General features: G+C 42.1%; 1 protein-coding gene across 2 annotated transcripts; it reads right to left on the reverse strand.

The window, feature by feature from the left end:
* Positions 1–27134: 27134 nt before the first annotated feature.
* SNCB (synuclein beta) lies at positions 27135–119269 on the reverse strand. 2 transcript variants are annotated; one of them, XM_075209139.1, is made up of 7 exons: positions 118993–119264; positions 118831–118883; positions 117546–117682; positions 102294–102335; positions 99822–99940; positions 52115–52204; positions 27135–27549 (listed from the first exon to the last, which is right to left on the reverse strand). In XM_075209139.1, exons 3-7 carry the CDS (start codon positions 117664–117666, stop codon positions 27517–27519), a joined length of 405 nt encoding a protein of 134 aa, XP_075065240.1. In that variant the 5' UTR covers positions 117667–117682; positions 118831–118883; positions 118993–119264; the 3' UTR covers positions 27135–27516. The 2 variants fall into 2 exon arrangements, with proteins under 2 accessions (XP_075065240.1, XP_075065241.1); XM_075209140.1 differs by lacking the exon at positions 118831–118883 and having other exon boundaries at positions 118993–119269.
* Between the last annotated feature and the right edge of the window lie 14146 nt (positions 119270–133415).

Here is a 133415-nt window from a genome sequence, read left to right on the forward strand (position 1 = left end):
GAGGAGCGAGGTGATGAGAGCGAGCATGGAGAGAGGAGGGAGGTGATGAGAGCGAGCATGGAGAAAGGAGCGAGGTGATGAGAGCGAGCATGGAGAGAGGAGCGAGGTGATGAGAGCGAGCATGGAGAGAGGAGCGAGGTGATGAGAGCGAGCATGGAGAGAGGAGCGAGGTGATGAGAGCGAGCATGGAGAGAGGAGCGAGGTGATGAGAGCGAGCATGGAGAAAGGAGCGAGGTGATGAGAGCGAGCATGGAGAGAGGAGGGAGGTGATGAGAGCGAGCATGGAGAAAGGAGCGAGGTGATGAGAGCGAGCATGGAGAGAGGAGCGAGGTGATGAGAGCGAGCATGGAGAGAGGAGCGAGGTGATGAGAGCGAGCATGGAGAGAGGAGCGAGGTGATGAGAGCGAGCATGAAGAGAGGAGCGAGGTGATGAGAGCGCGCATGGAGAGAGGAGGGAGGTGATGAGAGCGAGCATGGAGAGAGGAGCGAGGTGATGAGAGCGAGCATGGAGAGAGGAGCGAGGTGATGAGAGCGAGCATGGAGAGAGGAGCGAGGTGATGAGAGCGAGCATGGAGAGAGGAGCGAGGTGATGAGAGCGAGCATGGAGAGAGGAGCGAGGTGATGAGAGCGAGCATGGAGAGAGGAGCGAGGTGATGAGAGCGAGCATGGAGAGAGGAGCGAGGTGATGAGAGCGAGCATGGAGAGAGGAGCGAGGTGATGAGAGCGAGCATGAAGAGAGGAGCGAGGTGATGAGAGCGAGCATGGAGAGAGGAGCGAGGTGATGAGAGCGAGCATGGAGAGAGGAGCGAGGTGATGAGAGCGAGCATGGAGAGAGGAGCGAGGTGATGAGAGCGAGCATGGAGAGAGGAGGGAGGTGATGAGAGCGAGCATGGAGAGAGGAGGGAGGTGATGAGAGCGAGCATGGAGAGAAGAGCGAGGTGATGAGAGCGAGCATGGAGAGAGGAGCGAGGTGATGAGAGCGAGCATGGAGAGAGGAGCGAGGTGATGAGAGCGAGCATGGAGAGAGGAGGGAGGTGATGAGAGCGAGCATGGAGAGAGGAGCGAGGTGATGAGAGCGAGCATGGAGAGAGGAGCGAGGTGATGAGAGCGAGCATGGAGAGAGGAGCGAGGTGATGAGAGCGAGCATGGAGAGAGGAGCGAGGTGATGAGAGCGAGCATGGAGAGAGGAGCGAGGTGATGAGAGCGCGCATGGAGAGAGGAGCGAGGTGATGAGAGCGAGCATGGAGAGAGGAGCGAGGTGATGAGAGCGAGCATGGAGAGAGGAGCGAGGTGATGAGAGCGAGCATGGAGAGAGGAGGGAGGTGATGAGAGCGAGCATGGAGAGAGGAGCGAGGTGATGAGAGCGAGCATGGAGAGAGGAGCGAGGTGATGAGAGCGAGCATGGAGAGAGGAGCGAGGTGATGAGAGCGAGCATGGAGAGAGGAGGGAGGTGATGAGAGCGAGCATGGAGAGAAGAGCGAAGTGATGAAAGCGAGCATGGAGAGAGGAGCGAGGTGATGAGAGCGAGCATGGAGAGAGGAGCGAGGTGATGAGAGCGAGCATGGAGAGAGGAGGGAGGTGATGAGAGCGAGCATGGAGAGAGGAGCGAGGTGATGAGAGCGAGCATGGAGAGAGGAGCTAGGTGATGAGAGCGAGCATGGAGAGAGGAGCGAGGTGATGAGAGCGAGCATGGAGAGAGGAGCGAGGTGATGAGAGCGAGCATGGAGAGAGGAGCGAGGTGATGAGAGCGAGCATGGAGAGAGGGTTAAGTGGAAGGCTGGTAGGCTTTGAGGAATAGGTGAGTTTTGAGTGCCCTTTTAAAGGAGCACAGGTCAACCTGTTCTACTAATTAACAAACATATGAATACATTTATTGTACCTAGTTATGTTTCTATCAAAATTATATGCTTTGTTTTTAGGCTCTGCTAAAAACAAATTAAATATTTTTATGAAAAACTAAACAGTGGACCCCAAAGCTAATTTTTAAATCTTAATATGGATCTTAGTTTATATCTAAAGGACATATTTAGCTAACTATAAACTATAAATATATAAAATATACAAACTACAAATATAATTTTTTTTACATTCAATACACAGGTTTTGATGAATATTAATGCTCAAATGTGAATTTATATGGCTTTAAATGCTAAAGTTTCATCTGTATATGCACTAAAATAAAGAGTGAGTATGAATGCATTTGTTATGAGAGGTTTTCTATAGGCGTTATATAGTGGCAAGGATAACTCTAAGGATTGATTAAATACAATCAGTTCTACAGAATGTTCAAAACATTGTGTGTCACTGTAACCATGGCAACACCAGTGTTATTAGCAGACTCTTACTGTAGAATAATTCAGAGGAAGGAAAAGGGTTTATTGCAGGTGCTACAGGCTGGCTGCTTTAATCAAAAGAACTCTACAGCAATGTTTAAGGTTACTGCTGCACCAAAATTAGTTGGTCCAGTTTGCTACTGAGTCAGCGCATCAAAGACCAATGTCCTTGGTGTTGTGTAGATGGACCTCGATGCACTACAAATACTGTCATGACATGCTTATTGAATTTGGTAATAGTGTAAATTGTTGAATTGTAGATATTCCACATCAACAAGTGTAAGCTTATAAAGTAAAAAGAGTGAGAATAGTTAGGGAGAATTGAATCTGATATGCAGTCTAACTCTACTTCACAGCTGGTCAGTACTGAAACGGGGAGAAACATAATTATGGACAAATCTATAAAATCTGGGACTGCGCTGGATAAGGTGTGTTTAAGTGTCTGACTACATTATTGTATACAGTCTTCATTTCCCACTTGTCCGTGTGTACCCTATTTATATATCGGATCATCAGACTGGTCCCAGCTGCAGATGAGTGTATCCCCAATAGCACAATGTAGTGATGTGAGGCTGATGTCACACCGATGCAGGAAGATTGTGCAGTCAAACAAACCTTTATATGGAACAAAGGTCTTTCTCTGCATGTGATTTCATACCCCCTTTCGTAACATTTTAGCAGGTATAAAACTTCTTTCTGAGCACATACACATTTCCTTCATGTTTTTTGTGGCCAAACATTGTCCTCTATCTCTTTTCTCTTAAAGCACCTCTTTTGTGTGTGATGCATAGATCTCCATGAATTAAATACTCTATTGCCTATCTAAAGGCATAACGGAAATATTCCTGTATTTTTTTCACTTATAAGTTTTTACTAAAGTCTATCTAAAACTAATCTGGACTCCCAAGAGAAAAATTTACTGCCCGCCCAATTCCTAGTGAAGTGGACACAACATGATGATATGTTTTGCTGTGCCTTTGCTCCCACTAAGTGATGGTACAAATAGCAGCACTGCACAGTTGGGGGCAGAAGTGTGATTATGCAAATTGTGTTGCCACATCACTCTGCACTCAACACTTGGACCTTGTCTCTAGGTCCTTGCTTAGGGGAGGTAAAAAAATTGACAAGTATGGCATCTGAAGATGTTTAAGTAAGTGACCAGTGGACATAATTCCAAGAAACAAGAGCAGGACCTACTCAAGTATCCATGTCCTCCAGACCAGGCAACTAAATACAATTAGCTTACTCACAAGGAGCTGATCCAAATATTGCTGCAGTGTGAGGCTGAACTGAGCAAGAAGGAGGACCACCTGCAGGAGTTAGAAAATTACATGAATAAGCTCCTGGTATGTATTATGGAACAGGCACCTGCGCTCCACCAGGCCCCACTGGAGACTTAGCTAGATATATATCGCAGATGGCAAAAAATTATTTTAAATTGTCTTACATTATATCAAAGGATGCTCTATAACTAATGGGTCTATGCATCAACCTTTTTTGACACTTAAAAGATGCTGAAACTACTGTTTCCGCATCTGTTAAGTATGTTTGCAATGCATTAACTGCCTATTGGAGCAGATTTCTGTGAAATCTTCTCCGTTTAGGCAAATACCGTGCAGCATCCCAGTCCCCATAGATTACTATGGGGACTGCGATGCTCTGCATTGCATGAAGCTTTGATAAGCTTTGCATTGCGCAGACAGGTATCGCCATCTCAGCTGCAGCTAAGCTGCTTGTAAATAGGAAAAAAAGATTACAGCATAGGGGTCACTTCGCCAGGGCTCCCAGAGTAGCCCCAGCATAGTGCATCTTAGCGGTGCATAAATATGCATTGCTGCGGTTTGTAGAAATGCATATTTATGAGCACTGCATCTTATTGGTGCCTAGACCCCTAAATAATTTAATGTTTTTATCATTTGATGAGTCATTTGTGATTCACAGAGTTGTTTGGTTGATATGTTTTAATTAAGATGATGATGATATGTGAATTTAAATGGTTCAATGTAAGGATCAAGCCTCCAAGAAAGAATTTACATCAGTCCTCCTTTCTGTTAATGGCAAGGTTAATGCTGGCTTTTTAAAGATTTCAGTATTTCATTACATTGTTGCTGTACTTGTCACAAGACTAACCTTTGTGTTTCTAGTACTTCTCTAAAGTAAGTAACCTGATTTTAGTTGGCTGAGTTTCAGTCCAAGTACTTGAAGATAATCATGCAGGTATTGGTTAATGCTAACACTCCTCACAGTTCAAATACCACATTTGCACTCCCTCAAACCTAGATTCCCTGGGCTGCCGTCACCACTTCGGTAAGAGTCCCAGTATGGCAAGAAGCTTGGCTCCCAACCAGCCATTGAGATGGTGAATGTCCCACCACAATATCTATAGGTCTTCCTCAATAATTAGCACTGAGTGGGCACACTCAGAGAGTTGGTCTATCTCAATGCATTATGGGTAACAAGGACAGCTATGATTTGTTAATATAGCCCAAGGAGGCAGTCTTGGCTCTGGACTTTTTAAGGGAATAAGGCTTTTAAAGTATAATTATGGAGTAAAAAGGGAAGATATAACAAATGGAAAAATGGCATGTATTATGAATAAACATGCTCAGACTTTAATGTATGTTTGATATGTACTCATGAAGCATTTTGCCTAGAATAGGCTGATATGGCCACCTTATAAGCTTATCGTATACTTCTTTCAACTAGCCCACGACAGCAGCCCGAATCCCTGAGTTTAGTTATTTACTACCCTACTAGTTCAAACTAATGCTTCTAAAGTAGATGTAGCCATTTTGTGAATCTTTATTCAGCCAATCAAATCAGTAACTCTTAGAGAATTGATAGGCTACATTCTCTTGAATATTAGTAAATAAATTGCAGAACAGAGCTGGGGAGGGAGCTACCACAACCCTGCCTTTTGTAATCCTTGTCTCTCCAACTCGCTTCTCTGCCTGCCCAAAGATAACTCATTGGGCCTGAATCATTAAGGAGAGTAAAGCATAAAAGAGGAGTAACTCTGTATCTGGGCAAAACCATGTTGCATTGGAGGGGGAGGTAAATGTAAAATGTGGGGACAGATTTATAGTTGGGGTAGGGCATGTCCTAGATCAACTTTAAGTTTCAGTGTACAAATAAAACTATTATGTATTAATGTGCTAGAGGAAAATACAGCCAGTATTTAATTGATGTTAAAAATAATAAACTAATTTGCACCCCTTGCATTGATTAACATGGTTTGTCCCAGAGAACATTAACACCTTGTCACTCACCGGACCGTGAGTGCCTCTTCACTGGTGCGTGGCTCTCCAGTATTCCTGCCAGCACCTATCCTGAACCGTGGCCGCCCGCCATCCTGATGGTCTGCGCATGCGCAGTTCCTAAGAACTCTTCTGACCTTTGCTTTTAGTTAATTGGTTGATCAGGGAACGCTCCCTATTTAAAGCACCTGTGTTCATTACCTCGTTGCCTGATCTTGGAGTCTCATTCCCTGTGAGTCTCTGAAGGTGTTCCTGTGTACTTCTCCGTGTCTTCAGCTTCCTGCTGATTCCTGCTCAACTCATTGCCGGTTTTCAGACCGCTACAAGTCTCCCGTGTTCTACTATGTCTTCAGTTCCCTGCTGATTCCTGCCGGTTTCCAGACCGCTACAAGTCTTCCGTGTTCTACTATGTCTTCAGTTCCCTGCTGATTCCTGCCAGTTTCCAGACCGCTACAAGTCTCCCGTGTTCTACTATGTCTTCAGTTCCCTGCTGATTCCTGCCGGTTTCCAGACCGCTACAAGTCTCCCGTGTTCTACTATGTCTTCAGTTCCCTGCTGATTCCTGCCGGTTTCCAGACCGCTACAAGTCTCCCGTGTTCTACTATGTCTTCAGTTCCCTGCTGATTCCTGCTCTAATCATCTGCGGCTTCCAGTCCGCTATTACCTCCAGTGTTCTACTCATGTTCGCTATCTCCAGTGATTCCTGCATTGCTCATCGTTGTTCTACCCGTGTCAAGTTCTCTGCCTGTGTGCTGACCCGGACCCTGATTACCGCTACCACTCACCTGTGGTTTCTTTACTCGTGCTGGCGTGCAGCCGCTCAGCTGTTCCTGTATCCTCTCGTGGACAGCCTGCTCAACTGAACCGCGGTATGCTTACTTTCTATTGACTGTATTCGTTTACTGCATATCCGCTTGGACTGTTCTCCACTTACCCACGGAATCCTCTATCTCCCTGAGACTGTGTTATTACTCCGCATATCTGCTGGGAAGTTTACCTCTTTGTTCAGTCGTGAGATACATATGCTAATTGACCTTCTGCTATTAGCCTGGATTCCAGGAGTGAATTCGTCTCTGTCAAGCAGCGCCTGTCACACCAACATAGACTTGTGCATATTGTTTGGGATCAAGTTCCTTGTGCTCTCAGTGTCTACATTCTATGTTTCTACTCATCAACACTTGTACACCTTCTCACCTATTAAGCAGTGGTACAACTTGCTATACGCAGACCACTGACTTCCCCGCTACCTACCTGCACCTGGACAAGTCTCTTCACCATAAGCAGTGGTACAACTTGCTGTACGCAGACCACTGACTTCCCCGCTACCTACCTGCACCTGGACAAGTCCTCTCACCATAAGCAGTGGTACAACTTGCTGTACGCAGACCACTGACTTCCCCGCTACCTACCTGCACCTGGACAAGTCCTCTCACCATAAGCAGTGGTACAACTTGCTGTACGCAGACCACTGACTTCCCCGCTACCTACCTGCACCTGGACAAGTCTTCTCACCATAAGCAGTGGTACAACTTGCTATACGCAGACCACTGACTTCCCCGCTACCTACCTACACCTGGACAAGTCCTCTCACCATAAGCAGTGGTACAACTTGCTATACGCAGACCACTGACTTCCCCGCTACCTACCTGCACCTGGACAAGTCTCTTCACCATAAGCAGTGGTACAACTTGCTGTACGCAGACCACTGACTTTCCTGTTACCTTCCTGCACTTCTTCACGTCCATCAAGATCCTCGTGTTCATATCTACCTAATCATTAACCAGATTGCTGCTAGTCATTGACTTTTCTATTTGCATCCTCTCACCATCTGCTGAGTCATATGTTATCCTAGTCATCCTGCTACCAGAGGACCACTGTGTAACCCACACTACTCTGGTAAGATCATCATCTGGTGATATCCTGGGCAAAGACTCCTAGTGCCCGTGACACTCCTTTTTTGCCTTACTTTCCTTATTGACTCAGGCCCATTGTCTTCAGCCTTTAACATGGTAATGAGTCAAGATTAAAACCTTACTACATTTTCTCTTTACTTTGGAGAACAACTATTATCTTATACTTGAAACATAATTTTAGTTTACAGTTCTCCCTGTCAAAATTTTGCCCCCCAAAATTGTTGACCCCCCCCCTCCCTCAAAAGCCTTGCTCTGTAGGCTGCTGCCTAGTCAACCTTTTGGCTAATTAGGCCCTGTCTATAAATTATTCTACTATTCTCCATATTGAAATTAACTATGTGGTATCTGATTATTTCTACAGGGATGCATTGTTAATTGGTCTAATTCTGCTCTTTTCCTTTATACCTCTTGGTGATATTATGTCCTTCCTTCTTGCTGTTAGGTACATTTCCATTATTTGGTTGTAATCAGTTCAAATAATTAAATCTGACTTCATCTATATGAGCAGTTTCAGTTGTTTGCAGACAATTAATCAATTATCAGCATTGACAAGTTTTCAGTAGCTTGTTTTCTATTGGGTGATTTACACAGGCAATTTGTAGTGCGACAATCACCTTAGATGTGCAATGCTGCATTTAAATCTTGTTGCATGAACTTCATGCAAGTAATCGTTTTCATTGGCTTTAGTGAGATGAACGATTAATCGCTCATTTATGCAACTTTTTCTTACATGATTTAGGGCAGGAAATATTACTTTGACCCAGGGGCAGGCTGGGCAGGGGCATCTGCCCCCCAGGTCAGTCCCATAGTGGGCTACCTTGGACTGGGTCACTGGGCCATTTGCATTTTTTTTCCTTTAAAATGTCCCTAATAGGCTGCTGAGTCGAGTCTTGCCCCCCAGGTAAAATTTGCCAACCCTCCCCTGCTTTGACCTATGTCAGATTTCAGAGAGATTAGACTCAGGCGATTGATTGTAATTGATGATTATTTCTAAGCATTTAATCTCATTAAAATTAAATTTAAATAGGATTTAATAACAGACTAAAAATCCACCCTATAGCCCAAATGTAAATGTTGTTTGTGTATTTATTATTGTTGTTATCTAAAAAATGGAAATATCATTTAAGACTTACAAAATGAGGGAAACTATCATTTAATTTAGGAACCAGGAGGAAACTTCGTTACCTCAGACTCAAATGAGAGACAGTTTGGAATTAAAGACAAAGGGCTAAAGAGATGAAGAGGTTCAAAAGAGGGTCTTTCCCTCTAAAATAAAATTATCTTCCTTACCTCTAAAACCACACAAATAATTTTGTAAGAGCCCTCACCCAAACAGCTGACATTAACAACAAATAACAAGCTTATTTTTAGCTGACACAAAGATTCAATTGACTCCGGTGTGAAAAACATACAGTCCCGTCCATTTTAATATACATTGCATAGTCAAATTGCTTTTTTTTTTAAAGTAATCTGGGGTAGTTTGAGGCATAGGAATAAAAAACTGTAACCATTGCGAACTATTGACTGAATTGTTTATCCCGCTTTTGGTCTATTCACAGAATAGTTGGCTTCAAAAACACTTAAAACATGACTCACTATTACTTAGCTCTGTGCTGCAGTAAGACACTTGGGGCACTTGAGTCCTTAAGGAGGGCAAAAAAAAACAAGTAAATTTGATCCTGGAAAAAACCATGTTACAATGCAAGGGGGGCAAATTAGTTTATTATTTTGCACATAAGTTAAATAGTGGCTGTTATTTCATGTAGCACACAAATATTTGATAGCTTTATTTTTACACTGGCATTTAGAATTGATCTAGGACATGCCTTACCCCAATTATAAAGCTGTCCCCACATTTTAAATTTACCTCTCCCTCCAATGCAACATGGTTTTGCCAAGGTGCAAAGTTACTCCTTTTTTTTTTTGCTTTGCTCTCCTTAATGACTCAGACCATTCCAGCTTTAACTAGCATTTCCACCTTTTACCAGAAGAGGGCTCCAAATGAGGATTTAATATGTGTGTATTGATTACTATTAAGTTGTAACAACCTAGCAATATGTAATGGGTTCCCAGAATTTTAAAATGAAAAAAACAGGATATCTATGCGACCTAAAGTTTGCCCTGGCCATAAAATACACCCCGTACCTTTTAGGTCCCAAATAATGTAAAATCTATTCTTGCTTGTCCTGCTTATTTTGTTGCCTCTTTTGTATGAATTTTGGGAATGTAATATTTCCAATTAAAGGTCTTCGGCCCTATTTAGCATTTGATGCATGTTGCATCCAACACTAAATATGCACAAAGCCGCAGTATTTCTGCATCAGGCATTTGTTAGGCGCCTAACATGGCACACAGAGACGGGTTGACAGTGTTAGTAATAAATGTTAAATCACATTATGCTCTTTGTGCAGAATATAATACACAAGAGCGAATGGTGTCTTGACAGTGTTATTAATAAATGTGAAAGTCACATTTTCCATCTAAAATCTAATGGAATACATATATCTCCACATTTGTTATTTAACATTTTGACCATTAAAAGGGAATTTTCTTTCCTGCAAATGGATATGACATATAATGCGAATAGATGGCTGTAACTTGATATAATATAGTTGCAATGCTCATGAATGAAATACAGATAGTTTGTGTCTAGTTTTGCTGGTCGTCATTATCTTGCATATCTTTACATCAGCCCTCCAGTACCCGCAAAAGGTATGCCTCCCAAGATTTATATCTCAGGATGCGTCCATGTCTAATTATCTTGCATCTTCATGGGTCAAACTTATGCTAAACTTATACACACCATCACTGTACTCAACTTAAACTTGCTCACCCTTGTTCTGCCTTATCAGGCTTAAGGGATCAAAAGTCTAAGATACATACCCTTCTATATACGCATGCATATGTGCCCATGCAGATTTGCATCATTCTGCTACTTATGCCAGCTTGTGCCCGGAGAGGCAGGATGGAAGCATTCTAATGTAGGCCGAGTACAGTATGAGAGTGTTTATGCAATTCAGAACAGATGCAGACTAGAAAAAATAAACATATACGTTTCAGAAAACTGTATTATTTGCAGGTAGTGTAAATAGCGGATTATGATGATGATGGACTCCATTATCATCATCCACTGCTTGTGACTGGCTGTGTGTGATTGTACCTCTGGTGCTTATTGGTGCTTCCTTCTTCCATCTTTGTTCCCCAAAAATTATTTTTTGTAACAGTTTCTCCTCACATTTTAAGTTACATTGCTAGTTAACTGACCCTCCTCTTTGGACTTAGATAATGCCATCACCAAAAATAATGGCTACCCTTTCCTGCCCGTTTCTAAGATGGCTCCCAATCCGTTCAGACAGCCATCTTGGTGGGGACGTAATTTAGCCAAGTGCAGCTGCTGCCTCCACAACCAAACACAGCGACAGCAGCTGTGAAACTGCTTTTGCCAGACTGAGTCCCAGCGCAGCTGGGCACCGGAGCGCGGGTGCATCTCTGGAGGAGGGGCACAATGGATACAAATATGTACCCCTCATCCATTGCGCACATGAATGCACACTCTGGAAAGCGTGATAGCACAGTCGGACAGGGAAGAAAGGGTTCACCTTCTCCCCCACAACAGCAGTATGGTGCCGGACACGCAGAGGAGATCCTCACTGAACCGTCAATGAATATGCCAGATCCGTCCCACTCCCCCCCCAGACATAAGGAGCCAGGATGGAGCTCAGCCTGCAATATATATTGACCTCCACCAAACCCCTTTCTTAGGATCAGAGGCTAGTTTATGTGACCCCTCCCCGTTTAATAGCACAGTATTACTGGGTCCTGCAGGCATTACCTTGTGTGGGTAGACAACCTTGTGTGGTTAGGAGGCCTGCACAAACTAATGAAATTACTGAGCATTCACTTTGGAGGTAGCAAGGTAGCTAGCGGATCTACACTGGTGGTGCAGCATCAGGAGACTAGCAGCGACATAGTGCATTGTCATAATACCGAACTGCTTCATGGGATTAGGGCCTGCATCAAGGATAGGATATGCAAGGGCATGTATGTAGACATGTTCGCCATCACCAAAATGGGAAAATGTTAGAACTGTGTAACGCTCCGGTCCCGCAAATAGTACCTGTCCCGTTACCTGCATTCCATTCATCTGGAAACTGCCATGTTCCAGCGTCAGACACTCTTCATTTCATTCATTCAGCTATATTCAGATCTGCGCAGCTGCAAGTCTAATGCACTACCTGGCCTCCTCCCTCTTTCTCATTGGCTAAGCATTTCTGGAGCACTACTTAAACCTTCTGGATTAACCTGTCTGATGCCTGTTCTTCAAGCTCACTTCTTGCAGCCTGTGGTTCTGGTTCCTGTTCTTCTTGTGGTCTGCATGTACTCCAGCTTGCTCTCAGTTCGTGGCCTGTGCTGAACCATCGCTGTTCCAGTACCTCTCTTACCATCTCCAGTGTACTTCATCGTGACAGCTCCGGTTCTCTCATTGCTACCACTCAGAACCGCTACTACACCTGTGACTCATCAGCTGTTATTACGAGTTACCTCCACTATTTCAGTCTGCTCTCAGTCTCTTGCTGTGTTGAACTCTCATTGTTCCAGTACCTCTATTACCATCTCCAGTGTACTTCATCTTGACAGCTCCAGTTCTCTCATCGCTACCACTCAGAGCCGTTACTTCCTCTGTGACTCATCAGCTGTTACTACGAGTTACCTCCGCCACTCCAGTCTGCCTTCAGTCTGTGGCCGTGTCGAACTATTGCTGCTCCAGTACTTCCATTACCATCTCCAGACTACTCCATTGTGACAGTTATACTGTGGAGCACCTAATCTCTTAGTGACTCATTGGCTGCTGACCATCAGCATATATTACTGTTGTTCCTATATCTATACCACTTACCTGTGGGCTCCCTCGTCTCTACCCGCTTCACCTGACTCCTCCACATCGTTCTGCTGTTCACTCACTTACGGGACCGTGACCTGCAGGTTTGGTGCACCATACCTCCTTGCGGGGGTTCCTGGTAAAAACCACCTGCCTGTCAGACTCCGCACCCATGGGTGGGCTTAGCCGTGTCCAGTAAGCCAACCGTGACAAACTGCTAGCATCCAAAGGGGGGTATTCAATTGTTGCTCCGGACTGCAAAAAAAACGAGCGCGTTAAAACTATTATCGTTTATACGGTAAACTTGCGCGTAAAAACCGTTAATACGGTAGTTTACTCGCTGAATTTCATCTCGCAGCTCAGGGAGCTGCGAGATGAAAATCAGCGAGTAATTACCATATAAACGGTAATAGTTTTAACGCGCTCGTTCTTCCGGCGGCCGGAGCAACAATTGAATACCCCTCAAAGAGTGCGGAGGAATAGCAAGGAAAGTTTTAGATCATTCAACAATTGGCTGCAGTGCTTCTGCATGTTTACAGCTTCCTACCTGGAGATGAGGACGTTTGCTCTGGTAGATGTTTGGAGATATCATCATTTAATCCACAGCATGTATCTGACTGATGGGGGTGTCATCTGAAGCACATATGATGAGTGCTTCAGGAGAAAAGTTAGTGGGCAGGACATCATTCCATTTGGATGTAAGGAGGTCTGGATGGACATGGTGTGCCTCATGAGTGGATCGACGTCTGTGAACGCGCCAATCCACCTCCGGTTTCCAGGGTAGGGGAGGCACAGTTCTCTCCTGCCATATAAGAACAGGTGTTTTGCCTTTAATGAATGCAGACGTGCTAGGGGAGCACTGTCGAGGTCCACAGAGGCCCAGGTGCTGCAGGCAGAAGTTGTGAACCACCATAGGTCCTCCTTAAATCTCATTTCCCTATAAAATGTCAAGAGCTAGCCAAATAGCTAAGGCTCTTTCATGATGCAGGACATGCCTCGTTTTTGGAACAAGACTTCTGCGTCGGTTTTAGGCTTCCTATTTGCAGTTCAGTTTTGGCAGGATCACAAAGGAATTTGTGCTCAGCGAGATTTTACTCAGATGTCCTGGCTGAGAAAATCCATAGAAAAATCAAATTAGGGCACATGTCAGGACCTTTTCCCTCACCTCCCATTACTGAGTTAGTCATTTCCACTGTAAGAGTGGTTCCGAAAAAAGCTGCTGTTAAGTTCAGACTTATACAACATCTTTCTCATGCACAAGGCACGTCGGTCAACAACGCTATTTATCCGGAAAACTGCAATTGATTACAGCCTGTGGCGAGGGTGCACAATTGGCAAAGTTGGGCATAGAGTCAAATTTTTGCCTATTACCCATACACCCGAATTCCTTTCAGTATATAGGGTTCCGGCTGCACAATGGTTATTATGTAGACAAATGCCTCCCAATAAGCTGATCGATATTGTCTGATTTCTTCAGGACATTTAGCTCCTTCCTGCACTGCTGTGTGGACAATACTAAAATCGCCCACTACTTGGACGCTTTCCTATTTATAAGCCCCCTTTGACGAATGTGCGGATACGTGTTAGGATCTTACCTGTTCCCCGCTCCGCTGCGCTGTCGGGTCTGGCAGCTTGTCATCTTCAGCGGTGAGCGCTCTCCCTGATGGCGCCGCTGCACTTCCGGATTCTCGCAGCAGTGGTCATGTGACTCTGGGCGGGGAATTCAAAAACTACTTATTCCTGCTCTGACACACTATCTGTGTCAGAGCAATGTGTTTCCTGTTCCTGGCTAACAGTTCCTGTGTTCCTGACTCCTGTGAACCTGCTCCCTGTGGACTCCTTTATTCCTCTTACTCCTGTGTACCAACCTGGCTGTGACCTGACTATTCTTTGGCCTATTCCTGGCACCACGTATTGGACTGTCTTCCCTGTGTACCGACCTGGCTGTGTTATCAACTACTCTCTGGATTTTACCAATGAAGTAGAGAGAAAGAAAGGATGTATATTGGGGCACTCCAATGGGGGGATATTTATAAAATATAACTTTTATTGATGTACAATAAAAATAGGGGTAGAGAGCGATTATCTTCCTGATCGCTCCCCAGTTATCATAGGCAGGGAACTTATCACAAAATCCCGCGATCAGGAGGGGAATTACTGCTGACCTCAATTGTGGTGTTTTCCATAAGATAGTCTCTTATTATTACAACGGAGACACTTTGGTTAAATGCTTATTTTTTTGCATCTAATACAGATGGCACTTTTTGAGGTCTGGCGCGCATATATATGGAATATCAATAGGCAGTACTAACAACAGCTTTTCATCTAGGTTTATTTTGACCATTCTGCCCTATGACTTATTGAAGTCTGTGCACATACAACTGTTGCTTTATATATGACAGTAGGAGCTCTTGCAACTTAGTTTGCATTTTTAAAGTGTATGTATCACTGTTTGTCATATGTTATTTTAAATATTTCGCTCTCTACCCCTATTTTTAATGTACATCAATAAAAGTTATATTTTATAAATATCCCCCCATTGGAGTGCCCCAATATACATCCTTTCTTTCTCTCTACTTCATTGGTACAATTTATATTATGTAGGGTGCACCCCCTGGTTGGTATATCGCTTTATGTACCCCAGGTTTGTTATACAACATTTATATATTTTTGAAGGAGACCAATCTATATTACATGCTATCTGGTGCGGTGGTATACCTCTTTTACTCTCTGGATTTCCCTCTGGCACCGTATACCTGAGATCTCCTGTTTACCGACCCGGCTGTGTTATCAACTACTCTCTGGATTTCCCTCTGGCACCGTATACCTGATATCTCCTGTGTACCGACCCGGCTGTGTTCCTGGACCCATCTCCTGCTACGCACTCATTAACTCCGTGCATCTACCGCTTACTGCTCCAGAACTTCAAACCCTGAATTCACGGTTAGTGCCTGTACTTACATCACTTGTCATATTGCCTGTCTGACTATCCATCACTTAGAACCTTCTCCCTTACGTCAGTAGGCTAACCTGGGGGCCATGACCTGCGGTTCTTCGGCAGCAAAGACCACACTACCTTGCGGTGGTTCTTGGTGAAGACCGGAAGGCCGTTAGACTCCGCGCCCTAGGTAAGCCTGTGCAAATACTGACTAAGGCATTTAAATCGTAACAGTTTGCTCTGACCCAGATAGCTAACTGATGGATGCGTCAGGGAATCCCACCGCTAGGGTATTACTGGATCACCTAGCGGCCCAGGTTGAAGACCAGGGGAAGAATCAAGAGCAATTATTACAGATTCTGCAGACTCTCTCTAACAGGTTGGATACGCTTCAAGCAGCTCAGGTGGCAGCTCCAACTCCTCCGCCTGTTCCGGCTCCACAACCTGCCCCTGCCCAGAGCAGCCCTGCTGTATCTGCTCCAGCACCCTCTCTACTCTGCATACCTAACCCACCTAAGTTCAATGGGGACCCCAAGGAATGCCGAGGGTTCTTGAACCAATGTGCTATTCAATTTGAACTTCAGCCCGGAAACTTTCCTATAGAGAAAACTAAAGTTGCTTATATAATCTCCTTATTGTCTGGTCAAGCGCTTGCCTGGGCTTCTCCCCTTTGGTAACATGATGACCCTAGTCTTCATAATAGTGCCATCTTTTTGGAAACCTTTAGACGCATCTTTGATGAACCTGGACGTGTCTCCAGTGCTGCTTCTGGACTTCTCCGTCTACGTCAAGGTACTCTTACTCTGGGCCAGTACGCTCTCCAATTTCGCACTATGGCGGCTGAGCTACGATGGAACAATGAAGCTTTGGTGGCCACGTTTTGGCAAGGCTTGACAGATCTTATTAAGGATGAGTTAGCAGCCCGGGAGTTACCCACTACTCTGGACGAATTGATTTCCGTCTGTAATCAGATTGATATCCGGTTCCGAGAATGCACTCAAGAGAGAGAAAGTACCCGCCGATCTACATTCCGCTTGGCACCCCGATTTCAAAGTCCAATTTCTCCTGAGGAAGAGCCTATGCAGTTGGGAAGGGCACGTTTATCCCAGGAGGAAAGAGAGAGGCGATTCAAGAACCGTTTGTGCCTTTATTGCGGAGAACCCGGTCATGTTTTAAGCCAGTGTGGAAGGCGTCCGGGAAACGACCGGACCTAACTGATGTTGGAGAGGCTAAGTTAGGTAGGTCTATTCCCTCTCCTGTGGATTCTAGTTTTTCTATTCAATTCCTTCTGCTATATATTGATAAACAACTGTCTTTTCCAGCTCTCATTGACTCCGGAGCAGCGGGGAATTTTCTACGAGCTGACATCGTAGAGAGGTTGTCGTTACCCATGCAACCATTGGATCCACCTGTCGCAATTACAGCTATAGACGGCAGCCGTATTATTGGAGGATCCATTAAGAACAGAACTGTCAACCTTTCTCTACGCATCGGAGCCTTACACACTGAAGAAATCTCCTTTCTAGTCATCCCAAAGGCCATCAACCCTATGATTCTAGGCCTTCCTTGGCTCAGACTTCACTCTCCCACTCTGGATTGGCAGAAGCCTGAGATTCTTGCATGGGGTCCAGGATGTCATTCCAGATGTCTTCCCAGGATTCATAAACCCGCTACGGCCGGTTCTTCCACATCCTCTAGTATACCTCCTCAATATTGTTCATTTTCTGACGTCTTTTGTGAAAAGGAGGCTTCCAAGTTACCCCCACACAGACCTTGGGATTGCGCCATTGATTTGATGCCGGACAAGATACCACCCAGAGGACGGGTATTTCCTTTATCTTTACCCGAATCTGATGCTATGTCCCTATATATCAAAGAGAATTTGAACAGGGGTTTTATCCCGAATTCCTCGTCACCAGCAGGAGCCGGTTTCTTTTTTGTAAAAAAAAAGACGGTGGACTGCGTCCTTGTATAGACTATCGTGGTCTCAACGCCATGACTAAGAAGAACAGGTATCCCTTGCCATTAATCTCTGAACTCTTTGATAGGGTCAAGGGAGCTTCTATATTTTCTAAACTTGACTTGAAAGGGGCTTACAACCTAATCCGTATCAAACAAGGTGATGAATGGAAAACAGCGTTTAATACGCATGATGGGCACTTCGAATACTTAGTCATGCCATTTGGACTTTGCAACGCCCCTGCCGTTTTTCAAAGCTTCATCAATGAGATTTTTCAAGACTTCCTGTATCAATTTGTGGTGATTTATCTGGATGATATCCTGATTTTTTCTCCTGATATGGTTACTCATCGCCATCATGTCTCCTTAGTTCTTCAACGCCTTCGCTCACATCATCTATATTGTAAGTTGGACAAATGTGTCTTTGAAAAAACGTGTCTTCCTTTTCTTGGTCATGTGGTTTCTGGCTCCGGATTACGGATGGACCCCGAGAAGTTAAAAGCAATTTCTGATTGGCCCCAACCAGTAGGTCTCAAAGCCATCCAGCGTTTTGTGGGGTTCTCTAACTACTACCACCACTTTATCAAGGGGTTTTCTTCCGTGATTGCACCTATCACCTCCTTGACCAAGAAGTCCGCCAACGCTAAAACTTGCCCTCAGGAGGCCGTGGAAGCCTTCAAGTACCTTAAAGAAGCTTTCATCTCGGCTCCCATTCTTCAGCAACCAGATCCTTCCTTCCCTTTTTTCCTTGAGGTGGACGCATCCTCTACTGGAGTGGGAGCTATCTTGTCTCAGACAAATTCTACTGGAAAATTTTCTCCCTGTGGTTTCTTTTCTCGCAAATTTTCGCCTACCGAAAAAAACTATGGCATTGGAGATAGAGAGCTTCTCGCTATCAAACTGGCCCTGGAAGCTTGTAAACACCATTTGGAAGGAGCCAGGTTTCCTGTTACTATTTTTACAGATCACAAGAACTTACTGTATTTACAAACTGCATCTTGCCTCAATCCTCGTCAGGCCAGATGGTCCCTGTTTTTCTCCCGCTTCGATATGATCATTACCTTCATACCAGGGTCCAAGAACAAGAAGGCTAACGCTCTCTCTCGTTCCTTTGACTCCATGGATACAGAAGAAGAGGGTTCTAGACCCATCCTAGATCCAGAATGTATTTTGGCTACTACTCCCACTCACTTTATTATTCCTCACGGGAAAACTTTGGTTCCTCCACATCTCCAATCAAAACTCCTTAAATGGGCTCATGCCTCCCGTTTCTCTGGTCATGCCGGTATAAAAAAAACCTTGGAATTTATCTCCCGTGGTTATTGTTGGCCATCTATCCACTCAGACGTTCGACAGTTTGTGAAGGCGTGTTCCACTTGTGCTCAGAACAAAGTCCCTCGTCAAGCTCCATACGGTCTGCTGCAACCTCTACCAATTCCGGATCGACCTTAGAGTCATCTTTTCATGGATTTTATCACAGATTTACCCTCCTCCAGAGGGTTCTCAGTAGTGTGGGTGGTTACTGATCGCCTTTCCCGGGCCGCTCATTTTGTGGCATTAAAAGGTCTCCCTTCTGCTCCTGTTCTGGCTCAACTCTTCATTAAAGAGATTTTCCGCCTACATGGCTGTCCAGATGTTATTGTTTCTGATCGGGGAACTCAGTTCGTGGCAAGATTTTGGAGGGCTTTTTCTCGTCTTTGTGGAATCAAGTTAAATTTCTCTTCTGCATATCATCCTCAAAGTAATGGTCTCACTGAAAGGACGAATCAAGAATTGGAGAAATTCCTCAGATGTTTCATTTTAGCTAAACATGATGATTGGGTCGATTTATTACCTTAAGCAGAATTTGCTCACAATAATAATTCACATGATTCTACCTCCACTTCTCCCTTTTTTCCTCTTCAGGGGTTTCATCCTAAGGTTCCACCCTTCAAAGATTTAACCGCTTCTGGAGTTCCTGCAGTTGATTCCCTTCTATCGAACTTCTCGGCTAGGTGGGATCTTATTAAACGCAAATTGCTTCACACCTCTGCTATCAGTAAAAAAGCATTTGACAAAAGAAGAAGACCATCTCCACTACTTACTCCTGGTGACAAAGTATGGTTGTCTACGAAGAATCTTCGCTTGTTGGTCCCCTCTATGAAAATTCGCTCCCCGATTTATTGGTCCCTTCAAGATCATAGAGGTCATTAATCCGGTGGCCTTTAGATTAAAGTTACCTCCTACCTTGAGGATTCCCAATGTGTTCCACATTTCCCTTCTCAAGCCACTTGTTATTAACAAATTTTTCTCTTTACCAAGACCTCCTGCTGCCATCTCTACGCCAGATCAGGAATTCGAGGTTAAAGAGATTCTAAACTCTTGTATCTCCAGAGGTTCCTTACAGTTCCTGGTTGATGGGAAAGGATACGGCCCGGAGGAACGTTCTTGGATTCCTGCAAGAGATCTTCAAGCTCCAAACTTGTTAAAAAAATTCCATGCCAAGTTCCCTCAAAAGCCTTATAGGTTGTCCGGAGGCCACCCTTGAGGGGAGGGGTACTGTTAGGATCTTACCTGTTCCCCGCTACGCTGCGCTGTCGGGTCTGGCAGCTTGTCATCTTCAGCGGTGAGCGCTCTCCCTGATGGCGCCGCTGCACTTCCGGATTCTCGCAGCAGGGGTTATGTGACTCTGGGCGGGGAATTCAAAAACTACTTATTCCTGCTCTGACACGCTATCTGTGTCAGAGCAATGTGTTTCCTGTTCCTGGCTAACAGTTCCTGTGTTCCTGACTCCAGTGAACCTGCTCCCTGTGTACTCCTTTATTCCTCCTACTCCTGTGTACCAACCTGGCTGTGACCTGACTATTCTTTGGCTTATTCCTGGCACCACGTATTGGACTGTCTTCCCTGTGTACCGACCCGGCTGTGTTATCAACTACTCTCTGGATTTCCCTCTGGCACCGTATACCTGAGATCTCCTGTGTACCGACCTGGCTGTGTTATCAACTACTCTCTGGATTTCCCTCTGGCACCGTATACCTGATATCTCCTGTGTACTAACCCGGCTGTGTTCCTGGACCCATCTCCTGCTACACACTCATTAACTCTGTGCATCTACCGCTTACTGCTCCAGACCTTCAAACCCTGAATTCACGGTTAGTGTCTGTACTTACATCACTTGTCATATTGCCTGTCTGACTATCCATCACTTAGAACCTTCTCCCTTACGTCAGTAGGCTAACCTGGGGGCCGCGACCTGCGGTTCTTCGGCAGCAAAGACCACACTACCTTGCGGTGGTTCTTGGTGAAGACCGGAAGGCCGTTAGACTCCGCGCCCTAGGTAAGCCTATGCAAATACTGACTAAGGCATTTAAATCGTAACAATACGCTTTTTACAGCACAGGCGTTTCTGATGCTCTGCATCCCAGTGGCATGCGATAAAACGGAAGGCCCATGAACATGTCGAGAGCGACAAAATGGCGGGTTTACTGCGCAGGGAAAATAAGCAAGATGGAATCCTTGATTAATCTGATATTGGGCGCGCACAAGTCCAGTCTGCTAGGATCCCTCAATTTTGCCTGTCGGCTTGTATCCATAGGTAAAATATTTTGTGGGAAAGCTGCAGCTGGCCACATCCATGTTCACGAGACCCCACTCTAGGCTGCTGCTATCTGAGGAAGTGAAAGGTGACTTAAAAATATGGCTGTCCTCCTTGAAGAACTTTAATGGAGTATGAATGTGGCCTTCTCTGATACTGTCCAACAGACAATTGGAGCACCATACCGACACTTCAGGGTCCATAGGTTTTTGGTCATTTTTCAGTGGAGTTTGGTGTGCAGCAGAATGGCCAGACACCTGTCGCCGCTTGGATTTGGTTAGCAACCTGATAGTCTAAGAACTTTTTCCTATTGTGGTGGCGGTTGAATCCTGGGCTCTGTGACTACGAGGATGTAATGTGGTGTTTTGGTGTGATAACATGGGCATGGTTCATTAACAACCAAAGTGTTTTGTCCCTTCCAGCGGTTAGTCTCCTGCGTCAGCTGTTTAGAGCAGGACATACCATTTAAGGCGCGACACGTCCCTGGCATAGAAAATCATATAGCAGATACTCTTTCTTGCTTCCTATGGTTGCGTTTTAGAGCCCTGGCTCTACAAGCTCAATTGACGGGAACACCTTCTCCTTCTTCTACCTAGCAGATTGTTGGGACGGAGTAGAAGTACTTGCTATGACCTTCCACCACACGGGCTATGAGGCATGAAGGGATTTTTTTTTCTTGATTTTTCCCAGGGGTCAGGCTTGATTAGTCACTTGCCTCCGGGGATTTCAGGTTTGTTCACCTCCATATGGGTTACCATTAGCTTTTCACTGCCACGGTTAATGCTTGCCGTGGTGTGGTATGCCTGGTTGTGCGGTGCACAGTACCAAGGCTTTGTGTGAGCCTTTGTTTTTTCTTTTTACATTTAGGTTCAGCTGTAAAAGTGATGCAAATATGGTTAATCAGTCACTCCTACCCTTACTGGGCAGCTCACCATAAGCTGGCCCATCGTTGGTCACCCGCCACCCTGGTAATGTGAATGTGAACTGGTTAGGTCGAAGAGGCATGGCTTGGGCAGCCTTGCTGCCTCTTTTTTCAGCTGTAGTAGAGGCGGTAGGTCCCCCCGATGTTTTGGTGGTTCCCCTGGGGTGCATCTTCCTGTGGACGGGAATCGGCTGTTCCTAAAACAGTTGTTTGAGAAGTTGGATAGTGTTGTAAGGTCACTTGTTGGTGGGCTGGATGTCCGTTAAAGTAAAGCTTCTGCGTTCAGAGACTAATACATACGGTGTTATGGCTGATTGGTCGCAGGTCACTGCACCTTCCGAAGCAACCTGGCTTTTGGTCCGTTTGTGTGGGGGACCTGCTTTGTGTGGGTACATTACCGTGACTCCAGAAGAGGAGCAGTCGCTCTGACATCAAATTTAACACCGGCCAAACTGTAAAGGGAGAGCCCTGGTTACAGTGTCATACTGGACAGCTATACACTGATTTTGGTTTGGGTGTTAGTTGGTAGTTGACCTGCAAAGGCTTTCACCATCACCATAAGAGAATTAAGTTCAATAAAACTGTGACAAAGCTTTGTGTCCGTGTTTTTATTTTATTGATAGAATGTGTAGTTATGTAGAATATTTGTGTCATGAAGAGAGGCATCAACAGTATGCTGTTTATGACCAGTAAGGCCATAAGCTGAGCGATGATAAATGCATCTAGTTTGTGGCAAGTCAGGCACTTACCTACTAGGGATTAAGTCCACTGCCTACTCCAGCCAATAAGATCCTGGGGGAGTGGTTTGGATATCCATATATGCTTCCCCCTAAAGGCTGCTTTCCTCTCATTTTCACAAATTCCCTCCCACCCTCCCTTATGTTCATTAAGAATTTTGAGCCTGTTACCTGTTTTAATGTGTTTCTAATTACTTTTTTCCTTTCGCCACCACCATAAGAGAATTAAGTACAATAAAACTGTGACTTTAATGCCAAATCTTTGTGTCCGTGTCTTTATTTTATTGATAGAGTGTGTAGTTAGGTAGAATATCTTAAGGATCTGCCAACCTCATTTGTCCAAGGCATAGATGGCTTCCTAGCAACAAGCGGCCCACCCTCCTGTCACAATATAATATTCCTGCCACTTGCGCCTTATTGCAAATTTAAATACCTTATCAACGATCATGTCATCATTCATAGTGGGGCAGAAGCCAAAAAACAAGGACAACCCTTCACTCTACAATAGAACAGGACACAAATAAGCCCATGCTAAAGTTGGATACATAGGAGACCTCAAGTTGATTTCCCACCAGGATCCTAAAGCTTTACATTATGCAGTTATCACTTATTCAGTTTAGTGTTCTTAAACAGTTCATTTTTGATAAGACATTCTTATACCTGTATTGGTAATTGGTTTTTTTCTTCACTAAACCACTATTACATCTGCTTCTCAAAGTTAGAGGATAAGTTGGTTATTATTGGTAAGCTTCATAGATATCCAAAGTGATTAGACACAAGCTCCTCAGGTGCTCAACCCTGATCACTTAATCATGTCCCCAAGCGGGCAGGAAAAATTCTCTGGGAGGTTTGCAATTCCAACAGCTATTGCTAGGTGGCCATTTTTCCCTTGAACAAATTAGGTATGCAGCTCATAAAGTCCTGCATACCCTGTTTTATTCATACCTATCAGATTTCTAAATAAAAGAACTTAGCAAAATTTGCCATGTTCCTAATCATCGCAGATATCATGCCATTTTGAACATACCTCCATTTATGTAGGCCACATCCCTTTTGCCAGAGGGAATCTGGGTCTGACCTGCAAATGGGTCTTCAAATAAACATGGAGATAGTTTACTGATAGTAACCCTCAAGTGCAATATTTGTTATATAAAAGGTCTAGTAATAACAGTTCCCATACAATGACAAAACTTTGCATTATTTATATTCGCTATGCAACCGAGTGCAAGCTCATGTTATCATCAGTCAGTCATAGACTAAAAGGTGGAGTTCCATTAGTTATACATAATCACAAAATATGACTAAATTGATACAGTTGGGAGGTATTTATTATGTCAGCTGTAATACATCTGAAGCAATTTACGATTGTTTTGTTGCTGAATTTGTCCTTCCACAGCTTCTGTAGCCTGTTTACTCTAGACTGATATTTGAGTCTCTAGGGCTCTCTTAGTTGTGTATAGTTCAATTATAGAACTAATGTGCTTGATTGTACTTGCTTTATTATGGAGGCCTGACAAAGAAGCACTTGTGATGCATATAGTATAAAAGTTGTTCAGTGCAGAGTCAAGATGCAGTTTGTGAGCATTTACAAAACAATACACTTGGCAAGTAATTTTCTTCCCCCATAATCACAATTTTATCTTAAATGTTTTCAGTTCATTTAATCTCCTGCAAATGTATATATTTGTGAATATTGCTCAAACTTGTTTCATATAAGTCAGTGTATTTTAAGTTTAGTGGTATTCTTAAGGAGACCTTTTTTGAATATATTCTTCAGTTGTTCACACTACTGAGCAGAAGGTGAACAAGATTTCTGTAAGCAATTATACCATCAACTGTGAGGAACGATTTGTTTTCCAGTCAGCTCCCACTCAAAAACCGTGTAAGTCTACATTATTATCTCTCCCCCACCTTTACTGCCCCCTCGCTCAGTATGTTCACCCTACTTTTTCCTCCTTCTGTAGCAGTCTTCTTCACAAACAGTTCATGTTCTAAAAAATTGCCTGATAACAAATTTACAGGTCTGTTTGTCACAAGGGGAAGAGCATTAATGTCGGTAAAAACGGTAGTTGTAACTGGTGATCTATCCAACAAACGGGTTATCCCAACAGCATTCAGTGTCACAGGAGAAATGTGGGTTTTGAGATCCATTGTGCACGCCGGCAAGCTGGCCCGTGCATGGGCAGAATGACTGGACCGACTTAGCGGTATGTTCCTGGTAGCACTGTGAGCAAGTATCGCCAGGGAGCTGAGTAACACTCATTTGCCTCAGTGATTATTTTTTTCATAAATGTGCAGCAATAAATGGTGCTAAAATAAAGATAATATATATTTTTGTGATGAGGGAAATATTGATATACAGACCTGTTAGTCCCAAATAAATTATGCATTTACGCGTCACACGGAACCTGTCCATTATCTAAAAGAACATAACTTTCTAAAATTCGGGCCTGATTCATTAAGGATCTTAAATGAAGAGGTATCTTATTTCAGTCTCCTGGACAAAACCATGGTACAATGCAAGGGGTGCAAATTAGTGTTCTGTTTTGCACATAAGTTAAATACTGACTGTTTTTTCATGTAGCACACAAATACTTGATAGCTTATTTGTACACTAAAATTTAAAGTTGATATTTGTGTGCTACATGAAAAAACAGTCAGTATTTTACTTATGTGCAAAACAGAATACTAATTTGGACCCCTTGCATTGTAACATGGTTTTGTCCAGGAGACTGAAATAAGAAGTTTCTTAAGTTAAGATCCTTATTGAATCAGGCCCTTCATGTTTATCTTCGCTCTTGTGTTTAAATAGTCCAACATGCTCTTCACATACATTGTGTTCATCAATGGTCCTCACAGAATTCCCTCAGTAGTCAAAACCTTTCAGCATTAAATCTACAGGTGGTGGACTAAAAAATAGAAACACCAATATTAAGCCACTTAATAGGGCATTGGGCCACCACGTTTTATTTGGTGACCTAATGTTGGTGTATTTACAGCCTGTATGCACCATGGCATTGAGTCTACCAATGTCTGGAATTGTGGAGGACAGATACAGCACCATTCTTTCACCATAGTCACTTCACTGATGCTTGGTTGACGGTGATGAAAAACATTGTCTTGGTTGTCACTCCAGAATAGCCTATAAATGCTCTATTGGGTTCAGATGTGGTGTACGAGAAGACCTGACATATGGACAACATCAGTGTCATTCTCATCAAACCATTGAGTGACCACACAAGCTCTGAGGATGGCACTATCCTGTCATATGCCACCATTTTTGACAGTCAATAAAGTTAAATATAGGGATGAGTAGTTTAGTGCAGGACAGTGGAATAAGCGTCTTAAATATTATACTATGATGTGCAGAAAAATCTTAATTTGGACCTATGTTTTATCTGGGATCTGACATGTTGTACAAGTTATACTAATGTTTATTTAATTATAAGATACAGATTGTTAAAATGTGCTGTAACCCATAATAAAATAAAAATATGTAGTTTATATCGTATATGAGTTTTCTGAGGGTGTGAAATGGTGGGCAAAAGATTTATGATATTATGCCAACTGTTCTAAGATTGGCAAAATTGAAAAGTATGTTATATCCGCACATAGATATGGCATTAGGTGGGTCAGGCTTCTATGTAAACTGCTTGTACCAATTATTTTTACCCCCCCCCCCCCATCTCTCTTTTGAGGGTTTTCTTCGCTAAGGAGAAATACTGATCATCACTGCGGATCTAATTTGTTTATCTTAGTATACACATGCCATGGAATCCAGCACACAATATGCCAGACACTTAATGAGCCTCAATGTTGATCTCAATGTTGATCTTGCCTTGTTCAAACATACAGTTCATTTTTATAAAGATGACAATGTGTAGTCTAAACCACCATCAGAGACCACATCAAGGGCAGGCTGGGCTGAGGGGCAACTGCCCCCAGGGCTAATCCCATAGTGGGCTACCATGGACTGGGTCACTGGGCCAGCTGCATTTTTTCCCTTTAAAATGCTTCTAATAGGCTGCTGAGTCGAGTCTTACCCCATGGCTAAAGTTTGCCAGCCCTCCCCTGGACCACATACAGCGCTGCTCATGTTACATAAACAAAACAATAAGCCACTTTTTATTGATTTGGTTTTTTTTTTATTCCTTTTGCAAAATTATTTGGAACACAAGGACATTGAAAAGATTCTGCATGGATTCTCACAGATTTTTATCTGCTTTACAGAACAGTCACAAATAAGTTAAACCATTTATATATTCGTAATGTGTGTATATATGTATAAAAAACAACAGCAAAATAAATATCACATTAGAACACTGAATAAACTATGTCAAAGGTCAGTCATCCACATCTACATTTTTTTTTTTGTGTTTTTCCCTTAACTCCGTGACTACCAAAGAAGTGCAGAGTTGCAGAAATTGATGGCAGCCACTTAGTTAATTTAAAAAAAAAACATTTGTCGGTGTTTTCCACCATCTCTTTATAAAAAGTTAAAACATGCTTTAGTTATGTAGGTAGACGCAAAAAAATATCAGCTTATTTAGTTGCAGTGGTTGCAGGCCCCTCTGCCACAGAACAAACTTACACACTAGAACAAAATAAAATGAATTATGAGACAAAATTCACTAAAAACCCCCGGAAATTATTTTCTGGGAGGGAAACAGATATAATTTCCCGGGGGCACTAGGACTGCAAAGACAAGTACAATGCTTTCATGGGTTCATACATTACAAAGGGCTTTTTTAAATTTTAAACACCAGTTTTGTTTGGACTATGACTCAACGCTAAGGGGTTACCATACATAAAATCACTTCACATGAGGCTCTCTGAAGGTGGAGAAAAGGAAGAGCTCATTTTTTGGGGGAAGAGAAGGGGTGGATTTCACGCTCCTCTTGGGGAAGGACAGGGCACGGGAAAAGGGGATTTTATTATTATCTTTATTATAGCTATCTTTGTGCTGATGCTGCTGGTGGCTGGGTCCAGAGAGTAGGGATGTTATGCTTCTGGTTCATATTCCTGGTAATCATCCTGTAGAAAAAAGAACAAGCAAGTTAGTGACAACTTAGCAGGTGTAAAATAAGAACTTTGTACATAATGTAGAGCACTGCTTTAGCGCGTCTGTTTTTGAGCAGGGCAGCGCCATATATAATATTTAGTTATTACATACAACACAGCGCTGCTCAGAATCAGAGCCACCTCAATGGTAACTGAAGAGTCTGGTGTGGAGAGGAGAGTGTATCGCACACATCATTTGGTAACGATTAATATTATTACCATGAATGCATGCCCTAGTTCTCTGATTGTTCCATATTTGCCTTGGTACATAGATTCCTTAGGCCAGTGTTTCCCAACTGCAGTCCTCATGGCCCCCCAGCGGTGTGCAGGTTTTTCAGGTCACAAGTGAAATAATTAGTACCACCTGTGGATCTTTCAAAATGTGTCAGTTAGTAATGAATACACCTGTGCTCCAGCAAAGAGATATGGAAAACCTGCACTGTTAGGGGTCCCTTAGTTGGGAAACACTGCCTCAGAGGATAATCCAAGGAAGTTACAGTTTAAAGGAATCTACTCATTGTTTTAAATTCATATCCCTCAATTGATAAGATTAAAAAAAAACATTTACACGTCGGCATCAGGATGAGCCACTGAAACACTAACCACATCTTGCAACAATAGTAGTCATGTCCACCTGCAGAGCCGCCAACAGAAATTCCGGGCCCCAGTATGGCAACTGCCTGGGGACCCTTCTATGGCCCCTGAAAAGGGCATGGCCACAAAAGGTTGGTTGCTCCTCCCACTACACAGGCAGGCCTAGGCCCTGTCAGAGCTCAAACTACTACCTTTTTAAACTTACTTGATATATATGGCTTAAATCTCCAGCACTAGACTTTGCACAAGCCCTAATCAAAATGTAACCATAAAACAGGGTCAAGCTCTAAAACTATCCTGAGTCCTAAAAAATCTCTGATCTTACTCCTCACACAGACTAACTAGTACCAGTGGAAGTGTTTGTGCACTCAATGGGCCTGAGTCATTAAGGAGAGCAAGGCAAAAAAAGGAGTAAATTTGATCCTGGACAAACCATGTTACAATGCAAAGGGTGCAAATTAGTTTTTTAATTTGCATACAAGTTAATACTGGCTGCTTTTTCATGTAACACACAAATACTTAATGGCTTTATTTTTGCACTGAAATTTAAAGTTGATTTGGGACATGCCCTACCCCAACTATAAATTTGTCCCCACATTTTAAATTTATCTCCCCTCCAATGCAACATGGTTTTGCTAAAGGTGCAAAGTTACTTTTTCTTCTTGCTTTGCTCTCCTTAATGACTCAGTCCCAATGTTTCTGCACTGAGACATCTCAGTCATAATGTTGTAATGTAACATTTAATGTTCCCTGTCTGTTGTGATTAATCTAATGCAAGAAGCACTTTGAAAACCAAATCTTTCAACTGTAATGTACCAATGTGTCTGCTGGGTGGATCTGAAATAAGTAATTAGGGATTTGTTGGAGGCCACTAGAGGAATCATAATGATAAATAAAAAAAAGCAATGGCTGCAAATGAGTTTTGCAGTGTGTGAGTTTTCATCACTATCCACCAGAGGGAGAGACAGGTAATGAAATAACACAGCGGGTTCCCCTATTTATAGATGTGTCTTGGCTGAACATGTCTCCTCTGAGTGTTGATGCATTGGGACTCGCTTATTTTCACAGATCACAACTGCTTGAGTGCCTTGTTGCCTGGCACCAGAATCATATGTCATCTTCAGCAGTTACTAACAATATTATAGTAGCTACATAGTGTAGAGGACTAGTGGCAAATGCTCTATATGTCATATCGGTGTAAGCAGGTGAATCATGTTCTCTCACAACCATACTCGGCACAGTATCCAGCACTCCTAGACCTGACTGTGTCCAAGAGACCATATTAAACAAATCACAGCTACAGTTCTATTATAGGATGTGCCCACGTTTAGAGGAGAATAAACATTTACATTTCTTAGACCTTGGACATTTTTCATAAATAAATCCTCTATCATTTTTTTAAGTTTGGTAAAAAGTTGTAGAGTGTGTTCGAATCTAGTATGAGCTGATCCTACCACTTGGCCTGAGGGAGTATCAGGATGGCTGTCTAATTTGGCCATGCACATCTCAGGTTAAATTGGATGAGACATGACTGCTAAACACTCGGGTGGAGTGGCTGGCAACTTGCATTGGAATCTGCCAGGCTGATAGCAGTCATCTTTCAAACGCATTTACTAAAATGCCCAATAACAATCCTATGGATTTTGAAAGGAATATTAACAGGCACTAGGCTTATTCTTAGGACATTCATGCAAATATATTGGACAATCATAAAAACTTGTTTACTCGCGAATTCTTTCCAACTGAAATCCAGCTATTCTGTGTGCTGCGATGCATATAGGATCAATCCTGAATACCACTACATCCCTCTAACCATGTCCGTGTGTTCTGCGTTGGGGGTTAGAAATCCAGTGACATAGGCACAATGATGTAAAGTGACACGGCATGGTACGGACTCCATATGCTCTGCATACAGTCATTGAAATTTAGCTTCTACAGAATTCGAAATCTGAAATCTAAGAAAATATTAAAGCAAAAAGGTACTCCTCAAAACTATGTTAGCTGAACTGTGGTGCTCAGAGCACTCTCTCCCAGATATGACGGAGATGTCCTAAGATACAGAACTTCTGGCAAGTCCGAAGCCTAATTAATGCATTTACCCAAGTACAGCTTCCACTGAACTTCTCCTATTATATGTTCCCTGGACTAGCACCAGATGTCCTAAAGCATACTGTCACTCACCGGACCGTGAGTGCCTCTTCCCGGACATTTAGGAACCGTGGCCGTCCACCATCCTGAGGGTCTGCGCATGCGCAGCCCTTTTCTATACTTCAGTGTATACCCCTTTAACTCAATTGGCAGATCAGGCAACACTCCCTATATTAAGCACCTGTGGTCAACACCACGTTGCCTGATCTTGGAGTCTCATTCCTCATGAGTCTCTGAAGGTGTTCCTGTATTCCTCGTGTATTCAGCGCTGCTGATTCCTGTGGTTTCCAAGCCACTTCTATTCCTGTGGTTTCCAAACCACTTCTACTACTGTGGTTCCCATACCACTCCTACCATCAACTGTATCATCATGACTGTTTGCTGATTCCTATCCGCTGCCTCCGTGCACTACAGTCTTCTATACCACTTCATCGCTATTGTATATCTTTGGGACTGTTGCTGATTCCTATCCGCTGCCTCCGTGCACTACAGTCTTCTAAACCACTTCAACGTTATTTTATATCAATGTGACTGTTTGCTCATTGCTATCCGCTGCCTCCGTGCACTCCAGCTTTTACTTCACTCACCTGCTTCTCATCAAGTCTGTTTGCTGATTCCTATCCGCTGCCTCCGTGCACTACAGTCTCCTGCTTGCAACTCGCCTGTGTTCATCATCGTGACTGCCAGCTGACTACTATCCGCTGCCTCCGTGCACTACAGTCTCCTGCTTGCAACTCGCCTGTGTTCATCATCGTGACTGCCAGCTGACTACTATCCGCTGCCTCCGTGCACTACAGTCTCCTGCTTGCAACTCGCCTGTGTTCATCATCGTGACTGCCAGCTGACTACTATCCGCTGCCTCCGTGCACTACAGTCTCCTGCTTGCAACTCGCCTGTGTTCAACATCGTGACTGCCAGCTGATTACTATCCGCTGCCTCCGTGCACTACAGTCTCATCTCATCTTTGCTGTGGCTTCCTCGAGACTGCCGCTTTCATTACCATCTGCTACACTTCGTGATCAACAGCTCCTGCCCTGCGCTGCACTCCTGTTTCCTATCGCTGTTGGTTCCTGTGGTTGCTACTGGTTACCTCCGTGTGCCGCTGAGTCCTGCTGCTGTGGTCAGCGCTATCGTCCATCTCCTGCTGATCCACTCTCCACGCCTTCACGTGTTCCACTGGTCTCTACCCTCCTGTCAGCATTGGATTTGTATCTCATCTACTACCCTCTGCTGGATCATCTCCATTCTCCTGGGTCCCCTATGAGTCCAGTTCCACGTGTTGCTGACTCCTGTGGATTCGTGTCCCTGTTGGTCTACTCACCTGTGCGCTGCACCTGCTAGACCGCTGCCTCACCTATCCAGGGACTTCCTATCCAGTCGGCCTCTAGCCGCTCAGGTACCGCTGCAATCCCATCTGACTGCTACTGCTGAACCACGGTATGCATACTTCTCATTGACTGTGCTGTGTATTGCATATCTTGCTGGACTGTGTTTGGTTCTCTCTGGAGTCTGCTATCCGCTGAGTCTATTGCCATCATTGACTGTGTTATCATTGTGCTGGACTACTTCAAGAGACTTTCTAGATTGCAGACCTGCTCAGTCATTTATATCTATATATATATCTATATTGTGCATATTACTGTGGATCGTGTATAAGGTGCCTGTGTATATCCTGTGTTGCAGTCTTCCCCTGTGCACCTCCTCACATATATATTCAGTGGTACAACTTGCTGATGTCAGACCACTGATCCCTGTTTCCGGTATCACCTGTTCCATCATCCTCTCACATAGCAGTGGTACAACTTGCTACCGCAGACCACTGACTACCTGGATACCTCCACTTGGATTCCATTCCTTCACTCAGACAGCGGTGCAACTTGCTACCCGCAGACCGCTGACTCTCATCACCTCCTTGTTTCTGTTGGACATTCCTCCTCACTATAGCAGTGGTACAACTTGCTATCGCAGACCACTGACTACCTCCACGTGTCCTTGTCCATACAGTTCCTTGTGTATTATTACCAGTGTTGCTAGTCATAGACTTTCCTGAGCATCTCATCGGCCATCATTTCGTGTTCCGTGATCACCCAGCTACCAGAGTACTCTATTACCATCTACATTGCTCTGGTAAGCCTACCATCTGGTGATCCCTGGGTAAAGACTCCTAGTGCCCGTGACAGTAAGATCAGGCCATGACAGACCCAGATACGGAACCTACAGCCAAAGAGATGCTGCGGCATCTGGTTACTCGTATTGAGCAACAGGAAGTTCGCCAACGGCATTTACTGCGGTGTTACCAGGCCTTAGCCTCCCAAAGACCGTCTGTACAAGATGCCACAACTACTGTTGATGCTCCTGTGCCTTCCTCCGTTTCCCCAGTGCCATCCCAGGTGTTTACAGCTTCCACGCTTCACCTGCCTACTCCGTCAAAATACGATGGAGACCCCAAAACTTGTAGGGGTTTTCTTACTCAATGCTCAGTTCATTTTGAGCTCCAACCTCAAAATTTTTCTACCCATCGTTCCAGAGTGGCCTATCTTATTTCATTGTTTTCTGGACAAGCTCTCGCATGGGCTTCCCCTCTGTGGGAAAGAAACGATCCATTGTTACAGGATAGTGCCGAGTTTATTTCCACGTTCCGAAGTGTATTCGATGAACCAGGTCGTGTCATTTCCGCTGCATCCAGCATTCTCCGTCTTCGCCAAGGATCTCGCACTGTGGCTCAGTACGTCATTCGATTTAGGATCTTAGCCTCTGAACTTCAGTGGAACACTGAAGCACTAGTTGCCGCCTTCTGGCAGGGGCTTTCCGATAAAATTAAAAACGCACTGACTTCACAAGAACTACCCTCCTCTTTAGAAGATTTGATCTCTCTTTGCCATCGGGTAGACCTGAGGTTTCGTGAAAGAGAACCTGAGAAAACAACTTCGGTTAAAACACCTCCTCTCTCAAATCCTCAATTTCACCCAGCTTCATCTCCGGTGATACCCATGGAGATAGGTCGCTCCAAATTAACTTTAGAGGAGAGGGACCGAAGAATAAAGAATAGACTTTGTATCTATTGTGCCGATTCTACGCATATGCTCAATTCTTGTCCCAGGAGATGCCGGGCTCTAACCAATACTGGGGAGATAAGGTTAGGGTTCCTGGAGTCCTCTCCATCTTCCATGAAATCTAAAGTCTGCGCCTTTGACGTTACGATTTCCTGTGCTACCAAAACCTTTGAGTCACAGGCATTGATTGATTCCGGAGCAGCAGGAAATTTTATTTCCAAATCATTAGTAAATCAATGGTCTCTACCAGTGATTACCTTAAAAACACCCATTACTGTGACGGCTATAGATGGATCACGTCTCATCAACGGTCTCATCACCCAGAGTACGTCTCCAGTAACCCTTCAGATTGGTGCCCTGCATCATGAAGAAATATCGTTTTTGATCCTTCCTGTTACGACAAGTCCGATTGTCTTAGGCCTTCCATGGCTTCAGTGTCACTCTCCCCAGATTGACTGGCGCACTCCTCGAGTTACATCTTGGGGAACTGAATGTCATCATCGTTGTCTCTCCCAAGTGGTTTCATTCAAAAGACAGCATTCGTCTATTCCACCAGGTCCTCCTCCACAAGATCCTTCATCTACGGATCTGTGTGATAAAGTTCAGTCTGAACGCCTTCCTCCTCATCGGGCGTTCATGACGTCATCGGACGTTGAAGATGGATCTCAGGAGTCATCTTCAAAAAGTCAAGTGCTGGTGGTTCACGGTCACCATCCGTCTTTTCCGGAATTTCCTGCCCTCCCGCCCACCCAAGTTCCTGCGGTGGAAACTGTTTGTCAGACCTTTAAAAATATCTGGTCTCAGGTCAAAACCTGGTTAAAGAAGACATCTATCAAATATAAATCTTTCGCAGATAGGAAGAGGCGGGCTATTCCACCACTAAAAATTGGAGATCGTGTCTGGTTATCCACTAAAAATATTCGTTTGAAGGTTCCATCCATGAAATTCGCCCCTCGTTTTATTGGTCCATATAGGATCATTCAAGTTATCAATCCAGTATGTGTGAAACTCCTTCTTCCTAAGAGTCTTCGGATTTCTAATGCCTTCCATGTATCTTTGCTCAAACCTCTTATTATCAACCGTTTTTCAACTCCTCCCTCAGCTCCGCAGCCAGTTCAAGTTCATCAGGAGGAGGATTTTGAGATTACCGAGGTACTAGATGCAAAAATTTCGCGAGGAGTCCTCCACTTCCTCGTCCATTGGAAGGGCTTTGGTCCTGAGGAGCGCTCTTGGATCAAAGCTGAAGATCTTTATGCTCCTGCCCTTTTGAAGAAGTTTTACTCCAAAAATCCGGACAAGCCCGGTTCCAGGCGTTCTGTGCCCACCTTTAAAAGGGGGGGTACTGTCACTCACCGGACCGTGAGTGCCTCTTCCCGGACATTTAGGAACCGTGGCCGTCCACCATCCTGAGGGTCTGCGCATGCGCAGCCCTTTTCTATACTTCAGTGTATACCCCTTTAACTCAATTGGCAGATCAGGCAACACTCCCTATATTAAGCACCTGTGGTCAACACCACGTTGCCTGATCTTGGAGTCTCATTCCTCATGAGTCTCTGAAGGTGTTCCTGTATTCCTCGTGTATTCAGCGCTGCTGATTCCTGTGGTTTCCAAGCCACTTCTATTCCTGTGGTTTCCAAACCACTTCTACTACTGTGGTTCCCATACCACTCCTACCATCAACTGTATCATCATGACTGTTTGCTGATTCCTATCCGCTGCCTCCGTGCACTACAGTCTTCTATACCACTTCATCGCTATTGTATATCTTTGGGACTGTTGCTGATTCCTATCCGCTGCCTCCGTGCACTACAGTCTTCTAAACCACTTCAACGTTATTTTATATCAATGTGACTGTTTGCTCATTGCTATCCGCTGCCTCCGTGCACTCCAGCTTTTACTTCACTCACCTGCTTCTCATCAAGTCTGTTTGCTGATTCCTATCCGCTGCCTCCGTGCACTACAGTCTCCTGCTTGCAACTCGCCTGTGTTCATCATCGTGACTGCCAGCTGACTACTATCCGCTGCCTCCGTGCACTACAGTCTCCTGCTTGCAACTCGCCTGTGTTCATCATCGTGACTGCCAGCTGACTACTATCCGCTGCCTCCGTGCACTACAGTCTCCTGCTTGCAACTCGCCTGTGTTCATCATCGTGACTGCCAGCTGACTACTATCCGCTGCCTCCGTGCACTACAGTCTCCTGCTTGCAACTCGCCTGTGTTCAACATCGTGACTGCCAGCTGATTACTATCCGCTGCCTCCGTGCACTACAGTCTCATCTCATCTTTGCTGTGGCTTCCTCGAGACTGCCGCTTTCATTACCATCTGCTACACTTCGTGATCAACAGCTCCTGCCCTGCGCTGCACTCCTGTTTCCTATCGCTGTTGGTTCCTGTGGTTGCTACTGGTTACCTCCGTGTGCCGCTGAGTCCTGCTGCTGTGGTCAGCGCTATCGTCCATCTCCTGCTGATCCACTCTCCACGCCTTCACGTGTTCCACTGGTCTCTACCCTCCTGTCAGCATTGGATTTGTATCTCATCTACTACCCTCTGCTGGATCATCTCCATTCTCCTGGGTCCCCTATGAGTCCAGTTCCACGTGTTGCTGACTCCTGTGGATTCGTGTCCCTGTTGGTCTACTCACCTGTGCGCTGCACCTGCTAGACCGCTGCCTCACCTATCCAGGGACTTCCTATCCAGTCGGCCTCTAGCCGCTCAGGTACCGCTGCAATCCCATCTGACTGCTACTGCTGAACCACGGTATGCATACTTCTCATTGACTGTGCTGTGTATTGCATATCTTGCTGGACTGTGTTTGGTTCTCTCTGGAGTCTGCTATCCGCTGAGTCTATTGCCATCATTGACTGTGTTATCATTGTGCTGGACTACTTCAAGAGACTTTCTAGATTGCAGACCTGCTCAGTCATTTATATCTATATATATATCTATATTGTGCATATTACTGTGGATCGTGTATAAGGTGCCTGTGTATATCCTGTGTTGCAGTCTTCCCCTGTGCACCTCCTCACATATATATTCAGTGGTACAACTTGCTGATGTCAGACCACTGATCCCTGTTTCCGGTATCACCTGTTCCATCATCCTCTCACATAGCAGTGGTACAACTTGCTACCGCAGACCACTGACTACCTGGATACCTCCACTTGGATTCCATTCCTTCACTCAGACAGCGGTGCAACTTGCTACCCGCAGACCGCTGACTTTCATCACCTCCTTGTTTCTGTTGGACATTCCTCCTCACTATAGCAGTGGTACAACTTGCTATCGCAGACCACTGACTACCTCCACGTGTCCTTGTCCATACAGTTCCTTGTGTATTATTACCAGTGTTGCTAGTCATAGACTTTCCTGAGCATCTCATCGGCCATCATTTCGTGTTCCGTGATCACCCAGCTACCAGAGTACTCTATTACCATCTACATTGCTCTGGTAAGCCTACCATCTGGTGATCCCTGGGTAAAGACTCCTAGTGCCCGTGACACATACATTGAAACTCACAGCAGCTAGATGCCTGATAGCATTAAATTGGAAAAAGGCTGATCCCCCAATACCTGCAAATTTATAAACGAACACATTACAAGCATAATGCGTAATCGTACCAGAGCATTTCTCTGGTATCTGAAATAAGCAGACTGGGCACTTTGACCCATAAGGATTTCTCCTTCTCTGATGTTCTAGCATAGACGCACCTACCCTTTTTCATATCACCGCGACCCTTGCTTGTCTACTCATCCCCAGTGGCGCACGCAGGAGGGGGTTTCTGGTTCCCCAGAAACCCCTCCCCTCCGGGAACCAATGGTACTCCACAGCAGCCGCGGCGCTGTCAAAGAAGCGTCCGCGGCAGAGCTGTATTGTAGTATAATACAGCACTGCCGCGGATGCTTCTTGACAGCGCCGCGGCTGCTGTAGAATTCAGACTCGCTGAAATGGAGCTGCTGTGTTCTCTCTCGCTCTATTTTTTTTTTCCCGGGGGGGGCGGAAACCCCCCCCTTCTAAATCCTGTGTTCGCCTCTGATCTCTGTACTAAAACCCCATGTTTCCCTATCCCCCTCCCCTCAAACGCATTATCCTGATGTCCAAACCACCGACTGTAAATCTACCCCCCCAGGATCGATTTGCTCAACTTGAGACATGAATTGTTGTAACTGATGGTTTTTTGTATGGCCTGTGAATATGTTCAAGAAATGTACTTTTTCATAAAAATACAGATTTGTGATAATCATAAAGCTAGTGTGAGAATGCTTTATCTAGACAGCATGCATGTATCACAAACACATCTAGCTCCTGAATTTACAGGTACTGCCTTCATAAGAAGTACATTATTTTACTACAGTCTTCATAAAACTATGCATACATGCATCCATCAGCGGTGAAAGGGTTATTTCCAGGACTACAGCCATTAGAGTACATTATACTTGCAAATTGTATTGAAGTTGTATTAATAATTTCAGCTTTTCTATGGGGTTTATTGGCAGACATAAGTTTCTGCACCTGGAAGTGATTAATTATTGAACTCATTTAATCATACTTAAACAATCGCCACAGCTCGGGTGAAATGTTCCACTTATAATTAAATTACTCTAGCCTTCCTAATGCTACGTAAAACAATTTTGCCTTAAAGGAACAATTACAAGTAATTCAAATCTGATTTCTGCAATGAAAGTGTTTTGGGATTAAGTAGTAAAACGCTTTGGCAGTTGCTATGGTGAAATGTCTATCTAGGATTAAATATGCCTTCTTGTAATTTTTAGTAAATGTTTTGTTTTATCTTTCTGGCTTGTTTTGTGTTTTTCATCAAATCTTTTAAATACTCTAAGCATAGTTATTTATTTATTTGATGGCAGTCGTATTACTACTTATATAGCGCCTACATATTATGGAGTGCTTTACAGATAATATTTAATCATTCGCATCAGTGCTTGCCCCAGTGGAGCTTACATTCGATATTTCTCAACACACATGGGTTAATTTTGTTATGTCTTCTACCTGTGTTTTTCTGCCTCCTTACCTGGACAAGGTGGGTTCTACAACTGTTTTACATTATCTGGGAACTAGAAGTAAACATGAGTTGGGTTTTATACCTGAGCAAATTTCAGGTCACATAGGTACCCAGAGTAGTCAAACATCAGGCAGAGGGCCGGCCAAGTAGGGAAGACAAGTGGGAGGGGCATAAATGAGACAGATGATACTTGAGGAGAAAAGGGGACCAGACATGGTGCAGTGGGACAAATGACACATGGGAGAGAAGAGGGAGGCCAGACACAATGCAAGAGAACAAAAGATGTATAGTGTAAATAAGAGAGTAGACGTGTGACATTGGGCCAGGAATGAGGCAAGTAGGACAGAAATGGAGAAACAGACAAGGGATAGAAAGGATGCTTTGGGGAGAATAACAGGATATACAGATGGGCACACAATGAAAAGGGGAAAGAGCCTCCACTCTGGGAAAGACAGATATAGAAGAAGAAATGGTTGGGGTCAAGTAGAATGTTATATGTGTGTGTTTTCTGCCTGTGATGTATGAAAATAGGAGTGGGCGATTTAGGGGGTCAGCCACAGGAGTTTATTTTGATGCTTTAATTTCCGCATTACATTTTCAAATACAGGTTATCAAACGTGTCTCCCACAAAGAAGTGTTCTTAAACGTAAACAATATAAATGCTACACTGGCCTGTCTTCCACAGATCATTACATGCATGCCAGCCGCAGAATGTGCAGGCGCAAATCACTACAATATATTGCTCCTCCCCACCAACCTTTTGATTTCTAGTGATGCTGCCAAGAAGGTTGTTTGTTTTGTGATGGTGTGATCGCTCTCAGCCTTCTGGTTTTGGGGGATTGGCTGCATTGGGGCACCCTCATTGGCTACCTACACTTATATTAGTGCAGGCAGCTGTTTGTCTCATTGCTTGTTATAGGTGTAGTTTATATTGCCTATGAGTTGCTGATTACTGTTCCCGGATTGTTTGATCTTTGAACTAGACCTTGTTTTGTATAGCCACCTGCCCTGACCTTAGCCTAAACCTTGTTTTGGATAGCCATCTTCCCTGACCATTGCCTGGACCCATACCATTCCTTGGATTGCCGCCTACCCTAAACATTGTTTGAAGCATCCCAGTTTTGCTTGCTGCCTGTCCTGACTATGATACAAATGGTGAAAAGAATCACCTGAAAAGAGTTGGGTAATGAGGCACTCCAGTCTTTTAGGAGATATAAAAGAACAAACTTTATTAAGAGATATCTTTAAAATAAGTTAACCAGGTATCAGTAGAATATTTATTATTAATGCCCAATCTGCCGGTCCCATTTATTTAAAATAAAGATAAGTGATAAAGAATAAGAAAAAAGTGACAAGAATAAAAAGTAAAATAAAATAAAAAACCCTTCCGGGAGGCCGGTTAATAGATTGTTATAGTAACTAGTATTGTTACTATGTAGGAGAAATATCCGTAGATGTGGTCACTATATCACTTTATTTAGGGTAAACAAGAAAGGTTTCTTTATTTCACATATTCATCGATACGTTGTGTCACATAATTATACTGCACCCACTTCCAAAATTGGGGCTATTTCAGTCCTTATAATCGTATATGCCATCAGTTATGAGATCATTAGAATGTCAGGTAGTTTAGTAATGGGAAAGAAAAATATCCTTTGGCCATAAAGCCTGTTTACATTGTACTTATTGGCTAGCTGTTAGCCTAATAATATCAAGCACACGCAGATTCTATATGACAATGATGTGGTGCATGATGAGAGGCCAGTCAGTGTTACAAATAATTCTCTTCGAACACAATGAATCTCAATAATATCAATGATTCAGAAAAACTGCCCTGAAAAGTCTCACTTGTAATAGTATTATTAGGCAGCAGAACTCCCATCCGGGTACTGCACTTCTATTATCATGCACCAGTACTTAGCGTTAAATCTTCTCATAGAAAACTACTCTAAATTTCCCATTTTCTTAATCTATATTGAATCGTCTGTATAATATAACTGATAACATAGGAGAACTGCTATGAAGCGTGGTACAGTCGCGGCTGAACACCGCTAACCGGCTGCTCACTTCCGGGTATGTGATGTCATACGTCACACGTGACCCGACGTACATTTCGCCGCACAGGTTTAGTCATGGGGAATTACTCGTCTAGGGTAGGGCTGGGTCTATTATACTCTGAATAACCAATAGTCGTGCATTTTCAGTGATTGATACTCGTAGTGGCCAATCATGCCTAAGTCTTTAGCATGAAACGACTTTGTTATTCTGAAGGGATAGTACTCTTTTCTTTATGTTTATCTATGATTCAGCAAGTATTAGTCAAGAAAGCAGAAAATCATACAAGATGTAAGTGGCGATTTTTGGTTGATTATTGTCATACTCTATCAATCTTCAAGATAAAAGTGCTAACGTGTATACTGTTAAAGAATATATATTGTGAGGGGTGCAAAGGAAAAAGCAAAATAAGTATATAAATATTCAAATGAAGAACAAACAAAACAAAACGTGTGGTGAATGGACAAAGTGAAAAATAACATACGTCTCTGTGATAGAGATGGAGTGACAAGTGACAAAAAAATATATATACATGGTAAGTATAACAAATGTCTAATAAAAAAGTGGTAAGTATAAATGTATTTATTTGTGAGATTTATTTTTTTTTTGTTCAATTTTTATTTTTTGTTTTCTAGTGTTTCATATTTCTATCTTTAATATATTATTTAAATTATTTTTTATTGTTTTCTAATATTTATTAATGTATATTATTATAACTTGAACTTTTTGTTCAAGTGATATAAATAAAAAAAATATAATAAATAAAAAATAATAAAAAAGTAGACCCAAAGAAGTGTTAAATACTTTAATAAAAGTGAAACCATCAAATCTTGTTCTATTGGTGTCCTTTTTGGTCAGATTATATTGGAGTGATTATCATATAAATAACCATAAAACAAGGGGGAGAGTGGGAGTTTTTTGTTATGTGTAAAAAATAAAAATAGTGTGAAAAAGTGTTTAATCGTCAACACCTCACAGGGTGTTATGACGTATTAGCAGAGTATAAATACCGTGAACCTTACAAATTTAGTGTATATATAAAGTATACACAGAATCTTCTTTTGACACATATATTAAAAGAGTATATTGTTAGCTTATTAATATGCAGTTGTCATTATTAATACGATGTATGCCCAGTAATTAAAATGGTATATATCCATTACAGAGTATTTAGCATTTCAAAAAACAAAATTATTGAATAATAAGAAGATGGTTCTCATTCCTATCAGAATGGAATCCATACATAAAAAAAATATTTTATTATTATTATTCAAATATTTTCATATTAGAAGAATCTCATTGGTTTTTACAAAAAACTAACGTAATTTATATTCTCATACAATCCATGTGGCATAAGAGAATGTAATAAAAAAATCCATCTGCTTTCTTTTCTGAGTAATTCCTTCATAACATCACCTCTTCTTATCCCTATCGATATTTTTTCTATTCCAAAGGCACTTAGTTGTTCAGTATTTCCTCCGTGGACTTGTAGGAAATGTTGTGCCACCGTGGTAAGCGGTTTAAGACGTTGTTTATCCAGATGAGCGTTTCTAATATTTCCTATGTGTTCTAGGATTCGCTGTTTTAGTGGTCGGCTGGTCATTCCTACATATATCTTGTCACAAGGACATTTCAATATATATATGACTTCTTTAGTATTGCAGTTAATAAAGCTATTGATGTTATGTTTGGAACCATATCTGTCATATATCTGTGTAGTTTTGACCATTACTGAGCATGCTTTGCATGATCCACACTTGTACGATCCTTTTGTGTTTATCGTTCGTTTCTTGGAAATAAAATGACTTTGCACAAGTCTGTCTCCTAAATTTGGTGCTCGCCTCCAACTAAAGTTGGCTTTTTCACCTAGATACTTCGCTAATTGTTCATCTGACATTAAGATGGGCCAATGTTGTTGTATAATCATCTGGATTTGTTTCCATTGTTGACAAAAGTCTCCTACAAAACGGATTTTATTGTCAGGTACTGTCTTCTTTTTTGGATATATGAGATCTGCCCGATCAGTTAATCTTACTGAAGAACTGGCTTTTTTAATGGATCTCCTACTATATCCACGCTGCAACAATCTAGTATTCAGTTCTTCCACACGTTTGATGAAATTCTCAGGATTAGAGCAATTTCTTTTTAATCGAAGGAGTTCTCCCTTAGGGATGTTTTTCACGACAGGTGGAAAGTGTGAACTATCATTGTGTAATACACTATTAGTTGCTGTGTCCTTCCTGTATGACCTCAGCCTGCATGTCTGACCCTGGCTATCCATGTCTGTGCAGGTGCCTTAATTATTTTTTATGTGCACATCTCTTAGTGTATGTTTCAGTGTACCTCCTAGCCAAGGCCAGGCTGGCCATCTGGCAGTTCTGGTGAATGCAAGAAGGGCTGATGGGTAGATGCAGGGACCGGCAGATTGGGCATTAATATCTACCTGTTATATTCTATCTGACAGTCTATGCGCCCGAGCTAATGGTGCCGGCCCTAGCCTATTAGTGGCCGGCCCGAACACTGACTGACTTCCTGGTGGCTGGCTCCTCCCCAGGAACCAGTTACCTTACGACCTGTGCCGTGCCCCCCCCCCACCAGAGCCAGATTAAGGGGGGGCACCCGGGGCATGTGCATTGCGGTTTCCATACATCATCATCATCATCATTTATTTATATAGCGCCAACATATTCCGTAGCGCTTTACAATTGGGGACAAACATAATAAACTAATAAACAAACTGGGTAAAACAGACAAAGAGGTGAGAAGGCCCTGCTCGCAAGCTTACAATCTATGGGACAATGGGAGATTGACACATGAGGTTAAGCATACATTTTGCATCTTGGCCCAGCCAGACTGCAAAGGTAAGGTGACTCATAAGCTAAATGATCCTGTCACACAACAATGTTGGTCCGGGGGTAGTTGTCTTCTGTGAAATTGTGTAACAGGCTAAAGGTAGTGAGGTTAAGATGGTGGTTGAGGAATATTATAAGCTTGTCTGAATAGGTAGGTTTTCAGAGAACGCTTGAAAGTTTGTAGACCAGAGGAGAGTCTTATTGTGCGAGGGAGAGAGTTCCATAGAGTGGGTGCAGCCCGAAAAAAGTCCTGTAACCGGGAATGGGAGGATGTAATGAGGGTGGATGAGAGACGCAGATCTTTTGCAGAACGGAGTTGCCGAGTTGGGAGATATTTTGAGACAAGAGAGGAGATGTATGTTGGTGCAGCTTTGTTGATGGCCTTGTAGGTTAGTAAAAGTATTTTATATTGGATTCGGTAGAAGACAGGCAGCCAGTGTAGAGACATACAGAGTGATTCAACAGAGGAATAGCTATTTGCAAGGAAAATCAGTCTTGCCGAAGCATGCAAAATAGATTTTAGGGGTTTGAGTCTGTTTTTGGGAAGACCAGTAAGGAGGGAATTGCAATAGTCAATGCAGGAGATGATTAGTGCATGAATTAAGGTTTTAGCAGTGTCTTGTGTGAGATATGTGCGGATTCTGGAAATGTTCTTTAGATGTATGTAACATGATTTAGATATAGAGTCAATGTGGGGAACAAAGGATAGGCGTGAATCAAGGATTACACCTAGGCAGCGAGCTTGTGGGGTGGGATTTATGGTCATGTTATCAACAGAGATAGAAATGTCAGGTATGCTCTTGTTGGCGGGTGGGAATATTATTAACTCTGTTTTAGAAAGATTAAGTTTGAGTTGACGAGAGGACATCCAAGATGATATGGCAGAAAGACAGTCAGTTACACGGGACAACACAGATGTCGAGATATCAGGAGAGGATAGATAGATTTGGGTATCATCCGCATAGAGATGATACTGAAAGCCAAAGGAACTTATTAGATTTCCAAGAGAAGCGGTATAGATAGAGAACAGCAGAGGACCTAGCACCGAGCCTTGTGGTACTCCAACTGATAGGGGAAGCGGAGCAGAGGTGGCTCCAGAGAAATTAACAGTGAAAGAGCGATTAGAGAGGTAAGATGAGAACCAGGATAGAACTGTGTCTTGAAGACCTAGGGATTGCAGCGTTTGTATGAGAAGAGAGTGGTCAACGGTGTCAAATGCAGCCGAGAGATCCAGGAGAATTAGGAGAGAGTAATGGCGTTCAGTCTTAGCAGTGATCAGATCATTAACAACCTTGGTCAGCGCAGTCTCTGTGGAGTGTTGAGAACGAAAGCCAGACTGAAGAGGATCCAACAGGTTGTTTGCGGAAAGAAAGCGTGTGAGGCGAGTGTAGGCAAGTCTCTCTAGAAGCTTGGAGGGGCAAGGGAGCTGAGAGATGGGACGGTAATTTGAGAGAGAGTTTGGGTCGGAGTTTTGTTTTTTTAGAATAGGAGTAATCACTGCATGCTTGTATAGTGATGGAAAGATGCCAGTAGAGAGTGAGAGATTACAGATTTGAGTTAGAGGTGAAATGAGCACAGAAGACAGGGATCTACCAATTTGCGAGGGAATAGGATCAAGAGGACAGGAGGTAGAGTAGGAGGATAAGAAGAGCGTAGAAATTTCCTCTTCATTTGTGGGGTCAAATGAAGAGAGGGTGTCAGAGGGTGGTGGGAAGGAATTGAGCTGATGGCTTGTTGAGGAAGAGGATACCATTTCTAGTCTGATCTTATCAATCTTGTCCTTGAAGTAGGAAGCAAGATCCTGAGCACTGATAGTAGATGGAGGGTTCGGGGTGGGAGGATTGAGAAGATGATTAAATGTATTGAAAAGGCGTTTGGGGTTAGAAGCCTGAGCATAGATAAGAGATTGGAAGTATGTTTGTTTTGCAGTGTCCAGAGCATTTCGATAGGAGTGGTAGACAGAAGTATATGTGAAGAAGTCATTAGAGCTTCGAGATTTACGCCAGTCACGTTCTGCTTTACAGGACAGTTTTTGAAGATTTCGTGTTGCTTTGGTGTGCCACGGTTGACATCGAAGTCGACGTGTAGTATGAAGTGTCGCCGGAGCCACTTGATCAAGGGCCGTTGCTAAGGTTAGGTGAAAATGAGGTACTGCCATCTCAGAGGATGAGAATGTAGAGATAGGGGAGAGGTGTTGGAGAGAGGTGGAAAATTGTTGAAGATTAATAGAATTAAGATTTCTACGAGTATGAGGAGGCTTGGTTGAGTTAGACAGTAGAGAGGTTAGAGCAGTGGGGGTGAGAGGGGGAAGGGTGTATTAATAAAATTAGAAACTGAGCATAGTCTAGAGAAAACAAGATTAAGGCAGTGGCCATCCTTATGAGTAGATGATTCAATCCACTGGGAGAGGTCAAGTGAGGAGGTTAGAGAGAGTAGTTTGGAAGCAGCTTTGGAAGGTGGGTTATCAATGGGGATGTTGAAGTCACCCATGATGATGGTGGGGATGTCTGAAGATAAGAAGTGAGGGAGCCATGCAGAGAAATCCTCAATAAATTGTTGGTGTGCTCCAGGGGGACGATAGATCACCGCAACACGTAGGGAGAATGGATTAAAAATGCGAATAGCATGTACTTCAAAAGATGTGAACGTGAGTGATGGGACATTTGGTAGAACTGTGTATGTGCACTGTGGGGAGAGAAGTAGTCCAACCCCACCTCCTTGTCTGCCTTCAGGTCTGGAGGTGTGGGTGAGATGGAGGCCACCATGTGAAAGTGCTGCAGGTGAGGCAGTGTCTGATTGCATGAGCCATGTTTCTGTTATTGCCAGAAGGTTGAGGTTTTTTGAGAGGAAGAGATCATGAACGGAGGTAAGTTTGTTACAAACAGAGCGTGCATTCCAAAGGGCACATTTAAAGGACTTGGAAAGAGAGGGGAGACAGGTGATGTGTTTGAGGTTTGCTATAGAACGGTAGTGCTCAGATGTATGTGTGTGTGAGGAGTGTGGGGGACCTGGATTAGGCGATATATCACCAGCTAATAGAAGCAGAGTGAGCGAAAGATAGGCAAGGGGATTGTAAGATGTGTGGCCTTTTATTTTCTGGCGACAGGTGGAGGCTGTACTTGTTAGAGATAATAAATAGGATAACAGTTCATGGGTGTTAAATAGAGGTGAGTGGAGTAATGCAGGTGCAATATGAACAAATTTGTGTGTTGGTGGAGGGGTGAAAGATGACACAGTCCTAAAGATCATGCCATGAAATGAGACTAAGAAAAGCAATTTGTGAAACATTGTGATAAAAGGGGTAAAAGCAAAAAGCAAGGGTATTTTAAGAATTACCTCTTACCAGTCTTCCATATAAATAGACAAGTAATGCAGAAATAGGCTGTGGCAGATGTAGCTTATTGCTGGAAGTAAAATCAAGTCAAATGTAGTCCAATGTTTGTCCAACTGTGCATTTTCGTCCACTTTGTGAGAAAATCCCACTTAGTGAAGAAATCACACACGTCTAACCCCACATACGTCTCCCCATAGAATGAAGCTAAGATGTAGTCAGTCTAATTTAGGAATACACTACAGATGTGCTAATTGGTCAGCTAATCAAAGGAAAAGAAAACATTTGTGGGAAAGGATAGAGGAGGCCAGATACCTATCATAAATTAGGCAGCAATAAAAGACTGTGCCAACCTAAGTTTAAACAGATAACAGTTTCCTATAACATACTTTTAAACACAGATTGCAGGGATGAATTTCACAGAATAATGATCAGAGTAGTAGTAGCATGGATGAACATACTTTTAAACACATGGAAGTGCCGATGAGCACTCTGCTCTCACCACAGTGTCCAGCTCCAGGAAAGCAAACAAGGTAAGATGACACTTAACTTTCACACTCTGGAAACCGCTCACTCTGACCAGGTTCAAGTTGTCCCTTCACAGGACTCAAAACCATTGGAAAAATCATTGTTTGCTGCAATCTTTATGATAGGATTTTGTCCATTCTCTCTGGACTCTTCACTGTTCATATGGTACTGCTGTGTTTCTCTGAAACGCTGGTTACTATAACTTAATCTTGGACATTGTTGCTGGGAATATTTATAAGCCCTCATTGAACCTATTTTATGCATTATTTATTTATTATTTGTCTATCTAATTCCTAAAGTTTATGGTTTTACTGGTTTATATGTTTATTTTATTGCAATCAGGGATAGCAACAATTTTATGTATTACTGTGTTGAAAGCAAATAAGGGAGTTAGAATTATTAGCTGCTGAACAAGTAATGACGTATTATCAATCCTGGTAAAATATTAATTTTATTTTTCCCACTCTTTTAAAAATTGGTTTTATTGAACAAATTTAATGTATTGTGTGCTATTTATCGTATTAAAATGAAATTGATTTAACGCCAATTAGTCTCACTGAATGATATTTCCTGCCTTAAATCAAGTGCTATCAACAATTAATTCCAAATTCAATAAAAACAAATATCTTTAGAAATAGATGAGGATCCATGTTTAGTTGAATAACACATTTAAAATCTACACGCTAGAGGCATTATTCCATTCACATCCAAAATTCAAAGGTATCAGCCTAAAACCTTAACCTTCACCCACTGAATTCCAATATACACGTATATATATATATATATATATATATATATATATGTATACATACCTACCTTCAGATCTAATTACAGTGACTAACAAAGTCAATGAGTGCCTAACTGCATTGTGTACATATATCCATTATTAATGTATGTGGCTCCAGATGAGCTTCTGCTCAGGAACTGCTTCATTCATTTGAGTGAAGTAGATATATTGTCAACAGGGGCAATTTAAGCAGTATAGGGGCAACTTCTTCTCCCCCACTGACAGCATGTGTGATGAAAGCAAGCTTTAGCTCCAGTAGCACGCTATATCTTTTAATGTAATACGGGTGGAGGGGTGAACTATTAATTTAATGGTAGGGTGAGGATCTTATAATGTTGGGTGGGAGCTTTAAATTTAATGGTTCGCTATTTAATTTAACAGTGAATCTATTAATTTAAGTAGGGGTAATGGGACCTTCAATTTAAACTAGGGTGGTATGGGGTCTATTAGTTGAATGTGGGGCTGTTTCAGGAGAATGAGGTCCGTCGTGAACATAGGGAACTTACAGTTATTTATAAGGGATGAATCATAACTTCAGTGTAAATATGTTATATCAAATGAATCCATTGATAAGTTCAGCTACTAAAGTATAAAATGTGAAGACAGAAAGTCTGATGTAAATGTATTTGATGGCTTTGCACATTGCAGTGTGAGAAGATGGAAGTGTCACCTGTGGCAGCATCAAAGAGCTCTTGCTGTGAGATATAGCCTAACACAAGTTAGTTTTTGGACTCATGAATAGGCTTTGTGGGGCCGGTCACAGCTAGACATCCTTGCAGCCCAAGGCAGCATTTTGAAGGCCTATACAGGTAATATAGAAATATGAGCTTCAAAGGAAAATGTCTTCATAGTTCACATTTTGAGGAATCCGGGTGGCTCTCCATACTAAGGAGCAGAAATCACACCAGGATTATGATTGACAGGTACGGGTGGTATCCGGGAACAGCTAAAATCACATATGTTAGGAAAAGGTACACATTGTCAAAATTTCATCACGTTTGGTATCAAAAGATGGATAGAGTCATAGAGGATTTATTAATGATAAAGTTGAATCTGTGTGACGCCCCACAGAAAAGATAAGTCACATATTAGAATTGGTTAGTAAATCAGGCAACATGCAAATTGTGATTTAAAAAAGTGTCACAGGCCACAACCCCCTGGGGGTAGAAAGAGGTGTGGAAGTGTCTTTAAAAGGCTGAGATCAGTTATAGCAGAGTGTCAGACTTTTTGGAGAAATCAATTCACATTGATAAGCTGTCCATCTTCCTAGCCAATTTCCCATGGCACAAATTATGCAACTCAAGTAAGTGCTATTCTGAATGTAACCCCTTTTATTTTAAACTGTTTGCTTGACATGTCAATCTAATAATTGTTTATTCGTTATTTTTTATATCTGTATGCCCTGTACTTTTGTATATTAAATCTATAATTTAATATGTTGCGTTCTTGATACTCTAACGAATCCATCAGCCTGTTAAGAAGAAAATAGCTTGGCCAAGTTAACCCTTTGAATGCCAGTGTGTGATTTGTTGATACATTTGATTAACAAGCTGTGTGTGCTTGCATTTACATTTGTGAAACAGTCTGGAGGTGTGAAGAGTTAACTGTTTGCTTGCTGGTGTGGGTCTTGCTAGTCTGTGAGCAGCTAGAAGGCTTGTGTGCCAGTGTGGGACAGTCTATTGGGGTCCTATTGCCCGTATTCGACAGGTGGTGGCAAACCTGAAGAGTGTGAGGTGTGAGCGCTGTTTGGGGCGATTCAGTAGGCCTATAACCTGTGTGATAGGCAGAGAGAGACTGCGGGCTGGAATTGTGTGACCTCATACAGCAATTACCCCGAAAGTCACGGCAGCTGGGAGCGTGTTTGTGACAAGATCTATTTATTAAATGTGACTTGGAATTATTTAATGGGAAATAGGTATATTTGTTAAAAGTAAATGTTATTAATTTATTGCCAGGGTGGAGGAGTCTGTACTGTAATTTGGGTGGGAGGTAGGCTGTTAATTTTATGGTGGACTGTGGGTCAAAACTAATTATTTAACGGTAGGTGCTATTAATTTATTTGTGAGGTGATGGTGGGGCTATTTAATTTAATGGTGGGGCGTGTTAATTTAAGATGAGGTGACAGGACCTTTAATTTAATGGTGTGGTGGTTTGGGGCTATTAATTGAATGTAGGGCTGAGTTTTGGGAGGAGGGCTATGAATTAAATGTGAATATGAATTATTTAAGGCTGGGGATGGTTGTGGGAAATGGTTATATTTATTCATTGCAAATGTTATTAGTTTATTGCTGGGGCTGTTTGGAGGGAGGGAAATAGGTTTATTTATTAAATGTTGATACTATTAATTTAATGTTGGAGCTGGTTGGAGTGAATTAGATCTATTTTTCTATTAACCTTCATGTACTAATGTTACTCCATATTTTGTTGTATTTTATGTTTTGTCTGCTCCACACTATGTACCCTTCCCCTTTCCCTTCCTTTTTTCTGTATCCTCTTCCCTTATCATTTAAATACTCCAATAAAAATAATTCGGTTAAAAAATTTGTCTAATAACCAAAATACATCATAAGAGCCCCCCTGTCTTAAGTGCCCCAGGCTCCCCAGAGCCCTAATCAGCTCTGGTTAGCAGGAGGAAGCTGATAGTAGCTCCCAGTTCCCGCACAGGACACAGCCTGCAGAGCAAGCCGAGGAGATCTAATTATCAAAAGATTTGGAAATCTCGTGAGATACAAGCTTTCCTGCTCTACCGGAAGTTCCCATCCTGATGGATGTCAGCAGAATCAGAAGCATAGATAGGTACAGTGGACTGTGGGTGTCATAATGTGGTTGGCGGGATGTGGCTGGGGAGGGCGTGATAAATGTAATGTTTTATTGTAATGTATGTATCAATGCCCCATGTTCACCATGCCCCCAACACAATGTGGCCATGCTCTTGGCGCCGCACACAATTTCTTTCCTACTCATCAACAGTGGTGGGCCTGTGTGTTTTAAATGCCAGGGCTGATTTTTTTTTAGTCCCAGTCCGGCCCTGCTCCTAGCCATTGTAATTCCTGTCTACGATATACTGTCTCCCATTTTTTCTATACCATCTAAGGCAGAGGTGCCCAGACTCAGTACTCAAGAGTAAACAGTTCATATTTTCAGGATTTCTTTAATCATGCACAGGTGAGTTAATCTATTTGGCTGGGTCAGTAATTGTCACACCTGTTTCTACAGACAGAAACCCTGAAAACATGACCTGTTGGTAGCTCTTGAGGACTGGCTGTGAGCACCTCTGCTCTAAGGAATAAGCCATTAGAACTATGTGCACAAGACCTGGGGTCAAGTATTGGTGATAAAATTCAACTCTAACGCAAAGGGACAGTTATAGGCATAGACCACAACAAGCCTGGTTTTACAGACTAGAGACTCAATCTGGGGGAGGGGGTTTCAATTGGGCATGGTAATAGTGCGCACTATTACCATTAGTACGGTAACTTTCAATGCTGATTTCTGCTTGTGACTCAGGGAGCTGCGAGCAAAAATTCAGGTTAAAATCACTGTATGAACGGTAATACTGCACAGGCCACGTTACTTTTGAGAGTAATGCTGCCAATTGAGGTCCGCCCTTGGAGTCATTGTTTTTGGCATCACAATGCATAGGAGAACTACTGAATCCCATTGTCTTTACTACTAATGGGACACAATAGTACCACCACAACATTGTCAATGTTATTACCAGCAGGAAATGTGTGGGATTTGTGAATGCATACATTCTGATTGGATAAAATTCAAGCCAATCCTGGTTCTTCTTTAGAGAGAGTAGGTTGCTATCTGTTAAAGTATCCAATGCATCTAGAGGTAACTGGTGACACAACTAGAAAAGGTTAAGTGATATGTCCCAGATTTCACAAGACAGACCCCTGATGAACCCAAATTAACAATATAAATAGGGAAAGATTACTATATGATTTCCGTATTATTTTCCAACCAAAAGAAATTATGAGGAGAGTTTTACGGTTAGAAAACTTCAGGACAAATGTTTTCAACTACATGATATGGGAGCTCCAGTAATGGTGGTATCCTGGGGTGATTTAAATATATTGATAATTTTGCCCTGGGTGCTTGTTTACTTACATGCCTTTGGTTCTCCTTTAAGCATTTAATCTAAAATATGTGTTCCTGGAGTCTCACCTGAGGGGCTTCCTCATAGCTCTCCCCTTCTGGCTCCAGCAGAGGTTCAGCAGCAGGTTCTTCCAAAGCTTCTTGACCTTCCTCTTCAGGCTGCAAGGACAGAAAGAGCTGTTAATAATCGTCTATCTATACCACTATCTTTCTATACCCATTCCTTGTGGTATATCAACCTTATCTACCACCAGGAATGTGGGGTTGTCTCAGAAAGACATCAGCTATTTTTTGCATACCTAAATGTTGAAATATTCAAGAACGATAGGTCAATATTACAGCAGTCCTCCCAAGGAGTGAGAAAACATTGTATATTCATGGATTGAATAGATGAAACCACTTCAGGCTGTATTCACACAAATGCTACTATGAAAGAGCTACACAAATCATCACCAAGGTATCCTACTGTTCTTTTTAGTCTGTTTAAACATGATATTTTTGCATTTTATATATATATACACAAATAACAAACTCGTGTGTTATTTAATTTGACCTCCCTGATATTATAAATATGCAAATTTGAGATATGTATAGATATAGTGTTTTCCTATGGCAGATATAGTCTCAATGTGGTAAGAATTACCCTGGTATCTATTATCGAAGTAACACATTGCACCCATTAAATCATTAGAGATGAGACCTGCAGCACCAATGACATCTTGTAACTTCACAAATCGAGTTTTGCATAAATGCACACGTTTTTATTGTAAGCGCATAGATCTGCGTGCCAAGATGGGGGACTCTGGGGGATAAAAATTATTTTACAACTGATGGAAGTGATTTAATAGTGGCATTTCCAGCTTACTGCAGCTAAGATGCAGGAATGCCTGTATTTCAAATGTTTAAATGACATTCAGGGAGATGACCGACACATTTAAGTCGGCCTTCTATTGTTAGCAAAAGGCTGCAAATAATTGTTTACCTAAAAAACACATTATTTTTACTCATCCAGAAATGTGGCGGTAATTGGATCTGGCTATGAAAGTAAAATATACTCAATCAATTTATAGGTGGACAGCAGGTGCTTGAAAGAGTGGAGTTATCCTGAAAGGAACAAACACAGAGAAAAATCTCCCAGCACACTGCTATAAGCAGCAAAGGAGCTGCAATTTCTACTTGTACATAAAAATGCACAGTTACAAGCATTTGAAAATACATGGTAATCCACCCACTTCATCACGGTGCTTCTGCTAATAGAGTGATCCTAACTCTAACAGTGAGAGTCCCTATGTCCACCAATAAATTGATTGAGCAACTTTCCTTCCTGTTTTGTTTGTTGAGAGACATGCTCTGGTATCAGTAGCTGATGGGGAGTGCTGGTGCTATACTGCCATTTGGAGGCTTTTGGGGTACCTCTTGGTAAGTTAGCTCTCAATTTAAAAACACATATATGTTTGACCCAAAAATAGGGACGCTCATTGATTAAAGTTAGGACAACCCTATTAGCAGAAGCGCTGTGATGAGGAGGGTGGCTTATTATGCATTTGCAAATGTGTGAACTGAGTATTCTGCATTTTTATGTACAAGTAGAAATAGCAGCTTTGTCGCTGGTTAACAGTGGTGTGCTGGGGGATTTTTCTCAATCAATCATGATTACCAAACAAAAATAAAACACAATATTTATGTAAATAGAAGAGGGTGACTCTTCTAGAAAACTTCTTCCCCATTTGTAAAATATGCAGGGATCCCCCTCTTTCAAAAAAGGAAGCCCTTTTTATTTACTGTCTGGTGATTATGATCAGACAGTACATTCTTCTTTGTGATTATGTGCTTTTGGGCAAAGCATCTTCTCTTCAAAGTAAACAGACTGTGACATAAGACCCTCCCATCCTCACACTAAACCTCCACTATTTATATATCTCTTGTCACTGCACTGCAGTTCGTGTTCCTCTGATAGCAAGAGTGTGAATGCATTAATCATGTTCGATAAATCAGTAAACGCTGCGAGCAAGAGACAAGCATTTCAATTAACAATCACGTTACAAAACCCCACGAATCAATTATCAGCTCTTTTTTTCCTAAACCATTAGAAATCACTTTCAACACATACAGATAGATACACTGTTTAGATTAAAGTTAGAAAAGGATAATAATGTCACATCACATCATTTTTGTTACATTTATATCTTCTAAACATACATAAAACATTTCTCCATATGTTTGCAATATCAAAATTTAAACATCCCCAACTGATAAAAGAATAATTAGCAAATTATTATTTTTTTTAACTTCTCAGCTGTTTGTTGAGATGAGGGTGTTCAGTTGCTAGATCACTTTCAGCAGGATTGAGTCCAGAAGATAACTCCATTCACAGGCCGATAGCGGTGATCTGCAGGAACTTTTACCCGTGGAACCACTGCACTGGGCGCCGGCAAATGACAGAGGGGTTCCGGTTAGAAGCTTCATGTTTTTAACATTTCACCAGATGTTGTTAATGGGCAGTGACTGTGGCACTGGGTTGTGATGTCAGAGTTCTGTGCCACACTCCCAGTCTGAGGAGCAGTAGTTTCCCCGCACAAGTTAAGAAGTAGGGGAGACGAGGAGCTTCTGAGGTAGGGCACCTGAGGGGTAGGGCCCCAGGGTTCCTACACCAGCCCTAAGGCTCACAACATGAGTGTAAAGTGCTGGAGTTAGAACTCTGACATGCAGCTGCATGAACAGTGTAGATTACGAAAATTCCTTGGAGAATGGGACAACAAGATGAACTTTATGTCTCCTTTGACTCACTTACATCACTTAAGAAAAACCTTTAGAGCAAATGCTGTTTTGAGACATCACGTACTTATTTATGGCGCATACTTTCGCAAGCCAAGATGACAAGAATGTGGCTAGTTATGTACAGACATACAAAAACAAGTTTATTTAGTGGGAGATTACTTAAATAAGATTCAAGGGGTGGAGAAGGTGATTTTAGGGGTAACTGTTTTGCACAAGGCTGCAGTAGGAATTATTTCTTACACATCTTTGGAGGTGGCAGAAACCAGATTGCAACCTATACTTTAATGCCACAATTTAAACATGTTAGAGCATTTCTAAGTGTATTTGTACCAGTGTAAAAAAATATTAAGACATAAAAGAGACATATACAGCAAACACAATCTCAAATTCTCTGACTGTCATGATTAGTGTAAGATGTGAATAAGGTTAAACTAAATAGTATTTTAGGAGGGAAACAGACCTGTTGAAATCAACGAATGGAGTGGTCCTACAGTGGATGTAGACTGTCATTTGAAGTAACTTTACTCTCTCCACAGTACATTTGCAATGTACAAGCTCACAAAAGAGTGTGGGGCAGTTCTAACAACTGAAATGTGGGTGTACAACTTGTTATAGATGATAAAGACAATTGGGTGCATTTGTGCAAATTAACAGCACTGCACACCTATATGTAGTGACTGTTTATAAATAACTATATGATTCGTAAACTAAAACAGAGACAAGAGATGAGAGTTTTTAAAACACTTTTCTAAGGCTGCTGTACCATTTGCATTCTTCTACAGAGTGAGTGTTGTTTTGTGATTGGAATCCAGAGTTCCCATAGACAACTACTCATTACCATTGTTATGTTCAGTATTAAAATATTGGCTGAAACTTCCTTATTCTGAATTAAAATATTGAAATGTTAAGAACATTCAGAATAAATATTCATTTTTTAGGCACTAGTGGCTGCCTGCAGAAGGGGCTCTTGTGTCCAAATTAATCAATAAAAGACATAATTTATGTATATTTTTATTGTTTTCCACCATATAATCAATGCTATATCTGCTCTAGCTGATAAAAAAGCTTCACGATTTACCTGTGTATTTACTAAAGAAGACTGTGTTTGCCTCTCCAGGGAAGGCCTACAATAATGTATGTGTTTGCTGCACTATCATTATGACAGGTAGATGGAGCTATTATTTAGAATGTAAGCTCTCTAATGAGCAGGATCCTTCATACTCTTTGTTTTTCATGTCTGTATTTATTTTGTTTACCTTGCACGTCCCTGTTTTATGTATGTACTGTTTTCCCTACTCTACGGTGCTGCGGAGCACTGTGGCGCCTTACAAATCTACGATAATAATAATAATATTTATTATGGCATGTTTGCTGTATTGCATGATGAAAGCAATTGTGGTCCCGCTTTAGATGTACAGATCTACAGATTACAAATCATATTAAATAGTGATTGTGTTCTACATATAACCTACACCTGTAACATAGTACTTTCCCACTTAATTCACTGACACATATTTTGCCATTTGAATAATATGGTATTAACATAAGGGATTTTTTAATACCTCCAAGATATTGATTACTGAAAATAAGTCAAGCAAAATGATCAATGAATAAATAAATAGAAATTAGTGAAAATGTTCAATATTGTGTTGAAAGCTAACTGAGGGCTTTTATGGCCTGAAGATTTATAAGTGCCCAGGTTGTTTAGAATCCTGCATTTGAGACATTAAAGAGTTAATGTTTTCATCAGGAATTGACCACAAGGGGATGGGGGGGCATCTGGGGCAGCAAGCAGGGCCGGATTAAGGGAATGGAGGCCCATGGGCTAAGGGGGCCTCCGTTCCGCCGTGAGGCCCCCAATGTGAGCCGCCCGCTGCCACCCCAAGCGCTTACCTGACACTGCAGTCCTCCTTCCGCGGCGCGCTGTAAGCTCCTTACTGAGAAGATCTCGCGAGAGTGAGACTCATAGTCTCACTCTTGCGAGATCTCCTCAGTAAGCAGATTACTGAGCGCCGGGGACGGAGGACTGCAGTGAAAGTGCTCAGCAGCATTGATCGGGCTGGGGGCGCCCCCGCCCCCGGACCAATCAATAAATGCTGCTGAGGACTTTGAAGGGCCCCCTGGATGCCCGAGGCCCCTGGGCTGTAGCCCAGTTAGACCTGGGGTTAATCCGGCCCTGGCAGCAAGCGGTTATATAAATTACATTCTAGATGAATTCTCTCTCTTTTCAATGAAAATTGCCCCAAACTCACATTCCCTATTATTGTGTACACTGCTTGAGTTGTTATTAACATGATTTACCTTTGAGAAGGCTCATGGCGAGGCAGAAAATATGCCAATCAGCGGCCATAAAATAACGCATTGTGTGGCAGTGGGGCACTCTCCCACAAAAAGAGGGGCTAATTGTTAGAAACACTTTAGGGGCCACCTCTGTGTGGGCAGGCCCCAGCTACTGAGCCAAAAGAGGGGTGTGGATCTTCACAACCTATAGTAGAAAGAATAGAAATGGCTGGTAGCTGATTGGCCTATGCTTCTTCTCCACCGCTGATTTCATTCAATAAATCTGTGACTTTTCTCTGCTAAACAAGTCTTCTGTGCAGGCCCGGCGCTCCCATTAGGCAACGTTAGGCAGTTGCCTAGGGCGCCGGGCTCTGGAGGGCGGCACTGAAGCGGGGGACCCAGTAATAATTTATAAATAAATGTGCTCGCTCGCTCGCCCGCTCGCTCACCCACCCACTCGCTATAATGCGGTGCTGCACTGTAGCAGCACCGTATTTTAAAATTTACCCGGCGCCTGGCAGCGTCGTGACGTCACGACGCGCGACGCTGCCAGTGTAGAGGAGACAGAGAAAGAAGACAGAAGCGAGGAAGAAGAGAAAGGAAGGAAAATGAAGAAGTTAAGGTGAGTACAGGAAAGAGGAGGATACAGATAACAGGAGGGGACGGATGCTATACATAGGGGGGAGAGCGGAGGCTACAGAAAGAGGGGGGAATGGAAGCTACAGTAAGGAGGGAGAATGGAGGCTACAGAAAGAGGGGGGAATGGAAGCTACAGTAAGGAGGGAGAATGGAGGCTATACAAAGGGGAAGAATGGAGGCTACAGAAAGAGGAGGGAATGGAAGCTACAGTAAGGGGGGAGAATGGAGGCTATACAAAGGGGGGAGAATGGAGGCTATACAAAGGGGGGAGAATGGAGGCTACAGAAAGAGGGGGGAATGGAAGCTACAGTAAGGGGGGAGAATGGAGGCTATACAAAGGGGGGAGAATGGAGGCTACAGAAAGAGGGGGGAATGGAAGCTACAGTAAGGAGGGAGAATGGAGGCTATACAAAGGGGGAAGAATGGAGGCTATACAAAGGGGGTGAGAATAGAGGCTACAGAAAGAGGGGGGAATGGAAGCTACAGTAAGGGGGGAGAATGGAGGCTATACAAAGGGGGGAGAATGGAGGCTATACAAAGGGGGGAGAATGGAGGCTATACAAAGGGGGGAGAATGGAGGCTACAGAAAGAGGGGGGAATGGAAGCTACAGTAAGGGGGGAGAATGGAGGCTATACAAAGGGGGGAGAATGGAGGCTATACAAAGGGGGTGAGAATAGAGGCTATACAAAGGGGGGGGGAATGGAGGCTACAGAAAGGGGGAGAATGGATGCTACAGAAAATTGGGGGGAGGAGGAGGCTGGAGAAAATAGGGAGACGGGGGATTACACTTAGAAATGTCCTTAAGTTAGAGACTATGGTGTCTTTGTACTAAAATAGTGCCGTGACAAAATGCAGCTATGCATAATGAAGCACAGCTTTAATTCACCTTGCTGGGGCTACTGTAGGATAGTTAACGAACCATTTATGTGTTTTAGTATTTGCCCTCTATTTGGCTCTCCTTTGTTGCCCTCTATTAGTATAATTAATTTTACATCTGCAGAATACATTAACAAATGCAAATAAAATAGAACGGTCTAGATTATCTGTCATTTAGTTTACCTTTCTCTATTTATTTGCATGTGTTAGTATGTTTAATATATAATCTACAGAATACATTAATAGACAGCAACAGAGGAGAGCCAAGTAGTGGGCAGGGGGGCATGTGAGTAAAGCTGGTGTTATGTGGCTGGCATATGTGACACAAGCTGATGGGCAAGGGGTGATATATGTGAGAACAGCTAGTGGGCAGATGGGCATGTGTGAGAGAAGTAGGTGGGCAGTGGGGTACATGTCAGTGTGTAACAGGTGAGTGATGTCATGTTTTCCTTTCTTTCGTTTGTTTTGTTCTGAAGTCTAGCATTTGGAGCCTCCCCTCTAGATATCCTGTGTTTGCTCCTGGGCAGCAGTGAAGCCTGGACAGCATTCTGCATCAGACATCAGTGCTGCGTCAGACATCTGGACTGCATCCTAGCCAGCCAAGAGGAGGTAAGAGTTATTATTTTTAAGTGTGTTAGTGGCTGGGAAATTAGATTTGATTTTATTGGGCGGGGGGGCGGCAAGCTTAAGCTTTGCCTAGGGTGCCGGGCAACCTTGCACCGGCCCTGCTTCTGTGTTGTTATTTCTTTGATATGGATTGTGAATGGTTATAAATGGGCAAAATGCAAAGGCGACTTCTGATCAACCGCTAGGTGGCTTATAGTTTTAACATCAGACAGGAGAAGCCGAATCAAATTAAAGTGTAATAGAAACATCCCATGTACAAATGTTAAATGAATAAAAAGGTGTGCTGTGTGCTGCAGTGGTGCTGATAATGAGAATTGACAATGATTTTGGTATTTCCATAAAATACAAATTTGTATGCACTAGATTAGAGCAGATTTAAGGAGCATTTTCTTTGCACAACTTTGAGTAAGTTACTATAAAAAAACTTAGTTGTACTTATGGTGGATGCGCCATTCGTATGATCAGCTGAGGTCTCCAATGGCTGTAACACATGAATTTCCATTCTGATGAATGTAAAGATCACAAGGAAGGAAATCAATGCCTCTTGGAAAGAAGTGAGGCAGGGAGCAACCCTGGCAGGTCTAACAAACTACACATCATACGATAAGTACAATTTTGATTTCTATAATAACTCATTGAAACCATACTAAACCTATAATTTTGATCTGGGTGGAGTTCATCATCATCAGCTATTTATATAGCGCCACTAATCCCACAGCGCTGTACAGAGAACCCACTCACATCAGTCCCTGCCCCATTGGAGCTTACAGTCTAAATTCCCTATTAATCTACCAGTATGTTTTTGGAGTGTGGCAGGAAACCGGAGCATCTGGAGGAAACCCACGCAAACACGGGGAAAACCTACAAACTTCCAACAGATAAGGCCATGGTTGGGGATTGAACTCATGACCCCAGTGACGTGAGGCAGAAGTGCTAACCACTAAGCCAACATGCTGCCCATAAAACTTGCACAGCAGATGCATGAATGTCATAAAAAATCAAACAAGCTGTTAAAGCATGGTCATTTTAGAAAGTTTCTTTTTAAAATGGGTGTAAGCAGGGTCAACACTACCGTTTGGTGAACTTAGGCAGTCGGTATAGGTATACGGTGAGCGTAAACCACTGAATGACATAATGTCACCCCATCAGTGTTTTTAATGTCCCTGCGATTCACCCACACTCAGCGCTGGCAGCTAACATAGATGGGAAGCAGCCAGCTGTTTCTTGCCTATGAAACTGGCAGCAATGGGTTGGGAGTGTGGGGATGGGCTACGATGTCACAGCCCACCACCACACCCCCAGTCTGACAGATACACAGGAAGTCGGAAGCGTCCCCCATTCCCTCCTTCCCACCTGCTAAGATAAGAAGCGATTAGGGTGAGGGTTGGTGCAGCGGAGTGCGGGCATCAGAGGGGCCCACGGACTGACCAATGGCCCTGGGTGATTGGGACAGTAGCACAAATAGGCAGTGCTTCGGCAGAATTTATTTCTATATACTCTTAGCAGTGAATGGAGAAAGGCCCCACTTCTATTATACAGTAATAAATGCTACGCACATTTATGCACGTGTATTTTGGGCCAGGTTTCCATTTGCATCTTTTTGTGTCCATAAAAGTACAAGTGAAAACGCATGTCAAATGCAAACATGTCTGACGGGCATTTGTTACAAGCATTTTCATTTGCATTGGAAACAAGTGTAGGCTTCCCCAATGCGTTTAAACCCCAGTAAAATGGGTTAATATAAATGCAATGTACCAAAACAATAGTAAAAATGCAAGTGTATAATTACATTGGAAACAATGAGTTCCATATTAAGGCCCATTTACATGCTTTGTACTCATACTTGCATACTCTCCCGGTATTTCCAGGAGGTTCATGAATTTCGGGAAGTCCTCCCAGACTCCCGGAAGAGTAGGCATCCTCCTGGATCCTCAGTGGAGGTGGGGCTTAATGACGCAATTCGCGTCATCAAGTCACGTTCCGCTATGCAATGTCGTGAATTTCAGTATTTCATAGCAGGGGGCTCATCTCCGCCTCCCCTAGAATGGTGCTGCCTTAGAACAGGTTCCCACCTCGCCTCATGGAAGGAATTATTAACCCATTTTACTGGGGTTTAAACCAGATACAAGAACGCAACATGAGAAAAACTGCACTGTACATTTTTTCTCCATCATAAATTACTTCAAAAATATTTTATTAATCAAAGTAATATGCTGTGGTTTAATTCCATGAAACATAATTCACTGGGTTATTTAATTTATTAAGGGACTGCTAAGGCTAACATTACAAATTGGAAAGGCAAAAATATCTCAAAAGAAAATGGCATAAGCGATACACGCAAAAAAAAATAAAGCAATTGAACATATTTATGATATATTTATTATATGTGTATTTGGAGTCCATATTTTATTTAAAGTTTAAAGGTGCAATGGAATATTACTGATAAGATGTGCTATTTGTCAATTAGCGCATATGCCATTGAAAAAACCCAATAGTGTTTGAACATACCTCTTATAGAATGTATTTTTTTTTTAAATGAATAGATGAGGCTTGGTTAGTGATAATGATTTTATACCAGTTGTCAAACTGCTAGTTTTACCTAGCATGAGACTGGGAGTAAATGAGCATGCCATTGGTATTTCAAAAGGGCCCTCATTTAGAGGTAGGAGTAAAAGCAGGCATCAGTGATGTCCAATGGACGTAACATAAATGTGCTTTTTTGGGGAGGTGTTTGATTTGCAAATGTTACATTCAAAGCTCTGAAATTAGCGAAACATTCATGCTTTCTATAGTGAGAGCGTGATCTCGCCCTGTAAGCAGCAGTGTCACACTAATTGCGTGAAACTTGACAGCACTTAGTCGTTACATTAAAGGGCTCCTAACAAGATGTAGATAAAAGGTATAATCAATTAGAAATTATCCTTAGGTTCTATAAACTCCACAAATGTTTACATATATATTTTTAATACCATTACTACTTCTTGTATGGAAAGCAACTTGCATCTGCAAGACTGCTTGTGTTTGTTTTTAAATGAGTACAAGGAAGTCTTTGCCAGACAGCAGGAGTCTATGGGTTTTGCAATCATGTTGGAAGGCACTATCAGTAGTATGGCAAAATACAGTCTATGGTAGGGATCATTATCTCTTTTGTGGCAAAAGACTTAGGGTTCTATTTATCAAGACACTGCAATATGGAAGACTTCCTTTGTTGCCTGACTCAGCAATAGAAAGTCTCGCATCGTATAATTTATCAATAAAACCCTGCAATAGCTTTCAACATTGATACCAGACGACCGCTGCCGCCAGAGGTAGCCTTTGATAAATAGGGGTGAGCGCTAAATCCGGTGAAAATGGGAGTTTTTACTAGATTTAGGGCTTTTCTCCCTTTGAATAATAGAGCCCTTATTTACTAAACAGTGATTTGTTAATATTGTGGAACTTTGCATTTTTAATGTCCATGTGAATTCATGCTATGCTGTGATTAGTCTTATTGACTGTATTTTATTTATATTATTATCATCATCATCAATCTGTGCTAAACCATTATCCTTACTACTGTGAGTGGATGCTAGGAACTTTAACTGTAGAAACCTACCCTGGCCTCCCCTAAAAATTTCAGGACCAGTACTTTTTATTGAGCCCAGTGGCACTAAACTCTATGGTCTTCTAATATATGTGTTAGGTGGCATGACCAACAGTTCAGGTGTGTGCCCTAATTACCAATCACAAACTATTGTCCCTGAGTCAGGGGGAGAGGGGGGGGGGGGGTGGTGGTTTCCTGAGTTTGATGCCTGGTAGAAATCATGAAGAAACTACCATCCCATAGAGCAAGAACCAGATTCGGGTAATGGCAGTGCATCAGAGATTAGGGGAGACTTAACTGCACACACACACACACCTGCTAACACCTTCATACTCCCAGTTTGCGCACGTACCAGGGCAATATGCAGTATATGCTAGGGATCTTTATCTCTATTAAGACCATATATAGTACATGCTAAGTGTCACGTCTTTCACTAGGAATATCACTGACTGGTATTGGCACTACTAAACTGGGAGGCGCGGAGTCTAACGCACCACCGGTGTTCACCAGGGACCCCCGCAAGGAGGTTTGGGCTTTGCTGCGTGTGATGCACAGGTCGAGGTTCTCCCAGATAGTTACCAGCGCAGTGAATGGAGAGTAGTCAGACAGGCCGAGTCGAAACCAGAGAAGCGCAGTACCACGGAAAGAAGGCAAAGAGTAATCAGGACCGGTCCAAGGGTCAATTCCAGTGCGGGCAGCGAAGTACAAAGGGAGATCCGGGAGAGAAGTCAAACTAGCCAAGGAGTCAGTACACATGAGATAATCTGGAGCAGTACTAATAATAATGCTGGAGCTGGATGGAACCAATACTCTGGCACCCTAATGGTGCCAGAGTGGAGTTTAAATAGTGCCAAACAGGAAATCATGTCCAGGATTTCCGGCGATCAGTCTCAGCTGATCGCCGGGTAGTGTGTATGTTGCTAGGCAACAAAAGCGGCGCATGCGTGAGCGCCGCGATCATGTGATCGCGTCCCGTTGCATAACAAAGGAACGTGAATTGCGGCCAGAGGGCGGCCGTCTCCGGCACCCAGCGGAGGTGCGGAGACGGCGCCTGACACTTAGGCTTATTATCTCTATTGTGACAATATACAGGTCATGCTAGGGATCATTATCTCTAGTGTGACAATATAGGGATCAGAATCTCTTTTTTGATAACATACGGTATATGCTATGTTTATTATCTCTGTTGTGATCATAAAAAATATTCTGGAAATCATTATTTCTGATTGATATTATTATTGTAGATTTGCAAGTGTTGTGCAGCGCCATACAGTAGGGAAAACAGGACATACAGAAAACAAGGACATACAAGGCAGTCAAAATAAATGCAGACATGAAAACAAAGGGTATGGAGGACCTTGCTCATTAGAGAGCTTACATTCTAAGTGGAAGAGGGCACAGCTGAAACAAGAGGAGCGAGTGTGGTTTAGAGATTGGGACAGCTGTGAGAATGTATTAGTGTGAATAGTATCGTAAAGGTTAAGGTAAGCTTTAAAAAAGATTTGAAGGCTGTGGGAAAGCCTGATTGGGCTTAGTAGGGTATTCCATAAGTGGGGAGCAGCACAGGAGAAGTCTTGTAGGCGCGAGTGAGAGGTGATTACCAGAGACGAGACAAGGCGCAGGTCAGAGGTAGACCTAAGAGGGCAGGAGGGAGAGTATTTTGATATGAGATTTGAGATGTACGAAGTGATAGTGTTTTTGAGGACTTTGAAGGTAAGGGCGAGTAATTTTAATTGGATTCTGGAGGACACAGAGAGCCAGTGTAGGGATTTGCAAAGTGGTGCAACAGATGTGGAGCGGTGAGAGTGGAAGTCTTGCAGCAGCATTTTGGATTGATTGAAGTGTGGATATATGGGTGTCGGAAATGTCAGATAGCGGGAGGTTGCAGTAGCTAAGACGGGAGATGATGAGAGAATGGATAAGAGTTTTGGTAGCATGTTGAGTAACAAAAGGGGCGTATTGTGGCAATGTTTTAAAAGTGTAATCGACAGGACTTGGAGAGAGTCTGGATGTGAGGCATAAAGCCGAGGGCGGAGTGAAGTGTGAGACCAAGGAAATGGACATCGGAGAATGAGGAAATTGTGGTATTATTGACAGTGAGGAAGATTTGAGAGGAGGTGGTGTTTCTGGCAGGAGCGAAGATAATAAGCTCTGTTTTGTATATGTTGAGTTTAGGTAGCGTTGGGACATCCATGTGGAGATAGCTGAACGGCATTTAGTTATACAAGATAATACAGAAGGGGAGAAGTCAGGGGAAGAGATATAGATATGAGTGTCATAAGCATAGAGGTGGTACTGGAGCCTGAATGAGAGAATTAATGCCCCAAGAGCTGTACAATGAAAAAAGTAAAGGGCCAGAACAGAGCCTTGTGGGACCCCAACAGATAGTGGGAGTGGAGAGCAGGATGTGCCAGAGGTAGAAATACTAAAGGAGCGGTTCGATAGGTAGGAAGTGAACCAGGAAAGAACTGTGTCACAAAGACCAATGGAGTGAAGGGTGTGTAGGAGAAGAGGATGATCAACAGTGTTAAAAGCATTACAGAGGTACAGGAGAATGAATATAGAGAAATTACCCTTGGACTTTGCTGGAATTAATATAATTATGTAATTTATATAATGATATAGGTTAAGTTTTTGAATGCATTTATTTTATACTACTGAGATCTTTTTTTGTGTGTGTAGCACTGGCAAATTTGATGGCACGAATATGCGCACTAGTGTCAGGGACTCCTAAAGAAATGGGACATTTCCCAGCCAGCCGAGGTGAGAACGGAAATGGAGAGGAGGAGGAATTACCTCAGACAGAGAGCGGCAGTGGAGAGGAAGAGGAATTACCTCAGACAGAGAGCAGCAGTGGAGTGGAAGATGGATTACTTCAGACAGAGAAGAATAAACTGAAAGAGCCAGAGACTAAGTGAAAAGTGATTGAGAGGGGGAGCAGACACTTACCAGAAGGAATACTGTACAAATGAACTGAAGGTAAAACAGGGTATACGAGCCTTTCAGGCTGGTTGTGGACATACAGAGAGAAGAGCCTCTACCTGCCTTTCTATTTAAAACTAAATCAGAAAGATTCCTAAGAGACAGTGGGGGGACATCTGTGAAGAGAAGAAAAGGGTATTTCAGAGAGAAGGAGACTGCTGGAATCCTGACTGGAGAAAAACACGTGGGACCCAGAGACCAGCCGTAACCTGGATAAAAACCTCTTTGGTTTTCTATATATATTTAGCGGGACTGTATATTGTAATAGTAGTTAGATAGGGACTAGGTTGGAAGGCCCGAAGAAAGTTACCCTTTTGCGAGACTGTGTTAATGGTACAAGTGTGAGGCTAGTGACAGGTAGTTAAGGAGAAGAGAATAAGTTATAGAAATGATAACCTGCAAGAAGCCATTTATTTACTGATTTTGTACTATCTGTGAGGAGTTCATCTTACTGCATACTTAGTGGAATTTTAAAGGATACGTTTACCACAACTTTGTCATTTTGATTAAAGAGCAAGGAGAACTTACATAATCTTTGTCGCTGGAGTGGAATAATATTGCTTTATTCTATTGAGTGCAGCTGCCAGGTCAAACAATTAGTTTTTTTTCCTGAAGAGTCTAAGAGGCTGGCACTCTGGTTAATACTCATGTGATTTTCTGTATTTATGCATTATATCGTTACTGCTATAGTTTTAAAATAGAGATGTTTTCCAAGTCTATGGCTAAGTACTTGGGATATGTATTTATATAGATTGCTAAATAGTGTTAAATGGTAAATATGTCCCTCTTAGATATTGTGTATAGAGGGGTGTGTGTATATTTGTAGGAGAGATATTAGATAGTATTGTTCTCTATACTCTATAATTGTTTATTTAAATTGCATAGTCTACTTTTTTATATAAAATATAAAAATCCCTTTAAAAAACTCACGCTTCAGCAATAAATGCGCCGGTGTGGCTTTTAAAAATCATTTCAGTGTGTTAATATGCATGTAACCAGATCAAGGTGGAGTCACCATGTGACGCAGAATAAAAGGTACAAATTTTATTTACCGACCACACACACAAATTGACACGCCTACATATACACCCAGTACTACAAAGGGGTGTTACATTTAATTTATACAGCAATATAGGAGCCTGGTGTTTTTTCACATACTGAGAAATAGGCTCAGATATACACATGTATAGTACTATAGGTATAGAACTGATTAGTTCTATAAAGGGCGCCTCGTCAGATGTGTTTTTCCTCCAGTAGCTCTGCTACAAATATCCTCTTAACACTTAGGCTATATTTACTAAGCTGCGGGTTTGAAAAAGTGGGGATGTTGCCTATAGCAAACCAATCAGATTTTAGCTGTCATTTTGTAGAAAGTACTAAATAAATGAAAGCTAGAATCTGATTGGTTGCTAAAGGCAACATCCCCACTTTTTCAAACCCGCAGCTTAGTAAATCTAGCCCTTAGTGTGTGCAACAAAGAAAGTGTTTGGAACCTATTTATTCTATATAGGGATGTGCACCGGCGACTTTTGAGGTCTCGTGTTTTGTGTTTTGGATCCGGATTTTCGTTATTTTTGAGGTTCGGATTTGTCTCGCAAAACACTTGACGAAAGGTCTCGGTTCGGATTTAAGGTATTGGATTCGGATTTTTTTTGAAAAAAACATAAAAAGTTTAAAAATCAAGTTTTTGGGCTTATTTTCACTCCTAGGCTATTATTAACCTCAATAACATTCAATAACAAGCATTTCCACTAATTTACAGTGTATTCTGAACACCTCACAATATAGTTATTAGTCCAAAACGTTGCAACAAGGTATCTTTCTGGACTGCGTAGAGGAGTGGGTCACCACAATATATTATAAACCCTGAACTTTTATGATTCGCACCAATAATTGTACCTGGACTGCGTAGAGGAGTGGGTCACCACAATATATATTAAAAACCCTGAACTTTTATGATTCGCACCAATAATTGTACCTGGACTGCGTAGAGGAGTGGGTCACCACAATATATTAAAAACCCTGAACTTTTATGATTCGCACCAATAATTGTACCTGGACTGCGTAGAGGAGTGGGTCACCACAATATCTTAAAAACCCTGAACTTTTATGATTCGCACCAATAAATGTACCTGGACTGCGTAGAGGAGTGGGTCACCACAATATATATAATAAGAAAACCATCAACTTGTATGATTCGCACCAATAAATGTACCTGGACTGCGTAGAGGAGTGGGTCACCACAATATCTTAAAAACCCTGAACTTTTATGATTCGCACCAATAATTGTACCTGGACTGCGTAGAGGAGTGGGTCACCACAATATCTTAAAAACCCTGAACTTTTATGATTCGCACCAATAATTGTACCTGGACTGCGTAGAGGAGTGGGTCACCACAATATCTTAAAAACCCTGAACTTTTATGATTCGCACCAATAATTGTACCTGGACTGCGTAGAGGAGTGGGTCACCACAATATATATTAAAAACCCTGAACTTTTATGATTCGCACCAATAATTGTACCTGGACTGCGTAGAGGAGTGGGTCACCACAATATATTAAAAACCCTGAACTTTTATGATTCGCACCAATAATTGTACCTGGACTGCGTAGAGGAGTGGGTCACCACAATATCTTAAAAACCCTGAACTTTTATGATTCGCACCAATAAATGTACCTGGACTGCGTAGAGGAGTGGGTCACCACAATATATATAATAAGAAAACCATCAACTTGTATGATTCGCACCAATAAATGTACCTGGACTGCGTAGAGGAGTGGGTCACCACAATATCTTAAAAACCCTGAACTTTTATGATTCGCACCAATAATTGTACCTGGACTGCGTAGAGGAGTGGGTCACCACAATATCTTAAAAACCCTGAACTTTTATGATTCGCACCAATAATTGTACCTGGACTGCGTAGAGGAGTGGGTCACCACAATATCTTAAAAACCCTGAACTTTTATGATTCGCACCAATAATTGTACCTGGACTGCGTAGAGGAGTGGGTCACCACAATATCTTAAAAACCCTGAACTTTTATGATTCGCACCAATAATTGTACCTGGACTGCGTAGAGGAGTGGGTCACCACAATATCTTAAAAACCCTGAACTTTTATGATTCGCACCAATAATTGTACCTGGACTGCGTAGAGGAGTGGGTCACCACAATATCTTAAAAACCCTGAACTTTTATGATTCGCACCAATAATTGTACCTGGACTGCGTAGAGGAGTGGGTCACCACAATATCTTAAAAACCCTGAACTTTTATGATTCGCACCAATAATTGTACCTGGACTGCGTAGAGGAGTGGGTCACCACAATATCTTAAAAACCCTGAACTTTTATGATTCGCACCAATAATTGTACCTGGACTGCGTAGAGGAGTGGGTCACCACAATATCTTAAAAACCCTGAACTTTTATGATTCGCACCAATAATTGTACCTGGACTGCGTAGAGGAGTGGGCACTGGGCACCACAATAAAATATATAAAAAACCTTCAACAGATCTGCATTACACTACACATACGGCTGCTCCTCCATCCTCTCCATCATATACATGTTGGAGTTTTAGCGTGTGACAACCTCTTGTTTTTGATAATGTCAGTGCATTTTGAATATTTTTCAATTTGCCCCACACCACTGAATGTACTTTATCTATGATACGCAATACGCATCTATCTATCTTGACTGCGTAGTGTGGTGGCCCCGGTACACAATTTGGTACCGAGGCCACAATATAATTAAAAAACCCTCCACGTGTCTGAATTCCACCAAACAAGTATGTGGACTGCATAGTGGGGTGGCCCCGGTACCCAATTTGATACCGGGGCCACAATACCTCCTCCAAACATGGTACAGACAATTCGTCATTGAGAGACCCCAGACAGACAGGATCGAAGTGTTATTGTTTGACTTTGTAAACCCAAAAAAATGTCCCTGTTGCACATAGTCGTGCAATGAAGACTGACTTTTTCATTTAAAGGCACGATCTTTAAAGTGTAGTGTTTGTAAGTCTAAGTCATATTATACTTTTGGTAAAATTGGTTTATTTTGTTCCTCTTTATGGTAATTAATTAGTAATAGAATTAAAGTAGGAAATAGAATTAAAGTATGAAATAGAATTAAAGTAGGAAATAGAGTGGTATAGAGTTGTAGTGTGGTATAGATAGAGTGGTCCACACAATATAATAATAAAACCCTCAACTGGTCTGAATTCCACCAAACAAGTATCTGGACTGCGTAGTGGGGTGGCCCCGGTACACAATTTGGTACCGAGGCCACAATATAATTAAAAAATTGGGCATCAACTGTCACCGTTGTTTAATATCTGATACACCTAAATATGGACTGCACAGTGGAGTGGCCCCGGTAGTAAATTTGGTGCCGGGGCCACAATACCTCCTCCAACTTCCAAGTGTAGTGTTTATAAAGACACACAGCGTCGAAGTGTTATCAGTTGGCTTTCTTAACCCTAAAATTGTCCCTGTTGCAAATATTCGTGCAATGGACAGTTACTTTTTTATTGAAAGACTCAAGCTTTCAAGTGTAGTGTTTATAAAATATAAACAACAATACAGTAGTTTTAGAGCACGTCAAAAACTCTTGTTTTAAATTATGACACGGCATTTTACTTTTGGTTTAATTTCTTGAATTTTTTAAAATTTGGTTTTACTTTTTGAACATGGCAAACGACTGTTGCTTGGTCATATAATGCAAAAAAAAAAATTCCAAGATGGAATTGTCCTTGGGCCCTCACACCCACCCTTATGTTGTTGAAATAGGACATGCACACTTTAACAAACCAATCATTTCAGCGACAGGGCCTACCAAACAACTTTGGCTGAAATGATTGGTTTGTTTGGGCCCCCACACCAAAAAAGCAATTCATCTCTCCCTGTACAGACTAAACAGGCTCTACTGAGGCAAGATGTCGTCCTCGACCTCAACCTCTGATTCCTCTCCCCCTACAGTGTGTACTTCCTCCTCATCACACATTATCAATTCGTCCCCGCTGGACTCCACAACCACAGGTCCCTCTGTAGTATCTGGAGGGCAGTGCTGTACTTCATTGAGGAATTGATTATTCATTTTTATAAACATCATTTTTTCAACGTTGTGAGGAAGCAACCTCCTTCGCCGCTCACTGACCAGGTTCCCCGCTGCACTAAAAACTCTTTCCGAGTACACACTGGAGGGGGGACAACTCAGGTAAAATAGAGCCAGTTTGTACAGGGTCTTCCAAACTGCCTTTTTTTCCTGCCAGTAACAATATGGACTGTCTGACATGTCTACTTGGATGGTGTCAGCAAAGTAATCATCCACAATTTTTTCTATTGTGACAGCATCCAATGCAGCGAGAGTAGACATGTCTGCAATGGTTGGCAGGTCCTTCAGTCCGGACCAGATGTTCTCAGCATCCCCGCCAGTGCCTCTTTTGGGAAAACTGAGCTTTTTCCTCGCAGCCATAGATGTGGAAGAAAATGAGGGTGGAGCTGTTGGCATGTCACGGTCCTCTTCAGAGGACAATCTCCTGACCAGCAGGTCTTTGCACCGCTGTAGACTTGTGTCCGCCGGAAACAGAGACACAACATACGCTTTAAACCGAGGATCGAGCACGGTGGCCAGAATGTATTCCTCTGACTTTAAAAGAGTGACCACCCTCGGATCCTGGCAAAGCGTACGAAGGGCTACATCCACAAGAGCTACATGCTTGGTGTAATCGCAATGGCTTACCAGCTCCTCCCTCACTTTCTCCAGCTGCTTCTGCAACAGCCTGATCAGGGGAATGACCTGACTCAAGCTGGCAGTGTCGGAACTGACTTCTCGTGTGGCAAGTTCAAATGGCTGCAGAACCTTGCACAACACGGAAATCAGTCTCCACTGCGCTTGACTGAGGCGCATCCCCACTCCTTTGCCTATGTCGTAGGTGGCTGTGTAGGCCTGAATGGCCTTTTGCTGCTCCTCCATCCTCTGCAGCATATAGAGGGTGGAGTTCCAGCGCGTCACAACCTCTTGTTTGAGGTGATGGCAGGGCAGGTTCATGCTTTTTTGATGTGCCTCTAGTCTGCGGTAGGCACTGGCTGAATGCCGAAAGTGTCCAGCAATTTTGCGCGCCACCGCAAGCATCTCCTGCACACCCCTGTCACTCTTGAGGTAATGCTGCACCACCAAATTAATGGTGTGGGCAAAACATGGGACGTGCTGGAAATTGCCCATATTTAATGCCCGCACAATGTTACTGGCATTGTCTGACACCACAAATCCCCATGAGAGTCTAAGTGGGGTAAGCCACTGGGAGATAATTTCCCTCATTTTCTCTAATATGTTGTCAGCGTTGTGCCTCTTATTAAAGCCTGTAATGCACAATGTTGCCTGCCTTTGCATGAGCAGCCATTTTGTAGATGCTGCTACTGATGCAGCTGTTGCTGTTGCTGCGGAAGGGGATGCATCTACCCAGTGGGCTGTCACAGTCATATAGTCCTTCGTTTGCCCAGAACCACTTGTCCACATGTCCGTGGTTAAGTGGACAGTGGGTACAACCGCATTTTTAAGAGCACTGAGGACACTTGATCGTACTTCTCTGTACATTTTTGGTATCACCTGCCTAGTGAAGTGGAATCTCGAGGGGATTTGGTACCGGGGACACAATACCTCCATCAACCCTCTAAATCCCACTCCACTGATGGCGGACACCGGGCGCACGTCTAACACCAACATTGCAGTTACAGCCGCAGTTATACGCTTTGCAATAGGGTGACTACTATCGTATTTGGTGGTCATGGCAAACGACTGTTGGACGGTCAATTGTTTTGTGAAAGACTTAGCGGTCTTACGACTTCCCCTCTGGGAAGATGACCAACTAACAGCAGCAACAGCAGCAGTGGCAGTAGTAGGCGTACCGCTGCAGGATTCCTCGGATGAATCCCGTATTGAGGAGGACTCAGTCTGGCTGCTGACTTGGGCTGCAGGACTGAATCTGATGGAGATTGTGGAGGAAGTTGACGAGGAGGGTGTTGCTGGTGTGTATCCAACTGGACCACGGGATTTAGGTGTCCCTGTACCGATGAGGGTCCTAGCCCCAGTTCCTGAACTAACCACTGAACTATGAAGGTTATTCAGGTGACGTATAAGGGAGGATGTTCCTAGGTGGGCAAGATCCTTACCCCTGCTTATTTGAGCTTTACATAAGCTACATATTGCCATACATTGGTTGTCTGGATTTGGATAAAAATAACTCCAGACCGAAGAGGTGCATTTTTTGGTCTTCTGACCAGGCATGACGATGGGCTTTTTCATCCCATGGACATCAGCTGTTTCCCCCCCTGGTGCCTCATTTACAATAACCACATCACCATCCTCATCATCAAGTTCCTCCACAGCGCCAGCTACATCATCAATAGCCTCCTCCCGAGCCACCTCTTCCCGTACAGTGATGGGAAGGTCAGGCTTGACAACCACCAACACCCTTGGACTCGCCTTGGGGATTTGTGATAATTTCTCTTTAGAAGGCAGAGTTGTTTGCTGTTTTGTTGCTGACAGCATAACTCTCTTCAATTTTTTGTAGGGGGGGGGAGGAGGAGGAGGGCTAAGATCCGTGGGTGAAGCTGAACCACTAGTCATGAACACGGGCCAGGGCCTAAGCCGTTCCTTGCCACTCCGTGTCGTAAATGGCATATTGGCAACTTTACGTTTCTCCTCAGATGATTTTAAGTTTCTCTTTTTGCTACTTTTTCTTAACTTGGGCTTTTTGGATTTTACATGCCCGGTACTACGAGATTGGGCATCGGGCTTGGAAGACGACGTTGATGGCATTTCATCGTCTATGTCATGACTAGTGGCAGCAGCTTCAGCATTAGGAGGAAGTGGGTCTTGATCTTTCCCTACTTTATCCTCCAAATTTTTGGTCTCCATTATATGTAGCACAAGATACTGCAGAATGTGTGAACTTGGTAATATTGCAGTACCAATGGACTTATACTGCTGGATTGGTTTTGCAAATTTGGTTATAATTATTATATATTTTTTTTTTTTTAAATTTTTTATTTTTTTTTACTTTTTTTTTATTTTTAAAAAACTTGGGAATAGTGGGGAAATAACTATGCCCTTAGAAGCACAGAGCACAGGACACAGCACCACTGGACTGAACAGGACACGGCACAGGACCCAGCAGCACTACGGAACTCAGCAGGACAGAGCACAGGACACAGCACCACTGGACTGATACTGCAGAATGTGTGAACTTGGTAATATTGCAGTACCAATGGACTTATAAATTATAATGCTGGATTGGTTTTGCAAATTTGGTTATAATTATTATATATTTTTTTTTTTTTAAATTTTTTATTTTTTTTTACTTTTTTTTTATTTTTAAAAAACTTGGGAATAGTGGGGAAATAACTATGCCCTTAGAAGCACAGAGCACAGGACACAGCACCACTGGACTGAACAGGACACGGCACAGGACCCAGCAGCACTACGGAACTCAGCAGGACAGAGCACAGGACACAGCACCACTGGACTGATACTGCAGAATGTGTGAACTTGGTAATATTGCAGTACCAATGGACTTATAATGCTGGATTGGTTTTGCAAATTTGGTTATAATTATTATATATTTTATTTTTTTTTTAATTTTTTATTTTTTTTTACTTTTTTTTTATTTTTTAAAAACTTGGGAATAATGGGGAAATAACTATGCCCTTAGAAGCACAGAGCACAGGACACAGCACCACTGGACTGAACAGGACACGGCACAGGACCCAGCAGCACTACGGAACTCAGCAGGACAGAGCACAGGACACAGCACCACTGGACTGATACTGCAGAATGTGTAAACTTTGTAATATTGCAGTACCACTGGACTTTTACTGCTGAATGTGTGAACTTGGTAATATTGCAGTACCAATGGGCTTATACTGCAGGATTGGTTGTGCAAATTTTGTGGTAATTAAAAAATATTAAAGTAGTTTTTGGTATTTTTTAAAAAAACTTTTTTTTATTTTTTTAAACACAGGGGAATATTGGGGAAATAACTATGCCCTTAGAAGCACAGAGCACAGGACACAGCACCACTGGACTGAACAGGACACAGCACAGGACCCAGCAGCACCACTGACCTCAGAAGGACAGAGCACAGCACACAGCACCACTGGACTGATACTGCAGAACACAGCACAGCACAGCACAGCACAGCACAGAACTAAACAGCACAGAACTAAACAGCACAGAGGACCACCTAACACACCCTCCCTCTACCCTGATCAATGCCCGAGTGAAGATGGCGGCGACTAGCGGGGAATTTATAGGATCCGAGTATCGCGAGATCCGACAACGGGATTATGAGTCAGAGCCTCAGTTTCACTTTTGAATTTGGCGCCAATACCCGGATCTGTCTCGGATCCGACTCGGATCCGCAACGTTCGGGTGGGCTCGGATTTCATAAATCCGAGTGCGCTCATCCCTAATTCTATATATTGTAAAATGCAAATATATCAGCAAGTACAAAAGTGAATTTTATCTTTGGAAAAACACTGCTAGTACTTAAAACAAATAGCAGTATCCTGTTAGCACTTCTTTTCAAGTGCCTGCAGTCATACAGCACACAGCACACAATGTGCTTTAAAACGCAGGTGGATTATTGATCAAAAACGTTGATCATGGCAGAAAGTATATTGCTGTAAGAAAATAGAATGTGCTTGCTTTTTAGTGTAACATATGTTCTTCTGCAATATCATGAAAACAGACCACGTTTTTGATGTGGTCACCAAAGAGATAAATGATTTCTGGCAACCTACATTCTCCATATTTTTAAAAACTTTCTGGGAGTCATTAACTGCTTATTAAATGGCTGCTAACAGAGATGTAGGGGGATGTTCCTAGCATCTCCTGGCTTTTCTTTTCTCAGTTATGTGTTGGGTGAAGTTGCAAGTAGTTAAATAAGGTCATATACTTCATCCCTATTGTATTTAGTGCATTGTAAGCCATTTAGATCAAGATGGCACTTTATATATACTGGGCCTAATGTACGTTTTGAGATAACAGCATCTTACCGACTTTGAAATGTTGGTACCCGGGAGTCATTTTGGACCCGTCCCTGTGACGTCATTTGACAGCGGAGGGCGGGACTAAATGCTGCGATTCACCGGGAATCGCAGCGTTTGGGACCTAATTCTGCAGACTTCACTAGGAAGTGGGCAGATCAGGGAGATTGCCACACTCTCCCGGGAGTCCGTGACACTCTCACAAAATGTGGGAGTCTCTCAGACAATCCGGGAGAGTTGGCAAGTATGGATTACAGACGTAAAAATTGTGTACTACTCCGATTTGATGAGTCATATGCACTTTAATATTGCCTTCTCATGTAAAACATAAAAACTAAATTTCTTCTTTAACACACATACAATAGAATAATATATGCTCGAGTGACGAAGAAAGCACCAATTCAACATCAGCTGTGTAATACGTGGTTCACCAGTTCCAGAGACCAGCAGCAGCAGCTATTTACACCTGCCATTGGCCACCCGCAAACAATACAGCTTTTCCTGCATATATACTTCTTCTTCACAGTCTACATCCATTCACAAATTGCACGTATACGCCCTTACTGTCCTTGGACTATGTTAGAATGCCCCTGTCTTCCTTCTCCAGGCGCATTCTGGAGTAAGTTGCAAATCCACACAAATCGTTCTGGGCATGGTCAGAGTGATTTCACACAAGATACGATATGCAAACTGGTATAGTACTCTGTATCAGCCCCACTATATATATCAAACTGGGGATGTCTCAGCTTACTAACAAAGTGGAGGGTGCCATGGTCTATCCGGAAAAATATCATTTAGGCTACATGCCAAAATTGTGGTGATACTATCTTACCTTGACGATCAGGGTCATTATCCATAACACCCGAGGAGGGAGTGTAAGTATTGGGGTCACTAAGTTACTACTAACACTACTTGTGGTTAAACTATACCACATCATCCCTATTGTATGTCGGGTAGAAAGTTAAGGATACTAGATATTATTACCTTTTGGCTGAGTTACTTCAGATTAACTTTACCATCAAATAAATAAGTTTAGCAAAAACAGGGCTTGTGTGGACATTCTTCATTCTACTGGTGATCATTGTATGGCATTCATCCATCTAAAGGTAGCATGAACATATCATCCCTCTATCCAACAAGGGATCCAGTAGTAGGATCTCAGATGTTTCTGCATAACAACAGCACAGCCACTTCTGCCTACTACAATGTACCACGGACCCCTGGACCACAGACCTCCTTATGCTGGTGTCCTGTTGCAGTCTCATGGATCACATCTATTTTCTTAAATGTGTAAGCTACTATTCTGCAGTCACAGGTGTGTAGTCTGCAGTATTACTCTTCACTCATACTCTGGTTTCTGTGATAGGTGCAGAAGGAAGGAGAATGGTTGTTATTGCATAAAAACGTCACAGACACTTTTGTGCCCTTATGTAGCCACGATGGAGGAAGGATGGGGAACAGGGCCAGATTAATGGTTCAGGCCGCTCTATGCTAATACGCTTATAGTTCATCCTTGCCTTCCACACCAGGCTAATATGCGGTAGCACAAAATGAACTCCACACCAATGTTTATGTTGCATTGTTTTCAAAATTCATCTCCATTTGACTTTTTAAAAGGGTTATAGCAATCTTTGTCACTCGTTTGTGGGCTGTCTTTAAAATGTTGTTGGAAACATACACGTATAAGTTCATTCCTATGGGAAATAAATGTAAAAGAATTAAGTCTAAACCAATGTGGCTAAATAAAAAGGTAAGGGAAGAAATGCAAAGGAAGAAGCGTGCATTTAAATTGTTTAAGTCTGAAGGGTCAGAGGAGTCCTTCCATAGGTACAAGGAATGTAATAAAACATGCAAAATGGAAATTAGATTGGCTAAATTAGAAAATGAAAGGCACGTTGCAAAAGAAAGTAAGACAAACCCCAAAAAGTTTTTTAAGTATATAAATGGCAAAAGGATTAAAAAAGATAATATAGGACCCCTAAGAAGTGAGATGGGTGAATTGATAAATGATACTAAGCAAAAAGCAGAGATATTAAACACGTTCTTTTCTTCAGTATTTACCAGAGAGGAACAAATGGCAGGAGTAATACATAAAAATGTAAATGAAACCATGCCATTAATTAATACTTGGTTGTCAGAGGAAGAAGTCCAAAGGCGACTGAAGAATATTAAGATAAATAAAGCTCCAGGTCCAGATGGCATACACCCAAGGGTCCTTATGGAGTTAAACTCGGAAATAGCTAGACCGCTATTCTTAATTTTCAGAGATTCAATCTCATCAGGCTCAGTACCAAGGGATTGGCGAATAGCAGATGTGGTGCCGTTGTTTAAAAAGGGGACGAGATCACAACCTGAGAATTATAGACCTGTAAGCCTGACATCAATAGTGGGGAAACTACTGGAAGGTATTTTAAGGGACAGTATTCAGGATTACTTGGTACGCAATAAAATTATTAGTGGGAATCAACATGGATTTGTGAGGGATAGGTCATGTCAAACTAATCTAATTAGTTTCTACGAGGAAGTTAGTGGGAACTTAGACCAGGGCAGGACAGTAGATGTAGTCTACTTAGATTTTGCAAAGGCCTTTGATACAGTGCCACACAAGAGGTTGGTTTACAAAATAAGGGAACTTGGTCTAGAAATCAAAATTTGTACTTGGATCGAAAACTGGTTAGAGAATAGGGAACAGAGAGTTGTGATAAATGGAACATTTTCTAATTGGTCAAAAGTCTTAAGTGGAGTACCTCAAGGTTCCGTGCTGGGACCACTCCTTTTTAATATATTTATTAATGACCTTGGTGATGGTTTAGAGAGTAAAGTTTCTATTTTTGCAGATGACACTAAACTCTGTAAGGTAATAAAATCAGAGCAAGATGTAGCTTCTCTACAGAGGGACTTAAATAAACTGGAGGATTGGGCGGCTAAATGGAATATGAGGTTTAACACAGATAAATGTAAGGTTATGCATTCAGGGATCAAAAACAAGAACGCAATCTATAATTAAATGGAATTAATTTGGGAGAATCTATAATGGAAAAGGATTTGGGAGTGCTCGTAGACAGTAGACTTAGCAATAGTGCTCAATGTCAAGCAGCAGCTGCAAGGGTAAACAAAGTATTGGCATGCATAAAAAGGGGCATAGATGCAAGGGAAGACAGTGTAATTTTGCCACTATATAAATTGTTGGTAAGACCTCATCTTGAATATGCAGTACAGTTCTGGGCACCACTCTATAAAAAAGATAATTTGGAACTAGAAAGGGTTCAGAGAAGGGCGACAAAATTGATAAAGGGTATGGAGTCATTAAGTTATGAGGAAAGGTTAGCCAGTTTAGGCATGTTTACTTTAGAAAAGAGGTGTCTAAGGGGAGATATGATTACTATGTACAAATACATTAGGGGTCAATACAGAGAGCTTTCATGGGAACTTTTTACCCCAAGGACCATACACAGGACACGTGGTCATCCCCTAAGGTTAGAGGAGAGGAAATTTCACAACCAGCAAAGGAAGGGGTTCTTTACAGTAAGGGCAGTCAAGATATGGAATTCATTGCCAGGGAAGGTTGTGATGGCAGATTCAATAGATATGTTTAAGAAAGAGTTAGACAAATTTTTAGCGGAAAGGTGTATACAGGGATACGGCCGTTAATTTAAAATAAAGGATAGTAGTGGATATAGGGTAAAAATTGGATTGAAATATTGAGTCTGGGGGGATTTTCACAATTGAAACAGATGGGCGGTTGCCTACTCTGGATTAATTTCAAATATAAGTGCAGGATCGCAGGAGATCCAAAATAGGTTGAACTTGATGGACTGGTGTCTTTTTTCAACCTCATCAACTATGTTACTAACTATGTTACTATATTTAGTTTTCATTAAAATCAGAACTTTATATTAGAACAAAAGCATGAATGAGTGCTACTGAGGGTGAAGGTGTGAAGGGAGAGCGGGATGTCAGGCCTGCACCTATCAACCACCCTTGTCTCTCTTACTCGCTTATCTTTAAGTGCCCGGCCAACTATTGCTCATTGTGTGCAGCCTTTACCATAGGAATATATCAATATTAAAACCTTACTACGTTTTTCATTCATGTTTTCTTTTTACTTTGGATAACAACTATTCTCTTATATGAAAATGAATGAATTTCAGTTTATACCTCTCCCTGCAGTTTAGTCAGCGTATTAGATAATCAAGTCCTAATGGGGAACGTCCACCCACTATAATGTGAATAGCAATGGATGGGGTGGATTACCTGTGCAATGCTGCTGTCAGTGAGGGAGGAAAAGTGTACTGTGTATGAGAAAGAATGTTTTGTCTTGCAGTATGCCTACTAGTGGGGATTGTAACTGCAATGTGTTTTACAATGGCAATGGTCTTTATGGTGCCTGCCAGGGTCAGGGGGTTTTCTTTAGGTGGTGGTAATGGAATTTACAATACAGTAAACACCGACAGTGTTTACAGCTACATAATTATTACGCAACTGAACACAGCGACATGGAAAAAATAACTACTTACCTGTAAACTGACACAGCCCAGATCCGATGCCTGGAGAGGGCGACACTTCCAAATGACGTCACTTATTTAGATTTAAAGTGGCAACGCATGGACCTATGTAAGTACTAGCTTTACGTTAGTGGTTAGGGTTAGGCAGCTGGTTAGGCAGCAGGTTAGGATTAGGGTTAGGCTGCGGGTTAGGGATACAATTAACATTACCATCATGAAATTGGTCCGTGCATTGCCGCTTTAAACGAAAAAAAAAAATTCCAAGTCGCAGTTGCAAGTGACGTCATTTGGAAGTGTCGCCCTCTCCTAACATCGGATCTGACCTGTGTCTGTTTACAGTTAAGTAGGTAATTTTTACATGTCGCCGTGTTCAGTATTAAAATAATTATGTAGCTGTAAATACTGTCGGTGTCTACAGCATCGTAAATTCGTACTACACCCTTCATCAGGGTCACATTTACAGTTTTATTCCTTACTTTTGTGCTGCCCCATAACTCATCGCCCAACAGCATAGCTCTCCATAGTAGTCTGCACTGCATCCTTTGTGTATAAAATAAATGGTAATAATTCAACCCTTAGAAAGCCCTATGGTTAAATGTTTGTAAACAACAAATAATAAATTACTAGGATACAAAATAAAAACAAAGATGTGAAATGAAGCAGAATGTTTCCTGCTGCCTATGTGGCATTTTCACAAATCCAGGCTGGTGTTCTCTGTGTAATATGCCTGTCAATCGGGAATTCTTTCCAATATGCCTATTATTGGGAGTGTCTCTGTAATATGGCTGCTGTGAAGATACCAGGTTTTCAGGCCCAATTCTACCCACTTCACTCTGGCTGACCACCCACAGGTGCCTTCCTAGGTCAAGGAAGCCTGCCCAGTACCTTCTAAGGTTCTTATTAATCACTCAGGCAAATGCAGTTAGAAAAAGTACAACAGTACACTTATTGTAACAAAAACAATCACTAGAATATTATGCACACGCAGTAAATAAATACCAGGCAGGTTCACCACATCCTCTGTCCCTTACCCCACTAGCTTAAGGAGTTACAGTCATCTGGCTGTCCAGACTTGACGACCCGTGGATCTGCCAATGTATTTCACTCGTAGAGCCACCCTGCAGCTTCCAGCCATCAATTCCCAGAATAAACATCACCTCCCCCCTGGAATGGCTCCTTATATCTCGGGTCTAATTTCCACAGTGTTTTCCCCTCCCTGGGCAAAGCCCTGGATCTCTCCTTGTTAAACACTGGTGAGTCCTGGACTAGGGGGGTTGGAGATGAGCTGTACTTCAACAGAAACTCCTCTGTTAGATTGTAGACCAAATGTTTGGAGTAGTCTTGTGAGAACAATGGATATTAAATAGCCTTCCCTCCTCACCAGTATCTTGCAACCTGATCACTACCCATAATAAACCTGGCTTCACTTTAAGGTCAATGATAACAACCTCATTGCCAAATCAACAATATACAATAAACAATATACATATTTACAATGAGCTGCACTGTCCCCTTATCCACATGTAATAGACACTGCAGTTGTACTCTGTTGAACTAGGGAACAAAAGCACAATCTATAAAAAGTACTATAAACCACATTTTGTGAGAAACTAGGGACAGGCTAGTTAGGGTGTTATCAAACTCGTTTCGTCACAGCTGCCAATAGGGATAACTGCATAATATTCTTGTCAGTGATGTTCCTCTGCCTTGTGCCTTCCAATGTATGGTTCAAGTGCATGCCAAAGATGCTGGTTTGAGTGGCAAGGTTAGGGGGCTCTGCCATTTAGCTGCCAATGGGGGAATATGTGTAATGTTGACAGCTATAGAGCAGGCCTGTGTGGCTATCAATGGAGAGGACAGCAATGTGCCTACTTTTCTTTTTAATGTAATGTAATCTATTAAATGTGCCTACTAATCACGGCAGGAGATGACCGGAACACTTATGTTAATATTTAGATAAAAATCTTTTTTACTTGGTGATTTCGCTGAACTAGTTTAACTTGCACATTTATATAGAATTACCGCTTCATGTTGATAAAGAAAAACCTTATCCCATATTATGGCATTGTATTTCAATCACCATTTTTTTTAATAACATGACTTTTGTCTTACTGTGAATGATACATTTCCAATTCATTTCACCTCTAGCTGTGATCTTTTTAATCTTTATTTGTCCCAGTCAGGCATTGAAATTAGGTTATTAAATGCAGAATAGACTCTCCCTCTTTCTGTTATGCATATTAAATAAATATAATAATTAGTGTAATAGTATGTGGGGGTAGTGCCATTGCTGTGCTTAATTTACATATGAAATAATCTTCCAACAATACCAGGCGGCTGTAAGTCACAGCACTGGGTTACGCCTCTACAGATATTAAAATATAATACATCAGGTAAAAACAAATCAGTAGATCTTAAGCAGTATAAAATCAGGGAATGAGCCTGTGTTTTGAGTGTAATCTGCAGGCGCAGAGGAGAGGGCCACTCAGATCTGACTGTGGGTCACATGCACGGAGGGATTTGCAGGATCAAAAGGGGACGTTGGGTGAGGGGGCAAGCTTATTCCATTCAATCGTTCCCCAGCACCACACGCTGCCTTCCGCCAATGCTTGTTCTCCTCCTGGCAGCATAAGCTGTGGCCTCATTTTCTCAGCTGTTGCTATTATAAGCTAAGCTTGAAGCAGTCCCCTCATTGTCTGAGGAGTGTGTGTATTTCAAGATTCTCATTTCTTACAGGCAGAAGGAGCAGTCTACTCCAACATCCAGTAGATTTTCTTCCTTTTATCTGTCACTTATTAATAACCACTCTCTCCCACAGCACTGCCACTAATACCAACAAATTGTGGAAGGGATAAACATGAGTGGAGTGTACACTGTCTGGCCTGTAAGTAACAGATTCCATGTTTCTTTAAACCTTTGCTGCTCTATTTAGCATCCCGCAATTGCATTCTGAAAATATAAATGGCTGAACATGTGCATTAGATAAATTAAACTGTCTGCTTTCATTCACACATATTAAAAAGACAACAGATGTTGCTATAGTTACATGGAAGTGAGAGAATGAATAGCATTCAGCAAGCAACATATGAAAAACAGATCAGCTGAACATAATTAATCTTTTTAACCCTTGCTATTTAGTTTTAATGCATATGCAAAACGATGTACTATGTATCACTTTTTTATCCCCAGTTCATTCAAATAAATGTAATTGGGCATAAAAATGTCGTTTGCTACAACGACTTTTAGGGCTGCAAATGACAGATTTGTCTAATTTATTTATACCTTATATTTATTTAGTGTCATTTTGATTTTCAGATTGATATTACTATCGTCATCGCCATTTATTTACTACCACCAATTCCGCTGTACGGAGAATATTTGTCATTCACTTAAGTCACTGCCCCATTGGAGCTTTCAGAGCTTAAATTTCCTAACGCACACACACATACACACACACACGAAGACTAGGGTTAATTTTGCCAGCAGCCAATTAACCTACCAGTATGTTTTTTGGGTGTGGGGAGGAAACCGCAGCACCCGGAGGAAATCCACACAAACACGGGAAGAACATAAAAACTCCACACAGATAAGGTCCTGTTCGGGAATCAAGCTCATGACCCCAGTGTTATGAGGCAGAAGTGCTAACTACTGTGCCATCTTCCTATCTATGTGTATGCCTATAATTGGGTGACATCAGGCAGATATCTAAGGCAGCAACTTTTCTGGCTACAGGACAATTTAAGCAACACATTTGAAATTACAATTTTCTTGATGCAAAAGTATTAATGACATACCTGCCAACTCTACCGAACTTCAGGGAGTCCTCCTGAACTCCTGGAAAAGAAGGCATCCTGCTGGACTATGATGGTGGCGGAGCCTCGTCCCCTGTTATGAAATGCCGTGATTCTTGGCATTTCCTAGCAGGGGACGAGGCTACAGTGAAGTATGATTTCACCACGCCCTCCTACCCTGTTACCATGACCACACCTCCGGGAAAAGTTGGCATGTATGATTAATGAGTGTTATACATCTTGTTGGTAGTTGTAATAATTAGAGATGAGCGGGCTCGGATTATCGCAATCCGAGCCCACCCGAACAGTGCGGATCCGACGGCGATCCGAGCACTGTTCGGGTATTTCCGGCGGGGAGAATCAGTGAAACCGAGGCTGAGACTCCAAATCCCACCGTCGGATTCTCTCAAGACTCAGATTGTATAAATTCTCTCGCTTGCCGCCGCCATCTTCAGTCGGGCTCAGATCAGGGAAGAGGGAGGTTGGATTTTTTAGTGGTGCTGTCTGTGTCCTGTCACTCTGTCCTGCTGAATCCAGTGGTTACTTTGTCCTGTGCTCTGTCCTGCTGAGTCCAGTGGTGCTGTGTCCTGTGCTCTGTCCTGCTGAGTCCAGTGGTGCTGTGTCCTGTGCTCTGTTCTGCTAAGTCCAGTGGTGCTGTGTCCTGTGCTCTGTCCTGCTGAGTCCAGTGGTGCTGTGTCCTGTGCTCTGTTCTGCTAAGTCCATTATTATTTTAAAACTATTTAAATAATTATAAAAAAATTATACAAAAATAATTATAAAAAAATTATAAAAAAAGTATAAAAAATTTCTACTGAAATATATAAATACGTTCACTGTTCCTGCAGTCCAGAAATATTAGTACTGCAATATATAAATACGTTCACTGTTCCTGCAGTCCAGAAATATTAGTACTGCAATATATAAATACGTTCACTGTTCCTGCAGTCCAGAAATATTAGTACTGCAATATATAAATACGTTCACTGTTCCTGCAGTCCAGAAATATTAGTACTGCAATATATAAATACGTTCACTGTTCCTGCAGTCCAGAAATATTAGTACTGCAATATATAAATACGTTCACTGTTCCTGCAGTCCAGAAATATTAGTACTGCAATATATAAATACGTTCACTGTTCCTGCAGTCCAGAAATATTAGTACTGCGATATATAAATACGTTCACTGTTCCTGCAGTCCAGAAATATTAGTACTGCAATATTTAACTACGTTCACTGTTCCTGCAGTCCAGAAATATTAGTACAGTACTGCAATATATAAATACGTTCACTGTTCCTGCAGTCCAGAAATATTAGTACTGCAATATATAAATACGTTCACTGTTCCTGCAGTCCAGAAATATTAGTACTGCAATATATAAATACGTTCACTGTTCCTGCAGTCCAGAAATATTAGTACCAGAGATTAAACTACGTTCACTGTTCCTGCAGTCTAGAAATATTAGTACCAGAGATTAAGCTATAATGGAGTACAAAAATTTGGAGGATAAAGTAGGGAAAGATCAAGACCCACTTCCTCCTAATGCTGAAGCTGCTGCCACTAGTCATGACATAGACGATGAAATGCCATCAACGTCGTCTGCCAAGGCCGATGCCCAATCTCCTAGTAGAGGGCATGTAAAATCCAAAAAGCCAAAGTTCACTAAAATTAGCAAAAAAAGAAAATTAAAATCATCTGAGGAGAAACGTAAACTTGCCAATATGCCATTTACGACACAGAGTGGCATATTGTTCATGGCTAGTGGTTCAGCTTCACCCAAGGATCTAAGCCCTCCTCCTCCCCCCCCTCTAAAAAATTTAAGAGAGTTAAGCTGTCATCAACAAAACAGCAAACAACTCTGCCTTCTAAAGAGATGGCATCACAAATCCCCAAGGCAAGTCCAAGGGTGTTGGTGGTTGCGAAGCCTGACCTTCCCATCACTGTACGGGAAGAGGTGGCTCCTTCCACCATTTGCAGCACGCCCTCTGCATATGCTGGAAGGATCACCCACAGTCCAGTTACAGATTTGGCTAATGAAGGTGTCAATGTTGTACACCGGGAGGAGGATATTGATGTAGCTGGCGCTGAGGAGGAACTTGACGAGGAGGATGCTGATGTGGTTATCTTAAATGAGGCACCAGGGGGGGAAACAGTTGTTGTCCATGGGATGAAAAAGCCCATCGTCATGCCTGGGCAGAAGACCAAAAAATCCACCTCTTCGGTCTGGAGTTATTTCTATCCCAATCCGGACAACAAATGTATGGCCATATGTACCTTATGTAAAGCTCAAATAAGCAGGGGTAAGGATCTTGGCCACCTAGGGACATCCTCCCTTATACGTCACCTGAAGAACCTTCATAATTCAGTGTTTAGTTCAGGACCTGTGGCTAGGACCGTCGGCAGTCCAGGGACACCTAAATCCCTTGGTCCTGTTGTATCCACACCAGCAACACCCTCCTCGTCAATTTCCTCCACCATCTCGATCGGAGATAATCCTGCAGGCCATGTCACCGGCATGACTGAGTCCTCTTCAATCCGGGATTCTTCCGGAAGCGGTACGCCTACTACTGCTGCTGCTGCTGTCGCTGCTGGTAGTCGGTCATCTTCCCAGAGGGGAAGTCATAAGAACGCTACGTCTTTCACCAAACAGTTGACCGTACAACAGTTGTTTGCCATGAGCACGAAGTACGACAGTAGTCATCCTATGGCAAAGCGGATAACTGCGGCCGTAACAGCTATGTTGGTGTTAGACGTGCGTCTAGTGTCCGCCATCAGTGGAGTGGGATTTAGACGGTTGATGGAGGTATTGTGTCCCCGGTACCAAATCCCGTCGAGATTCCACTTCACTAGGCAGGCGATACCCGGGATGTACAGAGAAGTACGAAAAAGTGTCCTCAGTGCTCTGAAAAATGCGGTTGTACCCACTGTCCAGTTAACCACGGACATGTGGACAAGTGGTTCAGGGCAAACTAAGGACTATATGACTGTGACAGCACACTGGGTAGATGCATCGCCTTCCGCAGCAACAGCATCAGTAGCAGCATCTCCAAAACGCCTGCTCAATCCAAGGCAGGCAACGTTGTGTATCACCAGGTTTAGTAAGAGGCACAACGCTGCCAACCTCTTAGAGAAACTGAGGGAAATAATCTTGCAGTGGCTTACCCCACTTACACTCTCATGGGGATTTGTGGTGTCAGACAACGCCAATAACATTGTGCGGGCATTACATATGGGCAATTTCCAGCACATCCTATGTTTTGCCCACACAATAAATGTGGTGGTGCAGCATTACCTGAAGAGTGACAGGGGTGTGCAGGATATGCTTGCGGTGGCCCTCAAAATTGCTGGACACTTTCGGCATTCTGCCACTGTCTACCGCAGACTCGAGCAACATCAAAAAAGCCTCAACCTGCCCTGCCATCACCTCAAACAAGAGGCTGTGACGCGCTAGAACTCCACCCTCTATATGCTGCAGAGGATGGAGGAGCAGCAAAAGGCCATTCAAGCCTACACAGCCACCTACGACATAGGCAAAGGAGTGGGGATGCGCCTGAGTCAAGCGCAGTGGAGACTGATTTCCGTGTTGTGCAAGGTTCTCCAGCCGTTTGAACTTGCCACACGAGAAGTCAGTTCCGACAGTGCCAGCTTGAGTCAGGTAATTCCCCTGATCAGGCTGTTGCAGAAGCAGCTGGAGAAAGTGAGGGAGGAGCTGTTAAAGCATTGCGATTCCAAAGCATGTAGCTCTTGTGGATGAAGCCCTTCGTACGCTGTGCCAGGATCCGAGGGTGGTCACTCTTTTAAAGTCAGAGGAATACATTCTGGCCACGTGCTCGATCCTCGGTTTAAAGCGTATGTTGTGTCTCTGTTTCTGGCGGACACAAGTCTACAGCGGTGCAAAGACCTGCTGGTCAGGAGATTGTCCTCTGAAGAGGACCGTGACATGCCAACAGCTCCTCCTTCATTTTCTTCCACACCTGTGGAAACAGCTGAGATTTCCTAAACGACCGGCTGGTGGGGATGCTGAGAACATCTGGTCCGGACTGAAGGACCTGCCAACCATTGCAGACATGTCTACTGTCGCTGCATTGGATGCTGTCACCATTGAAAAAATGGTGGAGGATTATTTTGCTGACACCATCCAAGTAGACATGTCAGAGAGTCCTTATTTTTACTGGCAGGAAAAAAAGGCAATTTGAAAGCCCCTGTACAAACTGGCTCTATTTTACCTGAGTTGTCCCCCCTCCAGTGTGTACTCCGAAAGAGTTTTTAGTGCAGCTGGGAACCTGGTCAGTGAGTGGCGAAGGAGGTTGTTTCTGCAAAACGTTGAGAAAATGATGTTCATAAAAATGAATTATCAATTCTTCAATCAAGACCAGCACTGGCCTCCAGAGACTACAGAGGGACCTGTGATTGTGGAGTCCAGCGGGGACGAATTGATAATGTGTGAGGATGAGGAAGTACACACTGAAGGAGGTGAGGAATCAGAGGATGAGGATGAGGACGACATCTTGCCTCAGTAGAGCCAGTTTAGTTTGTACAGGGAGAGATGAATTGCTTTTTTTGTGTGGGGGCCCAAACAAACCAATCATTTCAGCCACAGTAGTTTGGTAGGCCCTGTCACTGAAATGATTGGTTTGTTAAAGTGCGCATGTCCTATTTCAACAACATCAGGGTGGGTGGGAGGGCCCAAGGACAATTCCATCTTGCACCTCTTTTTTTAACATTATGTGCTCTTTGGGGCCTAGTTTTTCAAACTGCCATCCTGTCTGCCACTGCAGTGCCACTCCTAGATGGGCCACGTGTTTGTGCCGCCCACTTGTGTCGCTTAGCTTAGACATCCAGCTACCTCGGTGCAACCTTTTGGACTAAAAACAATAGTGTGAGGTGTTCAGAATAGACTGGAAATGAGTGGAAATGAATGTTATTGAGGTTAATAATAGTGTAGGAGTGAAAAAAAACAACAAAATAATGGATTTTAGCACTTTTTATGCTTTTTTCAAACAAAATCAGAACCCAAAACCCAAAATCAGAACCAAAACCTTTAGTGGGGTGTTTTGGCAAAACCAATCAGAACCCAAAACCTCAAGCTAATCAGAACCCAAAACCCAAAACACCAAAAGTGGCCGGTGCACACCCCTAGTAATAATGCATATGAATTACAATATTTGCCTCCAGCTGCCTGTCGAGCCTTCACCTGCAGCCACCAGCTCTGTGCTCCTGATCTGACTTTGACAAGGGAGGACCTAAAGCCGAACGCTCTTAAACTTATGAAGTTTGTGCTTACATACAGCTACCAAGTTTTTTGTGTAGGCTCCTTCTAGCCAATGGGATCCATTGGGGATATGTTCTGGGTTTTTCATATAAAAACCCTCTCTGACTGTTGTTCTGCCTCATTCATCTGCACAAAATCTCTCCCGCCCTTGGTAGATTTGATTGTTTTCTTTTTGTCGTGTTATTAACCTTTTCTCTCCTTGGTACTGCGCAAGCAGTTAGTAGGAAAGCAATGCGATCAGCAACTGATAGATACGGTGCTATCGCTGATTGGCCACAGGTCACTTCCTCCTACGAGGGAAAGGTAGCTCTTGGTTGTTTTGTGTGGGGGACCCCTTGGCTTGCTTTGTGTGGACATGTCATTTGAGAGTCTACAGGGGGTGTAGTCACTTTGACGCCATATTTAACACCAGCCATTAAGCAATGGAGATTATCCTTGGTTTAGTGGATTCTGGACTATTTGGCCATCCACTCGTTTCGTTCAGTATTCAGTTGTTTTAGCTGTTCTGCATTATGCTTTCTCCTCTACCAATGTATTCTAATTAAAACTGGAAAAACGCTTGTCCGGAGAAGGAAAGGTGAGCGCTACCATCAGTCCTGTGTCATGTCAACAGTAAAGCATCCTGAGATCATTCACGTGTGTGGTTGCATCTCAGCTAAGGGAGTGGGCTCACTCACAATTTTGCTTAGGAACACAGCCATGAATTAAGAATGTTACCAAAACATGTTCCAAAAGCAACTTTTCCCAACCAGCCAAGAACAGTTTGGTGATGAACAATGCCTTCTCCAGCATGATGGAGTGCCTCGGGGACCAACACATTGAAATTTTGGGTCCATGGCCAGGAAACTCCCCAGACCTTAATCCCATTGAGAATTTGTGGTCAATCCTCAAGAAGCGGGTGGACAAACAAAAACCCACAAATTATGACAAACTCCAAGCATTGATTAGGCAAGAATGGGCAGCCATCAGTCAGTATGTGGCCCAGAAGTTGACTGACAGCATGCCAGGGCAAATTGCAAAGGTCTTCAAAAAAAGGGGTCAACTGCAAATATTGACTCTTTGCATAAACTTATTGTAATTGTCAATAAAAGCCTATGACCATTATGAAATGCTTGTAATTTTACTTCAGTATACTATAGCAACATCTAACAAAAAGGTCTAAAAACACTGAAACAGCAAACTTTGTGAAAATCAATACTTGTGTCATTCTCAAAACTTTTGGCCATGACTGTACAGTATTAAGTTATAACTTGTTGGAGGGTGATTGTGCAGTGGAAAGGAGGAATCAACAATATGCAGTTTAATTCTCTGCTTTCTTATAAAGCTGAGAATAAGACTGAACGAGAACAGTCGACTTGTGTGTCATGTGACCTCCTCTGCACACTGCAGGGAGATCATGCAGCACATCCAATCAGAGGAAGAGGGGAGAGTTCAGTGCATTCTGCACCACTTGCTCTGCCTCCTTTTGTGGGCTCTGGCTGTGCAGCTGGCATTCGGGGGAGGTCTGAGTGACATTTGAAGGGCATGTGGGAGGTCTGAGTGGCTTGCAGGGTGATTTGTGGGGTATGTGGGGTGCTCTGAGGAGCATGAGGGATATTTTATGGGCATGTGGAGTGGTCTGAGCTACATTTGGGGAGGTCTGAATGGTATGTAGCATGTGGTGTGGAGTGGTCCGCATGGCATATAGGTAGGTCTGAGCGGCATGTGAGGAAGTCTGATTGGTATGTAGACGAGTTTCAGATTACATGTGGGATCTAAATGCTTTTGGGGGTCTGAGGTCATGTGGGGGCATTTAATAGCAAGTGAGGGTCTTAGTGTATGAGGGCACATTTTGTAACATGTAATGGTCTGAGGATATGTGGGGCTATTTTGGAGTAAGTGGGAGGTACAACTGGCATTTGGTATAATTTTTCAGCAAGTAAGGGGCATGTGGGGGCATTTTGGGATGAGTGCTGTTGGGGATGCTGAGGTCCTTTTGGGGCGTTTTTCATTCTTTAATTCAGGGTTATGTTTGGTTCTAAGGTTGGAGGGTCTCACCTGCAGCCTTTGAAGTGTACTGGTAAAAGGTATACCATCGTATCTAGTATATGTTTCCTGTTCACATAGTTATGACTGCATAGAGAGAAATTCTCAGCTCAAGCAATCATGTTTTATAAAAGTACATATTGGTACTAATGAACAAGATATAAATAAATGTACATGAAATTTTTCATTTTAATTGTTTCAAACTTAAAAGAAGAATCCAACCAAAACTGAAAAATCACGCCAGACCCTACCTAAGTAAGTAACTTTTTGGGAGTGAGTTTTAGTTAAGATGGATTTTCAGTTTTGGCTGGAATTATCCTTTAAACTTTTATATAAAGTAAAATGCCCCACTCATTTTATTAAGCCTTGTTGACTTTATATATTAATTGTTTATTTGAGTTTCCTACTAAATATAAGATATTGTCCTGTAATCTAGAGTTTCTCAAGTTTTCCAATCATGCACTCTCTTTAGTATAAAAATATCTCTGGAATGTGGCCTGCATCTGATCCTGAATGGACACACTGACTGTTAAATCCATGCTAGAAGCCTTAAACACCCCATGATCGATAACGCCAAGCAGCACAACCAGAATAGGGATGTTCCAAAACAATCGGAAGCATCTCTTTGGTCAGATCTGTGCCAATTTATCTACCCCCTGGAAGAGCCACTACATGGAGGCTCCATCCCTACAGTAGGACGACTCGCTATTCTCAAATTGGTGCTTCAGATGCCACAGTAAATCCTTCTCCACTTGAAATCCTTGCTGACCAAGGAAGATTTTCATGCAGTTGAATCCAAGATTGAACATTCCTCCCTTCAGGCAGACATCAATCATATTGGCCAGCATTTTACCACTCTACAATAACATATAGAAGCCTCTGACGAAAGCTTCATACAGATATAAAGTTACTTAGAGCTCAGGGGTATACACAAGTGCCCAGATGATCATGACAAGAAAAGGGGTACTGCACAGAAAATGAGTCACTGCATCCACTACAGCTCAAATTGTTCCCATTGGAAGACACTTACCTGGACATTAGCATCCATATCTCACCCATGCGTCACTCGAGTGGACAGTTACTCCTCACCTATATGTTCGATACACTGTTTACTATCTGTTTTACCTGTTACCTTCTCATCATCTCTTCTCTGAACTTCTTTGCACCATCTCTGGGCTTGATACATAGTCAGAATTTCCTTAGATCCCAATTTATCAATGTCAAAGGGATTAACACACTTGGGAATAAATCACAGGTCCCCCTGATAGGGTTGATATAGCTTGTCTACAGGAGGCTCACTTTAGACATGTACCCAGTTTTCATTACTATATCTATCCCTTAGTATTTTTCAGTAGCAACACAGAGAAGAAAACCAAAGCTCTTGCTATGCTTATCTCCAAACGCCTTTCTTTAACTGACATCACACAACATGTAACGGCCGAGACATGTTTTCTTTTAGCAAAGGGGGGAAATCTTTTATGAAATGTTCCCTTTGTCAATTATATAGCTTTAACCAGCACCCTAGTGAAGAACTTGAAGACAAGTTCTTCACTAGGGTACTGGGGCAGGTGGAAGCACGCCAAGAGAGCATTATGGTCATAGGTGGTGACCGTAACTGGTCCTTGCACACCATGTTGGACTCCTCAAATGCTTCCCCAAGAGCAGCAATTAGGGACCTTCGAAGAGTAAGATGCATGCTACCTAACCACCAGCTGGCTTGAATGAGGAGAACACAACACCTATTAGGCCTAGACTGCAAATTATTCTTACTCCCATACTCCATCTACATATACATTATTACTTCCTCAGTAGCTATGGACACATACATTTATCAGATACAAATATTGAACAAATCACCTGCATAGACCACTAACCTATATCTCTGTCCATATCCTTACCCCCAGTCACAACCAAAAATTGGACCTGGTGATTTACTAACTACTCTTACAAGTCCTACCTACCAAGCTGCAAACTGTATCCACCATTGGTGATCATGTTTATGTTAATATCAACCAGATCAACAGACCTGGGATACTGCTTGAAAGAGCCCTTCATAGCCACAGATCCCTTACATATATACATTTGATTAACAATAGTACAAGAAACACACACCACACCACTGAAGGCATAACTAGAGCCTTCAAACACTACCCAGGGTTGTATAACCAACGGACAGACCCTAACCCCAAGAAAGCCACCCTCAGAAACCTGGAAATATCTTTCTAGATCTGCAACCTACCAGATAAGGTTAGAAAATCAATAGAGCAACTGTTTTCACTTAAAACTCAATGAAGTCATACGCTGAACACCCTCTGGCAAAAAGCCCAGTCACTTATTTCAAAACCATTATTGACCAACTAGCCCCTTTCGTCTTACAGGCATTTAATTGAATACCTGGTATATCCTCTTTTTCTCCTCACTCAATGGAAGCCCATATTAAGATCATTCCGAAAAAAGAAAAGGATCCCTCCGAGTACCCTTGCAATAGACCAATCTTCCTACTTAATGTAGACCTCAAATTTTTCACCAGTTTGATAGCAAACTATTGCAACAGTCTCTCCATGGAAATCAGTTGGGGTTTGTCTTGGGCATGGAGACCAAGGACAACACCACCAAAACCATTTACCTTTTTCGCCATGTCCCAAAATGAGACACATTAGCTGTAACACTGTTAATGGATGCACAAAAAAGGCTTCAACAGAGTTGACTGACAGCTTATGTTTGCACTGCACATGAACTGTCAGTCAACAAGCATCCCAATATTTACCTATGAGAATCCATGATCACTGCTGAGAAACCTAAACGATGCAGCCAGGCCCTCATTCCCCTGCACAGGAGATTTCCCATTTCCTTCTTTATTGGAATGGTTTATTTCAAAACAATAAACTCACCTACAGCTTACCTACTGGTCCCTCGACCTCCAACCCAGATCACATACCCCAACTACCCCTTCAAGTCCCCAACTATGGTATTTCCACCATTGCCTCTAAGACCAAAGTTTCATGCCCTGATAGCAGACAGCAGTATTTGGCCCCATGCAATCCAATCATTTTACCTGAACATGTGACCACTGAACATGTGTTTGAGCAGCTTTAAGAGGAGCCCCACAGTCAAATTGGAATATCTAGCTGCAGCAGTAGCAGGGCTGGATTTACCGCTAGGCAACCTAGGCACCTGCCTAGGGCCTAGCGACTCTTGGGGGCAAAGCTGGGTGGGACAGGTGCAATTAAAAAAAATAAATAAAAAAAATTGGCCCCTCCCCCGACTCGCGACACCCCTTCCCCCTGCGACTCGGGGGGGTGGGGGGTGCCGCGAGTCGGGGGAGGGGGAGTCGGGTGCCGCGAGTCGGGGGAGGGGGGTCGGGTGCCGCAAATCGGGGGAGGGGGGGTCGGGTGCGCGAATCGGGGGAGTGGGGGTCGGGTGCCGCGAATCGGGTCCCGGCAGCCTCTTCTCCTCTCAGTGTCTCAGTGATAGAGAGAGAGGAGGAGAGGCTGCCGGGAACCGACGAGCGATCACGTGACTTATTTTTTTTTTTTTTTTAAATCTGTACTGACCGAGGAGGAGCAGCGCGCCGGAGAAGAAAGGCAATAGAAAGGTAAGTAAAACAACGGAGGGACAGAGGTGGTGATGGTGAAGGGGCACAGAAGTGGTGATGGTGATGGGCACAGAGGTGGTGATGGGCACAGAGGTGGTGATGGTGAAGGGCACAGAGATGGTGATTGGCACAGAAGTGGTGATGGTGAAGGGCACAGAGGTGGTGATGGTGAAAGGGCACAGAATTGGTGATGGTGATTGGCACAGAGGTGGTGATGGTGTTTGGCACAGAGGTGGTGATGGTGAAGGGCACAGAGGTGGTGATGGTAAAGAGGCACAGAGGTGGTGATGGGCACAGAGGTGGTGATGGTGAAGAGGCACAGAGGTAGTGATGGTGATTGGCACAGAAGTGGTGATGGTGAAGGGCACAGAGGTGGTGATAGGCACAGAGGTGGTGATGGTGATTGGCACAGAGGTGGTGATGGTGATTGGCACAGAGGTGGTGATGGTGAAGGGCACAGAGGTGGTGATGGTGAAGGGGCACAGAATTGGTGATGGTGATTATCACAGAGGTGGTGATGGGCACAGAGGTGGTGATGGTGAAGGGCATAGAGATGGTGATTGGAACAGAAGTGGTGATGGTGATTGGCACAGAATTGGTGATGGTGATTGGCACAGAGGTGGTGATGGTGTTTGGCACAGAGGTGGTGATGGTGAAGGGCACAGAGGTGGTGATGGTAAAGAGGCACAGAGGTGGTGATGGGCACAGAGGTGGTGATGGTGAAGAGGCACAGAGGTGGTGATGGTGAAGAGGCACAGAGGTGGTGATGGTGAAGAGGCACAGAGGTGGTGATGGTGATTGGCACAGAAGTGGTGATGGTGATGGGCACAGAGGTTATGGTGAAGGGCACAGAGGTGGTGATTGGCACAGAGGTGGTGATGGTGATTGGCACAGAGGTGGTGATGGTGATGGGCACAGAGGTGATGGTGAAAGGGCACATGTGATATTGCGAAGGGGCAAAAGTGACAATAAAGGGGCACAGTGTGATGATAGAGGGACAAAAGTGACAAGAGCACATACTTGGATTTATGCGTATTATTTTTGCAAACAACTTAAGTAAGTATTTCTGCCCTGACTGCAATATTTTTTAAGTTGTTTTGACCCAACTAACTACTAAAAACGGGACTGCTTGGTAATTATTTAGGGGTGCCTTATTCTTTTCACATGTTAGGTACGCCCCCAAAGATGCAAGCCACGCCCTCACCTCCTTTGACGGTGTATATGGTAGGCATGCGGCGGCACATGCTTTCACTTCTACGTAACTATAGGGGTATATGGTAGGCATGCGGCGGCACATGCTTTCACTTCTACGTAACTATAGGGGTATATGGTAGGCATGCGGCGGCACATGCTTTCACTTCTACGTAACTATAGGGGTATATGGTAGGCATGCGGCGGCACATGCTTTCACTTCTACGTAACTATAGGGGTATATGGTAGGCATGCGGCGGCACATGCTTTCACTTCTACGTAACTATAGGGGTATATGGTAGGCATGCGGCAGCACATGCTTTCACTTCTACGTAACTATAGGGGTATATGGTAGGCATGTGGCGGCACATGCTTTCACTTCTACGTAACTATAGGGGTATATGGTAGGCATGCGGCGGCACATGCTTTCACTTCTACGTAACTATAGGGGTATATGGTAGGCATGCGACAGCACATGCTTTCACTTCTACGTAACTATAGGGGTATATGGTAGGCATGCGGCGGCACATGCTTTCACTTCTACATAACTATAGGGGTATATGGTAGGCATGCGGCGGCACATGCTTTCACTTCTACGTAACTATAGGGGTATATGGTAGGCATGCGGCGGCACATGCTTTCACTTCTACGTAACTATAGGGGTATATGGTAGGCATGCGGCGGCACATGCTTTCACTTCTACATAACTATAGGGGTATATGGTAGGCATGCGGCGGCACATGCTTTCACTTCTACGTAACTATAGGGGTATATGGTAGGCATGCGGCGGCACATGCTATCACTTCTACGTAACTATAGGGGTATATGGTAGGCATGCGGCGGCACATGCTTTCACTTCTACGTAACTATAGGGGTATATGGTAGGCATGCGGCGGCACATGCTTTCACTTCTACGTAACTATAGGGGTATATGGTAGGCATGCGGCAGCACATGCTTTCACTTCTACGTAACTATAGGGGTATATGGTAGGCATGCGGCAGCACATGCTTTCCCTTCTACGTAACTATAGGGGTATATGGTAGGCATGCGGCGGCACATGCTTTCACTTCTACGTAACTATAGGGGTATATGGTAGGCATGCGGCAGGACATGCTTTCCCTTCTACGTAACTATAGGGGTATATGGTAGGCATGCGACAGCACATGCTTTCACTTCTACGTAACTATAGGGGTATATGGTAGGCATGCGACAGCACATGCTTTCACTTCTACGTAACTATAGGGGTATATGGTAGGCATGCGGCAGCACATGCTTTCACTTCTACATAACTATAGGGGTATATGGTAGGCATGCGGCGGCACATGCTTTCACTTCTACGTAACTATAGGGGTATATGGTAGGCATGCGGCGGCACATGCTATCACTTCTACGTAACTATAGGGGTATATGGTAGGCATGCGGCGGCACATGCTTTCACTTCTACGTAACTATAGGGGTATATGGTAGGCATGCGGCAGCACATGCTTTCACTTCTACGTAACTATAGGGGTATATGGTAGGCATGCGGCGGCACATGCTTTCACTTCTACGTAACTATAGGGGTATATGGTAGGCTGCAAAAATAAAGTGCGAATGGATTGTTTCAGGGAGGGGGCCCAAAAACAGTATCCTGCCTAGGGCCCTATGAGGTCTAAATCCGGCTCTGAGCAGTAGTGTGTACCAGGCCAAAGAGGGTATCATTGGATAGGATTTGAGCATCATGTGACTGGTTCACATCTAGTCCCGGGATGCCCTCTTTGCCTGGATACACTCCACTAATGCAAAAATAATGATATATATATAGCGGCCAGCTAGGGATTTCCATACCAATTAACATTAGAAAGACACAAGATAAGAGAAGACTGAGGTTGCCAAATGACCAGCCTCAGTAATGAATCTTCACTACACTTGATGATGCCAGTGTAGCACTGAAACAAGATGATTTAATAATGGAAACATTTGTGGTTTAGTCTTTAGTATATCTATTGTTATGTACCATTTGTCAACAACTCCCAGTGAAATGGTGTATCCTTCATTTAAGTACAGATAACCCCCAATATTGTGCAAATTTGCACAGATTTGGGTATGACTAAACCCTTGTAGCTGAGAACGAAATCAATCAGTAGCAGTACATTTTTTACTATGTTTTTGAAACATATAGTATACTATAGTTATAATCAGATACAGAAAGGTACAGAAATATACCTATACCAAAACATTCACAGAACAGCACAGGAAACATACAGTATTACATTTTACGTACCTATGGAATGGTTTTCTTACTGGAATATGAGTAGCCATGTATTATACAACTATAAGGGTCCTTTACAAAAATACAGACACACAGTGCCTTTTTTCTTTTGCATAACTATGTTTGTTGGTCCTCTGAGAGCATAACAAGGACTCTCCCTTCCACTGGGATATGCCTGAGTGAAATGCTTAGCATTATAATTTATTGGATTGTGGATAAAGATGGGAATATACATGGCTGGTGTATAAAATAATCCCATTGTAAGTATAGAACAACAACTATCTTTTACCACCTCTGAGGATGAGAAAAAAATCTGGTCCATTCCCATGGTAAAGATGATCTGTGGTCACTTGCTGAAACGTGAACACACCCCTAAATATGCAATCCCTCGCGTCTTGACGTTCATATAAATATCTTGTTCCACAACATGAAATCTCATTTTATCGCATGGGCAGAGTCAGGTGCCCTCATTCAGCAGGGCATGCCCCGATGCTCCGATTAGAGGGACAAAATTCAGTTGGTTCTATATTGACGCACTCATGCATAAACCTATACAAATAGTTGCAATAGTGTGAAGATTGTTGGCCTGATCTGCCACTTAACAAATAGTACAAGGAAAGATACAGTATTGATTAATTTTTTTATTTTAATCTAAATATGTAGATACGTAGGGCAGCACAGTGGCCTAGTGGTTAGCACTTCTGGCTCACAGCACTGGGGTCATGAGTTTGATTCCTGACCATGGCCTTATCTGTGAGGAGTTTGTATGTTCTCCCTGTGTTTGCGTGGGTTTCCTCCGGGTGCTCCGGTTTCCTCCCACACTCCAAAAACATACTGGTAGGTTAATTAGCCGCTATCAAAAAAAATTGACCATAGTCTCTCTCTCTCTCTCTGTCTGTCTCCCTCTCTGTCTGTGTGTGAGTGTGTGTCTATATTAGAGAATTTAGACTGTAAGCTTCAATGGAGCAGGGACTGATGTGAATGAGTTCTCTGTACAGCGCTGCGGAATTAGTGGCGCTATATAAATAAATGATGATGATGATACATGTAATAAGCTATATGCTATGCAATTAAATGGGCTACAACTCATTTTTAGCAATTATATACACATGTGTAACTTTGTTTTATTAAATGCTATTATTTGTTGCAATGTCTTTGCAACTTTATAGTTTCTTTTTTTGGCTATTTCAGAAATGTATAAGCCACCATTCCATGTAGCATCACATGACAGAAGTAGCGAGTGATATCATGTCATTTTTAAGGAGAGAGATCATTTTCAGACACTTTACATTAAGATTAATTCTTCACATTAAAGAAAATATTTCACCTTTATATCTGTGGGGAACTCGTCTTTCTTCACTAGACCAGTGGCTGCAGCAATGTTCCCAGCTCCAGACATGACAGCCCCTCCCAGTTGAGAGGCCTGCTCTTTGGTCTTCTCCGCCACTGGGAAGGAGTAAAACAAACAAATGTTACAGACACGGCCACCATTAAATAATGGGCTGACGGAAAAGGGGGAGAACAAGGTCTGGATTTCCATCACTGGAAACTTTAGAAACACAACCAGTATCACCTTTGCTGATTAATGTGACATGTGCTGTGTGCCACAAGCCTACGGTGATTAATGCTATATCAGCGTTATCACGGCAACATGGTTACACCAGTATGACATCATGATAAAATGAATTGGAAGGACTGATCAAATAAATCAGAGCATATGCAAATACGGAGACTCTTTTTTTCACCTGTGTCTCTTTAATAGAGTTGTCTGCTGCTGTCTTTTACTATTTATAAACTTTTAGGTGACAAGCTGGACTCGAAAAGAAACATTAGGCTTGAAAATGTTAGCAAACTAAATTATGTAACAAGGCCTGCAGCAAACCTAAATGTGTAACATATTATGTAACAGGGTGATGGCACCTTGTTCCACTTTCATCAGTACCTTGTTTTTTACACAGTCACATTGCATTGTTGAGTAATACTATATTGGGTCTGGCATTAGCTTCCTTTCTGCCACTGCTTGGCTGATGGAGGGTCATGTAGTTAATCCCCATCAATATAATAGCTACTGGTTTATTTAATGAACCTCCCTGCTCCAATTCTTATCTACACTACAATGTAAACTAGAATAACTGTACTGCTAATTTATTTATACATTTCAATAAAATGTACAACTTGTAAAAGATCTATTTAAGTATCACAGTCCCATTACAAGCTAACAAAATACACGATTTCTGGTCAGCAATGATATTAAGGCAATTTCACAAAATTGGAATATTTGTTTCTTACACAATGGTCTTAACATGAGCTTATTGTATTTGCATATTTACCATTACAGATGTTCTGGTGGGATGAGTTCATGCTCAGGGGGGAGTTAAGATGACTTAAAAATGTGCTATTAAGGCAGTAAACTATTTGTGAACGTCACGTTAAATAAAATAATTTGCTTTTACTGCCATTTTCGGAAGCACAACTTTTGTGAATATGGCCCTTTATCTTTTATTTTACACCAATGTTTTATACTTAGAGAATGCACACACTATAAAAGTAAACAACTACAGTTTATAGATATAGATAAAATGCCTACAACAGAATGGTACAATTATTGACCTTAATTCATTGGCTTCTACAGTCTATGTCCCTCTGCAAGTTTTACTAGACACGTAGTAAGAGTTAGAGAGGGGAAATTACCTACTAAGTAATTCTGTACTTTTCAGCCATATGTTTATATCACCAGACAGAGTTGTTTATTTCCGTGGTTTTGCAGTATGATACAGCTCTGCTTTGCTCTCTTTACGGAATAAAACACTATCTAGAGAGCAGCTTTGTGTCATATCCCAGGTTGATCTAACCATATGGCTGAATCTACAAAGAGTAAGGAATGCTTTCAGTAAAAATTCTAGGAGGATGTACAAGCTAAGAATTTAAATATTTAATGTGATCGGCTGGAAGGTTCAGCAGCAGTGAAACATTCTTGGCCAAAGAGGGCTTCACAAAAATGGATGTGAGACGATCATGTGACGCTCACATACACTCATTTGATGTCTGGTATGCTCCGCTGCTGCAGGACCATCCAGCCAATCTCATAAAATAATAAGTTTTGACCAGGGATGTCCATCCCTTTTAAGTGCTGGGTCAAAATGCCTCAGAATTTGGGGATATTCTTGGTTTCTGAGCATAACTGTATAACTGTATATTCCAATTGTAAAGCGCTATGGAATTTGCTGGCGCTATATAAATAAATGTTGATGATGATGATTTACTTTCATTTGTCATATGGTGGATGGAAATTTCTGTGCTCTGCAGCAACTGGTAATCTGCAAATTATTAATACAAAAAAGTAGAGGAGACTCTCCAAAATAAGAACTATTTGTTTTGTATTATGCAAGTTTCTAAGGTGATTTGTTTGATTCCTGTAATGAAAATACTTTTCTTGAGACTTTCCATTGTATGGTATTTATTCATACACATTTTTAATGTATTGTTTATCTAATAATCTGCATCCAGCCAACTTCATAATAGCAACTGCATGGGACTAAATGAGTCTTTTGCCTGTAGTACCATACATGAATATAATTCTATTCTCAAATTTAGATGTAAACACACAAGATGAGCAGTAGCTACTTGTATTAATTGCATTAGCTCAGCCTGGGCGATCTCAGTCACCCATTAGCTTTTGATCCTATTATGGGCAGAGCTGGCTTTGGTTGCCTGACTGCCTGAGGTACTGTATCACACAGATTAACGGTCTTGGCAGCGGCAGTAAGGACAGAGTTTTTGAAATGTTGGCGACACTGACCTGAAGCCACTCCTTGTACTACTCCATCACGGGTTTTACTCCCTAGAAGAGAGACAAAAGAAAAATTGTTACAAAATGTTGAATATATAAAATGTAGATGCTGTCCTGTCCATTTAGTACTATACAGATTATTCATGTTCTAAACATTTAATTCTGGAAATAGTTGTACCTGGAATGGCCCTTTATTTTTAATACTGACCAATTCTACAGTACAAGTACTGCCACTGAAAGGGGTTGGGCCGCTACAGGGCCTGGTGGATGTGGTGAGGGGGGACTGGCATTTGTGGCACAGCACCAGCTCTAAGGCCCCCACGCTGCTCTCAAGACAGCAAAGTGGAGGTACCCCTTTTGCTTTGGGACCTGACAATGCACTGTTTCCTGATATGTCCTTTTATTCTGTATAATGAATGTAAATATAACACAAGTCTTACTCTCTTGAGTTTATAAGTTAATATTTATTGAAGAGAAGAGAGACTATTGTGTGTGACATGTGTAAATTCACCTGCCCTTCATCAATCTGCCTTGAAAAACATTATAAATGTTGACAACTATGTACATGAGACAGTTGAGTACAATCATTGTCCATGAAAAATAGATAACATTGGGTCTCATGGAGCTAGCTGCAGAGAATGACATTAGTTTATTTGGGTTTAAAAGTGTACCTGCTGCCTAATAGTCAGCATTTTGTTGCCTGAACCAATATTCATAAGCATACTTTATTGTCATTAATTATCATCCATAGAACTGCCGATTCCCAGCACTATGAAGTTAGTTTCTTCATACAGTAATGTTATTAAAGACAAAACCCAATGGGCTTTGTCTTTAATAAAAGTGCCATTTAAAAAATTACTTCAAAGCGCCTGGAATTGGTGGTTCTATGGAACCGCCACATAGTAAATATAAACTCATAGGGGTAAATGTATGAAAGTCAGTTTTTTTCAAGTTTGCCTTTACAAGCCAGCGCAGCTTTAAATTTTAGCTGTAAACTCGCCGATTTCCGGCGACTTGAAAAAACAGGACTTTTTATACATTTACCCCATAGTCTCAGAGGTTGTGGTGCATTCACATGTCTTGTGCTGCGGCCCTATACTGCTATAGGTGGCTCCATGATAATACATAGGAACTGAAGAGGAACATACAAAGTTTGCACTAGGTTAGGTTCAGCTTTAATAACTTGGCTGCCACTATTTGTCTTAAAATATACTCACTGAAGTTATGCTGCCAGATGCTTGAATGGTGAAATGAGTTGCTATTGCCAAGTAATTGTGAAAATATTAAAAAATGTTTATAAATGTTATATTTTTTAAAGTCACAACATAAAGGGTGTATAATGAAAACATTATCAAAAAATGGCTCTGGGCTTCATTTACAACCAAGCTGTGCTTTGCCAAGACAAGTGTCTTAATTTAGCAATGTTGCATACTCTGCATACACTTCAACATAAGTGAAAAGTGTGATTCTGGTCAGATGATTGTGTACACCCAACATGTCCTGCGTGCTGTACCCTGACTTATTATTTGGTTTGGAAAATAAATGGATATCATGGCTGTATTTATTTCAAGGCTTACAATTGTGGATTTTGATATTTTAAAATAGATTGGTTTCTGTTTTGTTTGCCAGTCTGCTTTAAATATATTGATTGAGTAATGCTAATTGATAACCACATTGATTTGTATATATGTGTGTGTATATATATATATATATATATATATATATATATACACACACACACATATAGTACAGCCTCAGGCGGACACAATTGGCGCTCCACTTGATATCTGGTTATAAAAACATATAATGTGCCCAATCTATATATGTACTGCATATACAAAAAACATACATGAAAGGGAAACATATAATAAACACCCTGTATGTACAGGTGGCTGCCTAACTCCAAAAATGGTTGGTAAGTCCAATATTGTAATCAATGTAAACAGTAAAAGGATAGGTGCCCAATAGTGTGAAAATCCTAAATATAATTCCTATATGCGTACCAGCTATACGAAGGAACATGCGTGTATCAGTAAATCAATTGAGCAGGTCCAATCCAATCCGTTCCTCAGACGTGTAGTCTCAATTCATAAATCAAGGGAACAGAAAAAAAAAAATCACACATAGTGTGTTATCGTAATAAAAATACTGTGGTTCCCACCACCTCACTACACACACCAATTGTGGGTAAGCGCACCAGATATATATAAAAAAATAGGCTTATCTGGATTCCTTGTTGCTGGTCTTCATTGAGAACCCTCTGCACTCTTTCATCAATCATTTAACTGTACCTATGTTCCCGGAATAGGTAATTCAAAAATAGGGAGAGAACTATTGGTGAACAACTCACATAGGGCTTTAACGGGGAAGATGAGCCCCCTCAACTGTGGGCCTCCTAGTAGTTGCACCGTTGACTGATTTTGAATGGTGCATATGGATTTATGAGTCAGCATCTCTTTAGCCATACCCCAACAGGCAATCTGTTCTGATTGCTTTTTTCAACCACTACAGATGGTCTGTAATCTGCACAGGGTTGTAAAGAAGAAAGCATTGTCTACTTGCACAATTGTACCTCTTAATATTCCATTTCTTGTCACAACATATAAAAGTAAGGAGACAATTGAGCTATGTTTAATTCAAATGGCATATTTCTTTCATTTATCAAACACATAGGTGTATATGTGCCTTACTGCAGAGCAGATGCATACTGTGCTCCCAGATGGCTTCCTCCAAGTCCTTTTGTGCTGTGCAAAACTATATTATATATACAGTATATATATTTACAAAGGAATAGAGATTATTTGTGAAACACAGAAAATTAGTATGTCCATTAGTATTGGCCAGTGCAATTACTGTGATTTTCACACTTCCCAAAGTGTGACACTTTGCCAGGGCTGATGTTAAACTTTTAGGTATTATTGCATTTGTTGAAATGAATAATATGTGGCTCATTTTGGAACTAATAGCACTCACTCATTTTTTCCAACTCAATGCGACCTCAGTATCATTTCTGTTTAGCTTGCTGGAGTTAAATGTGGAGTATCCAGATACTAGATTTTATTTATTAACTGCAATGTAGAAAAATCTTTTAAACATAGTTTGTTTTTGTATTTGAAAAAAATATTTATATGGGAATAGCAATATGAGGATTGCGGCAGCATGTGTACCACCACACTCTTTGTTAAATAAGCTTCCAAGTAAAAGATTTTTCCAGAAATAGCCTTCACTGGGGGGGTGGGGGGCGAATACCACTCGCTATAGCATGGTTCTAGCCCTTGATAGATAGGGGGAGCCCTATCTTCAGTGAAAACATCTCACATTAATAAATAGACCCATTGCAGTGCAGTTGTGCAAACTGTAAAGTAAAGCAATTAAAAGATTCAAAGTAACAAAGCTGACACATGACAGACTCAAGGCTGGGTTGAGCCTATTAGTGTCAGACCAATAAATGTTCTCCATCAAATGTCTTCTGTCATGATCACACTCTTGACTACAAGATCGCTCATCTATTTAGACATTCTGTCATTTATACATGTAATACTTTTATATGTTGCAAGGCTTTATTACTTCAATTAAAGGAGAAAAGTGCATTTTCAGGTATATTTCATAGATTCAGTTATATATTTAATCATACGAACAAATTTTCAAAACGAATAACGAAGTGGAAAGAATCTACATATTTAGCACTTTGTAAAAACATTATGAGCCCTACAATTGAATTATATATAAGTGGCAGAAGAAAAGGTAAATTGTTTTTAAACTGATGGTAAATTAACACATTTTAAAAGTGGTAGTATTATTATACAAATGGAATTAGTTTACCTACACGTGAAGGACAATTTACCTCCACCTTCCATAGGCAAAGTGCCTGGAAACCCTCTCCAAGCCTGGGACACTGTATAATTGAGGTTGCTGGACCCTGCTCCCGCTTCACACAGCTCTACTTGAAAAGGGAGAGCTGCGTGCACCTAACAGTAATGCACACACCATTGCCCATGTATATTATGGGGATAGGAAGAGTTGGAGAGCAGCCAAGCACTGTCTAAAATTATAGCCATGCCCCCATCCACTGGCGGCGTGATGTGGAAACCCCCTTCTACAAATCCTGTGTTTGCCCTGCTTTCTCCAATGTAACAGAATTCCCTCATAAGAAATGACAACCAAAGCAGGCAAAGTGTACTTCCATTTAAACAATTTAGATTTATAAATTCACTAGAAACATTTAAAGACTGAAGTGGGCACATGTCCAAGTACAAAGCTAAGGTTGTTAGAATACAGTCTTTCTCACTGATCAAGGCCATTAACCCTATAACAGTAACACCATATTTGCCAACTTTTCAAAACTCTCCTCCGGGAGATCCCAGAGGAGAGGTCATGTGTCAGGGGTTAGGAGAGGGCATGGTGACCCGCACGCTGCTTGGAAGTGCTAAAATTAACTGCATTTTTATATCAGGAGATGGGTTTAATTATGCAAAATTGCGATATTAAGCCTCGCCTCTGTCACATACCGGAGGATGCCTACTCTTCCGGGATGGCTCCCCGAAATTCAGAGCCTCCCAGAAATTCCAGAAGAGTAGGCAACTTTGAGTAACACCAAGAGACTTGCTGGAGTCCTCAGTTTGAATCCCAGTATCAACTCCTGTGAGTTTGCACAAGTCTATTGGAACTCATACCCATGAGCATTGAAATCAGGAGTTCAACATGTGTTCTTAAAGCCCGCTAAATGTCCTTAGATGCTTATAGTCCAAAAAAATAATGAAAGCATCTAGACTAGTACACGGACTGTTTCTGACAAGTGGTCGGTCTGCCTCAGGGTCACTGTTGCCAACAGCATTCACAAGCATTAATGCTCTGTACTTGGTCTACTATCCTGCAAAGAGGCTTGGAACACACTTTAAAATCTATTTCTTCATTTTTAAAGTGTAGTTTTCATTACCCGTGAGTACAGGGCCATAAGGGTCTGTTTATGACAGATTGCATAAATTGCTTGTAAAGTATTATTTCTTATCGCAAATCTTATCAGAATTACAGAGCAATTTATGAATGGAGTCCTGCCGGGGCAGCACCTCTGATATGTGGCTGTCCTGAAGACAGATTTGCAAGAAAACATATATTTCTTTGCGGCTACGAAAGACTGCATATACGTGGCCATAGGCCAGTGCATGTGTCTACGCCGGATAGGAAGGAGGGATTAGTAGAGACTCCTCTACACTTTCCATTACATAGGCAAGAGCTACTAACACCATCCTTGGATGGCGTTAGCTATAGGAAACAGGCTCCAAAAAGCTGCGCTTTTCGGAGCTTGTTAAATTGGACATAGAGGACTGTGGGGACAGCGGTATTCAGCTATATTTTGGTTAACGCAGAAAATATCTCCTCATTAGACCTTTGATAAATTCCTCCCTTACCTAAATAGGAGATATTCATGAGAAAACAGGTGTTTTGCATGATTTTGGGGTAAAAATGTTTTATAAATACACCCCTTAGTATCTCCTTATGTTATAGGAACCAAAAACTATATTTTAAGCTTCAAAGAATGGAGGAACTGCATAAAAATTTATGTGCACTGTATGATATAAAATATTTGCACGAAGTAAAATAAAATAACAGCTGATTGCCTAACAAAACCATTGCACATCAGTGCCAAATAGTGTTCCTTCTATGTTTACACATGACTTAAACACAGACAACATTACAGAGGTCATTTATGTACTGCAAAAAAAGCAAGAGGCGCAGCGCATATTTTCTGTGCAAATACATTCATGTGTATAGGGTGTCCTAAAAGGTGTAAAGGTGCTGGATAGAAGTCCCTCCCTTCTAAGTCCTGCCTACTATTATTTTGGTCATCCCCTTTAAGTAAAGAAAACCTTTTATTTTTCTCTAATGAAAAGCTGCTTGTTGGAGTCTCATTGATGTATTAAATAACTCTTGGCAATAAGAGGAGATCTGGATTGTCTTATTTTAATTGTCAAATGTTTATATGTACATGTGAACTGTGTTACATTAAGTGTAAATGCCCGAATCCAATAACCACCACCTTGGAGAATGTGCAAAATTAAAGTATATAGCACAATCTCGGATTTTTAATGATATCATATTTTGTCCTCCTAAAAGGAATCTCAGGTATGTATTAGGGGTGTGCACCGGCCACTTTTGGTGTTTTGGGTTCTGATTAGCTTGAGGTTTTGGTTCTGATTTTGGGTTCTGATTTTTTTTTAAAAAAGCATAAAAAGTGCTAAAATCCATATTTTGTTTTGTTTTTCACTCCTACACTATTATTAACCTCAATAGCATTCATTTCCACTAATTTCCAGTCTATTCTGAACACCTCACACCTCACAATATTGTTTTTAGTCCAAAAGGTTGCACCGAGGTAGCTGGATGTCTAAGCTAAGCGACACAAGTGGTCGGCACAAACACGTGGCCCATCGTAGGTGGCTGTGTAGGCTTGAATGGCCTTTTGCTGCTCCTCCATCCTCTGCAGCATATAGAGGGTGGAGTTCCAGCGCGTCACAACCTCTTGTTTGAGGTGATGGCAGGGCAGGTTCAGCCTTTTTTGATGTTGCTCGAGTCTGCGGTAGGCACTGGCAGAATGCTGAAAGTGTCCAGCAATTTTGCGGGCCACTGCAAGCATCTCCTACACACCCCTGTCACTCTTCAGGTAATGCTGCACCACCAAATTTATGGTGTGGGCAAAACATGGGACGTGCTGGAAATTGCCCATATGTAATGCCCGCACAATGTTACTGGCGTTGTCTGACACCACAAATCCCCAGGAGAGTCTAAGTGGGGTAAGCCACTGTGAGATTATTTCCCTCAGTTTCTCTAAGAGGTTGTCAGCGTTGTGCCTCTTATTAAAACCGGTGATACACAACGTTGCCTGCCTTGGAACGAGCAGCCATTGTGGAGATGCTGCTACTGATGCAGCTGCTGCTTTTGCTGCGAGAGGCGATGCATCTACCCAGTGGACTGTCACAGTCGTATAGTCCTTAGTTTGCCCTGAACCACTTGTCCACATGTCCGTGGTTAAGTGGACAGTGGGTACAACCGCATTTTTCAGAGCACTGAGGACACTTGTTCGTACTTCTCTGTACATCCCGGGTATCGCCTGCCTAGTGAAGTGAAATCTCGACGGGGTTTGGTATCGGGGACACAATACCTCCATCAACCGTCTAAATCCCACTCCACTGATGGCGGACACCGGACGCACGTCTAACACCAACATAGCTGTTACAGTCGCAGCTATCCGCTTTGCAATAGGGTGACTACTGTCGTACTTTGTGCTCATGGCAAACGACTGTTGGACGGTCAACTGTTTGGTGAAAGACGTAGCGTTCTTACGACTTCCCCTCTGGGAAGATGATCGACTACCAGCAGCAACAGCAGCAGCGGCAGTAGTAGGCTTACCGCTGCAGGATTCCTCGGATGAATCCCGGATTGAAGAGGACTCAGTCATGCCGGTGACATGGCCTGCAGGACTATATCTGATGGAGATCGTGGAGGAAGTTGACGAGGAGGGTGTTGTTGGTGTGTATACAACAGGACCAAGGGATTTAGGTGTCCCTGGACTGCTGACGGTCCTAGCCACAGGTCCTGAACTAAACACTGAATTATGAAGGTTCTTCAAGTGACGTATAAGGGAGGATGTCCCTAGGTGGCCAAGATCCTTACCCCTGCTTATTTGAGCTTTACATAAGGTACATATGGCCATACATTTGTTGTCCAGATTGGGATAAAAATAACTCCAGATCGAAGAGGTGGATTTTTTGGTCTTCTGACCAGGCATGACGATGGGCTTTTTCATCCCATGGACAACAACTATTTCCCCCCCTGGTGCCTCATTTATGATAACCACATCAGCATCCTCCTCGTCAAGTTCCTCCTCAGCGCCAGCTACATCAATATCCTCCTCCCGGTGTACAACATTGACACCTTCATTAGCCAAATCTGTAACTGGACTGTGGGTGATCCTTCCAGCATATGCAGAGGGCGTGCTGCAAATGGTGGAAGGAGCCACCTCTTCCCGTACAGTGATGGGAAGGTCAGGCCTCGCAACCACCAACACCCTTCGACTCGCCTTGGGGATTTGTGATGCCATCTCTTTAGAAGGCAGAGTTGTTTGCTGTGTTGTTGATGACAGCTTAAGTCTCTTAAATTTTTTAGAGGGGGGGGGGAGGAGGGCTTAGATCCTTGGGTGAAGCTGAACCACTAGCCCTGAACACGGGCCAGGGCCTAAGCCGTTCCTTGCCACTCCGTGTCGTAAAGTGCATATTGACAAGTTTACGTTTCTCCTCGAGTGTTTTTAATTTCCTTTTTTTGGTAATTTTAGTGAACTTTGGGTTTTTGGATTTTACATGCCCTCTACTAGGAGATTGGGCATCGGCCTTGGCAGACGACGTTGATGGCATTTCATCGTCTATGTCATGACTAGTGGCAGCAGCTTCAGCATTAGGAGGAAGTGGGTCTTGATCTTTCCCTACTTTATCCTCCAAATTTTTGTACTCCATTATATGCAGCACAAGAGAGCGTACCCCTAAACCACACACACTTTGGGACTGCGGAAACAGTAAACGTAGTAATATAGATTGCAGTACCTATTTTTTGGGACTGCAGAAACAGTGAACGTAGTAATTTAGATTGCAGTACCTATTTTTTGGGACTGCAGAAACAGTGAACGTAGTAATATAGATTGCAGTACCTATTTTTTGGGACTGCAGAAACAGTGAACGTAGTAATTTAGATTGCAGTACCTATTTTTTGGGACTGCAGAAACAGTGAACGTAATAATATAGATTGCAGAACCTATTTTTTGGGACTGCAGAAACAGTGAACGTAGTAATATAGATTGCAGTACCTATTTTTTGGGACTGCAGAAACAGTGAACGTAGTAATTTAGATTGCAGTACCTATTTTTTGGGACTGCAGAAACAGTGAACGTAATAATATAGATTGCAGAACCTATTTTTTGGGACTGCAGAAACAGTGAACGTAGGTAAATTTAGCAGTACTAATATTTCTGGACTGCAAGAACAGTCAACGTAGGGAATTTAGCAGTACTAATATTTCAGGACTGCAAGAACAGTGAATGTAGGTATTGCAGTACTAATATTTCTGCACTGCAAGTATATATAGATCTAGAATTTTCTTTATACTTTTTAAATTATTTTTGTATAATTTTTTTTTTTTTATGATTTGTTAATAATTATAAAATTACTATGGACTTAGCAGAACAAAGCACAGGACAAAAGCACCACTGGACTCAGCAGGACAGACACTGGCCAAAGCACCACTGGACTCAGCAGGACAGAGCACAGGACAAAAGCACCACTGGACTCAGCAGGACAAAAGCACCACTGGACTCAGCAGGACAGAGCACTGGCCAAAGCACCACTGGACTCAGCAGGACAGAGCACAGGACAAAAGAATAAAGCACCACTGGACTCAGCAGGACAGAGCACAGGACAAAAGCACCACTGGACTCAGCAGGACAAAAGCACCACTGGACTCAGCAGGACAGAGCACAGGACAAAAGCACCACTGGACTCAGCAGGACAGACACTGGCCAAAGCACCACTGGACTCAGCAGGACAGAGCACAGGACAAAAGCACCACTGGACTCAGCAGGACAAAAGCACCACTGGACTCAGCAGGACAGAGCACTGGCCAAAGCACCACTGGACTCAGCAGGACAGAGCACAGGACAAAAGAATAAAGCACCACTGGACTCAGCAGGACAGAGCACAGGACAAAAGCACCACTGGACTCAGCAGGACAAAAGCACCACTGGACTCAGCAGGACAGAGCACAGGACAAAAGCACCACTGGACTCAGCAGGACAAAAGCACCACTGGACTCAGCAGGACAGAGCACTGGCCAAAGCACCACTGGACTCAGCAGGACAGAGCACAGGACAAAAGAATAAAGCACCACTGGACTCAGCAGGACAGAGCACAGGACAAAAGCACCACTGGACTCAGCAGGACAAAAGCACCACTGGACTCAGCAGGACAGAGCACTGGCCAAAGCACCACTGGACTCAGCAGGACAGAGCACAGGACAAAAGCACCACTGGACTCAGCAGGACAAAAGCACCACTGGACTCAGCAGGACAGAGCACTGGCCAAAGCACCACTGGACTCAGCAGGACAGAGCACAGGACAAAAGAATAAAGCACCACTGGACTCAGCAGGACAGAGCACAGGACAAAAGCACCACTGGACTCAGCAGGACAAAAGCACCACTGGACTCAGCAGGACAGAGCACAGGACAAAAGCACCACTGGACTCAGCAGGACAAAAGCACCACTGGACTCAGCAGGACAGAGCACTGGCCAAAGCACCACTGGACTCAGCAGGACAGAGCACAGGACAAAAGAATAAAGCACCACTGGACTCAGCAGGACAGAGCACAGGACAAAAGCACCACTGGACTCAGCAGGACAAAAGCACCACTGGACTCAGCAGGACAGAGCACAGGACAAAAGCACCACTGGACTCAGCAGGACAAAAGCACCACTGGACTCAGCAGGACAGAGCACTGGCCAAAGCACCACTGGACTCAGCAGGACAGAGCACAGGACAAAAGAATAAAGCACCACTGGACTCAGCAGGACAGAGCACAGGACAAAAGCACCACTGGACTCAGCAGGACAAAAGCACCACTGGACTCAGCAGGACAGAGCACTGGCCAAAGCACCACTGGACTCAGCAGGACAGAGCACAGGACAAAAGAATAAAGCACCACTGGACTCAGCAGGACAGAGCACAGGACAAAAGCACCACTGGACTCAGCAGGACAAAAGCACCACTGGACTCAGCAGGACAGAGCACAGGACAAAGCACCACTGGACTCAGCAGGACAGAGCACAGGACAAAAGAATAAAGCACCACTGGACTGATCACACAGGAGCAGGAGCACCACTACCCTACAACCTCCCTCTTCCCTGATCTCAGCCCAAATGAAGAAGGCGTCCGCAAGCGGCGAATTTATGACATCCGAGTCTCGCGAGACCCGACGCGAGACTTGGATGTCATAGCCTCGTTTCGGATTTTTTTCCCGGGCGGAAGTACCCGAACAGTGCTCAGATCCCGTCGGATCCGCACTGTTCGGGTGGGCTCGGATTAGCGGAATACGAGCCCGCTCATCCTTAGTATGTACTGATGCTCAGAATTTGTCACATTTCTGCAGCTACCCTACATTCAACAAGGAAGACCGCGATGTGTCCAGATTCTGCCATCAGAAGCTACATTTTACTCCTCCACAGCTGTTGCTGCCACAACATTCTAACCTATGCACATAACAATAAAAACTAGAGGAAATGCAGACAAATAGGTACATGATATTATAAGAGCAGAAGAAATTACACATGCGCTGTTTCACATTGTTCCATGTTTTTAAATTACCCTTGATGAGGACAATTTCATTCTGCGGGCAGTGGGTTACTAACTAAAAGAGGAACATTAATTATGTAGAGTTAAACATTGCTGAGAAATAGTAATGGACCCATATGTGTATTCTACCTTCCCATAAACCAACAGAAGGTTACATGGTTGAGATATAGACAAAAGGCAATAGTATAATTGTTGTGTACTCAAACATAAACAGTTATTAATAAAGAACTGTATATTGATTCTATTTACATGAGCTCTTCTAGCCTCCTCAGGGAACAAAGCACTTCCACAGATTCAGACTTACATAGCTGTCTCTAAAAGCTAGAGGAGATAATGCTGTTATTGATATTGTCATAACCTGATTACTGCAGAGGGATGTGAAGCAGAGTGACAAGATTGCACCGCTTTTCAGGGGCTGGTGATGATGGGGGTCAGTACCATTATTTCCTCCACCGAGACCCATTTAAAGGGGCATATTCAATTGTCAGCGAAAACCCCGAAAAGCTCGCGCTCTGCACACTATTACAGTTATTACTGTAGTTTTCTCGCTGGATTTCAGCTCGCAGCTCCCTGAGCCGCGAGCTGAAATCCAGCTAACTATTACCGTATTAACGGTAGTAGTTTTAACGCCGTGGAAAACGGCGACAATTGAATATGCCCCAAAGAGTTCCAAAGAGAAAGAGTTTTGATTTTAAGAATAATAAGCTAAATAAAATGTGTTATTCACAGTAAATTAGTATTTTGTTCTAATGTCCCTCCGTTTTAACAATACATGTTTTATTTTATCTAATGAAATGCATTACAAAGGTAAATTATATTTAATGTGACAAATTCAAATAAATATCTTGATGGCAGATTTACTTAAACTGCAAACCCATACATCTCACATCTTCTGGTGAATAACTGTATAAATAAGAAATTGACATATATGTCTCAAATAAAAGAACTGATAATTAATGAGTATGAATTAAAATAAAAAACATTTTAGGTATTGCTGGTGCAATGCCTGTTTCTGTGTCACCAAATCAAAATGTACATACAGGTGGCCAGGGATGTAACTAGAAATTTGGATGCACCATAGCAACATTTCTAAGGAGGAACAACCTTCCACCCATTACCTCCCCTCCCCTCTCTTCTCCCCTCCCCCTTCCCTTATGTAGAATTGACAGGAGTTCCCTTCAACTTTGAGCAGGAGCTCTTGCAGACTTTGAGTGCTGGCACACATACACGGCATTCTGAGGCTTCAAACACCTTGCAGTGTCATTAGTCACACATAACGGAGCTCATTAAGCTCCCTGCTGACCACAGACACCCCATTATTCTCCCCTGAGATGTCAGAGGGAAGATGGGTCTGGACAGCAAGGATGACAGCCAAATGGAGCCCAGCTCCACACAAACACGTACAATACACCATTTTTGTCAGCAGCTAGGTAATCTTCCTGGTATATTTTTGGACTGTGGGGGAGAAACCAGAGGACCCAGAGGAAATTTACGCAAACACAGGTAGAACACACAAACTTCAAACAGATAGGGCCCTGTTTGGAACCTAACCCATGCCTTATTGATGTGAATGCTAATACCAAAAATATACAATTCTGTCAATGTAGAGGAACATGTACATACATATATATTTGTGAATGTTACAAGATACTTTTCTTGTTTAGGTTAAGAGGCCCTTTAAGCAAACAAGCCCCACCCACTTATGTTCAAACTGTTCCATTGTAAAAGACAAATAGATATGAGAACCACCTGTATTAGTATATAAGCAATCAAGTGCTTTACAGTACAATACCTACAAATATATATACACATCAGAAGTTTATAGGAGGAGGATATGTATTCCTTATTTTAGCAACCTCATTAAGAGACTCTTAGGGTACTGCCCACATATTTTAGGGAACACTTTATATTTTTTTCATAACAAACAACTCTAAAACGAAATAAACACTCATATATTGATATGCTGAAATACTCTTCATATTATCTAACAATACATTGCAAATAAATCCAGCATTCCAGCCAAATGCATACCTGGTATACAATATTTTATGATGATTTTTGTATATTACATTAAGAGAATAATGAATGCCAAGATGTGATGTAGAGAGATATCACTGAGCAACAAACTCTTACGAGAGAAAACTCTGCCTGTCTGCATAATGTATGGCTCATGTAATAGCCATTGATAGCAACCATTTAATTTGCCTCAGCATATCATCCAAGAGGTCCATAGGGACATAAAGTCAGCTACACACAAAGAAATACCAAGATTGTCTATAATTAACCCATCTTCTCCTAGAATAGACAGCTGAGGACACTAAAAAAATCTTTATAGATATACACAGAAGTGTCACTAAGGGATTCACACAGTTGCAGCATATTAAGGTTGTATACCTTATCTTTACAATACTGGTGTCAATCTAATAAAGGTTTCATTTGCACCTTTCTTATGGGATGATATTTATAATATATATATATATATATATATATATATATATATATATATTGAGTAGTGTATACTTGCAATGGCTAACCATTGAGATATCCAGTTTAATTAACCACAGTTTCCCTATATTTGGCAGGTAGGTGTTGGACATATTTGTAAACTGTTATCTGCACAACCTTACCAGATATGCTTTTTTTAATTAAAACATACATCTCTCGTCATAGTGAACATAAGCAGTGAAAAAAACAAGTATTATTTGTATTTATACAGTGCACTATATTGCTTAGATTGTTAGATGACCAAATCGAATTACAGTTGAGTGGTCCAATTTTCTTCTGTGCCAGGGGATTGGATTACTATGAAAGTGGATTTAATCACCCAAAAGGTTAAACTAATTTATCATGTATAGTGCATCTCCAGCTGCCATTAGACTTTGGATACACAAATGCAAAATGACTTAGAGAAATGACTAAATTGGTGGCATGGATGCTTTAAAGTGACGTAAAACATAATTACATAGGTTATTCTAAATAGAAAGCCTTATTTTTATGCATTGTATTCATACATATAGGTGTTGTCATGCTGCATGCTCTGCTAATGTAAAGGGAAATAATAGATGTCCACAGACTACAATAAAGCTAACGGATAGAAACAGAGGTGGAACTAGTGCGCTATGAGCCCCGATGCAGGTATGCGAGGAGGAGAGAACCGGGGCCCCCAACCCTCTGCATCTGCCATGCAGCGGGCCCCATTATCTCCATGGGCCACAGCGCATGACACCTGCCACACCAATGGTAGTTTCCACACTGAGTAGAAAGCTTAATGATTTACCAAGCAAACGTGTTCAACTAAACACCTCACAGAAACAGCAATATCCTTGTATTAGTTCTTGTAATAGATTCACTAAATGTAGCATTTTATTTTCTTCAAACATGCAAAACAACAAAATAAAATATGCTTGTCAATATGTGTCTTTTAAATAAAACTCTATAAGTAATGAGCTGTATCAGTTAAGGTGCCTACATACAGTGCTGGAAAACTGCATTGTACATCAGAAATAGTAGTGGCAAGAGAATCAGTAGGTGTATATTGGTCTTTTTACACTAAAACATACTGTAATCATCCCATTTATTAGTTTAACTTAAAAAATGTCACCTTACTAGTATAATAAAGTGTCCACTGTGATTTGGGAAGTTTCAGCACTGGACAGCTACTCCTGCACAGGCACAACAGGACAGATGTGGTAAGGTTTAGGCCAAATGACTCCTTGACAAAAACCCATCTATTCATTTTTGGCCACTTACTATAATTTATCTGGGCAAGGATTAGGTAAGTACTTAAAACATATACACACATGTCCACTCTAGCTAAGTGCCTCAGAGGCAGAGGTTACTCAGGGTTAAACAAGAGACACAAGATACCTACCAACATATAGAACCCCTTCCTTGGTCTTCTCTGCAGCTTCCGCTACCCCTTGCTTGGTTTTCTCAGCAGCAGCCACCACCCCTTCCTTTGCTTTGGACAAGCCTTTCATAAACACATCCATTCTGATCTGTTGCAGTCTGCAGAGAGAGGGGGTAGCAGATTAGTAGGGTAAGCACAGGAAACACAGTGATAGCTGAAGCCCCTGCAGCTCACTCTGACCTGCTTTTCAAATAGGAAGCTACCCCTACTCACATCAGATTAGTACATCCCTTTCTCTGATAGAATAGGGAGGAACAATGAGTGTGTACAATTCACATTACACATCTCATCTTAGACTTGCAAATGCACGTCTCCAAATGTTCGTGTGCTTCCATGATATGTTGTTATATTGTAGATCAGAGATTAAAATTGTGGGCATGCTAAATAAACTGTTTGCTGTTCCAATACCAACTGTGAATATTAATTTAAATATATTCTAAATCCATTTGTTGAATAATTTGCTTCTGTATGTTGAGCCCAATAATTATTATTCTGTCATTGTGAATACCATGTACATTTGCCAACACATTATATGGGAGTTACAAAAACACATTCAAAGACATTTTGCACATACTAATAAGGTGTGTGGATGTGTAATATTCCAGTTATTTTTTCTTTGTTAGGACAGGTGTGTGTGTGATAATGCAAGCCACATAAATCTGTGAGCTTGGCCCCATGTCCTTGAAACCTTGGATTTTTTTCCGCTGCGAAATAAAGGAGGAAGGGTACAAGGGGGAGGTGCAGCAATCCCAGCATCACCCTTTACACAGGCATTGCAGTTTTCACAAGCAAAAGATGGAGATGTGATATAAGAAAAAGACACCACTAGAGATAGTACGAGAGGCAGGGTGGAACAGAAGAAAACTACAGCCTGGCCATCTTGTGATTATATGGGAGACAGCAGGATGACAGACCTCATACTGCCCTGAGTTTGCCCTAGATACACGCTAGCTAGACAAAATATTTCATTTGTAAAGCAGAGATACCCATCATGAGTGACTACAATGTATTACAGTGTGTGGCTCCCCTTATCAGCTAGTATAAAGAGAAGCATTAGTAGAAAGACCCGGAATTGTCTCCCCAGCCCTGATGCAGATCAGAAGAGCTAATGCTTTTGCTTCTGTAGCAGATGCAACTACCCACACGCTTTGATGTCATGGGGGGGCCTTGCAAATGGATCTGATTAAAGAGCAAGATAATTAACCAAATGCAGGAGACCTTAAACAAACAAAATGAAAACACTAACCTTTCACGTCCCAATCTTATTGCAGGTGCTGTCTTCTTCCTGAAATAGGCTGTCTGGTAAGTGTAAAAAAAAAAAAAGGCAGAGGAAAACGTCAGACAGATGGAGCAGCTGTGATGGAGCTCCTTATAAATGCAGATCTGCCAGCCCCTCACCCTCCCTTACCTGGGGTTCAGAGGTGAAGTGGTCTCAGTTCTTTCTCTATGTGACGAGGCAGAGGAGGGATCAGAAGTGGCTCTCTTAGGGGTCCCTCAGCAGGCAGTGTCAGTGCAACAGAGCCATGGGATGCTACTCTATCAGCTGTACACCCGCCTTCGTCTCTGAGATGAAGCTACGCTTGAGAGTGTTTAATGCTTGTGTGAGTGCTGTCTACCCCCTTGTGGTAGCAGATCCTATGAACAAGCAAGAACAGCTATCAGAAGACCACAGCCAACTACCCCCCTTCTCTGCTGCTGGAAGACAGACAAACCTAGCCTTTACCAGCCCCCAACACACATAAAACTACATGTGTAAAATGCAAAACCCTCCCACAGCTCTCATCCCTGACCCTTTCTCCTTCATGCAAAGATGCTTTGTAACCTTCCTCTTCCCATGAGAGATGATGAGGTCAGATATACGTCAGCCACAACCAAGAACCCTTAGCTAGGTCACAGGAATTCGCCATAATATTTTTGGTGACCTATATATACATGCATACACACACATACATAAATGTATCTTTACATAATGTATCTTGTGAACAGCTTTAGCTGGTTGTGGAAGTAATGTACTGAAATAATATGCTGTAGCTGACTTTTACATTTAAGATATAGATGTACATGACAAATACACTGTTTTTGATATGCACTAACATACATATACAGACACATATATGTATTACATTATAAGAGGATGAGCTAACCAGTACTGAGAAAAGGAGGACTGGATACACAAAATGTGAGGGAAGATTGGAGGTATATTCAGGTGAAGAATGGATGGATAGTCTTCATAAAAGAACTCATCAGCAGAGACATGTGCCCATATGGCCAGTCATTTGACAGCTGTTCCTACATTTGCAGAATTGATAGCAGAATATTGACAAATTGCTCAACAGAGTAGAACACAATGGGGCTGATTCACGTAAGTTGCGTGTATAAAAAAAGAACTCTTGTTTATGCCACCTGCATATTAACGAATGCATGCTGTATAAATACTGTGTTGATGTTTACCCCATTCCCTTCCCTCCCCTTGTCCCCCCCATCCCACTGCCCACTGCCTTCTACCCCTTATTTTCATCTTGTTTTTTGTACCCTTGTAATTAAAAAATCATTGTTGGAGAAAAATAAAAACGAGAAAGCAACTTGAGCGTAGTTCCGTCCATATTCACGTTACTCAAGTTATGTTTTGATTTGAATCTAGGTGAAATTACGCTTTGCCTAAACAGTACATGCTGTATGTGGAATACACACATGCGTAAGGGCAATAAAAGTGGACAGCAGAACGCATAAAACATTTATTGATAAATAACCACTAATAACAGTATAATGATTTATATATTTATTTTCAAATATTATTATTTTTTTATACTTATTTAATATTAATTACATAAATAGTTCAATGCATAATGTATACACAATGCATTTTTATAGTATATCTTAGTTGCATACAGTTGTTTTGTGATAGCTACTGACATGCATATGTGTAATTTTTTATTCAAAGACTATGCCGTGTTGTTCATCACTACCAGTCAGCATATACACCTGGGGGTAAATGTATCAAGCTGAGAGTTTTCCAGCGGGTTTGAAAAGTGGGGATGTTGCCTATAGCAACCAATCAGATTCTAGCTGTCATTTTGTAGAATGCACTAAATAAATGGTAGCTAGAATCTGATTGGTTTTTCAAACCCAACGGAAAACTCTCAGCTTGATACATTTACCCCCTGATCTGTAGTGGGTGGAAAAGATACAGGTGAAAACAAGTGTACTTACGACAAACACAAGACTTGAGTCAGCTACATCTGCTTCGGAACGCCCTTACTGTACATGGCCTAAATTACTCTGTTGCTTCCCTACCCCGTTCCGCTTCTCAAGTAGTGGACAGTCACGAGTGTCAGATGTGCTCGGATATGAATTGTATGCAATTGTGTTCATTGGCATAGTGTCAGTTTCTGCATATAAGCAAAGTTATTTCATGCAAGTTATGCTACGCAAACAGAGGTATGTCCTAACATGAATAAAGCAACCTATCATCATCACCATTTATTTATATAGTGCCACCAATTCCACAGCGCTGTACAGAGTACTCACTCATCATCATCATCATCATTTCATCATCATCATCATTTATTTATATAGTACTCACTCACATCAGTCCCTGCCCCATCGGAGCTTACAGTCTAAATTCACACACACACACACACAGACGTGTTAATTTTTGTCAGCAGCTAATTACTCTACCAGTATGGTTTTTTGGAGTGTGTGAGGACACTAGAGCACCCAGAGAAAACACACACAAACACATGGAGCTGCACAGATAAGTACACAACCTGTGATAAAGACAGGCCCCATGTATTCACAATTTCATCATTAATTTAAGCCATATATGAGGCTAAATGGAGCCTTACTTTAGTGCACCTCTAAAGATTTACCTGCCTCTCCGCGCAGCGAGGCGCACTTTTAGCTTGCAGAGGCGGCTCCTGAAAGCAGAGAGGAGGCATGCATCTTCAAGTGTTCTGCAGTGTGCATCGGGTGCGCTTCATAAATAATGATCTCTGAAATATTTTGTGACAAGCTTGCAAGAGAGAGGATGTGGGTTCAGCTTCTCAAGAAGCATGTTGTATAGTTTTAAAGTGTGTTTTGAAGACACTGTAATTCTTGAGCAGCTGAATCCACAGCCTCTCTCTTGCAAGCTTGTCACAAAATAGGCCAAAAGTCAGAGGCCATCAGTTATTGAGTGCACTTGATTGGGAACAAACACAGTAATAAAACAATACTGGGTAATACAACACATAGGTTAGAGGAACCTGCTCACATGCTTGCAGAGTAAATCTTTCACAATAATTTGGTATTTTTGCCCAGAACTTGAGAATCCCCAGAGTTGATACACTAATTTAATGAGCAGTTTCCTTAAGTGTAAAACAGATACTCCTTTGAGTATCTAAAGTGATTGGAGTTTTATTTGCAGTGACTAGCATTTCCTTTCATCGCTCATAGAGCAGTCTTTCTTTATATGAGCTTTCTTATAGCGAAAACACACTCTTCCTTATGCTTCCATAATTTCTCCTGCTTTAAGAGCATACTTGCCAACTTTATTAAGTTGGCTTCCGGGAGCCTGCCGGGGGATGGGGGCGGGGGCTACAAAATTTTTTTTTTTTTTGCGCCATTCCCCGCCATTCCCCGGGGCCAAACAGCGCGATTCCCGGTTTTGGACCTAATTCTGCCCACTTCACTAAGTGGGCAGTGTTCTGCCACATGCGGGAGATTGCCACACTCTCCCGGTAGTCCGTGAGACTCTCGCAAAATGCGGGAGTCTCCCGGACATTCCGGGAGACTTGGCAAGTATGGTTAAGAGCTGCTCTCACAGACTGTCTTCTAGACCTGACCTCTTGACAAAGTATCAAAAAGTGAGTTTTGGTTCTAAACTACCTTCAACAGCAATGACTAAAGCTTCATATTATTCAAGCTGCTCTATTGCTATCTTTAATACCCTTTCCAATTCATCTCTAAAATTTATAGAATTGCATTTACATGTTCTAGAATTATTTTGTTTTATGTTATTTGATCTTTCATGTATAGTTTACAGTGCATTACGCATAATGTGCTGTGTCTGTTTTCCTGACAAGAATGATCATCTTCTGTTATTAACCTGATTACCCCTTTAACCTGCCTATGTATCCCTTGCCCCTGGATTGCTCTCTTTGGGGCTTATGAAATGGTAAATGTATTTGTGCCCCAATGATAGCAGGAGCAGCAAGTGTAGCATAGAGAAAGTATAGAGATGTGACCTGTCAGTAGTGTAAGTAGTAAATGTGCAGGTCGCATTTACCATGTAAAATATAATTAAATACAAACAAAATACAAATTAAATTAAGTGGAACTAAATTTAATACAAACATATATTGTTTACCCATTTAAAACGAAATGGGAACCTTCTTTCCTGCAGCAGGACCTTATCATCCAATAGGCTGCAGCCTAGGGTGTGAGGAATGTGAGAGGTATAAACTGAAATTTATTTTGAAATATAAGAATATTTGTTCTCCAAATGAAAAAGAAAATATGAAAGAAAAATAGTAAGATTGTAATCTTGAGGTACTCCCATGATAAATGTTGAGGACAATAAGTCATCCTTGGGTGGGCACTTAGGGATAAACGAGTAGGAAAGACAAGGATGGCGACAGACGGAGGCATGACAGTCCCTTCCATATGTTCACCCTCAGTAGCGCTCATTCATGCCTCTGTTCTGCTATACATTTCAGATTTTAATGAAAAAAAAAATGAGTGCCAAAGATTGCTATGCGCCATTTAAAAAGCCAAGTGGAGTAGAATTAAAAAAACACGGGAACATAATTTATTTTATTTTTGGGGGGGTGAAGGAAGCTGCATTTTAAATTAGGGAAAAGTTTGCTAATACCTACCGCATATTAGCCTGCCATTTAAGTAATGTGAATAGATGGACACGACTTCATATACTATAGAAGCTATATTTATTAAGTAAGTACTATGAGTCGAAGAGGTTAGTCCCCAAACATCCAATCACAACCGGCTAGTTAGTGCTGCTAATCGTCATCATCACAATTACATCTTGTTGCACCTGCTCTCCAGCATCTCCTGGCAAGTGTATATGCATTTGCATACAGGTCTACCTCGGTCGCAATTATGTGAACATGCCCTTAATGTACTCTGCCTACGCTCAACACCCCCCCCCCCCCCCCCCCCCCCATTCCACCTCGCCATTCGGAGGGGTCTTAAATGTAATGAAGACCAAGGGGTATATTTACTAAACTGCAAGTTTGAAAAAGTGTAGATGTTGCCTATAGCAACCAATCAGATTCTAGCTGTCATTTTGTAGAATGTACTAAATAAATGATAGGTAGAATCTGATGGGTTGCTATAGGCAGCATCTCCACTTTTTCAATCCCGCAGTTTAGTAAACCTAGCCCCAAATGTGCATATGGTCGTACTCATACACATTTTTGGGTGCACATGTGCAGTATGGAAATGCACATTTTACTCTAATTAAACAGACATATGACCATGAGGCTCTGTATGTGCCGAGTTCTTCCCACAAGTCATCTTTACATGGAAGCATTTATACTGATGGAGGAAAGGAATAAAGGCAGATTGGACAGACACATGATGACAGATTATTGCTGGAACCTCTAACGTGATTGTCCTGATAACCTACATAAAATAAAATAGTACAAACAGTGATTTACTATGCACTAATTGTAATGATCAGAATTAGCTTACCATGTTTATATGTTATTATACCTAATAAAATATCATTATGTATTTCATGTGTTTGCTTTTGCATGATTTCAGACAATTTCAATGTGATTTGCATGACCATTACATTTTGTGCATTTTTATGTTTTTCAATGGTGTAATAGTTATCTCAAAATTAGAGCCAATCTAGCAAAAGTGAGGTGATATTCGGACTCAGCACCACAAAGTTACCCCAAAATCATTCTATTATGATTGGCAATAAAATGAGTGCTAACTAGTGGATTCAGGTGTTGTACAATAATATCTGTCTGTTGGAACTCTAACAGGTATTAAATTATCAACATTAGTCATCGATCTTCATTTTCTATTTATACTTAATCATCTCCCAACAGGTATGAAATTAGAGATGAGCGGGCTCGGATTCCGCTAATCCGAGCCCACCCGAACAGTGCGGATCCGAACAGGATCCGAGCACTGTTCGGAAATTTCCGGCGGGCAAAAAATGAAAACGAGGCTCTGTCGTCCAAGTCTCGCGTCGAATCTCGCGAGGGGTGGGAGGGAGGGCCCAGAACAATTCCATCTTGTACCTCTTTTTTTGGCATTATGTGCTCAAGCTACCTCGGTGCAACCTTTTGGCCTAAAAACAATATTGTAAGGTGTTCAGAATAGACTGGAAATTAGTGGAAATGATTGTTATTGAATGTTATTGAGGTTAATAATAGCGTAGGAGTGAAAAAAAACCCACAAAACTGGTTTTTAGCATTTTTTATGTTTTTTTCAAAATAAATCCGAATCTAAAACCTTAAATCCGAACCAAAACCTTTCGTCAGGTGTTTTGCAAAACAAATCCGAACCCAAAACCTCAAGCAAATCCGAATCCAAAACACAAAACACGAGACACCAAAAGTGGCCGGTGCACATCCCTATATGAAATTCCCTTTTATTACCAAGTAGGAAGATTATAAGCATAGCCAGAAGGAGGTGCTATTGTGTCAGAGCTACAAATGTTTCAATTAAATGCCCTTCATACAGCTTATTGCAATGTTTCACAAATTCAGTCCTCAGAGAGCCCTAACACTGCATGTTTTCCATAGCTCCTTGCATGAGCACATGTGCATTCATTTGGGATACACTGGCTTATTGTGTCTTGAAGCATAAATCTTTTTCTTACTTGTTCACCATTGTGCTACCAGTTTGATGATACAATTGGAAATAATTCCACGGTCCTATCCAAATTGGTTGAAATGTCTCATATGACTGTGTCAGTGTTTGGAGTTTAAATGTATATGTCACTAAATCTATAAGTCTAGCAGCTTCAATTAATAAAGCAGCAAAGTGGAACTTTTTACTCTAGGGGGTAAACGTATCAAGCTGAGTTTTCCGGCGGCTTTGAAAAGTGGAGATGTTGCCTATAGCAACCAATCAGATTCTAGTGATCATTTTGTAGAATGTACTAAATAAATGATAGCTAGAAAAACAAAGCGTCATCTAAAGGCTTAATATCTACTTTCTATTCTCTATTAATGAATCACAATGCCTGACAGAGTCTCATGAGCTCCGCTGGGAGAAGGAGATGGCTGAAACTATAGATCCTGAGGAATGGACAGAGACTCGCGAGGCAATTGCCAAATCCTCAATCTGTACACAGATAAAAGAAAATTCTTACAAACCCTTATTCCATTAGTATTTAGTCCCATCCAAACTGAAAATTCTTACAAACCCTTATTCCATTAGTATTTAGTCCCATCCAAACTGAAAATTCTTACAAACCCTTATTCCATTAGTATTTAGTTCCATCCAAACTGAAAATTCTTACAAACCCTTATTCCATTAGTATTTAGTCCCATCCAAACTGAAAACAGTCTATCCGACAACCTCTGACCTCTGCTGGCGCAATTGTGGCCATCGAGGGTCCCTGTCCCATATTTGGTAGAGTTGTCCAAAAATCATCCCTTTCTGGAATGAGGTTGCTGAACTTATTTATAAATCTAAGGTCCACCTATCATACTTTTTTCTTCCTATACTTCTGTCTGACACCCACAAAGTAACTTGGAAACTCCCGGGCCATATTTTGACCGCAGCCAGATGTTTACTAGCCAGGAAATGGAAACAACCATAGAGCCCCTCTAGTTCCGAACTAATTCAGAGTGGTTGGCATATATATAATCTAGAGCACATGACTAGTATAGTTAATGATCGTCCTAACAAGTTTCTCTACACATGGCATAGTTGGCTGGATTACTTTACCGCTACACACTCCTTTTCTTAATAAATGAAAATACAGAGATTTTAGTAATTTCTTGATCTGAGTCTTACTTCATTCTGTTTTCCTTCCCTCTTCTTTGTTTTACCCTTTACTAACATACCCTCTCCCCTCCCCCCCCCCGCCCCCATCCTTCTTCTCTCTGTTTCCAGCTTCTGTTCTTTCTTCTTTCTCTCCCCCTCTCCGTCTCCCCTTTATGGTACTTCGGATATCTCATAACCATTATACTGTTTACTCATTTTTGCTCATATTCTTTTGCCCACGACGACCTTTCCCTCTGTAGGGACTCTGGTCTCCATACCTTATCTGTATTACAATTTCTCAATGTTTTCACTGTTATGAGTTGTATTATTGTAGCACATGCTAGACCGTTTCATTCTGAAAAAAGTGAATAAAAATGTATTAAAAAAATAAATAAATGATAGCTAGAATCTGATTGGTTTTTAAAACCCGCCGAAAAACTCTCAGCTTAATACATTTACCCCTAGGTGTTCATGGTTTGAAATTATATATAACACTGTCACATATGAAATGTTCGTTGTTATTGTCACTCATTCTATTGATGTATTGTTGAAGTAACATTATCTGGAGAAACCAGGCTCACATATAACTTAACATGTTCTGAATACAGTACTTCATCTTAAATGACCACTGAACCCCACATTGTTATGAGTCACATTCTTCTGCAGCTTTACTAAAATATAAAGTATTGCCTGCACACTACATTATAGACAGACTCTTACATCTTTAGGATGGTGTCATAATGGGATCTGATAAAAGTCAAAAAGCTAATAATGCAGACAGTTAAGATGTTGTGGCAACAATCTACCAATACACAAAGTGCTTTTCTTGAGCGCAAGTCTGCAAGCCTGTAAATCTCAATTTACCTGCTTATTTAAATAAGCATCATCAGAGAAAAGAAAGAGTATGCGTAATGGGGCACTCTAAAGGTTAGAGTAGTACTATTATCTGAAAATTAAATGTATAATCTTTAATATTCTTTATTAGTATTATTTTAAAACACACCCAACAATAAGTGTGCACATATAAACTTATATTAACATTTACATAATTAGCGAAATATTAAAAAATGCATGTAGAATGGAAACCAGAAATAGGAATACAGTTAAAAAGCAGTATAACTGCTCAAACTGTGCTGCTGTAGATGTCGTCAATAAGAATGAATATATCTTATAAATACAAATCCTCAATAATGTAAACGCTCTATGTAATCCCTAATAGTCTCTCCAAATGGGAAATATAATAAAAATGAACCAATCTCATATAACTATTCGTAATAAGGAGAGATCCCAAGATGGAATCCCTATCTGCAACAATCTAATTGGCCGTGGGTAGTGTATCAGTAATCAGGGAAGTTGTGAGCTATTATAATTTTACACAATTCCCCTTTATAATAAATACCGGAATAGTGCCAATTATGGTACTGTGTGGTATGTTATGCAGCTCTTATTATTATAATAAGATGGTACTGATAAACGTCATGAACTGAGTAAGTTGTACCAAGGATTATATTATTTTATTTATTCAGAAATGATGGGTCTCTCTATTAGAGTATAACGCCCCTTAAAACGCTGTAAATAAAGTTGTACGTAATCTAGAAAACCCTGTTTATATATTTAACTTAGTTCAGCAAAAATATGCGCGTTTCGCTAATCGGCTTTATCAAAGATAAAGCCGATTAGTGAAACGCGCGTTAGTCGTTTCTGTGCTTCAGCTGTTCCTCTATTTATACACTAAGCTCTTTGTCCTGCTTGTCTGTTACGATCGCAATAGTTGCCGCTACCAAACTGTACTCTGCCACTTGCTTCAAACTCACTGGGCATTTCATTTTGATGTATGCAGCAGACCAAGCGCTGCATACTCTGCCTGATTAAGCGGATGCTAGGCAGTGCCTTAAATGAGCAAATAGCCTTTCCGTGATACTACACTGTCACGGATCAGGCTAAACAGAGTGTTATTGTATTTGAGATCCCTACCTTACCTACACACAGCGTATACAGCGCTGCAATTTGCTCTATCAAATTAACGTTAAGATAGGGTCTCTCTATATCAATACACCCCGCTTACTCACATTATCCAGTGAAGCAAGCGCTATATACGTGTCTACTTTAATACACGTTAGGCAGTGTCTTTAATGAGAATATAGTCTCTATATAATTGAGATTGTTTTAAGATTTTACATGACCTCTAATCAGGCCATTGAAACTGCTGCTTTATCAGAGATCTCTGTCTAGTGATTATCATGCATATATTTGCTGAACTAAGTTAAATATATAAACAGGGTCTTCTAGATTACGTACAACTTTATTTACAGCGTTTTAAGGAGCGTTATACTCTAATAGAGAGACCCATCATTTCTGAATAAACAAAATAATATAATCCTTGGTACAACTTACTCAGTTCATGACGTTTATCAGTACCATCTCATTATAATAATAAGAGCTGCATTACATACCACACAGTACCATAATTGGCACTATTCTGGTATTTATTATAAATGGGAATTGTGTAAAATTATAATAGCTCACAACTTCCCTGATTACTGATACACTACCCACGGCCAATTAGATTGTTGCAGATAGGCATTCCATCTTGGGATCTCTTCTTATTACGAATGGTTATATGAGATTGGTTCATTTTTATTATATTTCCCATTTGGAGACTATTAGGGATTACATAGAGCATTTACATTATTGAGGATTTGTATTTATAAGATATATTCATTCTTATTGACGACATCTACAGCAGCACAGTTCGAGCGGTTATTCAGCAGTGACAGTGTGCTGCCCGGCTGCTCTGATTGTGTTTAAAACACAATCAGAGCAGCAGGGCAGCACACTGTCACTGCCGAGCGGACCTGCACCTACTGTGCAGCCGCCGGTAGCCTTAGAAGTCAGAAAGGGGGCGGGGCCTAAATTGCCCCCCCTCCCCTAAAATCGCCCCGGGTAGAGCAATTGTCTAGATCCGCCCCTGAACAGAGCATAATAGATATATTTAGTTAAGAATAAATTCCCCAGATATTTAATTTGTATTATCCTATATGTCTTATTGCACCTACAAATGTCTTTGACATAGTTGGCACTACTGTATTATTGCACATCCTTTATCCATAGTTTATTGCATTCCCTCTGAACATCATCCCTGGCTACATAGTTAGGTTTAAAAGGACACAAGATAAAACTCTGACACACCGACTTTCCTTTCATCTAGGCAAACAAATACCGAAAACTACTGTAGTCATTTCCGAGAACAAATCCTAATATATCCCCTGGGGTCAATAACCTGACTGTTACAAATAGGTGAACTTTAGAGAGCAGCTTCTTGTTAGAATGTGCAGCAAGCTTGTGACTCCATCAATACTTTTTTTTTTTTGGAGAATACAGCAGAAAGAAAACAAACTTGTACAAACATAAATCAAGGTACTTATTGAGAATTCCTGGTGCCATTGAGATAATAGGCTACTGCATACTTTATTGTGTTTCTATGTAATAAATCTAGGCTACAAATCACTTCTGTTGAGCAACACATATTTCAAAATACAACACAAATGAAGAACACATAAAATTCTAGAAATTCTACATTGTGGTACTGATGTTTCCTGGCGTTAATAGATATTAAATGTCTCAAATAAGCAGGTGTTAAACAGTAATACATTTTTTAAAGGCGCCCCAATACATATTGACTCTTTCTTAGTCATTTGTGATGATTTTATCTAATAAAAACGTATAAACCATCTAATAAAACTTTATCACTTGAATCACCTGTCGTGTGAATTAAACCATAGAAAAACGAGAGGCTGTGGACTAATATTCTGCCATGTGACTATGGTGCAGAGCGCAAGCAATGGTCAGTATAACTGAATCAGCAATATGAGTATGCCTAGTCTTCAAATACTCACATTTAGGCCCTTAGCGTTTGAGAGAAGTGTAGTCCTTTATTAATTAATTGTATAGCAGAAAAACATGCATTTAACATTTTAGAATGTGTCTATGCCTTTGTCAAGTGTACAGAAAAACATAATGGGCCTGATTCATTAAAGCATGCAAAACGAACGTATTGTGAGTTTTTTAAAAATGCACGGATAACGTTCTCCGGGCGGATGCCCGGAGAACGTTACCTGCCTGACTGCATTATGCCAACTGTGAAGTTTGGTGGAGGAGGGATAATGGTATAGGGCTGTGTTTCAGGGTTTTGGCTAGGCCCCTTATATCCAGTGAAGGGCAATCTTAATGCTTCAGCATACCAAGTCATTTTGGACAATACTATGCTTCCAACTTTGTGGCAACAGTTTGGGAAAGGCCTTTTTATATTCCAACATGACTGTGCCCCGGTGTACAAAGCAAGGGTTACAAAGACATGGTTTGATGAGTTCGGTGTGGAAGAACTTGACTGGCCCGCACAGAGCCCTGACCTCAACCCCATCGAACACCTTTGGGATTAACTTGGAATGGCCTTCTCATCCAACACCAGCACCTGACCTCACAAATGCTCTACAGAATTATAGGGCACAAATTCCCCCAGAAACACTCCAACATCCTGTGGAAAGCCTTTCAAGAAGAGTGGAAGCTGTTATCGCTGCAAAACAGGGACAAACTCCATATTAAATTATATGTATTTTAATACAATGTCATTACAGTCCTTGTCGGTATATGGTCAAGCGTCCGAATACTTTTGTCCATATAGTGTATGCTGAGCAGGAATAATGGCAGCAGTGCTGCTATTGGGACATTAGGACAAAATCTGAGAATTTATGCTGACCAAATGGTGCTACACTGGTTCGGACTAAGAGGCATGCAATTGGCCTTTGTAGTGGCACGAATTTGCAAAGGAAGGCTCATATGTGATAATTAAACAAGTTGGGCATAATAGCATGGAGCAAATCACATTTGCAGAGTTGGCACTCAATATTTGCTCAGATATAGTACTAATTCACAAAATAGTAGATGGGTGTATGGCTGTTTGGTCCAAAATGGTACAGCGGCTAGAATGGAAGCAGACCATTACCGCTAAGGCATTGACTAGACTCAAAAGAATTAGGAGGAATGCACAACCAGGCTTTATAGGCTGGATGGGGTACATTTATCAGATATGGGATTGGATATCTTTAATATGCAGACAGGATGCAATGGAGAGGCCAATTAAAGGAGATATAGTTTTTGTGGTAGCTAAATATATGTTGATATCATTTGTAATTTAAAAAGTATCTTATTTTCTAACAGTTCTATTAATCAGAAATAAATTACTTAATAAATACTTATTAATTTATACCTAAACACTGGGTCCTAAAAAAATTTAACCAATATCCACCCTCTCCCAATTAGCTGTACTATGGGGTTTCCAATGACAGGCTATCATTGAGTACACAGGGACGGTGAGATTCTTACAATCTGCTTGTTTTAGCTCCACCCACCACGGCATTGCGGAGTCTAACTTGGCAAAGGTTTTTGCCATGGACCCCCAGCAAGGAGGTTTGGTCTTCAATCCTTACATTACACAAGACGTGCTTTTTCAGATATGTAGCATGCGAGATTGGTAGGAGAAGAGGATGTTAACCGACAAGGGGAGACCAGAATAGGAAAACCAGAATACAAGTATTACTCGAAGAGCAACAGATACAGGATACCAAGATTCCAGGATTTGCTGAGAAGCATATAGCACTGGATTCTAGGATCCACTGAATAGGAACAGATACAGGATACCAGGATTATCTCTGAAGCATATAGCGCTGGATACCAGGCCCTGCAGGATGGAAATGGATACAGGGTACAAGGATTAATTGGAGGCATATAGCGCTGGATACCAGGATCTACAAGGAATGTACAGGAATAATGGCGCCAAACCAATCCAGCAGCTTAGCAGGCAACAGGACATGAAGATCTGGCACCATATTGCCAGAACAGGTGCCCTAAATAGTCAACAGGATGAGGTGGAGTCAGATATAATTAGCAAATAACTGGGAAGGGAAATTAATAAAAGCCAAGATGGCGGCTGCCATCGGAGGGGTCAGCACATGAGAAAGGCATCTTTAGCCTTTCGGAGGACTCACCACATCTTGTGTGTCTAAGTTTATTTTCCCAACAAACCAAAGGAAGTTGAAACTCAAACAGAGCTGTTGCCATTTTTACAAAAGCTCTGACATATCCACAGTTCCACACACCTGGCATCTTTGTTATAAACTAACATAGTGCTATCTGTACTGCCTCTTCTAATTGTAAGATAGGCACAAGAAGCGCTTACAACATTGGTAGTAATTCATTCTCACAAACAGCAAGTCCATGGCATGGACCCCACAGTTCTGCTAGTTGCCCAGAAGTGGGATGTTAGTTAAAAAGGACACACTAGCTCTGCCTGACAGTAAATGATCAGAATAGGGAGTTCCTGGGATTGCACTTAGCTGTCAGTCAATCACGCAGTTTCCTATAATTCCCACTTGTGATTGGTTGATGATGAAGGGAGTCCCAGGGACTCTCTTCTTTGTTGAGGGGGGGGGGGAATAATCAATGTTGTGGAGCTCAATTCATTCATAAGAACCCAAATATTTCAATGCTTCTTTAATTTCAACAGAGTTTCTACATGTGGCACACAACTCCATTGTGTTGAAAGGGCAATTGAAATGAATGGGCCAATGAAATGAACAGAAAAAATTCAAATATTAAATTTTAAAAAAGAGTGCCCAAAATTCACTCGACTTTGAAAGTAAATAACGGTTTGCCAGATTAGAGTTTGGACAGTGAATTCACAAAGGTTTTTGTGATTATGATCGATTTAAAACTAGTGCAAAAGAATTATCTTTAGTATATTCCCCCCAATGTTTATCAAGTTTACTATGCCTTTAATATCACTTTAGTATTCTTACAGTATAAAGCAGAGAGCATAAGGAA

This window comes from Mixophyes fleayi, chromosome 4, assembly GCF_038048845.1.
Source record: "Mixophyes fleayi isolate aMixFle1 chromosome 4, aMixFle1.hap1, whole genome shotgun sequence".
Lineage (NCBI taxonomy): Eukaryota > Metazoa > Chordata > Amphibia > Anura > Limnodynastidae > Mixophyes > Mixophyes fleayi.

Excerpts from the sequence above, each read along its gene's own strand:
- SNCB (XM_075209140.1), bottom strand. The coding sequence starts at position 117,666 with ATGGATGTGTTTATGAAAGGCTTGTCCAAAGCAAAGGAAGGGGTGGTG. Across the intron at positions 102,336-117,545 it reads GGAAGGGGTTCTATATGTTG|GGAGTAAAACCCGTGATGGA; the intron begins GTAGGTATCTTG and ends TCTCTCTTCTAG. Across the intron at positions 52,205-99,821 it reads AGTTCCCCACAGATATAAAG|CCTGAAGAGGAAGGTCAAGA; the intron begins GTGAAATATTTT and ends CTGTCCTTGCAG.